The sequence below is a fragment of the Rhamphochromis sp. 'chilingali' genome (genome assembly GCF_963969265.1).
Source record: "Rhamphochromis sp. 'chilingali' genome assembly, chromosome: 7".
Taxonomy (NCBI): Eukaryota; Metazoa; Chordata; class Actinopteri; order Cichliformes; family Cichlidae; genus Rhamphochromis; species Rhamphochromis sp. 'chilingali'.
Window position 1 is genome coordinate 39,507,271 of NC_137934.1, and position 121,896 is coordinate 39,629,166.

Sequence of the window (121,896 nt, forward strand, 5' to 3'; positions counted from 1 at the left end):
GGCTGCCCACATTCAGGTCCAGACCAAAAAGGCTAGGCAGCGCCTGTATCACCTACGACAACTGAGGAAGTTCAGGGTCTCTCCAAAGATCCTCAGGATTTTCTATACAGGGGCTGTGGAGAGCATCCTCACACAGAACATGACATCGTGGTTCGGGAACAGCTGTGTGAAGGACCAAAAAGCTCTCCAGAGAGTGATCCGTACAGCAGAACACTGCTGCAGGATTGCTCTCCCCCCGCTTCAGGACACCTACACCAGGAGATGCCGGACTAGAGCAGCGCAGATACTGAAGGACCCGTCCCATCTAGGCAACAAACTGTTCCAACTTCTGCAATCTGGTAGAAGGTTCCGCATCATCCAGGCAAGGACAGAGAGACTCAAGAGGAGCTTCTATCCCCAAGCCATCCGTGCCCTAAACACACACACCCGCCCTCTCACATCATCTATAATTGACTGAGACAGGACTCTTCCAGACACTAAACCAAGGCACAATGTACATTTCAATTCCTTTAATTTTAAATATGTTTATATTGTCTATCCTGTAAAATAGTCAGATATCTATTCATATTATGTACAGAATTCACCTGCTTGCTGCTACTACTGCACATTCACCCAGTGTATATACTATATATATATATATATATATATGTATGTATGTATGTATGTATGTATATATATATATATATATATATATATGTATGTATGTATGTATGTATGTATATATATATATATATATATATATATATATATATATATATATATATATATATATATATATATATATAAGAGAGGGAAGGTAGTCAGAACTGAGGGGATTGAACTACCAGAAGGCAACATTGCAGACATAGAGGACAGTTACAAGTACTTGGGGATCCCGCAGGCAAATGGGAACCATGAAGAGGCCGCTAGAAAGGCTGCAACCACCAAGTACCTGCAGAGGGTCAGGCAAGTCCTGAGGAGTCAGCTGAATGGTAAGAACAAGATCCGGGCCATCAACACGTACGCCCTGCCCGTGATCAGGTACCCTGCTGGGGTAATAGGCTGGCCAAAGGAGGAGATAGAAGCCACTGACATAAAGACAAGAAAGCTCCTTACCATGCATGGAGGGTTTCACCCCAAGTCCAGCACCCTGAGGCTGTACGCTAAGCGGAAGGAAGGGGGCTGGGGACTGGTGAGTGTCAGCACCACAGTCCAGGATGAGACAACGAACATCCAAGAATACATTGGGAAGATGGCCCCAACTGACCGAGTGCTCAGTGAATACCTCAGGCAGCAGAAACCCAAGAAAGAGGAGGGAGACGAGGAACCATCATGGAAGGACAGGCCCCTGCACGGTATGTACCACCGGCAGATAGAGGAGGTGGCTGATATCCAGAAATCCTACCAGTGGCTGGACAAAGCTGGACTGAAAGACAGCACAGAGGCACTAATCATGGCAGCACAAGAACAAGCTCTGAGTACAAGATCCATAGAGGCTGGGGTCTATCACACCAGGCAAGACCCCAGGTGCAGGCTGTGTAAAGATGCCCCAGAGACAATCCAGCACATAACAGCAGGGTGCAAGATGCTAGCAGGCAAGGCATACATGGAACGCCATAACCAAGTGGCCGGCATAGTGTACAGGAACATCTGTGCCGAGTATAACCTGGAAGTCCCGAGGTCAAAATGGGAGATGCCCCCAAGGGTGGTGGAGAATGACCGAGCTAAGATCCTGTGGGACTTCCAGATACAGACGGACAAAATGGTGGTGGCTAACCAACCGGACATAGTGGTGGTAGACAAACAGAAGAAGACGGCCGTAGTGATCGATGTAGCGGTTCCAAATGACAGCAATATCAGGAAGAAGGAACATGAGAAGCTGGAGAAATACCAAGGGCTCAGAGAAGAGCTCGAGAGGATGTGGAGGGTGAAGGTAACGGTGGTCCCCGTGGTAATCGGAGCACTAGGTGCGGTGACCCCCAAGCTAGGCGAGTGGCTCCAGCAGATCCCGGGAATAACATCGGAGATCTCTGTCCAGAAGAGCGCAGTCCTGGGAACAGCTAAGATACTGCGCAGGACCCTCAAGCTCCCAGGCCTCTGGTAGAGGACCCGAGCTTGAAGGATAAACCGCCCGCAGGGGCGTGCTGGGTGTTTTTATATATATATATATATAATGTTCTTCCTCTACACCCCCCCCCCCCCCCCCCCCCCAATTTTTGAACATGTCGAGGAGCGTGTCAGGCTACATTTCACTGTGTGTTATACTTGTATAACTATGCATGTGACAAATAAAGAACCTTGAACCTTGAACCTTGAACCTCATCACTGGACCCACTTCAGTTTGCCTACCAGCCTGGCATTGGAGCGGATGATGCCGTCATTCACCTCCTACATCGTTCCCTCGCTCACCTGGAGACCGCTGGGAGCACTGTGAGAATCATGTTCTTTGATTTCTCCAGTGCCTTCAACACCATTCTTCCCACAGTCCTGAAGGACAAGCTGGAGAACTCTGGAGTGGACCATCACCTCACTACCTGGATTCTGGACTACCTCACCGACCGACCACAGTATGTGAGAACTCAGGGCTGTGTGTCGGACAGGGTCGTCTGCAGTACGGGGGGCCCACAGGGAACGGTTCTGGCTCCGTTCCTCTTCACCATCTACACTGCAGACTTCTCCCACAATTCCACCCAGTGCTTCCTGCAGAAGTTCTCTGATGACTCTGCAATAGTTGGCCTCATCACTGATGGGGACGACAAGAAGTACAGAGAACTGACCCAAGGCTTTGTGGACTGGTGCCAGCAGAATTACCTCCAGATCAACACCAGTAAAACCAAGGAGCTGGTGGTAGACTTCCGCAGGCACAAACATCCTCCACTGCAACCACTGAACATCCAAGGTATGGACATTGAGGCTGTAGACACCTACAGGTACCTTGGTGTTCATCTGAACAACAAACACCCTCTACAGGAAAGGGCAGAGCAGGCTGTACCTGCTGTGGAGACTCAGGTCGTTTGGAGTGGAGGGCCCACTCCTGAAGACCTTCTATGACTCTGTGGTGGCCTCTGCCATCTTTTACGGTGTGGTCTGCTGGGGCAGCAGCATCTCTACCGGGGACAGGATGAGACTGAACAGGCTGATCAGAAGGTCCAGCTCTGTTCTAGGATGCCCTCTGGACTCAGTGGAGGTGGTGAGTGACAGGAGAATGGTGGCTAAGCTGTCATCCCTGTTGGACAACATCTCCCACCCCATGCAGGAGACTCTGACAGCATTGAGCAGCTCCTTCGGTGGCAGCTGCGGCACCCACGGTGTGGGACGGAGAGATTTCACAGGTTTCCCCCATGGTGTCAGACTCCACAACAAAGACTTTTGCAGCTGATCAAACACACACAAACCCACACATGTGAAATAAGACTAAGTGCAATACTCTTTTCTGACAAAGTTGTATTTTTACTCAGTTGTATATAGTATTTGTATTCTATTTTTATCCTGTTGTATATTTTATTCTGTTTTATTCTACTGTATATAGTATTTTATTCTATTCTATTCTGTTCTGTACAGTTGTGTACAATATATTATTCATATTGTATTCAAATTTTTGCTATATAACTTTTGCACTTTCCACTTTCTGCTGTGACAAAACAAATTTCCCACGTGTGGGACTAATAAAGGTTATCTTATCTTATCTGTCTAGCCCTAAATAAGACGTTTTATGAAATTTTGACTACGTGACACTGACGCAGAGGTCAAAGGTTCAAAGTAATGTGATATTTAGAATCCTCCATGTGTAATTTCCTATATGTCTATATGTTGAGCAATGTTTAAATAGCTCTATGTAGTATTAGTGTCACTGTGACCCTCAGATAAATCTGTTGATCTTGAAGATGACGTCAGATTTGACATTTTATTTTTATTCATAAGCATGAAAGTCCTTTTTACATGTGCAAAACTGACATTTCTGAACATAGGTACTTCATAATAAAATACTGTGGCCAGCCACTGTGGCTACTCTGCTCCTGCCTCACTGTTCCGTCTTCAACATTATATCCGTCCTCTGCACATATTCAAACCATTTCAATCTTGACTCTCTAACTTTGTCCCGAAAGCTTTCCCTCTGATGTTCTAATTTCCAATCTTAATGTTAATCTTAACATATTGAGCAATCAGAATCAGAATCAGAATCAGAATACTTTATTGATCCCTGGGGGAAATTATTTTTTGTTACAGTGCTCCATTTTAAACCAACATTAAGACAAGACAGACAATACGCTAACTAAGAATAGTACAATATATACATATATATACATACATACATACATACATAAGTCACTCATAAATAAATAGTTGGAAAAGAAACATGTGTAGCTGTAGCAGCAAACAGTGTGTTAAGTGGATGCGTTGTACAGGGAGATGGCCACAGGCAGGAATGATTTCCTGTGTCGTTCAGTGGTGCTTTTCGGTAATCTCAGTCTCTCACTGAACGAGCTCCTGTGACTGACCAACATGTCATGGAGTGGGTGGGAGGTGTTATCCAACATTGTCTTTATCTTGGACAGCATCCGCCTCTCCGACACCACCTTGAGGGAGTCCAGCTCCATCCCCACAACATTACTGGCCTTACGGATCAGTTTATTAAGTCTGTTGGCATCTGCGACCCTCAGCCTGCTCCCCCAGCATGCAACAGCATACAGGATCGCACTGGCCACCACAGACTCATAGAAAATCCTCAGCATTTTCTGGCAGATGTTGAAGGACCTCAGTCGCCTCAAAAAATAGAGACGACTCTGGCCCTTCCTGTAAAGTGCTGTGGTGTTTTTAGCCCAGTCCAGTTTATTGTCAATGTGTACTCCAAGGTATTTATAGTCCTCCACAATGTCAACACTGACCCCCTGGATTGAAACAGGGGTCAAGTGTTTCCTGGTCTTCCTGAAGTCCACGATCAGTTCCTTGGTCTTTGCCACGTTGAGCTGCAGATGATTCTGCTCACACCACGTGACAAAGGAGTTGACCACAGCCCGGTACTCTGTCTCATCATCCCTGCTGATGCATCCAACCACCGCAGAGTCATCAGAAAACTTCTGAAGATGGCAGGTCTCTGTGCAGTGGCTGAAGTCTGTGGTGTAGAGGGTGAAGAGGAAGGGGGAGAGGACAGTCCCCTGTGGTGCCCCTGTGCTATCTCCAGCTCAGCTTCCAGTCCTCTAATTTCTCAATAGACAAAAATGAGAAAATATAAGTATATTTGCAAGTTTACAGATGAAATACAGCTGTTGCATTTGGGCTAATACACAAAAATGGTGCTCCAGTCAAAATTTGCTGCACTGGTTCATGTCTCAAGAGGACTAGATAAAGAGCATGAATCACTGCAAAAAGAACCTAACATTAATTAATAAAAAATCCAGATCATGGTGTCAGCAACATTGTTTACTCCTAAAACACTTGCATTAGTTTACAACAGTGTGCAGAGGCAGTAGTATGTAACCAGAAGGAGGTTGCAGATGCAGTTGTTTGGGCCCAACCTCCAATAATTTGACAGACACTTAACCCTATATTAAAACACTTGGAGAGAAATGGTGAATACAAATGGAGCAGTTTTGCTCTGACTGCAATTCATTTGACTGAGTGCTCTAGAGAAGAAAGATCTGAGTGGCCAGCAGGTTGAGGCAAGATGAGGAGCTAATACTTGTTGACAGATTGGAGCATTTGCAGGTCATTTTCATTCAACCTCAAGGACAGGGCCACAGCTGTTTAGACTCTGTATTAAAATTCTGTGCTGCTCTGAGTGCTTACTGACACAATTATTCCACATAAAGAGGAAATGGCCTCATAAACTAACTTTATTTCAGGGTCCATAAAACCCACCGGCCTCTGGGACTGTCACTGATGAGCAGTGCAGTTAACTTAAGGAGCAGCCAGGTGCACCTTGAACTGTCTCGCCCGTCAGCAGCGCAGCTCCAGGCTCCTGGACGGGACGATAAATTTACTCAACACAGCCAAACCTTTTGGCTTTGCCGCCTCCCTTGTCCATCACCTGTCTTCTGTTGGCCCTTGTGCTGTTCTTTTATAAACTGCTAATGACAGTTGCATCAACATCCAGGACAGATCTAAACTCTGAACACGTAACTGAACATTCTTCACTGGATGGGTTTTTGGTAGTGCATTTACTCTGTTTTGCCATTTTGTTCTAGACTTTTAGATAGTAACAGGAATAAATGAGTCATAAAGCTCTGTGTTATTTGGAAGGTCTGTGGTGTCATCATCATTGAAATGAATGCCTAATTGTGTTAAAATGCCATTCTTGTTTTGACATGCTGCAACAAAATTAGTACCTGCTACAAAGCAGAAGGAAGCCTCCAAAAATTAATGTAAAAGCTAATTTCATGCTTGGAGATAGAATAATCTCAAATGCTGTCTTTTTTCAGCATGTTCAGTGGGATTTCACAGTTGGTTTGGTTGTTTGTTCGTTTATTTTCTGCTTTAGTAATCCTGATAGAGGATTACAGGATAACAGAAGAAAATAGGAATATTTGTCTCATTCCTGGGAAATTTACAGTGACTGTGAGAGGTTGAATGCACAGCAACATAATAAAAATCACAAGGGTCTTCCTGTTAAAAGATTTTTTCCCTTTCCACTGTTGCCAAGTGCTTACTCATAGGGGTTCATCTGATTGTGCAACTGTACTGAGGTAACTTTTGTGATAAATAAAACTGAATTGAACGAACTGAATTGTGACTTCCACGATTCTGTTCAGTTTTTTTGATACTTTGACTGATGTTATAATTCTATTAATGCTGTGTTTTGCCTGCTTATGAAGTGTTTTTCTAATTACTGGTGTTTTTTTGAAGTTGCAATTCGTTTGACCTCTCGGGTCACCGTGGAAATTAAGTTATAATAATGGTAGTAACAGTAGCTATAACAGTAGCAGCAACAATCATGTTAAAAGCAGTATTAATAATACCAGTAAGTAATATTACTAACATGCATGCACTTGTACTGGGGGAAATGAGGCCAAGAAGTGTTCCCTTGGAATAACTACAGTAAAATGTCTGTCATAGGTGCTACTTTGCTAAATGGACTGACTTAGATAAAAAAAACAAAACACTACATAAGCGCTTAAAGCCCTTTTTATTACAAGCTACATTCATACAGCACTTTATTCTATGCTTTTAAGAAATATGAAAACACTGTAGAAACCAGGGATCAAACAACCGAACTCCCGAGCTGCAGCCGCCCATTTTGTATTTTTCATTAAACTCCCCCCCCCCAAAAAATAACGACAGCTAATTGTTATAAGCCAGCGGCTTTAATCTTTTTAAATGTACCAGGACATTCCACACTCATAAAGACTAAAATCAAAGACCAGTATTGAGGCTGTGTACGAGGCTCTATATCCTAAGGAAAATCAGATTCTTCAATGTGTACAGCAAAATGTTGGAGATTTTGTAACAGTGCATTTTCCTGTGGTGTGCTGGGAGAGCACAAGGTGACAGCGACAGACTGGATGAACTGATTGGGAAGACTGGCTCTGTGATTTTCTACAAAATTGACTCTTTTGAAGCTGCGGTGGAGAAGAGGTCACCTGATAAGCCTGACCACCCTCTGCACCACTTGCTGGACAGGCAGACAGACTGATTCAGCTCAGCCGCCACAAGGTCGGGTACATGATATCTTTCATACTTCAGACAACAACACTATGTATTTATACACCAATCTCCATTTAATCATTAGCTGTTATTCATCTCTGGCTCTCTGTCTTGTCTTCCTCCACTCACCCCCCTACCAGTCATTGTAGATGGCCCCGCCCATCCCTGAGCCTGGTTCTGCGAGAGTTTCCTTCCTACTAAAAGGGAGTTTTTCCTTCCCACTGTCGCCAAAGTGCATGCTCATAAGGGATCATATAATAATTGGAGTTTTTTCTGTATTATTGTGGGGTCTTTACCTTGCAACATAGAGCAGGCAGCTTTTATTGTGATTTCGTGCTATATAAATAAAATTGAATTGAATTCAACTGAATAATTTTATTTCAGCTCTTACTTTAAACATAACACTCTGTGTATATTGAGCCACTTTATTGCACTGCAGTGTCCACTACACTTCACACTCTGAGTAACTTCAATGCCATTTCACATTTCCTGTGTTCCTTTTTAGGACTACACCTTGTAAGCTGGTATTATTCCGTTTTTTAGAGCTATATTGTTGAACTATTTTACTTTATAGAGACTGTATTGAGTGTTTTTTACATTGCATTCGATTCAGATTTTCATTTATTATGCTTCTTCATTTTACTTAATTAATTAATACTCAATATCCCCAATGTGGGAACTCATATCTGAGCATACTAAGTGCATCTGACAGCTTGAGAGTGAGTCAGTAACTTTAAGCTGGGGAGAGAGGACAAGTGCAGAAGCGTTTTGAGATGCAAGTGTGGAGAAAATTCTGGTGAGACATTTTCTGCATGTCATCTAAACTGTTGTGTATTTGATTTATTAGAAAAAAAGAATTTGCAAGAAAAATTCAAGTTCCATTATTGTTTTTGCTCTATCGGTTCAAAGAACCAAAAATTGTGGGGAAAACATGTGACAGTGTGTGTGTTTGTTTTACTTTTTGAAAGAGATGAAAAATATTTAAGAAGACATTTGTTTTGGTCAACAGTTCTCTCTCTTTGCTCTTGGGGCTCCAGTACTATCTAGGATGGTGAAAATAAGTCTGCAAAATCAGATTTACAGAAGAACCACCCACACTCTTGCACAGTAAATGTGCAACATCTAGAAAGTGTGCAGGTGATGCTTACAGCTTATTGCATTTCTCACAAGTGACTTAAAAAAAAAGGTCGGTTAATGGAGATTTAACCAAAGTTACTGAAAGAGGCGAGCAAAACGTCTGTACTTGATGGTTACTGTAGTAACTGCATCATGTATTAAAGCAAACTGCAAATCAAAAGCTGCCATAGGAAAAATGATTAACTGTGAAGTTCAAAAACTAGTGCTTTGCCCATGAGTGACTAAGCTGCAGAAACATCCCGGTATTTGCTCAGAAAGCTGGTAATTATGACTGACGAATGTATTCTGAATAGCCTCACAGTCTCATGGCTCACTGTGAGGCGAGAAAACATTTTTTTTGAAGCTCTGAGACCTGTGTGCAATTCAACATTGAACAATGAACCACAAAACCAGGCGGATACTGTTACGGCTGAGTCCAATACCACAGGCAGCACTGAGCTACTAGTAATCACAGCTGTCTTTCAGTTTTTACAATACACAGGATTAACCAGATCGTGAGTTTGCACGCAGAACTAAAGCAACAGAGGATTTTCATTTTGAATTTCTCACTATGGATAGTTCAAACACAGTTGCTCCACTTATACTGGGTCAAAGCTGCTTTAAAGCTTTAAACACAAAGGAGCTTTCAGAAACTCTGATCAGTGTTGTGTTGATGCTGTAAATGTTTGGTTCAATACAGTAAAAGGTGCCCTCTCGAGTGTTATTGTTACAGTAAGCTGTAGCAAACTGGAGTTTGAATGCTCTGCTATCTCTTCTCACCCGCCTACACTTTCTTAATACATAAGTCTCAGCTCAGAATTACAGCCCTTTTTGGATTTATAAGCAAAATGCACTGTAGTCTACTATGGCGTTATTTTTGTGCCACTATTCTGAGCGCATGAAAAAAAGGCTTGCAGGTGCAAGTGTTGCATTTTGAGGAGAAATTTATTTTGAGCGAAGAAAAGCTGAATTTGAGTGAACAAAATTCATTGCTGTGTGCAAAAAATGTATTTCAGCAGCTCCTCTCGCTCAGTTTTTGCATTTGCGCTCGCTCGCAATGTGTTGAGAGCGCGAGCAACACATTGCAAGCGAGCGCGTTCAACTCTTTCTCTACACCGTTATATTTGTGCCACAAAACCAGCCAATCACAGACTTGGATGCAAAAAATCTGATTGGCTGTTCCAATCAGCTCGAAATGACGAAATGCAATATCCCAGAATGCATTTGGTCCAAAGCTCAAACGAGACAGTGGCGGAGGAACACAGAGTGGCGGAGTTTGAAATATTACTCTTTCTGGGTCACAAAATAAACTTTTAAGATATTTTCATGCGAGAATGTTGCTGTGTAAACTTCAAATATCTGCTCGATTCATCAAGACATCAGATATTTGCAAAAGTGCTCTAACGTTTTCGGAGATGCCTTTTATGTTAGTTCTTTTTTAACTTGTAGTTCTAAATTGGAAGATTATTGTGATATTCAAATATAAAAATAAAATTATATTCTATTAGTTTTTGATCGCTCAAAATAAGCGTCACACTCGTGGAAGCCGGTGTTCTGACAAACCATCCTACTTTGGCAAAACGTCCTACCGTAAGTAGTTTATGCACATTTCTGCTGTCACAGAGTAATTCCAGCACCAATTTAAGTAGGTATGACGGTTTGCCACCTAACTTTGCCCATCAGAGTATGCTTGTAGCTCATATGCAAACAGCCAGGATGGTTTACCACTTCATTTTACCCGTTAAAGTATGCTTGTAGGTAACATTCACAAAGGTAGCATGGTTTGGCACTTAATTTTACCCGTCAGAGTATGTGTCTAGCTGTTATTAACAAAGGTAGGATGATTTGCCACTGAATTTTAGCTGTTAAAGTTTGCTTGTAGGTGACATTCACAAAGGTAGGATGGTTTGGCAGTTAATTTTACCGGTCAGAGTATTTTTCTAGCTAATATTCACAAAGGTAGGACAATTTGTCACTGAATTTCGTGTTGTGCGCATGTGCAGAAACAACGGGTAGGATGGTTTGCCAGGTAGGATGGATTCCCAGAACACCGGTATACCCGCCGAAACGCCGTGCATTTATCGAGAATTTCCACCCCAGGTAGGCTAATTATGGATCTTTGGATCCACATTATGTCAGCAGCTGTTCTCCACTGTGAACTATGTTAAAACAAACGCCGCTCACGCCTCACAGACGACAGCTTACAGTCCTGCGTAAAGATGAAAGTGGCTTCGTACAGCCCCGATTTGCAGACGCTGTGCGCAGAGGTTCAGGAGCAGAAGTCCCGTTGTAAACATATCACGGCAGACCCGACGATGTTTTCATGAACACGCTTTTCAGCATCTCTTTATTGACCACTTTTCACACACGGTTGCTGTACGCATACAGCCGGCTGTAGCTTTTCAGCTCACAACCCGACACACACCAACACAACAGCACAGACGTTAAGGCGGGGAGGTGCGATTGCGGGTGGCGCTCAGGTGCGTCTGCCACCCCTGGAGCGGCGCTGCAGACCATGCCCCGCCACACACATTAACCAGGTAAAATACATATTTAGGCAGAATTTTGCAAATATCTATTTTTCATTTTTTCAGCAGCATAGAGCTTTTTTTCCAATTATTTTTTTTTAAAAGTCAGGTCAAGGCTCCAAAAGCCCAAAGGCGATATAAGGGGGGCGGCTCACAGCAGGTTTTGTTTGCTACATGGATCATTTTAGTTCAGCTGGGTGTCTTTCCTTTTGTTATATTTCTTTAAGAGTTCAAAATGTGTTAATTACATAAATAAAATGTAATTTTCTCTGTAGCACTTCATGGATTTAAGCAACACACCTTAGTTGTTCACACAAAGCATAAAAGTAAAAAACAATATGTACAGTGTTATTTTCATTTTAGATGTCAAAAAGTATTTGCGGCTTCCAGTGTTTTCTTTTGCGTGGAAATTGCGTCCAAATGGCTCTATGGGTGCTAAAGGTTGCTGACCCCTGGTGTAGAGAAAGAGTTGAGGCAGAAATGTTGAGAGCGCGAGCAACACATTGCGAGCGAGCGCAAATGCAAAAACTGAGCGAGAGGGGCTGCTTTGGTGTGTGGATAATAGCAAACACTGAAATACATTTTTTGCACGCAGGAATGAATTTTGTTCACTCAAATTTAGCTTTTCTTCGCTCGAAATAAATTTCTCCTCAAAATGCTACACTTGCACCTGCAAACTTTTTTTACGTGCACTCAGAATAGTGGCACAAAAATAACGCCATAGTCTACCTTCTATATGTACACTGTAAGCTCTTCGGACTGATTCAGTTGAGGTTGGGGAAGTTAAAAAAAAACAACAACTCTGGCAGCAGCATTGCCATAACATAGTAAATCTCCAGAGAATGAGACACAGGCTCGCAGGTCAGCAGAAAGCTCCATATTCTGAATGAGGTCATTTGTATGCACATGGTTTCTGTATAATACTGAAATAAAAAAGCTGATTCAATTATTTTTTTCGCTTTTAATTGGCACTTAACTGGGCCTTACGCCTAAAGGTCCTACTAAACATGTGCAAGTGTTTTTCAAAACATATGGAGGGGATGGCTTTGGTAATAAGGAATTATAGAAGAATATGTGTTTCCCTGTGGAGTAAGAAGATAATGGAAAAATAAAGTAAAGTAATTGTTACATAAAAGTTAAAGTGAAGAAAATTATTCCACAGTCTACCTCCTCAAAACTTGAAATTCATGGTTCGAATCCAAATTGCTTCTAATGTTTCTGTTTGGTTCTGACTGTGCTAGTGATTTTCAATATTTGTATGTCTCAGTCCCATGATGCATCTGTGCTGTAATCCATATGCTTACTCATTCTCTGTCATCAAGCAATGTTAAGCATCACTGCACTGAACCAGGAGGTTGGCTGAAACCAATACTTCACCAGATTTATTTATTTATTATTTGCATAAATGACTAACAGTCCTTCATTTGAAGTGTTTGTGTTTATTTTTTATGGTGAAGTGATGACTGACTGTAAACAACTAAACAAAGCTGTGCAAAGTAATGTATGTCTGCACCTTATTCTAGTCTCATGCATCCTGGTTGACAGCCATCCATCCTGTGTTAATCCCTGATGGTACAGAAACGTAGCTCATAAAATGTCATGTTTAGCACTAGAAATGTAAAAGCAGTGGGATTATTGGTGGTTGTCAGTATGTTACTAATTACTGTAGGGAGGGATTGTTCAGCTACAATATACTGTATATATCCAACAATATATCCAACTGGGATCATATACAAATGACATACCATGTAACAATCAATACCATGTTTGGTCATGTGATTCAATAACGTATTATGACAAATTGAAAAAAAAAAAGTGTTTTAAAGAAAATATAATATTGTGGAATTTCTTTTGGTGATTTCTGAGATTTCTTTCATTCCAAGAAAGAACAAAAACAGTCTTTCCTTAAAATCCAGCAAATCTCAGACAGGTGTAATAGTTTAAACAATATTAGTTCAGTGACCACTATATCTAAAAGGACATTTTTAATATCTTATATTTCTTTTGTTTTAGGTCCTCGCAGCACTTTCACGCACATGGAAAGGTCAGATACAAAGTGGGGGTTTTTTTTTTCATTTCTGCCTCGCTACTATTACCACTTTATTAATGAGCTGTAATAGAAAGTGCTACGAAAATCTTTAGACCGAAAAAATAAATAAATGAATAAACTGAGCTGAGCTGAAAATACTTACTGTAATGATTTTTTGGATAGGAGTAGTATATACCCAAAATCTGCAGAGACACCAAGTTTAAATATTAAAAGGTACGTACAAAGATATCCAAGGCTGCTAATTGACTGAAATGTGCAATTGAAACTCAAGGTTCTGAATACTTTCAAAATTCAGTAGGAATATACCACATATAATACTTTACACTAAAGTATTGATAGCTGTTTATGCTTGCCTACATGCTCGTGGTAAACTAAAATATGTCCCAAGTCCATGAGAAGGCCATAACTTCAGTTTAAACAGGCTGAAAAGTTTGCACTTGTTTGAGGAAACTTGGTCTTGTTGCCTTCTGTGAAACGTTTGCTGAGTCTGCAGCAGAATAAAAGATTATCCTTCACAGGCTGCTTTGTTTAGAGCACAAGACAGATAAATGGCACATCTTCAAGCAGGAGTTTGTCGACGGTGATATCTGCCCACAGCACTAAAAGGAAATATAAGAGAGAATATCACTTCCACATTCAAAGCGAAACTGTAACTATCATATACAATGTGATATTTCAGCCAAAAGGCCTTTGTGCTCTGTTTTTAATCTTGGAAATAAACAGCAGCAGTCCTAATTTCATCTCACCTCTCGTATCTGCCCTTGAGCCTTCACTGTGTTGAGACAGATCGGAGCACATGTGCTTGTGTTGCTTTTATTCATGTAGCCAAGAGCAAAGCCAGGAAAGAGAAGAGGCAGCCACAAACAGAAATGAACAGTCTTATCTGTCTGCAGTGTCATTTGTGGGGGGTTTCCAAAGCCATAATCTACAAGCAAACTTGTCACATTTTTTTTCTTTTAGCTAAGTTCAAACAGAATATCACAAGTGTTAGAACGCCATGCTTTCATTTTAAACAGTTTTTGTGGCCCTTTTCAGAATTTAAGAGAAAGGTTTAACATTTTGAGAAAAACACTTGTTTACCTTCTTGCTGGGTTAGTTTCACTTAGAAGTACAACAATGGAAGAAAGTTGTAGCCCAATTCTGTCAAAATGTAACAAACTCCTCCTGGCAGCACTTCTCCAGATTATTAATAAGGATTTTGAAACTTATTTGATCATATAGTTCAAACTATAAGCTTCACAGTGTAGAGGTAGGTTTCATTAACTTCTAACAGAGTCAGGTTGGTTTTAATTTTCTTACTAAGCTATGCTAACTGGGTCTGAGCTCAGTCAAAGTCCTTCTAGAAATAAATTATTCCAGGCTACAAGACCAAGCCCTTATCCAAATGAATCGGAAGAGAGTCACAATGTTAATTTCTGTAGTCATCTGGACATTATTATATAGAGTCACAGGTCAAATAATATTAAACACATGTTAAAACTCTGCAGGTAACTTTATCCCAAAATAAGGTTTGCAACACTGGACCAGCTCTTTAGCCTGTTAATGATACTTTGGGGTCCATGAGAAATTACCCAGTGTGCTTTGTTGATTTGGAGAAGTTCTATGGCCTGTTGTTACAGCTTTTTCAGTTCCTGTAGAAATAATTTAGTTTGCACTGCTGATAAAGAGTCGGAATTGTGCCCATGGGGAGATGTATTTTTCCAGGGATGGTCTTTGTCATCATCTCCATTCATTACTTTAATAAGCAGGATTTCCAGGTGAATCCAAGGACTGAAGGGTATCCAAGTTCACAATCTCACATCCCTGTGTTAGTGTTGTTCCTACATCCTCATAATAATTTTGGTCCAGGATCATCAACTGACCAGTGATGCTGTCTGAGCAGTTAGCATTAGCCAAGAAGTGAGCTAATGCTTTTAAAAATGATCATGAGCAAACCAACATGAGTAAATGATATCAAATAATAAAGTAAGCAGCTGACATGCTTACCACTTGTTCCTGTACAGACTTTTATATAAACAGTTGTTCTCTTCACACTGCAATGCTATCACATCACAACAGTGTAACTGGTTCAATTACAAACATTATCATTATGATGCAGGAACAACAGCAACACAGGGATATCGGCTACACCTTTCAATTTGGTATTCTCAGAATTATCCTTACCGTTTTTGGAAAGGTATGAGCTTCTTGGGCAGTGACCACCAGTGACTTCCAGGATGGAGGTGGTTTACAACCTCACTATGAGAGGTTCTCAGTATTGAAAGGGTGGAGTGCTCATTTCAGGTTAGAGGAGCTCTAGTATTTTGGAATCACAGACACAGACAAAGCTTTTGAACTATGTCCCTACATCATATGGCAACAAGATGTGGGCAGTTATCAAAAAAGTAAGATCACAGATACAAGTGACAGCGATAAACTTCCTCCAGAGTGTCTTGATGCATGTTTATTAATTAAGGTAGGGAAATCACAAAAACGTATGTTTGTCTGCACGTAGCGTTTCCAGTGGGAGAAACGTTTCTTCACTCAACCAAGTGGCTTCTTCAGTCTGAAGACTGAGACTGAAGGGGATTCCTAAACCTTAGAGATAGGGGATTCCTATGCCTGAGGTTTAAACCGTAGAGATGAAGAATCCAAGGATGACATACAAGAGTTGCTCATAGTAGAACTGCTGCTTTTTCACATTGAAAAGGAGACAGCTAAGTTGGTTCAGGTATCAGACTAGGTGTCCTGGCATATCCTGCTGGGAGGAGAACCAAGGGCAAACCCAGGTCACAGACTGTTGGTCTTGGGTCTAGAACACCTTGGTGTCTAGAGTTTACAGGTGGTAGCTGGAGAGAGAGGAGAGAAGCATAGCTCTAGTGTGAACGCTCAAAGCGGCGCATGTGCAAAAGAAGACGTCACACACAACGCGCTCTGTTTAGACCCAGACCAACAGTATTGTGTGACTGATGGCCTTGATATAAAGACTTGTTTCGGACTTTTCGTTTCCCAATTTCGCTTTAAGTTAAAGTTATTTTGTTATTTACATTTGGCCTAATAATGATCCTTTTTGCTGTTTTAGAGGAGCGCTGCTTCAAAGGATAGCTGCAGATTTCTGTCAGAATCTGCAGATTATACAGAACAAATAAAATGTTCACGTTTCTCCAACGTTGTCTTCCCAGCAGTTTCACTGACATCTACACGGGATGGCCAGGAAGCGTTCACCATGTCTTCTCCGGCGCTGATAATTGGCGTCTGTCTCGTGTCAGTGACGTAAAAGACGAATTTAATGCGACGTGACCATCAAACAGCAGTCGCTTTCTGAAACATCAGATATGTCTCGGATTCAGTACCACATATGAAAGTGACCCAGGTCGGATTTGTGCCGTTCACACTGTCACACCATGATTGGATTTGGGTCGCATAGGGTCAAAAAAGTCGGATTTGATGTGTAGCCCAGAAGTCTAGAGAGTTTTGTTTTGTTTTGTTTTGTTTTTCAGAAACTGAATCCCTCAGAAGTGTTGTTTCTGGATTTGCTTAGTGCTATGTATTTTCCTTATGTCAGTTTCACATTTAACTTTATAGGTATTGTATAGGAATTTATTTTACTTATGTATTAATCACATTATTTTATTGTATGATACCTTGGTGCCACTGGATTTTAACATGTCTCACACTCATACAGTAAGACAGATGGTGGGGGTGTAGTAAGGAAGTTGGGGGAAGCAGATAACTCCACAGGAAGAGTCTTTTGTCTCTTCGAGGACTCTGGGAGGCAGCAAGGGAGTGTGAACCTTAAGGTGTGAAACAGCTGTGTCCTGCCTTTTGTTCCTGGAGAAGGTATTTAACTGAGAGCCATGCTGGACTCAGGGAGACTCTGCTGACCGTCTGTCCCGCGGTCATGCAGGGACTTCATCAAGCTTGGTTGTCTGTTCTTTGTGTGTTTGATTAAAGAATGTTAGCTACCGCTCACCGCTCGTCTGCAGGCTTTATTTAATGGAAAACTTCCACAACAGTATACACAGATGTGAGAGTGGCATACATTTTAAATCAGTTCACTGACTGAAAGCAAGAACACATAATACACTTATTATGGCAAACTGTTTTTAACCTCCTAAGACCCAAACTTTGTCATGGCATGCATTTTTAATTTCTCTCTGCTATTTGGGCTGATTGGGACCTGATGAATGTAAAAACAAAGAATTATCTGATTTTTTTTTTTTTTACCTGATTTTTGTTTCTGAGAAAAAAGAGATCAACATAAGAGGGCATTCATTTAAAATTTTGAAAGAACAGTGGCAGTATAACGTCCTCGTAAGTGGATATCAGGCCCATGTAGAGCAAAAATTAGTATTTTGGTCTAGACAACCCAAAATGTGATGTCCACATATTGGGACGCCAGGTCCTAGGAGGTTAAAAGTTGAACGAGCCCAATTTGTTTTGAGAAGGACGCCAGTGGACAGCGTGCTGCTGTATTCTAACTGTCCCAAGCAGCATACTGGGCAGCGAAGGCTGATTTTTAATTGCAAATGCAGTGGCCATAATCAGATCTTATTGGAATGTCTGTGCAAAGCCAACAACCTTGATCTGGAGCTGGAGACAGCCAGACATTGATTCCATAACCTTTTCTAAATTATACAGGCAACAGAAAGGATTGTGTCTGTTTGTCCCCTCTCGCTCTCACTCCATCTCCCTCTTATCAGCTGTCACAATAATGAGCAGCAGGGTTTTTTAGGGGGAGGGGGACAGCCTGTGAGCACAGCCTTTGGCGCAGTGTTGGGATGAACAGCAATTGATTAGCTGTGCGGCCATCTCAGACAGGGCCGTGCTTTGATACTGGATGACAGCAAAGTAAATGTCTGCTGAGATAATGAGGTGGCCTCAACACACCCTAGTGTGTCAGCGCGCTACCAGTCGTGTGTAAACAGCCAATAAAAATGGTCGTGTGTGTCTGTGGCATATATTAAACTGGCCCCAAAGGAAACAGGACAATTCACTGTGGCCTTTGTGCCAGTAGGGAGAGAGGCCACTTCAGTTGCTCTAGAAAGAGACAGGAGTGGTGAACGCCTGAAGGCTAAGGAAGCAGGCTTATGACTGGACATTTGCCAGTTAAGCTCCCAGATCAAGTGAAGGATTTGAAAGACTTCAAACCACTTCTGTTGGAACGTAAAACTCAAAAACTACAACTATTTCACACAAATTACTGCCTCCTCTGTTCTTGGATGATATGACAAGCTGTACCCTTATTTATGTAAATTTAGATTAGCATTCGTTGTGGACCCATATCACTTACTGGCAAGACTGATATGATGAGAATCATAACTGAATTGTTTTGACATAACATGTCAAATAAAATGTCAGTGACTTAGCTGAGAGCGTCAAGCCATTTACTTTTCACAACACGCAGATGTGTTGCTGATGGCCTTTAGGGTTATTACCTGGCTCATAAGGTACAATATAAAGTGGAGACTGACATGGGTTTAATTCTTAATTACTTAATAATCTAAGATAGAAACAATAGCCAGGAGAGCATAACAATGACGTGTGAGAAATGGTGCCACTGCAAGACTACTGGGGTTTGCAGGGGGGTGCGAAAAGCAAAAAACATCACTGGCAGCCCAAATTTGAGTAGTACCATGCTGCCTTCTAGGGCTCATATGCAACAATTCCCTCTTTACCATTGCTTTGTGACTGGCAGTTAGTTCCAGTGACCCACATTTAAAGCAGAGTATTTACCATACTGTCATATGCCGGTCAGTGGTTTTCTCTACCAGCATTATTAGTTCAATTAATCTTCAATCACTTTGCCTTAAAGTCGCAGGTTATATAAGGTAAATAGTATTTCCAGGAAGGATTTGGTTACAGATAGGCAGCAAGATATGGTTCACCAGCTCACCACTAACTTGCTCAGTCAACATAAATCCAATTTCCTGTTGTTTGAGATATTCTGCATTTCTTTGACATTAGCCTGCATAGCAGACGTGATCCCAGAAACCAAACTAGCCTTCCATCAACCAATCGTCCTACTGATGTTCACCACTGTTACCAAATGCATTCGTTTTCCCCTTTTGCCAGATAGAACCAGCTTTCTTCTGGCTAAGTGTTTGATGCCAGTGTCTTATGAGTCATAACATTTTGTAAAGGGAGGCTTTTCTCTTAGAACAACACATGGCTGCAGGTCCTAATAAGTTGTGAGCAGAAATAACTCAGTGATGTGTTTTCAGGGCAGAAAAATATTTTGGACCACACCACATAGTTGACAAGACATTTCACTCCAGTCCAAATATGCAAATCCCTAATAAACAACAGAACAGAATGAGCAGGATTCCCCCTAAGCAATGATTTTTTGTACCAAACATTATGGTAATGAATTTGTGAATTGTTGTAATAATCCAGTCTGGTGACTGATATAGCTAAAAAGTACCGTCTGGCTGCTTTGCTCCTAGATAACAATTCAAGTCATGCAGACTTGCATTCAATTAGAAAAGAAATCTCGCATACAAACAAATACATGGTTTACTTGCAACAAACAAAAGACAAAAGGGCAGTACTGTAGTAACTAGCAAAACTCCATCAACTAACTAACTAACTAACTCTAGAGCAAAGCTAGAGCAGACATCTACACATCCTACTTTTAGAAACAAAACAATGCAGGGAAAAGAGCCATTCTTTTGACTCTAGTTTCAACAAAAGAACAGCATGCCCAGCCTGTTCCCTCTCTAGTAGATGCCCAGCTGGTCCCAGAAATCACATATATGGTTTCTGGTTCCGGCTTGCGTATGGGAACGCACAGTGAGGTTCATGACCAGAAAGCCACTGGTGTCAGAATAGCGCGGCCAAATAGGCAGACGCTGCTCCCGGCAGAAAGTTGTCTGTTGGCTCCTGGAGGAAGGGTCGCCGGTGTGAGCGAAGGCACCCCAGTAGCACAGCATTCGATTGGACAGCAGCTTCTCCGACGGTGACAGGGTGAAGTTGGCCACAGAGGCTGAATGAAAAAGAAAGGGCAGCTCTGCACCATGGCAGGAATGCTCATAGCAGAAAGTGAGACCTGACCAGACACTGCGGTCCGAGATCACATGGTCAAAAACATACATCCAGAACTTGCTCCCCGCTGCTGTGCCAGCACATGCTGACCTCCTCGATGGACATAAGAAGACAAAATCCGTAACAATCTGAGGAAAGGAAAATAAGAGGGAGATGGTGAGGTCACATTATTTATGTCTTAATTGTCTTGTTATTAAATGTTTTACAAACAAGCATGTTGCATGAAGATAAAACCCACTAACTCTGATGATCAGCATTGTTTTTCCTGTAGTAACACCACCTGATCTTTGTGGTTTTTGCAGATTAAGATCAGATAAGACTGGAGTAAAACATAAATTATATAACTCCAGAAAACACAACCTTACTAATAGTACCACCAAAGTCCAATCAGACATCCCATGGGTGGGTTGGCACAAAATTGTCTTAGTGCCTGAACTATAATGAAATTTGGCAAATCTACACTCTCAGGATGATTTGTAATGACTTTCACAAACCTGGACTTTTTATCAGCTTTATGAGGCATGGGAATAGAGAACCGGTTCTTGTAAAGGACCAGCTCCTAGTACTTTAGTTCCTTGAAATTGTTGTTCTGCTTGCCTATCGGTTCTATCTGAACTTGTGCAATAGTCTGCTCATTGTAGGAAATGTACCAGGGGAGTGTGTGGAACTGTAGTCTATAGGTTTATATTGTTAGCTGACAATTATGAGACAATGCGTTTCAGGTTGTTTTGTAACAACTGCATCACTTAAGTGTTCCGGGTAATATGTGCACTACATTACTTGTTTGAGCAATAACGCCAACACTGATCATAACAAACAGCTGAAATACCTTGAACATGCAGAAACATTTGACCACACAGCATGCACAACAAGAACGAATACATGAATGTCATGTCTTTGATATGCTGCTTAACGATGGTGGCCACTCTCAAAGTGCAGCCACTGAGAACCTAATGAAAGTCGATAAGAGAATCGATAAGATGAGGTTTATATGTGTATGAAAGACGCTATTCAAAATTGTAAAACAAGCCTTTTGCTTGACATGCAGTTCACTCAATATTCCTCCTACAGTAATGGATCAAATCTTCATCAAACAGTTTTTTCTGGAACAATAAATGGTCATCATCATCTCACTCTTCAAAGTGAAGTTACTAATGAATTGCCTTAAACTCGCACTCATGTCTCTGGCCCTCTGCTGTAGTCTCAATTGTGAATTTCAAATCTCAGTAAAGCTCGATGTTCACCTTACCATTTACGGCTTAGAGAAAAGCACTGTGTCTATTGGGTGCTGCTTTCTGAGTGACAAGTTGCTACCACAAAGTCCTTTAGATTTGCAGTCAGATCCACCATTCACATCTATGATGCTCACCTAAAGTTTGACATTGGCAAGGGTCATGTCAAGGTAGGTAAGCCCACCTTTGCAAAAACTGTCATTTACTTATGACCACTCAAGCTTTTCAAATAGTACTTTATTTCTGCACTTTACCCATCAGTGCAGTGTAAAATATTTGCTCCCTTCTGAATTCTTTTTTGCAAATTTGCCAACTCATTTTAGATCACACACAAAGATTACCCTAGTAATTACCATATTCTTATTATATTACTATGTCTGTCTCGCTCCATATTACAGCTGAGATAGGCTCAATTCACCCCATGACCTTGAACTGGGGAAACAGAAGTGGGTGGATGGATGGATGGATGGATGGATGCCTACTGCCTACCCTTTGCTTAAAGCCATAATAACCTGTGGGTTAAGGTTAAGTATGGACAAATTTCATGGCTGTATGTTCCATATGCTGGATATGTAGCTCTATATTAATTAACTAGTCAGATACTAGTATTGAATAGTATTAAGCCTGGAAACAAAATGAAAACAACCAATCTGATTTAAAATTAAAGAAACATCCAAGTCGGTACTTTACTGCAATTCTTTTGGAGTTTGCCGTGTGTAGAAAAGAAAAAGAATAACTAATTAGCCTTGCATCTACAAAGAGATGGGCTAAGGGCAGAGCAGCGAAAATGTTGTTCCCTCTCGGCTAAAAAGAAGCAAAGAAAATGAAGGTAGACTGTCTTCTCCTGCCTGTTACCTAGAAACCAATGTGTCTTTTTCAGCAGCACACAACCTGCACCCACACAGCTGAACATCTGAAAGCTGAAAACAACTTGCTGACTTTGACGGGACTCTCTCTGTCTCTCTCACTCAATTCTTTTTATTTACTTATTTATTTTTTGCCACACAGGTTTATGATCATGTCTCACACATTCAAGGCAATACGAGCACAAGTTATGTTTATTATATCTTTTGAAAAGAATTTCTCCTCACAACTTGGCACTATTTTATCAACCGATTCACACTACAACCTGGGTTTGCCTCTTATCTGTATTTAATTTAATAACGGTACAGTACTCTGTTTTTGGTAACCACTGTCCTTGATGTAAATATGTAAAAATTGTGTATGTTTCTGTTCTGTGTCTTGTGTACTGTTTGTTTGTTTATGTGTCTTTATCGCTGCTGTTACACCCAAATTTCCCCTTGTGGGACAATTAAAGGATTATTCTATTCTATTCTATTCTTCTCTCTCCCCCGTCCAACTTGCTCTCTCGTTGCTAAAATCTGTTCTTGTTTTTGGGCACGCTTCTTTTCTCCAGTGTCAGATTATTGTCATGTTCAGAAAGAACAAATGCTTTAAAAATTCCATTCAGTAACTGTTGTGCATTTGAACGTATTCATCTATGGATGCCGATCAGGCACAACATTCTGAGCACTGACAGGTGAAGTGAATAACACTGATTATCTTTTCACTGTGGCACCTGTTAGTGCGTGGGATATATCAGGGAGCAAGTGAACATTTTATCCTCAAAGTTGACGTGTTAGAAGCAGGAAAAATGGGCTGGTGTAAAGATTTGACCTGGTTTGACAGGAGCCAAGCTGTGATAGAAGACGGGGCAGAACATCTCCAAAGCTCCGGCTTTTGTGGGATACGGTGGTTAGTATCTATCAAAAGTCGTCCAAGGAAGGAGCAGTGGCAGCAAAAGAGGGAACAATGCAAAATTACCATGTTACCAAAGGACATTTCAATTTCAATTACTGACATTTTTATTTACATAAGAGAAGGCATATCACAACCATTTTCAGTAAATGTGGCCACTGAGGTCATGAGTTGGCTGTTCAGCAATGAACACTACTCATCTCCATACAGTTTCCAGGCCTTGACATCTCTCCTAGGCCACAGCCACCAGGAAGCTCTTTCCACCACTTTCCTAAATGAGTTCTTCTCTTGGGAACCCTTAAGCCTAATGTTATCTGGAGATTCCAGAATGGTTGAGCTGGGCCACTTCCATTGTAAGCAGTCATGTAATGCTGGACCATTTGCTGATACTAGATTGTTTTTTCCTAATATCCCACCTTCTGTTTTACTATTAGTTCCACCTTTGTGGTTTTATTTCCTACATGTGACCACATGATGACATCTGGTAAATACCACTTCTGAGACCTAGAGTGTTCCACCCAGACCGATCCTCATCTTCTACCCCTGGAATAACTTGCCCTTGCCTCTTTTCAGTAAAGTTGATTGTGTTCAATATATTGTTCTGTGTCATGGCACCATTGGTGCCATGGAGATAATGTTTGGGTTTTTTTAACATCCTGATAAGGTTCCTTTTGGGAATTTTTTTTAGTAAGAGATGAAGACGAAAGACAGATAGCAAACAGCAATCTGCTTAAATGCCAAGCTTGGGAGTAAAAAATAGGTTATGGCTCTTTTTCATTCAGGTTGTTTGATAAAACATCTCAAGGTGCACCAGAGAGGAGAGGTGCAGCATCTACGTCAGAGCCCAAGTATGAGATTTTTCCAGTCATCAGTAGAAATCACACAGAAACAACACTACCCAAGTTGCATCACTCTGTATAAAGCACACTGCAGGACAGTCCAAGCTTTGGCCTCACTAGGCAAAGCTTTTTCAGCTTAGGCATGTCAGGTTTGCTCTTTCATCATGGTGCACCCCAAAAAGTACTGTTCACACTGTGCTGTAGGACAAAAACAAGCTCAAGACCAAACTCTGAACTCTAGCTTGCTGTGTGCCTCTCACTAACTTTAGAGCATTATAGACTAAACCTGGTTAAGGGTCAGCTTCCTGATTCTTGTCAGACTAGCTCACCAGACTTCAGAGAACTTTTTGATGTCTCTACTAGCTTATGACAATATTTATTTATTTATTGCATTTTGAGAGGTTGGCTAAGATACGACAGTGGTCTGCCTCTGGAGTAAGTACATTTGAACAGTTGGGGGAGCTTGTTTTGCTGGGCAGTTATGGTCCACTCTTCCTAAATGAGTAGCTACATACTTGAATGAGGAGAAAGTGAAAAATGCTTCTGATGCTGCAGTGTTGGCAGATGAGTTTACTTTGACAATCAAAGGAGGTTGTGGTTGGAAGCAGGGAGATTGTCTTGTTAGTTGGGAGAAAGGGCCAACAGAATGCAATTACTAAACAAGACTCTACCAGCGCAAATTGAAACTAAAGTAGGACATGCAATTACTGTTTAGGTGAAGGGCACTGGGAAAATGAGTGCCCTTTGTTGCAGGCTGAGGCTAAATCTGCACAGGGAACTCGTTCAGTGAAACATTGCCTTTGCAGTTTTGGCTGCCCCCATTGAAAGGAATAAGGTAATAGCTGCTGTGCAGGTTCACACTAGGTCTGCGATTACTCCTGGGATTATTCAAAGAAATTCACTGGATTTCCAGTTCACTGACCCAGGGTATAGACCATACGTATCTGCAGGTTTAGTCTCATTGGTGGGTCATGACCAGAAGATAGCTGTAAACATTCTTAGAGACAGAGGTGCTTTGGATTTATCATTTATTTATCCCAGTGTTGCCCTCAGAAATTGATACTGGTTGCTGTTCTAAAGTCCTGGGTATGAGTTGAAATGTAATGACTGTACCGTTACATCATCTGTTTTTGTCATTAGAGCTAGTACAGGGTGAAGTTGCTCTTGGCCACCATCGTTAAGCAGTATATCAACTCGGGCCGATCACCAAAACGGTCGCACGACTGAAAAATCAGCTCACAATGGGCCAAAAATCGCACAGTGTACGCCCAGCTTTAATGGGACATGCTTTCTGTCATCTCACATAAACTTAGAGCGGATGTCTTGAAGACGGCTCATGATTCCACTGCTGGACATTTAGGTGTTCAGAAAACTTATGACAGAGTCCTTTGCCATTTTTTTGGGCCAAAACTGAAAAAGTTCATTTCCTTGTTCATTAAAACAGGTCACATTTGTCAAGTGATTGGAAAGCCCAACCAAGCAATTGAGCACCTTTAGTCAAGTCAAGTCAAGTCAAGTCAAGTCAACTTTAATTGTCAATTATGCCACATGTACAGGACATACAGAGAATAGAAATTTCGTTACTCTCAAACCCTAGATGAAATAGCAAATGAACATTTAAATATAAGAGAGTGATTAAAAAATGCAAATAAAATAATTAAAAAGTAAAAATTTTAATAATTACAATACCATTTTACGTATAACAAGAAAGCTATGCAATATACAATATACAATATTCAAGTAAGGGTAAATGACATTGAGTGTAAACCAGGCAGAGTAGTGCAAATAAGCAAATAGTGCAAATGGAGATTTAGTAATATACGGTAAGAGATAGTGTAACAACAAAGTCTTATGAGGTAATGGCAGTCCAATGCTCCACAAAGTGACTGGTAACTGGTGCAGGCCAGTGAGTGAGTCAGAGTGTGTGTGTGTGTGTTTGTGTGTGTGTGACAGAGTTCAGTGAGACCGTGGAGGAGAAGAGGGGAGAGGGGGCAGAATCGGAAGGGAGTTAAGCTTCCTGACAGCCTGATGGATGAAGCTGTCCTTCAGTCTGCTGGTCCTGGCCTGGAGACTCCGCAGTCTCCTCCCTGACGGCAGCAGCTTGAAGAAGCTTTGCATTGGGTGCGTGGGACCAGCCGCTATGCAAAGGGCTTTTTTAGTGAGACGGGTGCTGTAAATGTCCTGGAGGGAGGGGAGAGAGACACCAATGATCCTCTCTGCAGCTCTCACTATGCGTTGGAGGGTTCTATGACAGGACGCATTGCAGGCTCCAAACCACACAGTGATGCAGCTCGACAGGATGCTCTCGATGGTGCCTCTGTAGAAAGTGTACATGATGGGGGCTGGTGCTCCTGCTCTTCTTAGTTTGCGGAGAAAGAAGAGACGCTGCTGTGATTTCTTGGCCAGTGCTGTGGTGTTGGTGTTGTACGTCCAGGAGAGATCCTCTGTGATGTGCACACCCAAGAACTTGGTGCTGCTCACTCTCTCCACAGACGCTCCGTCAATGGTCAGAGGAGCATGTTGGGTGTGCTTTATGTCCCATCCATCCATCCATCCATCCATCCATTCGCTTCCGCTTATCCTTTTCAGGGTCGCGGGGGGCTGGAGCCTATCCCAGCTGTCATAGGGCGAAAGGCGGGGTACACCCTGGACAGGTCGCCAGTCTGTTGCAGGGCTAACACACAGGGACAGACAACCATTCACACTTGCATTCACTCGCACATTCACACCTAGTGACAATTTGGATTAATCAATTAACCTATCCCCACAAGCTGCATGTCTTTGGACGGTGGGAGGAAGCCGGAGTACCCGGAGGGAACCCACGCAAACACGGGGAGAACATGCAAACTCCACACAGAAAGACCCCGGCCTGATGGTGGAATTGAACTCAGGACCTTCTTGCTGTGCGGCAACAGTGCTAACCACCGTGCCACCGTGCTGCCCTACCTTTTGAGCATTTGCCGATTGATTGTGTGGGGCCGTTACCCAGGTGAAAGGCAGGAAATATGTACTTATTAACAGTGATGTGTTTAACTACTCGCTACGCAGCTGGTTACCCAATACCCAACATTACCAGAGAGCAGTGGTTAAAGCCCTGTCACAGGTTATCTCGGTTTTTGGTATCACAAAGATTGTTCAGAGTGACCGAGGGACAAATTTCACATCAAGTATGTTCACAGAAATATTGAAGCTCCTTCAGGTAAAACATGCCCAGTCCAATCCTTACCATCCACAAAGTCAGGGAGCTATCGAAAGGTTTCACCAAACCTTGAAGTCCTGTTGCGTGCTTATTGTACGGAAGTGGATCGTGACTGGAAGGAGGGACTGCCTACCAATAACTGTTGGACGTAGAAACCAAAACAATGAGGGACTGGCTCATGCTAGTGGTACGAGAAGTTACTCAGGCTGGGACTGGGTTCAGCCCAAATTAATTGGTTTGTGGTCACACTGTTCAGGGTCGACTAGCAGTTTTACAGGATGATTGGAAGACACTGCGGCAGGTGTCAGATCGAAATCATCTGGTTGCTACTCCCAACCACAGAAGGAAATCACTTTTTCATGCATACCTGTTAAAGCCTTATCATGTCTGTGCAAGTGGTGCAGAGGATGTTACACCAATGCGCGCCTGGCGATTCCATTTTACAGGGACATCTGAGTCACCCAGTAACTTGGTTGCTTTGTTGGGATTGTTGGCTACTACAGATAATTCTGTAAGAATTTTCCACTGTAGCTTCTAACCTTCTCGGCTACAAGCTTACGATTTTTTGGACGCCACCTTGTCAGGAAGGCTTTCAGGAAGTGAAAATTTTGATTTCCTCTGTACCTGCTCTAGCGGCTCCCTGCATGGATAAGCCACTCAAACTACAGGTAGATACTGGTATGGTGGGAGCCGAAGCTGTTCTGTTGCAGGAGGGGGAGGATGGAGTGGACCTTCCTGTCAGTTTTTTCTCCCAGAAGTTCAAATTATACCAAATGAACTACTCGATAGTGGAGAAGGGCGCATCGGCTTTAATATGGGCTCTACAACATTTTGAAGTGTATGTAGGGGCAGGGGGGAATCCTGTTTTAGTTTACACAGATCACAATCGCCTCACCTTCCTTCATTTTCTTCAGAATCCCCAGAATCCCAATCAGCGTTTGAGATGGTGCCTTTTCTTTCAGCCATATAATCTGGAAGTTTGACACATAAAGGGAGCAGACAATGTTTTGGCTGATGCATTATCAAGGGCTGTGTCCTAGTAATACAACTTCAAGTGTTGGCAAAATGTTAACTAACGTCATGGCTGTCTAAGCCCTATTTTTATGGGTGGGCGCGTGATGGCCTGGTAGCACTGTTTGGGCCCTTTTGTGTTCCCTCCCCGCAGCACTGGTCAGATCGTTAATGATCTAACAGCACATGAGCGGTGGGAATGACCGGAGTATAAAAGCTAGATCCTGTAATCTCTCTGGCCTTCACTCTCTCTTTGGGAGGCTGCTCGCCAACCTCCAGACGCTTTTCTTTCCAAGCTCCTTGGACTACGATGACCTGGATGACCGAGAACCTTCACAGACATAAAAATCTGTACCACGTTATTTCTAGTAGTCTGACAGAAGCTGCCGCTTTACTGAAACTGCTCATAGTGATGGCAGCACTTCACACAGAGTCGATGAGCTTGTCAGTGATTCAGCTGAAATTCCCTCGCTTACAAAATCAAGTCTCATTTTTCCTTAGGACAGCAGAGGTGTTTATAATTCTGCCATAGCGAGACTTGTCACAGAGCTCATAGACTTGGTTAGTGGGGTTTTCAATGGGAACGAAGTTGATTATGTTAGTCGTATTGTTCAAAATGCACTCAGAAATACTGTGTTTGTCTAATGCAGAGAAAATGTATATACTCCATAAATATAAAAATTGTAGGACTAAAGCTGCTCCATCACTGCTCCATCCTGCTCCTGCCCGCCTACAGGCAGAAGCTGAAACAGGAAGGTCCAACCCGGAGGGCGGTGCACTGTTGGACGGACCAATCGGAGTCTGCGCTGCGGGACTGTTTTGATCACACGGACTGGGAAATGTTTCACGTGGCCGCCAGAGACATTGATGAATACACAGACTCAGTCTGTGGATTTATCAGGAAATGCGTGGAAGATGTCGTCCCATCCAGAACAGTCAAATCCTTCCCAAATCAAAAACCCTGGATTAACGGAGATGTTCGCGCGGCACGGAGCACCGCCTTTGCCTCCGCGAACACATCGGACTACAAACACGCACATTACCAACTCCGGAAGACGATCAAAGCAGCCAAACGTGAGTACAGGGACAGGGTGGAACAACAGTTTGACAACCCTCGGAGTATGTGGCAGGGACTAAACACGATCACAGACTTTAGAGGGAAAACCAGCACACCGCAGACCACGGCCTCTCTGTGTGAGGATCTAAACGTATTCTACGCTAGATTCGACACAGCGAACACCATGAGACCGGACAGTGTGCGCACCGCGGATGACGTCAGTGCGCACACTGTGTCTGAGGAGGATGTGCGGAAGTGCTTCAGGAAGGTGAACGCACGCAAAGCTACTGGTCCGGACGGGATTCCCGGCCGCGTCCTCAGGTCTTGCGCGGCTCAGCTGGCTGGAGTGTTCACGCACATCTTCAACCTTTCCCTCTCTCTGTCTGTAGTCCCAGCCTGCTTCAAAATGGCCACCATCGTCCCTGTACCCAAATCCTCCACCATCTCCTCATTGAACGACTGGCGACCTGTAGCCCTGACCCCCATCGTAAGCAAATGCTTCGAGAAGCTGGTCAGGGACTTCATCTGCTCTGCACTACCCGACTCACTGGACCCTCTACAGTTTGCATACCGCCACAACAGGTCCACTGATGATGCCATAGCCCTGACACTACACACTGCCCTGTCACACCTGGAGAAGAGAGACACGTATGTGAGGATGCTGTTTGTAGATTACAGCTCAGCATTCAATACCATCGTTCCCTCGAAGATGGACAGGAAACTGCAGGATCTAGGACTGAGCAGCTCCCTCTGCAGCTGGATCCTTAGCTTCCTGTCTGACAGACGCCAGGTGGTCAGACTGGGCAGCATCACCTCATCCCCCATCACACTGAACACTGGTGCTCCACAGGGGTGTGTACTGAGCCCTCTCCTGTACTCACTCTACACCTACGACTGCACAGCCACTAACAGCTCCAACATCATTGTGAAGTTTGCGGACGACACTACAGTGGTGGGTCTTATCACCAACGGTGATGAGACGGCTTACAGGGAGGAGGTCAGCGCCCTGACCCACTGGTGTCAAGACAACCATCTCACCCTCAACGTCGCAAGGACAAAGGAGTTGATAGTGGTCTTCCGGAGGTGCAGAGAAGTACACACCCCCATCACCATCAACGGCGCTGCTGTGGAGAGAGTGAGCAGCTTCCGGTTCCTTGGCGTACACCTGGCTGAGGATCTTACGTGGTCAGTACACACAAACAAAACAGTGAAGAAGGCGCAGCAGCGCCTCTTCTTTCTCAGGAGACTGAAAAGATTCGGCATGAGCCCCCGCATCCTCAGGACCTTCTATCGCTGTGCCATTGAGAGCATCCTCACTGGATGCATCACCACCTGGTATGGCAACAGCACCGCCTACAACTGCAAAGCTCTCCAGCGAGTAGTGCGGTGCTCTGAACGGATAATTGGAGGTGAGCTTCCCTCCCTCCAAGACATCTACAGGAAGCGCTGCCTGAGGAAAGCGGGGAGGATCATCAAGGACTCCAGTCACCCCAGCCATAAACTGTTCAGACTGCTTCCATCAGGAAGGAGGTTCTGCAGCATCCGGTCCCGTACCAGCAGACTGAGAGACAGCTTCTTCCACCAGGCCATCAGACTGCTGAACACGTCATAGACACCTCAGCTTCACTACTGGAACTTCAACATTATGCACTCCATACTGTACAGTAATGCCACTGTTTTGCACATGTCTCACTCTGTATATTTTATATTTTATTATTATTATTATTATTTTTTTTTTTTTTTTTTTTTTTTTTTTTACTATTTAATTTGTAAAAATGTGTATACACACACACACACACACACACACACACACACACACACACGTAGGAAAATATTTAGTATACACATCCAGAAATGCATACACTATTATATATTGTACATATATTTATTAGTTTCAGGTTGGCCATTCTTGTATTTTGCTCGTTTGTGTTGTTGTGTTTGCACATCTCTGTTGCTTGTGGGGCTCGCACACAAGAATTTCACTCGCATGTGCTGTGCCAGTGTGCCTGCACATGTGATGTGACAATAAAAAGTGATTTGATTTGATTTGATTTGATTTAAAGCTGAGCTCTCCACATCTGCTTCCACTGTGACTGGTTTGCGCTGACCCCTGCGGGCCTCAGGAAAAGTGGCATTTATAGATAAGATAACTCTTTATTGTCATTGCACAGTCACACATAGTACAGTAGTACAATGAAATTGGAAAACTGTCCTACGTCGGCACTACATATAACACAACACGACACGATATGACACACCGCAACGCAACAAACAACACAACACAGTATATTAACTTATTATAAAGACACACAGTGTGTGTACGTGGAAGAGTAAGCTCCTGTTGTAATTTCACCAACTCCCTGCTGCAGAGTGAACTGCGACTGAATATTAAATATATCCAGCAGTGTCACCTCCTGACCCCCCTGGAGTTCCCTGGGGGAAGATACCTTCCATTCTGAATTGAAAAATGTGACAGAAACCTGCTGAAAGAAAGAAGAGTCCTGCACTGCCATGAACTTTATATTTGAAATGCTAACTCAGACCTGTAAAGTCTGAGGTGCATGTTTCACAGAGCATTTCACAATCTGACTTTGGGGTGAATTTGCTGGAAAAATCATTTCTGCTATTGAGTTAAGACACACCTGACTGCTTCAGACCAGCAAATCTTTTGCTTCAGTGCAGAAGTGGGCACAGATGCTAATGATCAACTAATGAAGTGCCTTTGATTATCAGCCTCTTGATTCCTATAGAAGCTGTAAGGTTGTACTTCATTTTCCTCATGTGTATAGCTAAGGAATATATGAGGTTTGCTGGTTTTATTGGTGTTTATGATTTAAATTCAAGCAATAAATGCATCTTTCTGAAAGGTAAAAATGTTTTGCATGATTTTCCTTGGGTGGGAAAAGGCAGCACATAACCACAAACACTCACATCTACACCTACAGCCCGTTTAGAACATCACCTGAGACGGCCACAGTGAAACATGAAGAACATGAAAACTCAACAAACACTGCTGGAAGATCAGAAATCCAAAACCTTCTAGCTGGCAACAGTGCTAACCTCTGTACACCATACTGAGACTGAAGTGTGGAACCAAGTCTTCCAAACATACGTTTGGACAGAAAAAGAAACTTTCCAGTTAGTAAAAACGCAGCAAACGCTAAACATTAGTGTCACACGTGTGAAAAACGCAGCTCAAAATGGCAAAACAAGACTGATGCCATGTCATCAGTATGCTTCTTTAATTTTGTGGCAATTATACCTCTAATAGTTCATTCTGAATTATTGCAAATATGATGATGGTTATTTATAAGGTAGAACATATATATTTTACTTTTCAGTAAGTCGAAGTTACCCCCATGGCTCAGTATCGTTTTGCTTCAAAGCCACAATTTTGGAAAACATGCTACCAGTAATGGTACTACTACATATTGCAAGATAAAAAGCTGGCTAGCTGCATGTTTAATCTCAATCTGGCACTTGTATTTATTGCAGTTTATCTTGATTTTTGGACAGATACATTCTGACTTTGGATATTTCATTTTTTGCTTTGTTTAGTCTTTCTGGAAATAGCTGGCGTTTTAACTGGAAAAATCTCCAGCATGTTTGCCAGCTAGTTCCTGACTTTATTTGCTCCCGACAGATAGTGCTGAGTATACCTCAGGCTATTTACTCTGGATTTATTAAAGCTCCCTCTCTGAAAGCAGCTACTTGAAAATGAGGTTGATGACATCAGTGAGACTAAACCATAGCTGTTGGACGTAGGAACCAAAACAATGATGTAAGTGATGCTAAAACACTCAGTGGGGAACTGCAAAGTCAACAGCTAATTCTCTGTGGGTCAGTCACAATGACTAACACTGCTCATATTACATGTAGCAAACGTATTACAGTTTTTAACATCAGTGATTATGACATTATTTAAGATTACACTCAGGTGACAGTTGTTTTTATATACTTAGTTTGAGCTGATGCAGTATAACACAGGCTGCAAGAGATTGTACCTTTATGGAGTTTACAATCTTATAATCATTTTGAAGGCCAATCAGAGTACGTCATTCTAAGAGATGTTTTTGTTATTCACTCTACTTGCATTAATACAAACAGGGTGTCTTCCTCCAGTCATTGCTTCCTCCTCTGGAAGCCTGTCCTCTACTTCATCTGTGATTCCTCAGCTCGTCCCCCCTGTCATTGTAGATGTTCAGGAGAGACGAGTTGCTTCTTAGTGGAGCAGTCAAGCTGAATCTCAAGCAGACAACCTCCCTGACTCCAGGTGGTCCCAATGATTCACCCATACAAATGATGGAGGTGAGAAAAAAAATACTGAATGAGAGACAGTGGAGCTGTAGCTCCCTCTGTAGGCAGCGTTAAAGCATGTTGTTTGATTTCCACTGAAATCTGGAAGGTTACTTATAATGCCAAAGTTTGATGCGTGGTGAAATCTTCCTGTCTTTTCAGTCTGGTCATAAGGAAATGCAACATTTATTTCAAACCAACTTCAGCAGCAAGAGTTCAATTGTTTTCAGTTTCCCATCACTCATTACACACAGACAGGCGGCAGACAGTACAACACAGCTGGGTCCTCATTACACACCAAGCACTGGCCAGGAGGGTTATCGATCCATACGTGATGTCCTGCCTCACACAGCCACGCAATGAGTAGTTATTGATGCATGTGTGTGGCAGAGTGTGTGTGAGGATTTACTGTTCAGTCTGTGAGCAAGAGGAGGAATGGAACAGAACAAAACCTCTTCAGATGCAGCTCATTATGTAAATGCATCCTTTTTTTCTTTTACATAAGCTGTTTGACTTCTTGAACACAGACAGCGCATTAGGTTTGTAGAGATGTTCGGCTCTGCAGGTTCTTGCAAATTATTGGCTGAATGTAAAGCTCCCTGACACTTTCCTGACAGCCACCAGATAGAACAACGATAGAAACGAAGCCACAGCAAACGGAGGAATATTAATTATATGCAATTTGTCGGATCAAAAGCAGCATGCTTCAGAAACTTCCCCTTCTGTGAACTGAATATTTCTCTATTTCTGTGAACTCTTCTTCAAGTGTTAACCAGTGCACCCTGTAGCAGAGGAAATGCAAGCAAGGGACTCTAGATAATTAGCCTTTGGTCTCTTCAAAACTTTGTCTCTGGCAGGCAACCATAATTATTGTCATAATTTCAAGGTTGGCAATGGAGGCTAGGGGTTACACTTTTAATGAGTGAGGGAAAACATTTCCTCTTTATATAGGAACAGCAATAATAAATCACAGTAGCATGGCAGGAAAAATTCAAAACAGCTTCTTTAAAATACATTTCCCAGCAATGCTCGGATATTTGCACTGACCCCCGGTCCTGTGAAGAAGCACCCTTCACGAAGAAATGCAGGACAGCCTCACTGCACAGTCAGCTGTGACTGAATACTAAATAGGTGTCACCTCCTGACCCGCTCCCAGAGGCTGACACCTTACACTATTCATCAAAATCGCAGCCAGAATACTGCTCGGGGGTTTTCTCATTTTTCCCTCATCAAAATTAATGATAAACACAGCACACAAAGACGTTTATGCTAGCACATGCCAACATCAGACAATGTTGGTTTGCTTACCAACCATCATGTTAACCATTACAAATATCTGAAGCAATTTATCATAAAATTAGTGTCCGCTGGAAATTTAAGCAGTCATGAATAATTATTGATCTAAATCTGCTACTTCATGCTGCTGGTATGAAAAAAAAAAGACTACTACAAACAGCTGTAAGTGACATGTCTCCAAAGGTTGATTCTGTCCTGGCCTGACGAGGTGGCTCTTCTGTGTTGTGCCATCCGCTTCGCCAGAGGTTGTTTGGTTTCCCCGATGTATAAATCCTGGCAATCCTCCTGCACTTACCAGCGTACACTATGTTACTCTGTTTGTGTCGGGGGACCCGATCCTTGGGGTGGACCAGTTTTTGGCGCAGCGTGTTTTGGGGTTTAAAAGCCACAGAGACCCGGTGTTTAGAAAAAATGCGTCTCAACTGCTCCGATACTCCTGACATATATGGGATCACTACAGGTTTTTGCTTAGGCAGCGATTGTCCTTCTCTCCTGGATCGGCTGGAGCTTTCTTTAGGTGCCTGTCCAGCTTTGACAAAAGTCCAGCTGGGATAACCACATTTACTCAGGGCCTTCTTGATGTTCTTCTGCCTCCCTGGCTGCTGTGTCAGTGGGGATGGTGTTTGCTCTGTGTTGTCCTGATGACGCCCAGTTTGTGTTCCAGTGGATGATGAGAGTCAAACCTTAAATACTGACCCATATGCGTAGGTTTCCGGTACACGTCAGCTTTTAGATGTCCCCCATTACTGATGGAAATCTCACAGTCTAAGGAGGCTAACCTGCCACTTTTCATGGGGCCATTTATGTGATATAAGATTGGAAACCTGCAGTCAGCTGAGACTGAAGAAGTCACCTGGATGAGTGACGAAATGTTTCTCCAACTGAAAACGCTACGTCCAGATGGACTTACCTGGATGATTGAGAATGCATCAAGACGATGTAAGTGACATGGATTTTCTCCACCTGTTAAGTATGAGTGTGTGAGATAGAGATCAAAACCATGAGAGCTGTTGAAAAAACTAACAAGCTAGCACAGAGAGGACCTACGCACCAACCAGCATGTTCAAACCAGAAATTGAACTTCTTTTACATGTGGACTACATTTGACCTGTTTTCAGTGTTAAACTGCACACCAGCCCTACCTATATAAAACTGAGGCTTAAAGTCAAACATTGCATCCTAATAATATGGCACCATACTGGCACTTTTAAATATTTGCCAGTATGGTGCACTTTATATATTTAAAGTGGTAAAAGGTGTAAATTTTGATCATTTAGATTATTTCTTTTTTTTTCTTTTTTTCTTTTTTGCATATATAAATATTAGACAAAGATAGTGGGTTGTATGGAAGCCCCAAACGCAATTTCATTGTTCTTGACAATGACAATAAATAAATACTACTACTACTACTACTAAATACAAAATGTACTTTTTAAATGATGATTTTGTTTAATGAGGGATAGAAGCTATCTAAAGTCATAGGTGAGAAAGTAAAAAATCTCAAAGAAACACCACCATCATGCCATATTTTGAGGAAACTTGAGAATAGATGAGAAAAACATTCTGGAAAAGTTTACAAGGTCGTTGGGAGGAAAACTTTGAACAGTGGTGAAGTTCTCTCCAAAATGACTCCAAGCACAAACACAACTCATCCAGGAGACCACAAAAGAACTGAGAACAACATCTAAACAACTGCAGTTTTCTGTTGTCTCAGTTAAGGTCAAAGTGTTCATCATTTACAATCAGAAAGCGACTTGGCAGAAATGGCATCTGTGTTCTAAGACGAAAATCACTGCTTACTAAAAAGAACAATAAAGGCTCAACTCACATTTGCTAAAAACTGATGATCCCCAAGACTTTGTGAAAATATTTTCTGGGTTGATGGGACAAAAATGAACTTTTGTTCAAGTTTTGTGTCCAGTAATCTCTGGCATTTCATTAAAAAAATATCAAATAGTCAAACATGGTGGTGGTAGTGTGATGATCGGGGCTGCTACAAGACAAGACTCTCTGCCAGAAAGTGCTGAAGGAAATGCCAAAATGCTTTAGCAGGGCTTTAAACGGGTCATTCAAGTTTGAAAACGTCTGCAAAATTCTGCAAAGCAAAAGCAGGCCGAAATTCCTCCCCAGCCATGTGAAAGACTCTTTTCCAATTTAAGAGCAATACTAACACTAAAAAGACGGTATTAAACTCCTCTTACCTGAGCCAGCATATTTCTGTGGTCAGCATCCCTGTACAGGGGCAGGTACTTGTGTAGGATCTGTAGGGTGTGTTGTTTAAAGATGGCTGTGATGTACACGGTGCACTCCACTGTGGAGACTGGCTTGTTGAAGACCCCATACGCAAACAGAACCCCCTCCTCGGACGTTGTACCTGCAGGACAGAAAACAACATTACTCTAAAGAAACAAGTAGATGTCTGTGTTGCCTGTGGACTTGCTGTGATTCTTCTGCCCAATGGCTTTTCTGATTGTCTCTGTACTTAAAAATCAAACATTGCCTTCAGCTTTGTCATGATGTCGGAATTTTCATATCAAATAGTTGTATAACAAGAACCAGTGGGAGTTAAGCAGAAAGCTGAGAGAATAAAATATAAATCCTGAATAATAACAGTAATAATACAATGTGGTTTCTCTTATTGCTCTTACCCAGCAGTATTGGCTTTTCTTTCTGCCAGTGCCCCTTTTGAAAGGCAGTGACAGCCTGCTCTTTGATTAACTCCCCATCGATATACGGACCCCACGTCTCAAAAACCTCCAGAAACCTGAATGGGTTCAAAATCTTGGAACCTGGGATCAAAAACAGATTGGCAAGTTAAAACACAGAGGGAGAAAAGTATATTAAGCAATGCATCGTATGCAGTGTTATAAAAACTCAAAAGCCTATTAATGTGATTTGTTTGTCTAAGGAAGGGAGCTAAACTTCTTCTCCAGAGTGCATTTTCCTGCCTCAATTATAAGCTATAACCGTGAGTTCATCCATCCTGAAAACTGCTGTCGATGATGTAATCACAGTGATACAGATCAATAACAATGTCGGGCCTGCAGATATATCAAATTTATTCCTTGCTGTTAGACAGTAAAATTACTCTAATTGCTCCTTTAGAGGCTCATTGTTCAGTCATAATGATTTTGTTTACAAGTATCTCACTATGAACATGTTTTTCACAGTCATTTGCAGACAAATATACTATATCCTGCTTCCTTATGTAATATGTGGGCAGCAATGAGTGTTGCTCTAAATCTGGGGTTTGTGGCGTCCTACTTGTTTTCATCTGGGCGGCCAGGATGGCCTGCGGAGTGAGAGACAGCAGGCAGACAAAGTCGCTCACAGAGCAGTTCGTCTGTTTAGCAAAGCCTTTTCCCAGTTTCAGGGCATCATGTCTGGGAAAGATGTGCAGAAAAAAAGAAAATTACATTTCAGCTTGAAGTCATCCTGAAATGTGATCAAGATCTTTCACGTAATCTAATGCTCAGCTTTAAATCAAAGCATGCATCTATCTCACATCCATGCCCAGTATTGCCCTGAGCTGTTAGTTCCTCACCTGGTCTTCAGAGGGATGGAGAAGGGCAGGCTCTGCAGGATGGCCTGGTTAAACAGAGGCTTGCTGCTTTGGATCATCAGGTGAAGGCTTACCGACTGAGCGCCTGCACTCTCCCCAAATACTGTGACCTGATTTTAAAAAAATGTCGCTACTTAAAATTCTTTAACTTAATTTCTGTTAATATTGCAAAAAATATTAATTTCATATCAAACGAAATACAAACAGAACAATGAAAGTTAGGCTTAGTAAATGTACGACATCTACATCCAGGTGATCGTAGTCTAAGGAGCTTGGAAAGAAAAGCAAGTTTGCTTCTTCAAGGAAACTTTGTAATTTGGAGTTGGCTTGACCTGAGAAAGGCTTAACTTATCAGTGTCATGGTCCTGGGCCGTGTTGGCCCAGTATTCTTAGTTCTCTTGTATTTTTGTATTCAGTTCCCTGTTTAGGTTCTGTTTCCTGAGTTGCCCTGTTATGATGTTCCCTGTGTGCTTTCCCTTTGTGACTCTCACCCCCTGTGTGCCCCTCTATGTATTCATGAGCCCTTGTCCCCTTTCGTGTTTTATTCCATGTTTTCCCCAGCCTGTTATGTCTGTGTTCTCCCCGTGCTCTCTCTCCTCCTGTCTGAACCTCTGTACTTCCTGTTTGACTCTGCCCGTCTCCCGTCAGTGTTATGTTCACCCCGCCCTGTCTCGTTATGGTTATCTGTGTCAGCTGTGTTCCCCGTGTGTTCCCACTTTCCTCGTTAACCCTCTGTGTATTTCTGTCTGCGTCTCCCTCTGTTCGGCGTCGCGTTCTCCCTCATGTTGTGTGGATCTTCCTGTGTCTACCTGAGAGTGTTAGTTTACTTTTCCCAGTTTAGTTTTGTATTTCCTGTGTTCTGCCGTGCCAGCATTAAAGCTGTGTTTCTCGAGTTCATCCCCGTGTCTGTGAGTTTTGCATTTGGGTCCCCCTCCTGCTTGCCACACAGCGATCCATGACAATCAGGGTGTAACAGAAATAATCTGTTCCTTACCAGGTAATAAAATAAGCTCAGATGAGCAACAAAAGAGGACATATTATACCATGTCATTATTTATTTAACAAAAATTAAATTAAGCCAAAATGTAGAAGACGTTTGTGAAAAACTGAGCATGCCCATAGAAAGTGAAATTATAAAGTAGACCGGTGCTGATAATCAAATGCACCAAACTGCATCAAACTGTTCATCAGCAAAAAACTTCTGCTATAAGAGCAGAAGTTCTGGCGCTTTGCTGGTCTGGATAATTCAGGTATATATGAGGATAAACAGCATCAACAATAGTGGGCCACAAACATTGCCCTACAGGCCTCAGTTAGCATGGTAAATATGATAATGATAAAGGAATATAAGAGTTGCAAGGAGAAAGTCTCTTTTCACTAAAAAGAACATGGTTGCATGGCTAAGTATTGGAAGGTTGCATCTGAAAAAGAAACACAAGAATTCTGGATCAACGTCCTTTGGACAGATGAGACCAAAGTGCAGATATTTGGCTATAATGGACATTGACATGTTTGTTTGTTTGTTTGTTTTTGCCAAACAAAACAAAACACAGCATATCAGCATAAAAACCTCAAACAAAATGTCAAGCACGGTGGTAGAGAGGTGATGATTTGGGCTTATTCTGCAGACACATTATTGAGTCAACTTTCCTGTTTACCAAAGTATTCTAGAGAAAAGTGAGTCTGACAGCTAAAGCTTGGCCTCGGTCTTACAAGAGGACAATTATCCCAAGCACACCAGCAGGTATACAACAGAATGACAGAAAAAGGTAAGAATTGTGATGTCAGATGATGTCACTGAAAGCAGATCTCCTTAAAATGGCCATCTAAGGGCACCTGAATGCTGTTCCAATCTGTTGTTTGTGAAGGGCAACAAATCACAACAAAGTTGGATTAAAAGAAAAGTGGAAGAGGTTCAAATAGCATGCTTTAAGTAGAAGGTTAATTAAGATGCTGCATTTGACAGGAGATAAACAAAAATGACTTTAAACTGTAAAAGTTACTCTAGCAAAGTCCAAGAATTAAATATGGAAATAGCATGAAACTTTTGGTCTAAACCAAACCAAGTGAGTTATCAAATTTGGAAATGTGTTTCCTTTTTTTCCCCTCTGAGATTATACTTTTCTTTAAATGTTTATACTTTATGAATTTGAGAAAATATGTCGGAGCTTCTGAGCATAAAGTTTACAATGAGTATCTTTAACTGTTGGAAGCAACTGCTTCACTATTTTCCCCACTGTGGTCATTCTCTCAGTATTTTCCCCTTTTTCTTCTTTTGTCCTGTTTTCTTACAATGTTTATTCCCACCTTATTAATAAATGCCTCATTTTAAAATAATTATCTTAGGTGTGTGTGTGTGTGTGTGTGTCTGTGTGCTTGCTTGCCTTGGCGGGATCCCCTCCAAACACAGCAATGTTCTGTTGGACCCAAAGAAGAGCTGCCTGTTGGTCCAGGATCCCATAATTCCCTGCAGCTGATGTGTGAGGATCTTTTCCCGACACAAGGAACCCAAATGCACCTTTAATGATGCAGGATTTCACATGATCAACAAGACGTAATTGACTCAGGCAAGACATTCATTTCCTCCGAGCTCCAAATTACTGTTCACATATCAGAGCTCCTGTTTTCAGTCTTGCAGGAAAGCAGAGTAATTACCAACAGGCTCGGCCATTTTAAAGTGGCACACAAGCATTATTCAGGCTCGTACTGTCTCACACACACAGACGCACACATGCTCTCTATAATAAGTAAATTCTTATTTTCACTAAGTGATTCCACGAGTTTCTTGTTGTTGCCTTTGAGACGTCCACTGCTAAAGTTCATCTGAATTTTATCCCTGTGTGCACAGTGAAATCTGACGTGGGATCATAGAGTGACACAGGCACTGAGATTCAAATACACAGGCTGTTACACACTAATGGGTCCATTTAAACGTAATCCTTCTTACCCAGTCGGTACTCCAGGCTTACAACAACACTGTGGGTGAAGTTACTAATGAAACGTCCATCATACAGAGGCTTGGAGGCAGAACCAGCAATGAAATCTCCACCATGGATCCAAACCATGACAGGCAGGTGGCTCTGCAGAGGAGAGCTCAAGTCCACATCCAGTGGTACAAAGATGTTGAGGTAGAGACAATCCTCACTGACCTTTTTGGAGACATTAGAGGATGCAGGTCATTCAATTTTTCACTTTTTGTTGTCACTTTTATCTTGTTTTGTTTTTTTCTTTTGAATTTAATACTTCTGGCCGTGTGTGACATGGATACATGGATACATGGATACACGGATACATGGATACGAGTTAGGAGGCAATTGCCAGCCAGGTGAAAGGTAAAAACTGCAGATAGAATATAAATTATTTATTTAGTGTTTATGGTACAAACTAATTAGTAGGCTCACACAGCAGGTTTCTTATACTCCTTACACCTTATTTAGGACTGAATAAGGACATTTGTCCCCTTTGAGCACCGTCTCTTGGTTAGTGCTTACTCACATTTTCTGAATTAATTTTATTGATATTGTTTGTTAGTTGTTTTTAATAAAGTTGAATTTCTCAGAGGTTAGGTAGTCCCAGTGCTGCATATACGAGTGCTTGGATTCTCCACTTTTTGTTAAATGTTCTGGTTCTTATATGATGTTTTCTTACTTTACTGGAGCACTCAAAGCATTTTATATAACATACTTTATTTACCCATTTACACACATTCGTACTCCAACTGTGCAACAGCTTGGGGTTAGTATCTTGGTTGGTGGTTGGTGATCTCAGCCAGATCGAACCACCAACCTTCCAATTATTGGATGAGCAGCTCTACCTCCTGAGCTGCAGACTGTTCATCGCCTCAGTTATCTGCTGTCATTTTACCGACATACATTCTGCAGTTATTTTAAGTGGCTGGCACTTTTTTTTGTTGTTGTTATGTTTTTAAATCATATTTAGACAGAAAGTTGATTCAGAAAGCTTATTGTATTAGTGTAAGGACATAGTTCTTATTTATATACACAGATATTGTTAATAGTCTTGGTAGGTTTGCCGGTTTAAACAAACAGATGGATAACTGGAGCATGTTGTTAAAAACTCTTAATATCGCTAACTTAAATTACATTTGGATTTTGACTACGTTTCTACTCACACAAGATTATTATCAGCTGTCCTTAAAAATCTGGCATACAGCAAAGTAGCATAACTGCTCTCCCTCATTGTAAATAACTGTACTAGTTTGGAAATTGTATTCTGTAAATACAATTTAAATATATAAAAAACAAATATACATAGGTTTTTATTTATAGATATTTGTCACTTTGAGAATCTTTTTGCTAAATATAATTTATTAACAATGGCCTCATAAAGTGACGCCGCTCCATGTGACGTGAGCCTTACAACATGGACTCTAACGACTTTCACTGGGCTGGATTGTTCACTTTTACTCTAATGAAATTGGTTTCATCTCTAAGTGCAGAATTTAGCATCCATGGCTTCATCACACTGTCAGTGGCAGCTCTTTTGATCCACCTGCTGCATCTAACCAGTCTAATTGAACTGGATATGAAATATCTTTGACATGTGAAAGTTTGCGTGCACTAAGCCTATGCAAATTAAAATTTCAGTGTTATACTGTTAGTGTCATTTTATGATAATTAGCATGTCAGCACATTAATCACAACAGCTATGTATTATCACAAAGCAGCAGAACAGAAGCAATTAAAATAACCTCAAGCTGTAACATTAAAGTGATATAAAACATCGTAGCAGGATATAAAGAAATACAAGGTTGTAATACACCTACACTCTTAGGGCACTCCTCAGTGATAGCTTTACTGCAGAATTGCATACATGCGGCCCTGGGAAAGGAGGCATCATAAACCCCGTCCCAAGGACTCACAGGTCTGGGGGGCTTCCAGCGGTAAGCCCCAACAGGAGGACTTGCGTACGGAACACCATAGAATACATGGGCCTTATCCACAGTAATCCCCTTGATCTGGCCATCTTTGGTTATCACCACTGGTCCAGCAGCCCCATCTGTATCCTGAGTGACAGGTTTGTCCTTGGTTTGCTGTATGATTGCAGGGTCCCCCGGGCGTCCCAGCTCCTCGACGGAGTTTATCTCAAAGTCTCGGTTGATGATGAACGGCTCGGGGTAGACATTTCTCAAAAAGCTGACAAGGTCGATGTCATCATCATTTTTTGTAACTCCTCCAGAGGAAAGCTCTAAACTCAGTGTGCACAGCAGCAGCAAACAGTGCCAGTTCTCCATATTGTGATAGAATACTCTTAATACTTCCCCAGACCAGCTGCCTGGATCATGATTTGACTTGACTTATGGCTGCGGCCCTCATACGCCTGAAACTCTCTGCACACTCTGCATGCTTGTGACTCCAATTTGCCTGGTTCCTTATTAAGATTAAACAGACAAAAGCTGCTCTGTCTTACTGTTGAGTGCTGTCCAGTAGACTCTGAACAGCTGGATGCAGACTCTGCGGTGCAGGACCACTAATAGAGGACGAGTCGTCTTTCCTTTGCTTAATGTAATCGCAGTCACGCACAAATGGTAAACAGGGATGAGCCAAGCAGTGGGCTCCATGAACGCCGGTTTCTGTGCTTATATAAAAATCTGTTTCTCCTTTACCATTCAGACTTATCAGTCACTGATGTATAATTAAAACCAATACATTTATTAATACGCTTTTCTTTACAGGCAGAGGACAGCAAACACAAGGTACACAGTGCCATCTACAGGCCTTATGTACAACAACATGCCACAGTTATTCTGTAATTGGGGTTATGTCATAGAAAAGTATGCTTTGATTTTTTAATTTTTATTATTTTATTTTATTAACACACATTTCCCCCTTTTGGAAGATCTCAATCTTTAGCATGTCGGCTGTTCTCGAAAAGAATTAAAAGTCGAATTTAAATCCAGAAAATTCGTAAAACCTGCTTTTTTTTTCTTTTTTTTAAAGTATGGGATTAGATAATTTTCTTGTTTCCAGTAATAATGATTACAGTGTGATATTTCTTTTTGAGTTGCACCCAGAGTTCAGACTGTAGAATCACTTATATGATGGAAGCAGTTTCTCGTGTAATTTCACCATCAAACATATAGATGGTATGTTTTTTTTTTTTTTCAGATTAACCCTTTTTTGTTTCAAAGTGTTAATTACTTAACATTCTGACGATAATTGATTGTAGTAATATGTTATTATAAATAAACGAATGCGTATTATTACAATAAAGCTGGAAAGCAGAATATAAGCAATTAAAATAATCTCTAGCTGTAACATATAAAGTGATGCACTACACATTAATGAATCGGTAAGTATGACCCACTTGGCTTCACCTGTTGAGACATTTATAAAAAATCCTGGAAACAGACGTGTACATATCATATCCTTAACCATAGCGGAGTGTCGACCAGCGTGCGCGATGGCAGGTCGCTGAACAGGAGATGAAAACATTTGCACATTTGCAATCAAGTTGTGTAATCCTTCGTGGTCTTCCCCTCTGCATTAGCAGATAAAGAATAATACAACGTATCGCTATTGGTGCAATACTAGGCGGGCCTTTTCTGTTTCTAACAAATAAAAAAGACTTTTTTACGTCAGTAATCCGTCACCGAGGATCTGAGCAGGTGAGCTGAAAGTGCACACCTGTCACTTATTAGCAGCCTGCTGATTCAAGCCCCGGCCTTCTTTTAATAAACGCGACCTACTTTCCTTTGCTGGATTTCCAACGAACATGTAAGGAAATAACTTATCACTACCGGTTCATACAAACTTATCTCACTCAAATTCAGCGGATTCATATGCTTCTAATATTTTCAGGAACTCCTTACAGTACTCGTTCGTCTTCTTCATCCTGGTGCCTCATGTCATATCGCTCGGTGAGTTTGGTTGCTGAGGTAAAATGGTGAAAATAAAACGTGACATCTGGAGGTATTCTCATCGACTTTCTTCCAGGACGCTGCAACGATATTTCCTTCTCGTTGTGTTGGATGAGCAAAGGGAATGATCTGGACAGGTAAACGTGATTCATAGATTTGCATAATCTCCCCCTGTGCTGTTCAGAGACCTCAGGACAAATGTAAAAGGGATGAAATAAGTATTTAGTTTCTTAAATAAGTTGGTAGTACAGAGGTTTTAACATGAAAAATATGCGTCAGGTACCTTAATTAAAAGTACCTGTATTTACAGAACTGCATACATTATGATCAAATAATTCTTAATGTTTGTTTATTAAAGTTTAATGTAACAAATGTTTTTAAGGTCACTACAACCTCAAGAATTCATACACCAATGACAAAACGTCCCACTATTACATTAGAACTACTCAACTGAAGTAACTGAGTAAATATACTATGTTTAGTTTTGATCAAAGAGGTCTAATGAGCTTAGCCAAGATGACTTACTGTATTAGATGATAAAGAGAACGGCTTGTTAAAACTTCAAATGTGACCGGATCATGTTATGCTGCCCATGTCTGAATAAGGCTGACGATAAACAGGCAGCTATTAATCAGTCACATGGAATGATCATGTAATATACAGGAGAAAATGAGGTGTACTGTTTCCCATTCTTGAAGGAAAAATGGAGACATATGGCTCAATGGCACATCATTGAAATCCATCAGAAAGGTGGGCAAAGTGACTTCTGTGACTCTGTCGCCGGGTGTTGAAAACCAGCTAACCCTCCAATATGGTGGCTCTGTCCAGGCATGGACTCTAACAGTTCCCCAAAGCCCACGTAAGCAACATACCTTCTTAATCCCAATTTAATTTGACACCCCAACCTCTTGTTTAATGTTCCTTTAAATGTGTTTACCTCACCCCAAGGTATAAAGTTTACTAAAGTCAGAGGCCGAAAGCAGCCACTACAACATCCAACAAATGCCACTAAGGTACTTTTGACAACAACTTTTACACAGATGAGTGGTTATGTTAGATTTCATGCACAGTCCACCTCACTGCATAGTTTGATTGCTGTTGGGATCTGATCGTTCCTCAGGATTTCCTCAAGTTGTTGAGTCCCACTGAAGTGTTTGCATGTGAAAATGGAACAGTATACTTCCAACAGGAGGAAAATTTCTTCCTTGCTTTGGGTGAGTGTCGTTCCTATAGTTGCACTTTAGACAGCAAAACTGGGAAGTCACCTGAACCAGCTATGAAATAGTCCTTAGCAACAGAATTGTATAAAACCACAGGGTGTTATTTATACATGGTTAGTTGTTTCCTAATGTTTATACCCTGTATTTATAATAAACTGGTAAAAGATGCCAATTTTGTCATTTAACTATTAGCAAGAAGGTAAGTGACCATTACTGATGTTGAATATTCAGGAAAGGTTCTAGTCTCTTCTGCCTTGCATTGATGTTTGCTGCTAACTTAATCCAACCAGTATCTAACCAGTTGATATTTAAGTTGTTTGGAGACCACGTGACCTGTAGCTAGGCTACCCTAGCGTGGATATCATTGAAGTAAATGCTTTTCACCTCTACTCGAGCACTCAAAGCTCTTCATACAACATGTGTTTTTCACCTGTTCTATCTAACATTTGCACTCCAGCGAATGCATTGGAGGGTAACCTGGGCTTCAGTACCCAAGGATACTTAGCATACAGACTGGAGCAGCCAGTGATCAAACCACCAACCTTCCAAATGGTAGATGACCTGCTCTACCTCCTGAGCTGCAGCCACCCAGTTGTGCTGTAAAAATGTTTACCATTCAAACTATTATGATGATTAAGATGAACGTGTGCGTTACTGCTGCAGTTTTCTGCATCTTTAAAACTATTTTTTTCTCCTCAGGTCACACAATGCGCCTCGCTTGCAAACTGGTGTCCCGCAGTCCCTCCATGTTGCTGGTTTCCTGGGAGAGGAATCAACCAGATGTCATCTATAGTCACAATGTGACTTTGTACCATGTTGAACTAGGCTCCTATAACACGCATACTTTGGATGTTACCACTCACAACCACTACCGCTTCTCTGCTCTGGACCCCTGCACCCTCTACATGGCCTGTGTGGAGATTGCAGACACTCTCTCCTTAGCATGCCTCTCTACTATTACTGGTATGGACTAATGAGTGATGTTTAGTTAATTAAAGTACATTTGCAAAGGTTAAAGGCCTTAAATTCACATAACAACCTCTAGATGGCGCCAACTATGTTTTTTTTTTTTTTTTTTTTTTTTTTTTTTACCTCAAAGCTTTTTGGGGGTTTTTTGTTTTGTTTTAAGTGACACTGCTATCAGTTGTTTTCAACGCATGCTAAAGCTGCTGCTGTAGCTCTTGTTCTGTTTCTCGTCAGATCCAGATGTTCCAGAGAACTTTGAGGTTACATCATGGAACAGCAGCAGCATATCTTTATCCTGGGACTGCCCTGTGAACAGCAAGTACTCGGTCTTCCTTCTCACTGCCTTCCACCTCAACGGTACAAACCACATCACAGACGAGGTCTCGTTTTGGCACAAAGATAACTTTGAGGTCAGCTTGTCTGACCTGCAGCCCTGCAGCAGAGTGAAGTTTGGCCTACAAACTGTTTGCCAGGCAGGAATCGAGTCCCGCTACAGCAAGATGGTCCTGAATGACGGAAACTCTTGTATGTGACTCACATTTTTGACCGTACTGGCACTCACTTATCTCCCTATAGAATAGCATTTTTAAATTTAAAACTTCATGCAGAGTAGCTATTAGTTATCCTTCAGTGAAAGCCCCTTCTGCTTCTCCCTCAGTCCATTCCAACATTGAGGACTTGCGTCAAACATTGTTTGGCCCCACCAACTACACCCTGAGCTGGGAGGTGAGGAACACCTCTTCCATCTCCATGTTCAGAGTGTTTCATGAAGGTGTGCTGCAGGGTACTACTCTCATGAACAGCTACACTGTGAGGGGGCTGCTGCCATGCCAACAGTACCAGGCCAGGGTGGAGGCACTTTGTGGAGATGGTGTGCTCATGAGTCCTAAGACGGTCACAGCACAAACAGGTAAAACATGACCTGTGTGCGTTGGCCAGCCAAGTTGTGTAACTGGTGGTGTTTGGCATTTAATAATGTAACTACTTCTAGTGTTAATGGGATTAATGAAATATTGAATTATAAGTATAATTATATTGTAAACTGGTAGTTGCCATACATTACTGAATTTAAAACGGCTGTCTCAGGATGGTTCAGTAAGTCAGCTAAAGACATGTTTGCTCTATTAGCTTCTCTCTATTTTCACTGTCAACTTATCTTACTGCTGCTATTTGTAACATGTTGGGCTTCATATGTATGATGTTATTTACTTGTCTTTGTGTCCTCTGTATTGATTCTGCATGTGAATCCAGGACCTCACGGTGTGTCTGAGCTGACGTACCACTCTAATGACTCTGCTGCTGTGTGGACCCCTAGCCCACAGCAGCAAGATGTGGGCTTCGTATATGAGCTGTCCCTGAAGAACGGCACCACCATCGACAGCAGCCGTGTGTCAGTCACAAAGCTACGCCTCCTCGGGCTGGAAGAAGGGAAAACTTATGTTCTCAATGTGTGGGAAGAATGTGACAACCAGCTGGAGTCTGAACATTCGCATTTGTTTTTCATGGCAGCCAATTCATCTAAAGAGCTCCATGTGAGGGCTGGTGGACCTGCTCACGACATGGGTTGGTTTGACATACCTTTATTTCAATAGTCTTTGATGTAAACCTTTACCCACTGTTCCCATTTCCTGGTGTCTTTAGAACTAGAGTTAGATTATGACAACACAGGTCTCACAGTGGTTGTACCCTGGAAACTGCCTGAGGATCTAGACAACGGCACATCAGAAGCTAAAGATAAAATAGAGGAGATCTTCAACAACAAGGTGAGCAAAACATCAAAAATTAATATCAGCAGCTATGGACTAAAAACTCTGTAATTGGCTCATCTTAATTTTATACAATTCTGTATAAAAAGTGAAAACCCGGCTTAAAATATCTCCCACTCTTCTACATCTAATGTTAGCTAGGGTGCATAGTGAGAGGGAAAAACCTTAAGATGACAGATCTGAGTGTGCTAATTTACCTGCTAATAGTAGCTCTGTTTCCAGAGTAGTGAAAAAAGGTCAGCAACACCTTGTTTAGCTCACTAGACTCTCATCGGTCTCATATTTGGAAGTAGGTGAAGTTGTGCCAGAAATTTTTGCTTTTATGTTTTAATATAAATTTTTAGCTTTCAGGTTTGAGACGTTCATATTTAAAAGCTGGCAGACTGCAAGTTGCCATACATGAGTAACCTCACTCTCTATGCTTGCTATTCCATTTAAACTTTAAAACTTATAATCAAGGTTTTTAGTTTCTTATGAGGGTTACTGAATTTAAGGTTGTTGTTTCTTTTTGTTTTTTAAATTTATGATGACTTGCCAAGTTGAAACTTTGTATTGTCCTCCAGCTGCAGGAGCTATTGAAAGATAAGCCAGTTCGGATAAAGTTGGACTCTTTTGAACCTGCAGATGAGCCAGACAAAACTGAGATTTTCTTCACGGCTTTTGATGCCTCCCAAACTAAAGAAAATGTGCCCGTACCTATTGAAGATCTTCTGTATTACACTGGCTCTCTAAATGCCACCAACATCACTGTTAAAGGTGGAGTCATTTACTGGGATGGTAAGTGTTGGTAAAAAGCTGGCTCAGCCCTTGCCAGTAAAAACCTTCATGTTTTTAGTGGAATTTTATTTTCTTTGCTTGCCTTGTTAGGTCCAGACCTGTGTGCTTCCAAACAGCCTTTATGTTCTCACAATTCTCTGTGCATCAACACTCTGGGCTCATATTCTTGTGTATGCCAGCATGGTTACTATGACGTCAGCTCTGTGACTGAGCGTGCTCCAGCTTCACATCCAGTCTGCCAAGGTACAGAGACCTCTCATCAATCTCTTAAACCTATGTATTTTATTTTAAAAGCTCATCCTTTAAAAAAAAACTGCTTGTGTAGTAGTACAGCTGCTGATTTTTTGTTTTGTTTTTTTGACCCTCGATTTCAAACAGAAAAAGGTCTCTTCAGCCGGTGTCTGGATAAATTGATGGCTGGTGCAATAGCAAAGCCCTACCTGCATTCTCGCATGGGAGGAGCAGTTGCAGTGAAGCTGAATGATGGTCGCTGCATTGTGAATGAGAGTGAGACACTGTACTACTTCCGTACCTCACGAAAAGTCTCTGAATGTGGAACCGAGAAGCAGGTGAGTAACTAAGCTCAGCAAGAAGCTCTGAAAGGTTTGTTTGCCAGACAGATTTCTTACCAATATTAAAAAAGACACTCTGTTAGTTTTCACTCAGTATCCTAAGTTGTCAGCCTAGCATACACCGGTGACCTCTGAATATTTGCCCTCGACAGGATTGATTGCAGAGCATTATGTGATATGCATGTCATGCCACAGGTGAGGGATGGAAAGATTTTGTATTTTTGTGCAGTCCTAGTGATCTTTGTTTTGTAAGGCAAACACATGTGGTGGGTGCCACTGCCTACCTCATGACTGGATATTTGCTGGATAATTAATTAATCATAGTCTGCATAAAGCATCCTGAGTCCTATAATCTTATTTAACAATAGTCTGAAAATTGTTGCTCTCCAAGTGATATGATGTATACTCAAATTAGGGTTTGTTTTCCCAACTTGAATGCATCTGTTTAGCTGTGTGCAGTCAAATTAGCTGAGTTTTACAATAATGGATTTAATTTTACAGTTTTCTTTCTTTCTTTTTCTTTTTTACTCCTTCCCCTCATACCTGTGGTTTGAGTTTTATTTCTGTTTGTCGGTTTTGTCTAGGTTAACAAAACTCACATCAACTTCCAGAATACTCTGAGTGTCACTTTGACCAAAGGGCAGATGATCAGCAGGCGGGACCTAAAAGTGGTGTGGAAGTGCGTTTACCCACGACATTATGTCCGCAATGCTCAAGTCAGCGTGGATATGGAATGGTGAGATTCATCAAATCCCAGTGTTTGTAGGAATATTCATACAATTACCAGTTTGGGGTTTAAGTAAATGCAACCTCACAGAAACTACAAAACATATTAGACTACGTTATATACAAAAATTAAGCCAAAATGCAGAAGCAATGTGTGAAAACACTGTTAATGTTTCCATAGGGATTAAAAATGTAAGACAACAGCAGCAAAGTTTGTTTCTCAAAGATCAATATAATCTTCTGATCTTTGATCAGTGGGAGCAATTTGAAGTCTTCAGTATCACAAATGGAAAGCATTCAAGATGTTTGCATATCTTCTCAGGAGTAGAATCTGTCCCAAGGTCACACTGCAGTGTTCAGAAACTGCAAAACGCCCAAGAGATGCATCTCAGACTCTACAGGCCTCAAAGTTCAGAACAATACAGTTAGGGGGGGAAAGGCTGAGCAGATATGACTTGTTCAGCCTTTTTGTAAATATGGAAGCATGGATTATGTTTACAAAACTCGTAGAACCAACTGCAAGACTTTAGACAGATGAAACCAAAGTTGGATGTTTTGCCATAATGTACACCCTTTGGAAGGTTGGTGATTTTGTCTAGTTATGTAGCCACAGGACCCGAGTTGACCATACATTCCTTACCAAATTATTGTAAAGACAAATATGAAGCCAAAAGTTTTACCAAAAAATGTCTGTTATTCCAGTTAAAATCATGATGTGTCTGAATATTTATTCCCCTGATGCATCCAAAATATGTTTTGTTGGCCTTAGATGAGAAACTCATTGCAATGAAGGTGAGGGGGGTAGTAGTAATCTTTAATGTAGGATGAGGAATACTGGAATACGTTTAAATTAAGAGGTTAAACCTGTTGGGAATGCTGTGGTAGTGCTTTCACGGGCTGTGCATGAACAAATCCATGCAAACTTCAGTGAAGTGAGGCAGGTGTGCTTTCTTTTTATCATAATGTACTGTAAATCAGGGCAACATGAAAGAAAATGACTTCTTAATTGCCCCTTGGGGATAAATAAAGTCTCTCTGATCCTGATTCAGCTCTCTGACTCTCTGCTTGTAGGCTCACTTCCATGACCTTGGTGGAGTTTAACTCGTCAGTGCACCTGGGCCTGAAAATGACCTTGTACAGGGATGAGTCTTACACAAACAGTTACAGGAATGCCATAACCCTGGAACTCGAGGACACACTGTTCTTCCAGGTGGCTCTGGAGACAAACGGCTCTTTTGCTGTAGACCTGCTCCTGCAGGTGAAGTCGTGCTGGACGACTGAGAGCATCGACCCTCACGACCCTACCCAGGGCGTCCTTTTGCAAGATGGGTATTCATGAAATCTCGTTTTATGTTTGACAACTAGGATCCATTGCTGAGCATGCAGCTGGCAATGAATGGGCTAGACTTTGAACATACCAAATACCTATTCCTCTTTTTTTTATATTATTAGAATAAACCTTTTTAAAACTTTATGGTTATAGATATCATACTGTGTGCGTGTGTATGTCTCAAGCTTTCTCAGTTGCTCTGTTAAGTCTGGTTCCTCTGTGCCCACAGACTTGATGACTTTCAGAAGATACATTTTGAAAGGTTGGGATTGCTAAATCTAACCACACGCTTATGTTTCTTCCTTGTTGCGTATGCCTTTCAGTTGTCCTGTTGACCCCACTTTCCACTGGCTGTCTGTGAACGGTCTGGCACATAGAAGCAGGTTTTCCATTCAGATGTTCAACATGCCTAAGAAGTTACCTCTTTACTTCCACTGCCTGGCCAGCATATGTGGACATGATGAAGACTGTCGACTGGTAAAATGGCCAATTGTTTCAAGCTTGAGATGCACTTGGTAAAATAATGTAGTTCATCCATTTGATGTAAGTGTCTGGCTACAGGTTACTCAGACAAAAGGGACGGACAGGTGGGAACATTGTCTTGTTTCTGTCCCCACTCTGATTGTGTCTTGGCATGCAACAACTACTGCACGTGTGTGTCACTGCATGTCAGTCGCAGTGCATTTTGTTTCCTGCTTGGCTGTCATTATACTGAAACGACATTCATATAGTCATGGCTGTAAGTTTTGACAGGTTGTTTTTCATGCACTTTGCCACTTCAGTTTTTATTTGGAGTAGGACTCTTATTTTAGTTTGGTTTCTATGAATAGAGGAAAAAATATCTTTTTTTTGTAAGTTTCCAAAACATTTATTGTGGAACATTTAGTTTGGATATTTTGACAAATAAGGCCACAGTGAGATTCAGCCAAATCCCATTTTGAGGTGGTCAGCTTTGCACTTGGATTTGATATCAGCTGTTGGAATCTTTAAAGTGCCGGTACACTCTGAAGACAAGAGCTCAAAGCTTTTAGGTTACAAAAACCTACAGGTACATGAAATTCCCTTAGGTGACCATTATTGCTCATTTAACATGCTGCTGTGGTTCAGTCAGATTGGTGTTAAATTTATTTACCTTATTCTATCCAGATTTCAGAAGTTTATTTGTTTGTTTTGTGTTTCTGCATGAGTCTAAAGTTGACTCTCATTCTGTTGCAGAAATGCACTGGCAAGCAGCACACAAAGAGGTCCGTGAGTCAAATGGAGAGTGAGGGGAAACACGCTGCTGTCGTGTCTGCTGGACCTTTGATTGTCAACACAAGAGTGAAGTCAGCTACACCGTCTTACTGTAAGCTTGTCAAGGGATCATTCAGTTCATTCATTCAAATTTAAGACTGAACTCTTAAAAGAATCTGCATCTGCTTCCATAACCGTTCTTAGATTACAATGCATCAATGCATTTCTGTTAGTTTTTTGTTTTAACTTCAATTCTACTTGGTTCATATAAAAAAGGCAGTCCTGATATACACTGTCACTGATCTTCTAATATGTCTTGACTTGCTGTGCATGTGTGTAGCTGTGTGTATTGTGAATACAGGGGTGATGAAATGAACCTATATCCATCTCTTTCCAGGGGCAGAGTACATGACTGTAATAGCCATTGTGGCTGGATCAATAGGCTTTCTGGGAGTAACGGTGCTCTTAGTGAGTGCTACCAAAGCAATCATGACTTACTATGAACAGCTACGGTCCCAATAAAGTGTCTGAAACAGTATGTGTAACTTGTTGTTTCCTGCTGTAAACTCTCGGACTGTTTCTCAAGTAGTTTGTACTTGTTCTCGCTAATGAGTTTGCACGCGAGTGTGGACTTCCCAGGAACACAGCGCGATCATTTTACAATTGGAACGACAGTGTACTTGATGACGTCTCCGTTCCAGAGTTTTTACTGCCTTCCCCTCTTACTTTAACTGTGATTAATATTTGCAATGGAAATTACACATGACATGAGAAAATTATACATGATGTAGTAGTTTTTTGTTTTTATTGTTTTTTTTTTTTGTTTGTTTTTTAAAACAACAAAAACAAAACAAAACTACTATCTTAGAACTTTGACTAGAACTTTGGCAAAATTCACTTTTACACGTCATGTTTCATAATGTCTAACTAGAAAAATTTGTCAGATGAATGTTTTGGTGTATTTCAGCCCATGAAACATGTTTTTCACCAAAGATTTTAGCAATTCTAAAAATTCAAACTATTCAGCTATTAGCATTCACACTGCATTTTTGACAGGAAATGCATTTTATATACCAGTTTCAGTTACTGTTGTTCATATGTTATCAGAATGGGTTGAAATTGTATTAAATGAATACCATCAATGTGTTATCTTACTGGACTTGTGGAAGTATTTTGAGAACCATAAGAGACATAAATGTTTGAAAGGAAAAAAAATCTTGAATCTAGATGGAGACTCGTGTAGAAATATGAATGAGTTCATAAAACTGGTCAAACTGTCATGGTGTGTTGTGACAGGCAGGTAGTAGGACCCAAACACAGGACTCTTAGGTGGAATGAAACTTAAATCAGCAGCTTTTATTGCTGGAAAAACATCTTCATTAAGGATAAATATCACAAAAACCTCAAAACTCATATAGCAACTCAACTGAACTCCAGAAACTAAAAACTAGGAAAACAAATCAGGAACTATGAACAAGAATTAAGTAAAGAACACGAAGGGGGGAAAAAACACCCAGCCCACTGAAAACTTAAGAAACCCCAAAATCATGAACAGCAATCATCAAGGAACATATTTACATATTTACACTTACTGGAACACCAACACTGGGTCACAGTTTCAATGTCAGTCGGTGTCCTTTGGTCTGCAACAACAGCAGAACAGACTTCTCAGTCTTTTGAAGAAGCCCTTTTTCTTCTTCTTGATCTGAAGGTCTTTGCACTTCATACTGGATTCGGGTTCAGGAAAAGGTTCCTCACAGGGAACATCAGGAACTGGCCCAATTTCCAAACGAGATCCTTTGATCTTATGCTCTTCGCCTTTAACACTGGATTTGGACTCTGCATAGGGTTCTTCACGGGGAACGTCAGCCACTGCCACACTTTCCGAAAGACCTTCAATCGTAAGGTCTTCAGCCTTCAGACTAGAAGAACTTTCAGAAAGAAGTTCCTCACAGGGAACGTCAGGCTCTTGCACACTTTTGGAAAGAGCTCCTTCGATCGTAAGGTCTTGAAAACTCAGACTGGATGCCCTTTCAGCAAGAAGTTCCTCACAGGGAACGTCAGGCTCTGGAACACTTTCTGAAAAAGATCCTTCGGCTGGTGGAACATTTGCCATTGAAAGACCGTCAGAGGAGCGCTCTCCATTTGTGTTCTTCACATCAGGAAGACTTGAAGGGGGCTCAAAGATTTCACATATCTGGATCATTGCTACATCAGCAATGGTCTTCAGCAACACTGGTGCAAAGTTTGCAACTTTGATAGACAGAATTTCTTGAGGAAATTTCTGCCTGATCTCCGTCAGGATGCTGTTGACCATATCGTCTCGGATGGAGCGGGTGAAGATGGCCTGTGTTTCCATCGCCGTGAGACTCCTGGAGACACGATCTAAAGTGGCCTTGGTGACACTCGTGGAGAGGATGCTTAGACTCTGGGAGGCCATGTTTAGGAGGGGACGAGGAGGAAGCTCCCAGAAGCTCTGGAGAACACGGGGAACTACCTCGATCACTACCTCCTGCACGGTGAGCAGTTTGCTGTTATGCTGTTCCTGCTGCTTCTCTTTTAGGATTTCAACGTAATCCTTCACCACGCTCAGGAGTTTAGGTGCTCTGTAGAAAAACATGATAAGAGGTATCTTTTAAACATATTCAAAGCATCACTTAAATATTGAAACACTGTAGCTGGACTGTTAACCCTGTAACCACCTTTGTATCATACATGAGTTTCTGAGACCTCGATCTGAAGTTCTCTGATGACTCTGCAATAGTCGGCCTCATCACTGATGGGGACGACAAGGAGTACAGAGGACTGACTCAAGACTTTGTGGACTGGTGCCAGCTGAACTACCTCCAGATCAACGCCAGTAAAACCAAGGAGCTGGTGGTAGACTTCCGCAGGCACAAGCATTCTCCACTGCAACCACTGAACATCCAAGGTATGGACATTGAGGCTGTGGACAGCTACAGGTACCTTGGTGTTCATCTGAACAACAGACTGGACTGGACTCATAACTCAGACGCCCTCTACAGGAAAGGGCAGAGCAGGCTGTACCTGCTGCGGAGACTCAGGTCGTTTGGAGTGGAGGGCCCACTCCTGAAGACCTTCTATGACTCTGTGGTGGCTTCTGCTATCTTTTATGGTGTGGTCTGCTGGGGCGGCAGCATCTCTGCTGGGGACAGGAAGAGACTGAACAGGGTGATCCGAAGGGCCAGCTCTGTTCTAGGATGCCCTCTGGACCCAGTGGAGGTGGTGAGTGACAGGAGAACGGCGGCTAAGCTGTCATCCCTGTTGGACAACGTCTCCCACCCCATGCAGCAGACTGTGACAGCACTGAGCAGCTCCTTCAGTGGGAGACTGCGGCACCCACGGTGTGGGACGGAGAGATTTCGCAGGTCTTTCCTCCCCACTGCTGTCAGACTCCACAACAAAGACTTTAACTGAACAAACACACACATCCACACATGTGCAATAACACTAAGTGCAATAATCCTTTCTGGCATCGTTGTATTTTTACTCAGTTGTATATAGCATTCGTATTCTATTTTTATCTTATTGTATATTTTTATTCTATTTTATTCTACTGTATATAGTATATTATTTTATTTTATTCTATTCTGTACAGTTGTGTACTGTATTTATTCTTATTGTATTCTAATTTTTGCGTCATAACTTTTGCACTGTCCACTTCCTGCTGTGACAAAACAAATTTCCCACGTGTGGGACTAATAAAGGTTATCTTATCTTATCTTATCTCATCAACATGATCAATACTTGCTATAATTTCAAAATATTATGGACAAAAAAAGTTTTTTTTGTCTAAAATTAACATTGTCGTTAACAAAAAGTTGCCAAAAACACCCAGTGTATCAAATGCGATACAAAAAATATGATAAATACACAATAAAAGTAAATCATACACAACATGACATAGCAAAGAACTAATTTGTGGCTTTTGTTTAAAGGGTTAATAAACATCTCAGTTCCAAAGAATCTGAATTTTCTGGCTGTTTTTTGATGGGTTGGGTCTTACAGGGTTAATGACTGTATACATGTGACTCACTGAAATTTAGGAGGCACGGCCTCTGGGAACTGAAGAAGCATTCTGGCTTCAAATTCAACGTCCCTCATTTTATTGATGACGTTCACCGCCCACACCTGAAACAGAAAACACATTTACAGTGCGCTTATGTTTAAAGGTTATGTGAACATAATGAAAAAAAAGTCTTGTGGGTTTTCTCGTCTTACCAGCCTTAGAAGAGGTTTGGCTTCCTCTTCTTCAAAATCCTCTAATTCAAACTCCCACAGCCTTCAAAAGTGAGCAAAGCAGAGGTTTTACACGTCATCACAAACAGACTTTCAGATGTGACAGTAACTCACTGCTCTCTGAGCGTCTCCCTGCTCTTCTCCACCAAAAGATCTCTCAGATCTTCAGCAGTGAGGTTCGGTGGAATTAGATCTTCCTGCTGAAGTCTGAGAAACTCCGTCATAATCGCAATCTAAAAGTAAAGGAGACATTTAATCACCACCACTCTCAGAAATGACCTGATATTTTCTGTCAGCTTTGGTTTGCATGAATCTGGGTCTAACCTGAGTCCTGTAGCCCGGAAGATGCCAGCAGATCTTTACAGCAGTTTCATAAATCGGTGTGTTGAACAACACCTGTCAAAGAAATAGCAATTTAGTCATTGTTACTTAAAATGATTCTCAGTTTGTCAACTTTTAAAACTACAACAAATTCTTCAAATTATTGAAATGCAGTAAAAACTAAAACGGTCACATACCCTGATAGGTTTATAGATTCCTTGACTTGATTCCATTTCGACGTTTTCAAATCACAGTCGGGAAGAAAAACTTTAACTGCTCTCCAACGATGGCGTACGGGGGATCTGGACCTGAAAATGCTCTCAGCTCGGTGGTCTCGCACAGATGAGCTCTTTTGACAGTCTGATGTTTATTTATGTTTATTTATCTGAAGCCTGACAGCAGCTGGTATATACACAGCTTTGGATAAACTGGCCCTTTAAACAGCCCAGAGGAAGAAGAGACCTCTGCGTTATCAGTAGAGCCTAAAGCCAGAAGCACAATAATAATAATACTGTTAATATTATTTTTTATAGCAATAATACCCCAAATAATTAAGTCATTAACTACTAGGATGCCTACTGACATGTTTTCTTAGTTACTCATATTTAGAGAGGCCACATTCGTCATGCTTCACAGGAGGTCAGGAGTGACCGATGAAAGTGATGCTACGTTAGAGTCTGTCCATGGACTGGTTGTTTGCTTCTCTATGAGTTCAGCAGGAGGAGGTGAACCCACAGCTGGGAGCGGTTCTCTAGTGGGTTCAGTATCATACTTGTGTTCATCCTGGTCTGAACCTGGTCAGAAGAACTCACTTCACTTTTGAAAATTCAATACTAGTCCCACATTTATAAAAGGTAACCCCAAACAGTCTACAACGGTTGTTTTCTCTCCACCAAAGCAAATTTGTTTGAAGAGCTTTTTGTAACTTCACTTCTCCAAAAAGCAAATAAAGAGAATAAACAAAAAATTACTGAACGATCGTCAGAATTACCAGAGCTAACGTAGATCGGTTTATGCACTTGAGTCAGGAGGGGTAAGAAAAGTGCCTGAATTGACTGCAATCTGCAATCTACTGACATCTAATGGTGACATTTAAACACGTGGTAACTTTAATGATACTTGAAAATAGGCCAGGATCTGCACTGCTTCAGCCTGAGCCTGTTCAGTCAGCACAAACAGTCGTGTAATAATAATAAATATGACTTTTCCTTCCTTTTCCATAAAAAGGGATGTCTCACGTGCTCACTGCAGTTACAGTAGTGTTACTAGAAATATTAAGACACAAATGGCAGTAATACTTTATAAAAGGCCTAATGACTAAAATCAGGTAACTTAGGTACAGCTGCTCAACTGCTCATTAAGACAAATCAGCCAGTCACATGACTGGAAATCGGTGCATTTACAGTAGGCATGCAGACCTAGTCATGATGACAAAGGTCAAACTTACCACCTTTAGGTGACTGAATGACATAAGACAGCAACGTGCAGGTATTTGTAATTTTTCTGCGACCTCTATCTCTGTGTTTGATCATCAGTCTGCAAAGGCAATGTGTTTTTTGGTACTCCGAAAAATGTACACATGTACTCTGCATACAGCAACAGAGCACTGATCTTTCCTGCCATTTCACATTTGTTGTGCTTAGAGTGCAATATAAGATTTTCCATTTATAATATGTTCCATACTTAACCGTTTTGGAGACTTTTATGTTGTTTGGCAGGATAATGGCATCACATTGAATTTTAGGTGTTAAAAATACACAGTGACTGATTTTCATGTCAACAAGTAAATAAATATTCTGATGAAGAGCCACTAAAGGAAGCTTTTGGAATAACTCTCAGCAGTAATGTGGACGTGAAATAGTTGGTAGACATATTATTAACCCTATGAGAAAAAGCTTTAGTTCTATTCAGGTACAGAGACGTATTTAGGCTACAGGAAACAGTTTTATTCAAATACTGTCAAAATATTGTCAAAATGCTATAGTGGTGATCCGTGACTGCCTTTTTAAAGTGACCCATTGTAAAGTGACTGCAAATATTGTGGAACAGATTCATAGTGTTTAATTGCTTGTGTGCCGGATGGATTAAACACGAAAAACAGGAGCTGCAGAAACCCAGTAATGCTGAAGACGCATGCAAGGAATCTATCTGTGCGTTTGCATCTGTGTGTCAGAGTGTGTGTATGTTTTTACCTTTAATTTGGGACACACACACACAGAGAATGCCTACAGCATTCACACAGTAAGCTTCGTACAGTTAAGCACAATCACTACATGACAGAAACACAAGCTTAATCGCTCTATCATTAAAAATGGTATCCATGTTTGCCTGAATAAAAACAAACAGGTGAGATGTTAGAAAGCTTTTATTTTTATTTTAGTAGACGCTCCAGGTTGCACCAGGAAGAGTACTGTACGTCACTTCCGTTTCTTCTCAGCAATGGCGTCCTCCACAGCCAGTGACGGCGTGAGTGAGGAGCAAACGGGGAAAAAATCGAAGAAGACTAAAAGCCAAGGTGAGTTTGATTGTTTCGCGTCAGATGAGGTTAAGTGACACCAGCGAGCCGTCCCGCGTGAACAACAGGATTGTTTCCCAGCTTTAGACGACGGCTGCGAGCCATGCTGGAGTTCTGCTAGCATGGCGGCTCTCGCATTGTAAACAGATTGTTTGGTGAGTGCAGTTACCCTCACTCGCTAAATGGTCGCATCAAGAAAAAATAACCCGAACATTTACTTTTCACATACTTAAACTGACAAGTGTTTGCTGACGCCGGGCAGCTAGCTATTACCTGCCGGGATTCAAACACGTTTCCAAAGTCTGCAGCCTGAGTCGCCTCAGCCAGGGGAACACGTCGATGATGAGAATTTCAAACGTGTCTTATTTTAGTCAGTGGACTGTTCTCCGCGTTCCTTCAGTATATCTTTTCAATATTCTGTCTCTAACTCACCCTGTTCCCTTTGCTTAAGTATACCTCGTGTTGGTAGTCCATGCCTCCGTTGTAGTAACGTTGTAGTAACGTGACTTCACGTGCGTCCTGCAGTGGATGAATCCGAACTCCTGACAGTTCCCGATGGATGGAAGGAGCCACTGTTCACCAAAGAGGATAACCCCCGCGGTTTGCTGGAGGAGAGTAGCTTTGCCACCCTCTTCCCCAAGTACAGGGAGGCCTACTTGAAAGAGTGCTGGCCTCTGGTGGAGAAGGCTTTAGGAGAGGTGGTGAGTCAGAACAAGCTGCTTGCACTGAACACAGATGATAATACTTGTCTGTCAGCTGTATCTCAATTATAATGTAGCTCAATGAAGAAAGTCAACCTTTTTTTTTTACCACTTTCTTTAGTCTAATCAGGTTGTATGCTATCTTGTATTAATGTACACATATAGTGGATATAAAGTCTGCACTCCCCTGTTACAGTTTTTGCCCGTTGCCTGAACACATTTTGCAAAACTTTGCTCATTGTGCCAAAACCCTAAACACAAGTAAACATGACACAACACTGGGAAATATACCATTCACATCTGCACCAAATTGAAACTCTACTCTCAAAACCTAAACTCTGCTGTCAAAACCTAACATTCCTTTGTCAAAATGTAACTCTGTTGACAAAATGACACATACTTGCATCATATGCAAACACTTACAGAGCAGGAGGAACACACTAGTCTACTTTATATAAAGCACTGCAGTCTTTGATTTCCATTGTTCATTCAGAAGGCATATTTTCAGGAGACACATTTGCAAACAACCAAAAAAGCAAATAGACCTACTCAATATTGTACATTGCAGTACCATGAATTCAGATAAAGCAAAAAAAACCAAAACAAAAAAACCCCCCATAATACAGTAATAGAAAAAACACTATACTGTAAACAAAAAATCATGACAATTGTGCATACGTGGGCTCATGGATCCCGCCGTCTGTTGGGGTCTGGCCACAGGACCTCATCAACATCGCAAGCAATGTCTTCTCTCGCTAGGCACCGGGGAAAATATCCTCTTCCATGTCAAAACCATCCATGGATTGCTGTCACCTGAATGTCGCCGCAGGCCTGTTCCATTGCCTGCAGAAGAGGCATGCAGGCATGTAGTTGGCGGTCATATACACGCCATCTCCAAGCCGAAAAAAATTCCTCTATAGGGTTTAAAAATGGTGAGTAAGGGGGCAAGCATACCACTTCAAGTTGACTTTGGTTGGAGAACCAGGCCTGGACCAGAGCAGCCCGATGGAAACTGACATTATCCCATATCACCACAAACCTGGGCTGATCTGGTCTGTTCTGTACAACTATATCATGGAGAGCATCTAGAAATGTGAGTATGTGTTGGCTATTGTATGGACCTAGTATTGCATGATGGTGCAGAAGCCCTCGAAGGCTTATGGCGGCACATAATGTGATGTTTCCCCCGCGCTGCCCTGGGACGTGCACAATTGCCCTTTGGCCAATTACATTACGACCCCGTCGTCTTGTTTTGCTCAGGTCGAATCCAGCTTCATCAATGAAAATGTATTCATGAGGCTGTGCAGCTCCATCCATGGCCATGATTCTCTGAAAAAAAGGGGAACATATCACTGTACTACAGTGCTACACATACAGCACCCTCACCCCATCACACAGGTACCTGTGTAGCTCTCAGAATAGATCCATGTGGTACTGATATGGTACATATTCAGCTGCTACTGGACTTCACCAATACTCTATTGTAAATGTAAGGGACAGTTACACGTACCCGTACATATTCAGCTCGAAGTCCTTTGACCCTGTCACTGTTCCTCTCGAATGGGACTCTGTAGAGCTGCTTCATGGTGATGCTGTGTTTACCCAAGATGCGTCTGATGGTGGTGATGCTCACATGGTTTATGTTGCTGAACACTCGCCTGTCTGCAAGTATTTTCCGTCGTAGCTGGTGGAGACGGATGGCATTGTCTGCCCTCACTAGGTCCACAACAGCAAGTTCCTGCCGTTGTGTGAACAGGCGTTGGCGTCCTCCCCCAGAAGGTCTTCGAGTCATTCTAGAGAAATACAACCACATATTGTCATCGGTTTGCTTATTTTTCTTACAGTACTTCACTGTATATACTGTATCATCCACTGTACAACACTGTACTTCAATATAAGTAATCATGCTATGTTTCACAGAAACTACCACTTTGGCTGCAAAAGGAGCATTAGCACCCTGCAATACCCTGTACACTTGATATGGTAACTGTAGAACAGTACTATGAAAACCATCTGAGTAGAGTAGAAGGCAGTGAGATGAAGACAGACCTGTTTTCTAGTCGGAATTTTCTTATTACAGATGCCACTGTGAAGCGGCTTAGATGTGGGTGGACTCTCTGCCCAGCTTCCCTCATAGTCAGGCCGTGGTTGATGACATGGTCCACCAAAGTTGCTCTTATATCATCAGAAATATGGGTCCGTGCATGGCCTCTTCAACCTCCTCCTCCTCTTCCTCTTGCTCTCCCTCCATCCATGCTTGCAAAGTTCTTGAATTGGCTAAACTGAGGGCTTTTTGTGGTTGGCTAATTGGTGTTCAGTTTTGCAAGTAAGTGCCTTCAGGTGTATATTTGAGTGGTTGCAATTACCCGATGTGTTTTGTATTTTGGATACATGTGTTTTCCAAATGGCACCCTGAAATTTCATTTTGTGAGCGAAGTGTCTTATGTATGAAATGGAGTGTAGTATGCAGGACCATGTGTGTTGCATAAAGGAGTAAGTGTGTTGCATAATTGCAACCAGAGTGCAAAGCAGCACTTTTGTTTAAGGTATGGGTACATGTGTTTGGGGTATGGTAACAAAAGCTTCAAGTTGTGTTACTTTAGTCTAAGCATGGGTTTATAGTGTTCAAGCAACGAGCAAAAACTGTAACAGATTTACAATGTAAAAAAGGTTCCAGGATAAATTATTTCAGGGTTTTAAAATTTTATTGTGACCTATCACCTGTAAGTTCAAATGAAAAAACACTGAAATCTTGTAAGCGGAGGAATAGAAATGAGAAATTCAGCACTAGTGGTCCAAATGTGTTAGTTTGTGTTCTTTTACTCGGCCAAATCGCTACAACAACATATGCTGACCACACAACCTCTCAGGAGGTTGTGTGGTCAGCATTGGAAATTGTGGAATGTGTCACTGTTTAAAGATGCCCACGACACCTTTAAGCAGTGAGACTTCTTTGATGCTTTGTAAGCTCTTTGTATCTTTCAGCAAAGGCCACGGTCCACAGTGTCAGAAAGTCCTACAGCTGAACTATATTTGAATTCATTTTGAACACTGCCACATCCCCAGTTATTATCACACATTATTTTGGTTTTATTTCTCTCCTCTGTAACATTTTCTCACAGTTAAGTGTTAAGTTGGCTCTTACATTGGCAGCTTTACGAGGCTGAATTGCCGACCTGAGCTGTTCACATACTGAATCATTTGTTGTTGTTCTCAGCACATTAAACCTTCTTTGGACCTAATAGAAGGCAGCATGACAGTCTGCACCACTAAGAAGACCTTTGACCCTTATGCCATTGTGAGAGCCAGAGATCTTATTAAGCTGCTGGCGAGGAGTGTGCCATTTGAACAGGTAACACTACTGTGCCAGTTTGCAGCATGCACAACATGTAGATTTCATCCTTTAATGTTTTCGAGTATGTGTGTGATTGCTGTCACTAAGCACTCAGAGTGATGCAGACTTTTTGATACCTCAGTGATGTGTTGTTGCCTCCAGGCTGTAAGAATATTACAGGATGACATCGCCTGTGACATCATCAAAATTGGCACTATGGTGAGGAGTAGAGAGCGGTTTGTGAAGCGAAGGCAGCGACTCATTGGCCCCAAAGGCTCCACCCTAAAGGTGAGTCACACCAGAGTCCAGCTTTCTGAGGTCTTTCTGTCTGAAGTTAATCACGGCTTCCACAGAGTGTTGTGATGGATGTTAGGAAAAAGTAGGAGAATCCAATTTGTTTCTAAATCATGAATTGTGCATCTGTGTCACTGATTTTCACCAGTCTGCAATGTAAACAAGTCTGTGTTGTGTACTTTTGAATCAACGTCAGTAGGTGGCAGCATTTATCGGCCCATGTGTCTTTGCAACTCTCGTTAACAGATGATTTCTTTTGAAGTTCTGTCTGTGTGCTTCATGTTGCCTGTTGCTTCTCTGCAGGCACTGGAATTACTGACCAACTGCTATGTGATGGTGCAGGGGAACACGGTGTCTGCACTGGGACCCTACAGCGGATTAAAGGAGGTAAGACTGTCAGTAATGGGCGACTAAACATAATAAGATCAGTTGTATTAATGAAAAGGTGCCTACGCTGACTACTTTAGTGTGTTTGTTTATCCTGTGACATCAGGGTATACAGAACCTCCTGACAGCTAAACATCTGAGCCCACTGTGTGGGTTCATGTGTGGGAGTAAAAGAGAGAAGTTGTTGGTGTAATACAAACGCTCTTCAGTTTGGGTTTAGCTAAACCTGATGGAGAGGTGAACTGTTACTGTAATGAGACAAAGAATGTTGAAGCATTTATGATTTTCTTCTGCCTCTGCTTTTCAGGTTCGTAAAGTGGTGTTGGACACCATGAAGAACATTCATCCCATTTACAACATCAAGGTGTGTTCAAACTGCTGCAGAAACAATAGTCAGAGTGAAACTGCGCTGCATTTATGCCCAGTGATGATGTTTTCCATCCTTGTTCTTGATTTCCTGACTGAAGTCCATCTCTCTGGGTTTGCACGCCAAGGTTGGCTCAGCCCAGAGCTGAGGGCATGAAAGAGCATGCTTCACAGAGCTGACTATTTAAAATAGGACTTCCTGTTTTGTATGAGTCACAGAATGTTATTTAAATTGCCTAACCAGTAGTTACAGCTTACAGCACTGTGCAGAAGTCTTTAGCCAGCCATCATTTTAATATATTTTACTTCCATGGAGCCAGACTTTCTTGTAAAAGTGTGAATAGTAGCTCTACATTTCTTTTCATGGGGTCTTTTCTTCCCTCATTCCTTTACAGTCGAGGTACCTGATCATTTTCACAGGAATGTTTTTCCAATATTTTACAACAGAAAAATATTCCTCCTGAACAGAACATCAAAGGGAGCCTGTTGAGCTGGTTCAGGCATCAACATAATGCCTCCTTGAAAACCTTCTAACTGAAGTATTCCAGGCTTTGAAGAAGCTATTCTTAAGGGAAATTAACTGGGAAAAAGGGTTAAATTACACAAGCCCTGAACTAAAAATGTCAACAGGTCTGATGGATTGAAACTCTAAATGTTCCTGTTCGTATTAGAGGTTAGGACAGAGATACAACAGTGAGTTTCCAGCGTCTGTAAAACACACTGGAGGTTCTGTCTAGGGCAGCTCGATTATGGCAAAAATGATAATCACGATTATTTTCACTGAAATTGAGATCTCGATTATTTGACGATATTTATTTAACAATAACAATGTATTGAATAATGACTTTAAAGATTGTCATAAAATAGTGTGCAAATACTGATAACAGTGCAAATGTTTGCAATATAAAAAATCAATGAAAAATGTAAACATCTGTTTAGTGAACTTTGCAGTGTTGCTCTGTGGTGCAGCTACGACACTGTAGCAAAGTTTACACACTATGTCTACTTGATCCACGTCTGACTCCGCCAACCCATAATGTTTCCACACCACTGAAGGTTTTTTTTTACCTCTCTTTTCAACCAACGGCAGTCACTCTCCTCTCCAAATAACTTCTGCTCAGCTTTCCGAGCTTCCCTCGGGTCCTCTTAATCAGCGGTCCCCAACCCCCGGGCCTCGTACCGGTACCGGTCCGTTAGTCGTTTGGTACCAGGCCGCGAGAGTTGAGGCTCAGGTGTGAAATGTATATTTTTCAGGGTTTTTATCGGTTTTCAGCGTTATTTTGTTATCGTTTTTATCGTTTACTCAGTTTTCCTTGGTCTTTTCACGTGTGTTATGAATAAATTTTCTTTTTTTCGGTACCAGTACTATAGTTTTATTTTGTCTTATTTATCCGCGACACCTTAAAGGCCGGTCCATGAAAATATTGTCGGGCATAAACCGGTCCGTGGCGCAAAAAAGGTTGGGGACCACTGCTCTCAGTGTTGCCAACTCCTCAGTAAGGAAAATCGCTATTGGTTGTCCTAAAAGTCGCTAGAAGTCGCCAAATGACGTCATCGCCTAATTTGTATAATTGGTCATGCTAATGTAATTGTAACCTACGTTGTTGGAGAGAGAAATAACATCGTGGAAGAGACATAAAGTGAGTAAAAACGTCCTAAATGCAGTTAGAATTTATTTAGAACTACAAATTAAATTTCTTTTAGCAATTATTGTTTTTTAATGTCACAATTCCAACCCTGCTCCTTTATCCGGGCCTGGACTGGCAAAAGTGACCCGAAATTGGCACTCTGGTGGAGTTACTTTGTGTGTGAGAGTGTTTGTTTATAAGTAGTTTTAAACCTTGTGATCCACAAAACAGCATAAGAGTAGAAGAAGAATTGACTGCGTTAGAGTCAGTGCGGGAGCAGCGGCTTCACTCATGCGCGATTCATTTGCCCTTTGGACGCATGGGTGTGAACATCTCCTGCCCTGATAACAGCGGGGGAGGACTATCCTCCGCCTGGGAGAGCTTTGGCACGGGTGAGGTGCCCATGGCTAGTCGCTTTTTAGAAAAAAAGTCACTAAGGGGGTCTGAAAACTCCCTAAATATAGCGACAAAGTCGCTAAGTTGGCAACACTGGCTGCTCTTAATTGTTGTGACACGTGTTCGAAATGCAGAGAGGTGCGCTGGATTTGCCACACAGAGCAGCGCGAGAGTAAAGCACGAGGGAGGGGCTAATAATCGGCTCAGTCATTTTTAATGATCGTTGAAAGCCCAGATCGTAATCGTGATTAAAATTCGATTAATTGAGCAGCCCTAGTTCTGTCGTGGTTTCAGTGGTGGAGGTCTCGTCAAAATTGGTGGTGGTCTGCTGATTGCAGAAAAATACCTTCAGATTCTGAGCTGTCATGCAATACCATCTGGAAGACATGACAGCGATCTCAAACTCACTGCCAATGCAGGAAAAGCATATCTGATGGAAAAGCAGATCAGTGTTATTCAAACTGTGTGGGATCATCTTGTGAACAGAACAAAAGAAGAGCCTTGGAATTTCCTCTGAGACGTTGACTTGTTGGAAATGTTCTTTGGTTTCGTTGGTTTCCATTTATGTTTGCACATTTCAGTAAATCCCTCCACTTACCGCTGCACTTATTTCCCAGTTTTCTAGCAAAAAACGAAATAAGCGACTTTTGCACAGTGCAGTCTTTAATAAAACAGCATTTTACTGCAGTCACTACATAAGGTGTAAATACACAACATGACCAAAGTATTGCATCTTTATAACTGCTGTTCTGCCCCTCCATCACCACCACCCACGGCTGCAACCATCAGACTCTGATGATCAAACGGGAGCTGTCCAAAGACCCCGAACTGCGGATGCAAAACTGGGAGCGCTTTCTGCCCAAGTTCCGACACAAGAATCTTGCCAAGCGCAAGGAACCCAAGAAGAAGAGCGTGAAGAAGGAGTACACCCCGTTCCCTCCTCCACAGCCAGAGAGCAAGGTCAGGGGAAGCATGTTTGAAGAATTTCAGTGTTTCTAATGTATAACAAACACACACAACCGCTGAGACTAAATTGCATGTTGAGGCAATTTAAAGTACGTTTCAAATATGTGGACTTCCTATGCAGGTTGACCAGGAGCTGGCCACAGGAGAATTCTTCCTGCGGGAGAGTGTGAAGAAAAGGAAGAAGATGGAAGAAATCAAGGTGAGAATTTATGGTGGCTTTGTCTCTTTCGGTTTTCTTCAGGCTGCTTTTGAGTTTCAGTGGCAGCAACCAAGCATTGTGTAACGTCGCCTTTGTAAACTTCCTTCCTCTTTGTAGGTGAAACAGGCCACCGCACTGACCAAGAAGCAAGAAGAGCGGAACAAAGCCTTCATTCCTCCTAAAGAGAAGCCTCTGATGAAGAAGACTGCTAAAGGTAGAAATATTAAAACAAGCACTGATCTCAGAACCTAGCAGTGACAAATTAAAGGAAAAACCTGGATGCTTGAGCACTTGGTATAGCTTTGCCCTTAATTTGTCCATTCTTGTCTCATCTATGTATCCACAGCTCCTACAGAAGGCAAGCTGGACATCGAAGCTATAAAGGACAAAGTAAAAAAAGCCAAAACAAAGAAACTGGGTGCTCCACCATTAAACCCTGCACCTCCCACCAGCAGCACCACTGAAAAGAAGAAGAAGAAGAGCAACAAAGCGAAAAGCAAAGGCTAACTGTGCACTGTTCCCTGTGCTATGGCACTTGTTGGACAGAGAAAAGACTCTGAGCTCACAGCAAGAAGAATTTCAGTGAATGTGTAGAGCGTGGATCAAGATGATGCTTCGTCTGTCTTGACTTTCCTTTTTACAGTGTTACACAGTGACGGGAATGTGTTGGTTTTTTCCTTCTGTTTGACTCGCTTGCTATTAATTATTTCCAGAGGGAAAAAAATGTAAAATTAAAGGAGTTATTTTTTCTTTTTTAACCCTTGTGTGGTGTTCATATTTTTGTTACTCAGCCAGTGTTCATGGGTCTGGTGGACCCGCTAGAGTTTTGGCTTTTGAAATTAACACTATCAAACAATTTTATGTTAAATTACTCAACAGATGTTCACTTCATCCCAATTACAAACCATATGAACAGCAAACATGGTTAATTTTTTCCCTTTACCTTTGTTAGATCATATTTATGAATTAATGTGCTTCTCGTTTTTTTTTTTTTTTTTTTTATAAAATGTTATAAAAAAAAAATCAGTTATAATCAAGTGGAGTGAGTGGAAAGACACAACACATTTACACGTGAAGCAATATGTTTCACAACTAAATGGGATCAGCTGCTCATCAATGGTGATATTAGGCCCAGGGTTGTAAAACAGGGGGAGGTGGTGCACACACTTATCCCACACTGTCCAAGCAGATAGCTTGTCTCTCTGCCGTCGAGCTAGTCTGTCGTCTCGGTTATCAAAACAGATAATCCTGGAAATTTTGTGGAAGTTTTCCAGAAACATTGATGCACGGAAAGGTTCTTGCTGGTTTCTGCATCCCACAGGGATTCTGTGGATTCCCCTTTGGACCTGAAAACTCCTGCAAGGATAAGAACCCCAAAGTAGGCCTTTGGGGTTCTTAGATGAATTTGGTCCATCTCCTTCCTTCTTTCCAAAAACACACCTTCCTTCTAGATTACTGCAATCCAGAATAATTTTCTGGATGGAATCTGGGATGAAAAGCTCAAATGAAGACTTGATGTCCTGCACATGAGTAACTGTCAGCCGTGTTGGCCCTGGCTTATCACAGTAACAGCTCTGCATTTCTTGGGCAAGAAGACCATCCAATTTCACCAGTTATTGACATCCATATTTCTTCACTTGCTGTCTGGTGGGCTTGTTCTGGTCCTGGAGCTGGCTGCTGATGGGGTACTCGTCTTCGTTTTGTTACTAAATGGTGCTCAACCTCATCCTCTTCTTTAAAGTCACTGTCAGACTCTGAATTTTCAGAAATGTGAAATATTCTGAAACCTCTTTGTCAACATCATCATCAGAAGCCTCTCTCTCTTCCAAAATCAACTGGATGGCCCTCGCAGCAGATAATCTTTTGCCATCTTGATCAGTTGTGATAAAGAACCACACTGGCAAAGTCTTATTTATAGTATTATGCCCCTAATTTGCAGGAGGGACAGGGAATGAGAAAATAAAATTTGGATCCCTCGAGAAAGAGGGTAAAATGTGCGGGAATGTAAGAGCAGACGGTGTTGATAGTTGAATTTTCAACAATGTTGCAACTTTGTGCGGAGCAGGAGGGGAAGAAAACACTATCAGCAGCACCAGAAAGGAGGAGGACAGAGTGTGGGAACACAGGACCTACACTTTCAACACTTTTATTAGACCTGGGTCCAGTGGACCCGAACACCTTGTATGTAATGTAAATGCGTGGGGGGAGGTACAGTATGCGGTCATCGAAAAATTTTTCAGATTTATGTTCTTCACAGAAAATAAGCCAAAGCCAATGAATTTCAGGTTGAAAAAATAATTAATTGTTTCATTTTTCTTTTGAAAAAAAGTGAAAACGGGTCTCACAGACCCGAACACCATACAAGGGTTAAAAGAACTAGGTCTTGTTTTCTTACATTTCCCTTAATTTCCATTTTTGCTGTGTTACCATAGATGCCCAGTCTCCAAAACCTTAAAGAAATACACCCATTATTAGGCACACCTTTCAAGGCCTGGGTTGGACCCTTTTTGCCTTCTGAAGTGCTTTCTTTGATTTGCACTATAATGGGAATAAGGCATTCCAATCACTTCCATGGCTACAGGTGTATTAAGTCAAGTATCTGGGCATGCAGATTGCTTCTACCTGTATTTGTGAAAGAATGGATTGCTCTCAGGAATGCTATGCTCCTAAATATTTCACAGTAAACTGTTGATTGGTATTACATCAAAGTGGCGAGGCGCAGAGTACGCAGAGATCACCATCTTTCTTTAGAGTCGATCACTACAGACATTTTCATGGCCCCAACTTTGTGGGAGCAGTTTAGGGACTGTTCCAACATGACTGTGCATCAGTGCACAAAGCAAGGTCCAGAAAGACCTGGACAAGCAAATGAGGTGTGAGTAAACTTGACTTGAGTCTTGACCTCAGTCCAACAGAAAACCTTTGGGATGAATTAGCAACAGCGAGCCACGCCTTCCCATCCAACATCAGTGTCTGACCTCACAAATGGGCTTCTGGAAGAATGGCCACAAATTCCCATTTAAAATAAAACTCCTTAACCTTGTGGAAAGCCTTCCTAGAAGAGTTGAACCCAGGCTTACTGCTCTCTGGCTATAAGCCATATGGTCGCCTGTTCCCCCACTGAGCCTAACTGTGCCCCCCACTCTGCAGCTGGATGTCACTCAAGTCTCAAGTTCATATGTGTGTGAAAGCAGATGAGCGAATACTTTTGGGAGTATCGTGGACGTTAACCACGTGCTGGACCACCTAGTGACCACAGATCTTGGTCCTTGGACATGACAGCATCACACAGTTGCTTGTCTGTACATGAATGGTGCAAATCCCCCATTCTGCTCTTACTGGAGCCCAACTGATACAAGGTTTGTGTTGTGCATTAAAAAATGCTCTTATGCACGCCCCAGTTTGAACGCGTGGCCGAGTCACTGTTGTCATCAGCTCGTAGCGGTCTGGCCATTCATCTCTGGCCTGACCACCTTAAACGTGCTGTCAAATGAAAGATTACTTTTGAGCACTGACTTTGTTGTTGGTGCTATAATGTGAGACTGATAGTGGAGTTGATAGTTGATAATAATTAAGCAGAGATAAAAGTAATTTTATTAATTTTCATACATGTTACATTTGTGGGCCTAAGCCTCACATGGACAGAATAATTTGCTTAATGTCTAAAGGAAATCAGTGTTGCTCAGGCCAAGCTGCTTTATTCATAGCAGAATGCATCAGGGTAGAAGTAGTGGACTACATACGCTGTAATGAAAGTGAAGCTGAGGGCAACCGGCCGAGCGATCAGAACGCTGACAGAGCTAGAGCTGCTGGTATCCGAGGTGTCCCAGTCTGGGCTCCAGTTGTAGCCTGGAAATGCAAAAATGGTTTTTATGACAAATTCTGAGTGCAGTGGAATGTGCTGCTTACTTCATTACTACACACTGACAAACTTCAGCTGTGGACTTTTAAAGCCATGTGAGCTACACCTTACCCTTCACTGCTATTATTTTTTGGCTTAATCACCATCAGACTTACTTTTCTGTGAATCACGTTCAGGACTACCTGCAACAACATTAAGACACAAGAGAACAAGGTGACATTTTTTAAGATGTAAACGCACAGCTCAATGACTGTGAGTAATAACTGTATTTTACCGCATTCATTAATCCTTAATCATCCAAGTAGCATACAGGCTACTTGGACTTATAATAGGAAAAAAAAGTAATTTTCTCTCGAGCCCAAAATAGATAGATAAAAAGATAATCATGGTGGAAGATTAGGTGCTCCCCGTCATTCATTCATTAATCCTTAATCATCCAAGTAGCATACAGGCTACTTGGACCTATTTAGTGACTTTGGTTATAAAATAATAGGAAAAAAATGTAATTTTCTCTCGAGCCCAAAATAGTTGAGGAGTTGCAGAAATGTGAAGCAAAACCTGGGCGGAGCGGAGTTCCCTGTCTCTGTTCAGACGCTACCCTGTGATTGCCTTGTGCTAAAGTGAACATCACCATGAAGCTTGTTGTCTCTTTTTTCTGAAACCATTTGAATTTTGCAACGGTAACCAAGTTACGGTCATTTAAAGAGAGGATGTAAAACGGACCTCATGGTTCATGGTAAAAAGATAAGGGGGTTAGTCATGGTGGAAGATTAGGTGCTCCCCGTCCTCCACCTGCTTCCTTCTTTTTGTTTGGTCTTTTATAAGTTTGTCCTACACCAGCTTTTATGTCATACCTTTTCTCTTTTTAGTTTCAGGGGATACATGCAGTCCAAGTGGGGTTTTATATTATTATTAAATACTTTAAAAATGTTTAAAACCAGTGTCACTTCCAAGAAAACACTGACTTTTTTGGCCTCCTTTAGTCAGAATTCTGCTTTTTTGATGAAGGGATGAGAGTTTTTCTCTTGGAGCTCCTTCACACCACCCTAAATGTGTTTTCCTATAACAGAGGGCCTGGGCAGCATGCACGGTGAACATTCCAGGTTGCAGATTACAACCCGCAGACAGCAAGCATGAACTTGTTTATTTACAATGATTCACATTCGCTGACACAGGACACGATTCATGAATCCTGTAGGTTTGTGAAAATGACAGCAAGAACATTACTGTGCAAATGTCAGTTAATGAGGCCCACTGTGTTAAAGAGTTAATATCCATGCTGATTTCTAATCAGAATTTTCACATCTTTAAAATGAGCTGGGCTGAAATTTGAACTTGTGGTTTGATTGAAGATAAGCAGCAACTTTTCACACTGAACCAGAGACACTTGATACTTACGACAGAGTTTATTCTCACAAGTGCCACTGCACCTCAAGCAGGCTCCCCCCTCAGATGCATATGGGTGCTGTCCGATTATATTACCCCTGTAAAAGAAAAGAAACAGAGGCTCAGTCACCTCACCACATAGGTGGAAAATTTCTGGAATTATCTTCACTTCCCCTTATCATCTTACCTCCGCCTCCCACGTTATCACACACACACACATCTGCTTGCTTCAACATAGGGTCATTTTAAAGATGACGTTTCTTTCTTTCATTGTTATTGTCAAAAGATCCCAGAAAAACATATAAATCAGTGATATTAATTTGTTTCTCAGTACTTTCTGCTTATAGTAACCTCTTTATACCACAAAAAAGGTTAGGGGAGAAGGACAGGATAAAAGTGAAGGTATGGAAAAGAGCCAAAGATTATTAATAACTTAACACACAGTGGGTTCGTTCCAACAGTCCATGCTGCTTAGGGAGGGTCCTAAAAGTGAGAGAAGTGACCTGTGAGTATCTGTGTGGCATCCATACTAAGAGCTGTTCCAATTCTGGAGCTGCAAACATCCTTGCTAAAAACATGCTTCCTTTAGCATAGGATACACTGGACCTTTATGAAAGGGGAGGAGAAAACACTGTCCCATAATTAATTGTGGCCATTCATAAAAACAACAGACATTATTTTTAAAAAAGTGTCTCAGATCATTGTAACTGCACCCTTGCTCCCTTTTTTAGTTCATTCACTTCTCATTAGTACATGAGGATCTGCCTGGCCCAGGCAGACTGGCCCTAAACTTTCCTTAGTCTTTAAAATTTCGCCTTTGAATCATACTGAATGATATTTTTTACAGACTATTTTCGTTTGTATGACTTCCATAAAACAACGGGGTTAGAACACATTGTCCCAGGTAAGATTTTGTAGTCTGCAAACAGGAGTTTCAGAACGGCAGACATCCAGCATCACATTGTTAGGGAGAGACCATAGCTGGACTGGCCATCGGCCCACCAGGCATCTGCCCGGTGGGCCAATGGTGATTTTTAGTTTTTATGGGCCGATGATTTTTTTGGGAGGGTTTTTTTGTGACGGTATAAACAATGAAAGGTGTTGGATTGTCCAGATGCTGACCGGTGTGTAAAAATAACTCAGTTGTTTGGTGGTGGCTATGGCGGAGCTTCCACAGAGGCCAGCAGGTGGATGAGGGAAAGGTTAGGCAGGAGGAGCAGAGACCCGAGGTGGCCGCCAGTCCGAGCGTCAGGTGAACTGAACTTCAGGTAAGAAGTTATGACTAGGGATGGGTACCGTATCCAGTGCCATTGTGGCACCGCTTCTGACATAAACGGTAGTAACCAGACCGAAAAGCAGCGCACATTTTGGTGCTTTATTTCGGTGCTTTTTTTTCCCTGAGATGTCACACACTTTGAATTCTAGCCAATCATTTTACCTTTTCAAGGATAGTAGGCGGGCCCAAGTACGTACATTCTTTTAGAGCAGAGCTACAGATTAAAAATGCCCAAGGCGAAGCAGTCAAAAGTCTGGCTGTACTCCACAGCAAAAGATGCAAACTCAGCAGCAACAAGTGCTTTAAGCTGACACTGTGCAAAGGAGGTAACTTTTCATAAGGTTTTTGAGATAAGACGGGGCCAGGGAGCCAATGACAAGAAGCCAGTATGGGAGAGATATGCTCAGTCTTTCTACTCCAGGCCTCGAGGGCCGGTGTCCTGCAGGTCTTAGATGTGTCCTTGATCCATCACAGCTGATTTAAATGGCTAAATGGCCTCCTCAACATGTCTTGCAGTTCTCCAGAGGCCTGGTAACGAACGAACCATTTGATTCAGGTGTGTTGACCCAGGGTGAGATCTAAAACCTGCAGGACACCGGCCCTCGAGGCCTGGAGTTTCCACCCTGGCTCTAGTTCCTGTGGGTACTCTCACAGCAGCATTTTGGATGAGTTGACTGCGGCATAACACATACGTATAAACAAATTCCTTTTTTCACATGACACTCAGGGCAGCCCAGAATAACCTGCTGAGACAAAAGTTTTCATTTGCTAATTTCACTGTGTTATTTAAACATGTTTTCAACTTACGCTGTGGCATAGTTGCATACAAAGAGGACACCTTTTTTATTAGTGAAGTGCTTGATGCCATCTGGGCACAGCTGTACTGCACATCCAACTTTGTAGGTGCTGGCCCACACAACCTGCAAAGACCAAAGAGGTTAAAGTGTCACATGCAGAAAAATATAAAAATCATGGTTAAATTTTTCTCTTTTTTTCTCCACATTATGCATGCAGTAGAAAGGTCACATACCTGTGTGTAGTGGCCACAAACCTTATTGCAGCTGTTCTTTTGGTAGCTGTAGTCTTTTACTTCATCCACCCATCTCTTTATGGCTTTTGCTGTATTAAATTGTGATGGTGGATAGGCTGTCCATATGTTTTCTCCCACAGAGAGAAAGATAGGGTGCACGCGGGAAGCATCTTTGAGGTAAATGTTGTGATCAAATATACAGCGCTTTGCCCACGCTTTTGCAGTAATGGCTAAGGCCTCATCCCACGTCTGGATAAGCAGATACAGAAGATTTGAAGCATTAGACCTCATCTTTTGTTAATTCAGTTTTTTCTAACACGCTAGTTTCATTTTCGTGCATACACATTTCTGACTTCAGTCAGTACATTATTTGTGATACACAAGCAGAAGTAAAAAGTCAAATGGCTGAGTCGACTTCCAAACTTGTGGCGAGGTTTTTGCCACAACATTTGCAGTGCACTTTAGCCATGCCAGAAAGGCAGTTTGAGTGCAATCTATTGCACAGTTTTGTTGTCACCGAACTGTTCTTTATTTCTTTACTTACCGAAGATCTTTTCTATCTGTGACTATCGGTGGCTTTGTCTGTCTTTTATATTACTTCCTCTGACTTCTGCTTAATAACGTCAAGTCTGCTTTGTGAATGTGTTGCATGAAGCTTTGTACAACTGTACATGCTTTAATAACTTTCTTTCCCTCACCTCCTCATTCCCAACAAAGTCTGCAGACAGATCACAGAAGACATGAACAAGTCATTTTTTTCTATCACTGCTTACTCACTGTGATTTTATTACTGCTTTCCGGAACTAGAGAGAGGAAACAAACGCCATTTCTTCACGTACCATGTACAGCATGTCGGTAGCAGGGGGACTGACAGATGACCGCGCCAAGTTGTGCTCCTTCACACATTCCTCAATGAACTTCAAATCACTGATTTCTGGCAGTGAAATCGAGCGCACACCAGAATCCAGGATAATGCAGGCCCACAGCAACCTCTCCACTGCACTCGCCATGCTCCAGATCAGTAAAGTGAAACAAGCTAAAGCGGTGATGTTGTGGTTTGTTGTCGCTTTGACATCTGTCAAGTTGCTGCAGGAAATTACACTTTGAAGAGGAACAGGATGTTCTTACAACACCTAAGAAACCAAAACATGTTCAGAATGGTTCATGTATACATACATAAAGAATCTGCTAAACTGAGATAAAACAGAGATGTGGCTCATTTATGCTTCTTCTCGCCTTTTTGAAGTCTGAATTTGTTACTTTCTCTGAATATTTGCCTAGTTATCCTGACATGTTCAGACAAGATCTGGCCTGTGTGCCATGTTTACATTTTTTTTTCTTTCTTTCTAGAAAAAATAGTGATGTAAGAAAAAAAAATTTCCCCATCAGCATCTGCATAGTCGGTTCCTTCTCCAGCTCGGCCTGTTATCTTAGAACGTTTCTTACCCATCTCACTACCAGAGCTGGTAAAAGTAGTTTTCAATGAAAGCATCGTCCTGTTCACTTGACATTTTACCTGCATCGTTATTCAAAAATGTCTTCCAGTCTATCGGCCCCTGTGTGCTCACCATAATTGACACTTCACCGGTGTCTGGTAAAGTCCCTGCTTATTTTAAAAAATGCTGCCAAATGCTTACAGGCCAATCTCAAAAATACCGTCAAACCCAATATCCTTGACAAATTTCAGTCTGGCTTTTGCAGAGGTCATTCTACTGAAACAGCCTTTCTTAGAGTCTTCAGTCTAACATGCAGGAAAATGTTCTGTTCTCCTGATGTTGGACCTCACGTCGGCCTTTGTGACCGTTAACCATCACATTCAGCTTGAGAGGCTGAAATATTGGGTCGGTGTATCTGGATCTGCCTTAGAGTGGTTCTCCTCGTATCTGTCTGAACGATATTTTTCTGTGGCAGTTTCTCGGTACAGGTCATCTTCCACTTCTCTCACCTAGGGTGTGCCACAAGGTTCTGTGCCGGGGCCTTTATTGTTTTTAATATATCCACTTCCTCTCCAGCATATTTTGAGGCGTTTTGAGGACATTTGTTGCCACTGCGACGCAGATGATATCCAGTTATACATTTCTTTTAAACCCCAAGATGTTTCTAAGCTGCAGATTCTAAATGTGTGCTTAGAATCCATCAAAGGTCGGATGGCCAACAACTTCCTCCAACTTCATGAAGGAAAGACTGAAGTCCTTGTATGTGCTCCTGACAGACATGTACCTGACATAATGAATGCTCTTGGTCCTCTTTCAACATTTGTGAAATCATCTATCAGGAACCTAGAGGTAACTTTTGACCCAGATCTCACTCTGGATGTTCACGTTAAATCTCTGGTTCAGTCCTGCTTTTATAATTTAAGAAACGTTTCTAAATGAAGTCCTATTGTATCTCGTACTGAACTGGAGATTGTTGTCCATGCATTCATTTCATCACGATTGGGCTACTGTAATTCCCTCTTTACATGTCTAACAAGGACTCCCTGGAGCGACAGATTGTCCAAAAGGCTGCAGCAAGGCTTCTGACCAAAACATCTAAGTACTCTCATGTGACACCGTTGCTAACACAGCTGCTTTGGCTCCCCATCGAATTCAGAGTCCATTTTAAGATTCTGGTTCTGACCTTTAGAGCTCTTCATGGACAAGCGCCAGCCTACATCACTGAACTTTCACAGCCCTATGTCCCCAGCAGGTCTCTGAGGTCATGTGATCAGGGACTACTGGTTATTCAGCCTACAAGGCAGAGAACTAATCAATCAAAAATCAATCAAAATGTATTTATATAGCACATTTTAAAGACTGAAGTACACCAAAGTGCTTTCCAGTAAAATCATGATACAGATAAAAAGTCACAATATAAAATATAAATTACAGATATAAATAAAATAAATAAAATATAAAATAATTACATAATCTAAATGCAAAGCCAGATGTAAATTACCCTAATTAGCCTTGGATGCCAGGTTAAACAAATACGCTTTTAGACGTGATTTAAAAGACTGAATGGAATCTGATGCGCGAATATGAAGAGGAAGAATATTCCATAACCTGGGTGCGGCAACGGCAAAGGCACGGCCTCCTCTGGTCTTCAGCCGAGACCTAGGTTGCACTAAGAGCAGTTGGCCCGATGATCTTAGTGCTCTCTGAGGGCTACAGACAGAGGAGATCAGCTAGGTAGTCAGGTGCCATATTGTTTAGGATTTTATAAGTAAACAATAAAATTTTAAAATCAATTCGGTATTTAATAGGAAGCCAATGTAAGTTGGCCAGAACAGGGGTGATAGAATCTGTCACCCCTGTTCTGGGGTGATAGATTAAGGGAGACACAGCTTTTGCCACTGTGGCTCCCAGACTGTGGAACTCTCTCCCACTGAGCTTAAGATCTGTGGACAACTAAAAAAAACAACTAAAAACACGTCTTTTTAGAATTGCATTTTGTTAACTTCTGTCTGTTTTTGTTTTATACTTTGTCATCCCTGTGTGAAGCACTTTGTGATCTTTTTATCTAGAAAGGTGCCATATAAATACAGTTTTACTTACTTACATTCTCCATCGACACAAACAGTCCCAGCAAAGAAGTACACACACAATATCAGTAAAATGTCAGAACTCGGGTATTAAAAACATTTCATTCCAATGATTAAATTCTCATTCGACTTTTCTAATTATATTTTATTAGACTAATGTTTGATTATATTTTGATTAAATTTAAGCAGCTGAAGTATTAGCAAAATCACACACAGAAACCCTCCATAGCACTCACTTTAATCATAAAAGGGTGGCTTTTAAGACCTTTTACATCTTAAGTTGGGGAGACATTTTCTCTTAATCTCACCTCTTGAAACGTAACTTTGTGATGTTGAAATGTTGCATGACAATACTGGTACTTTTGTTCTGGATAAAAAGGTTAGCTTGTAGTACTGTGGTGATTTCAGAGTGAAGCCCTGTGTTGGTTTGGTGCTCATGGTAAGTGTCAGATTACATCAAGATTAATTTGCATTTAATGATGATGGTAAATTAACTGAATTGCACCTTTATACCAGCTGTATACAGAAAACTTACTGGAGCACACAATAGAAATGATTATGAGTCATGATTCTTTTCCCTATGTTGAGCTACTTGGGTTTTTAGGGATCTTAATTTAAAGTCACCGTCTACGATGTAATCAACAGAAAATGGTTATTTTTTTCAAATTCTGCTTTACTGCTTGTGTCCTACATAATAGATTCAAGCTGAGTACATTCATTAGAATTAGAATTTCAATTTGCATTCTTATGTACTAATATTATTTTATTATAATATTAATATAGCACAAGGCTGAGTTACCCTTGCATAAAAACAGCTGGTGTAAAACCGTCCTTCAAGGAGCAAAGAGCAAACTTACTTACTTTGAGTAAAATTCAGAGCCTGTGCTTTTGTTACATTTACTTGTTTAGGACATTATCACAATTAAGATTTTTAATCTTAAAAATTTCAGTTCTTTGGACTTCTGTACAACTGCTAAGCTGAAGATAAAGCATCATCTTCACTTAGGCTTCACTGTCATTGAAACCTCTTCAGTACAGCGATACAATGGCACCATCTCCTAAAAGTGTTGCACATACAGCATTGTCTCAGAGGTATTTCTTCAGCGCATACCCACGTTGGAAGAAAGATGTGAACAATTTGGAATTTCTGAATTTATAACTAAAAATGTGGTCCATCTTCACAAAGTAGAAACAAACTCAATCTGACTAAACTAATGCAAACATTGAAACTTTTCAGATCTTTATTGAAAACAGTGAGCAAACCCTTACAGTACCAGCTGGGATGCACCTGAGTGGTGCTTTCAATTGTTAACTTCAGTATTTACTTCCTCTGTGTATCTCTTAAAAGCTTACTCCCTCAAAAATGCACAAAGAAGTCCTACTATTCCCCAAAAGTTGACTCTGTTCATGTGGACGTAGCGTTTGTAGTGTTCGTCACTTGGATGAAGTCTCTTTAAAGAGAGGAGTTTCTTCCCAGCATTGTCAAATGCTTGCTTGGCATTGGTAGAGGGGTAATATTGTATAGTCTGTATTTTCCAATATAAAGCACCCAGAGCAAACTGCTGTGGTGATTTTTACAATCAATGCAAAAGACTATTGTGTTGATCCATTTGCAAAAGCACAAATTGAGTAAATTCAGGACGACTCATTGTGGCAAGTATTCTGTAAAGATCATAACAGAAGCACAATGTGTAGTCCCCCCCAAAGGACAGCAGGACTTCTACAACTTATGAGAATTTGTAGAACAAAAGCACTGAAGCAAAAGCAGAATGAAAAATGAATCGAAACATCCCAAAAGTATCGTTTTGTTGATGTTCCCTAAACCCTGCTTGTCACTGACGACTCTTATGCAGCTACGGAAAGCATGAATTCGGTTGTGGTTCTTACTGATGTCAAAAGTGTTTTAGTGTTATTAGTTTAGTTCTTTAACTTAACTGAAATTTTATTATTTTTTTTGAGTAATCCACAAAAAAAGATAAATAAATAAATAAAAACTGAGCAATTCCAAAGACTAAATTCTTTATAGCTGGACTAACTGCACTATTTCAGCAGGTTATTTAACAACACACCAGAAATGTTGGTTTAGTAACGGTAAAGAGTAACGATAGTAAAGAAAAAACTCCGATGCTACTGTGTGAACATCCATGGTTTTCTTAAATCAGTTTCAAAAAACCTCACAAAAACAAATCCAACATGACTAAAAGCTCCTCCTCTCCCACTTTACATTACATATGTAACATTACAGTCGATCTACAAGACCTCTGATCTCGTTTCCATTCACAGTCTATGTACAACGCAGGCAGACAGAAAGGGACTCTTCTTGCCCAGAGAAGAAAGAGGCTCTTAGAGTACATACAAAAACACTCCGACGCAGTTTTATTGTTTTGTTTTTTACACTTTCGCTGAGAGACAAACACAAAACACAACTGACTTAGTTACAAATTAAAGCACTGCACTGTACAAAATATTTTGTGAATTGTGCTGGTCAAGAACATTTATATTTATAATGCAGATCTTTTCCTCAAGTATACACAGAGACACCGTCACACACTCACAGGCGGTGGACCTGTCCCAGTGAAAGCATTATTCCAGTGGGGGTCTGAAGCAGTGCAGCAAATCAGCAGTTATTGTGATTTGAAACCAGCCCCTGCTACTCCATCCAGGTCTACTGAAACTCTGGTTCTGGTGGGATCTGTTCAGATATGGTTGGATGTAGACTGACATCGTTCAGATTGAACTGAAGTACACTTCAGCTCAGAGCAGCGTTTCTCTTCTTTGACCCCTCTCCTGATTCTGCAGCCCATCTGTTTCTTCAGTGCTCTGAAAACACAAGATGAAACTCGGCTCAGGATTGAGCGACGCGTTTAAAACTGCATCCTTCTCCCTCTGCTACGACAAAACCCACAAGATTTGTAAACTGAATGACTTATTTTCTACTGTTTTTGCTTGTTAAATTCGTTGGAGGCTTTTGATAAGAGATTGCTAAAATAGCCCACTGTCAGTGCCGTGTCCTGATGCTGTGTGTGGAAAAGCTCAGGGCTCTAGAGCGACCTAGTTTCAATCCCCAGCTGTGGCGAGTGTGGAAAGACCATGGCCGCCAACACTGCAATTGTGACTGGTGCTAACACATTTTGAACTAACACGCTGAATCTCGGCTTCACACAACTGAACTCACAAGGCGGCAAACACATTAGCCCTCTCCTTCCCTTCTCACTGGGTGTGAATGGAGCCCCCTAGTGGTCCGCCCCTCTGCAAACACCCAGTAGGGTCTCTTACTACAGGGAGTGCAGAATTATTAGGCAAGTTGTATTTTTGAGGAATAATGTTATTATTGAACAACAACCATGTTCTCAATGAACCCAAAAAACTCATTAATATCAAAGCTGAATGTTTTTGGAAGTAGTTTTTAGTTTGTTTGTAGTTTTAGCTATTTTAGGGGGATATCTGTGTGTGCAGGTGACTATTACTGTGCATAATTATTAGGCAACTTAACAAAAAACAAATATATACCCATTTCAATTATTTATTTTTACCAGTGAAACCAATATAACATCTCCACATTCACAAATATACATTTCTGACATTCAAAAACAAAACAAAAACAAATCAGCGACCAATATAGCCACCTTTCTTTGCAAGGACACTCAAAAGCCTGCCATCCATGGATTCTGTCAGTGTTTTGATCTGTTCACCATCAACATTGCGTGCAGCAGCAACCACAGCCTCCCAGACACTGTTCAGAGAGGTGTACTGTTTTCCCTCCTTGTAAATCTCACATTTGATGATGGACCACAGGTTCTCAATGGGGTTCAGATCAGGTGAACAAGGAGGCCATGTCATTAGTTTTTCTTCTTTTATACCCTTTCTTGCAGCCACGCTGTGGAGTACTTGGACGCGTGTGATGGAGCATTGTCCTGCATGAAAATCATGTTTTTCTTGAAGGATGCAGACTTCTTCCTGTACCACTGCTTGAAGAAGGTGTCTTCCAGAAACTGGCAGTAGGACTGGGAGTTGAGCTTGACTCCATCCTCAACCCGAAAAGGCCCCACAAGCTCATCTTTGATGATACCAGCCCAAACCAGTACTCCACCTCCACCTTGCTGGCGTCTGAGTCGGACTGGAGCTCTCTGCCCTTTACCAATCCAGCCACGGGCCCATCCATCTGGCCCATCAAGACTCACTCTCATTTCATCAGTCCATAAAACCTTAGAAAAACCAGTCTTGAGATATTTCTTGGCCCAGTCTTGACGTTTCAGCTTGTGTGTCTTGTTCAGTGGTGGTCGTCTTTCATTGGCCATGTCTCTGAGTATTGCACACCTTGTGCTTTTGGGCACTCCAGTGATGTTGCAGCTCTGAAATATGGCCAAACTGGTGGCAAGTGGCATCTTGGTAGCTGCACGCTTGACTTTTCTCAGTTCATGGGCAGTTATTTTGCGCCTTGGTTTTTCCACACGCTTCTTGCGACCCTGTTGACTATTTTGAATGAAACGCTTGATTGTTCGATGATCACGCTTCAGAAGCTTTGCAATTTTGAGACTGCTGCATCCCTCTGCAAGATATCTCACTATTTTTGACTTTTCTGAGCCTGTCAAGTCCTTCTTTTGACCCATTTTGCCAAAGGAAAGGACGTTGCCTAATAATTATGCACACCTGATATAGGGTGTTGATGTCATTAGACCACACCCCTTCTCATTACAGCGATGCACATCACCTAATATGCTTAATTGGTAGTAGGCTTTCGAGCCTATACAGCTTGGAGTAAGACAACATGCATGAAGAGGATGATGTGGACAAAATACTCATTTGCCTAATAATTCTGCACTCCCTGTAGTCCAGGACCGTGGGCTTAAGCAAACGGCCAGAACAGCTGAACAGCTGAACCGGACCCCTGGATGCGGTAACGCATGCACCGAGTCAATTACAATTTTTTCAGCATGTTTCTTCCCGTCTTTCTAACTTCTCTCCTCATGTCGTCTCTCACCATTGGCCCTTAGTTGCAGTGCTCCTCCTCTGCTGTGAGATGCTGTAGATCTCCTGAAGCTGTTTTTTCTGGTCATCGCTGAGCGCAGCCGTCAAACAATGGTACCATGCTGGATCAGTACTCTGGACCCCTACAGACACAGACAAACACACAGCACAGCTCTAGTGTCACGGTGGTTTCATGCATCATCATCGTTTTATTTGTATAGCACTTTACGAACACACCAGGCAGACCAAAGTGCTGAACAACACAGATCAAAACAACAACCAAATTAAAAATACCATCAAATCATTACATACAATAAAATAAATAAGAAGGTGTCAGTTTCCTACAGAGTTAAAAGCCAGGGAATAAAAATAGGTTTTCAATCTGGACTTAAAGACCTGCACTGATGACGCTTGTCTAATTTGGAGGGGAAGGTTATTCCAGAGCATCGGAGCCGCAATTGAAAACGCTCGGTCTCCTCTGCATTTCAGCCGCGACTTAGCGACCGACAGCAGCAGCTGCTCAGCTGAACGGAGCGAGCGAGGAGGAACATGTGGCTTCAGCAAGTCAGAGAAGTAGACAGGAGCCAGACCATTTAAAGATTTAAAAACCAATAAAAGGACCTTAAAACGAACCCTAAAATCAATGGGAAGCCAATGCAAGGAAGCCAGAACTGGAGTGATGTGATCGAATTTCCTACTACCGGTTAAAAATTGCGCCGCCGCATTTTGCACTAACTGCAGCCGTGACAAGGTGCCCGACCCGACCCCTTTTAAAAGGGAATTACAATAGTCCAGACGTGAGCTGATAAAAGCATGAATAAGAGTTTCCAAATTGGGTTTGGAAAGGAAAGGCTTAATCTTCGACAGGCGTCTGAGGTGATAAAAAGCTGATTTCACCACCCCATTTACATGACCTTCAAAAGTAAGCGCAGAATCAAGTTTAACACCAAGATTAGTGACTGAACTTTTCAGATGAGAGGTCAAATCACCAAAATCAACATCTGGGGTATCAGTAGAGCGATGTGGGCGACCATTAAAATTCAAAAAATTATTTGCCATCCATAATTTAATATCGCTAAGACAGTCAAGCAGTGATTGACATGGGGAGGTATCCAAATGACTAAAAGGTAAGTAAAGCTGACAGTCATCGGCATACAAATGAAATGACACTCCGTGTTTACGAAAAATCGCACCAAGGGGGAGTAAATACAGCGAGAAAAGTAATGGCCCAAGGATAGGTCCCTGGGGCACACCCCAAAGCAGAGGGGCCACAGAGGAAGCGGCCAGCCCCAGCTTGACACAAAAACTACTTTCGGAAAGATATGATTTTATCCATGTCAATGCCAAATCAGAAATTCCCACACAGTGGTGTAAGCAGGAGATCAGCAGGTCGTGGTCCACTGTGTCAAATGCAGCTGTCATGGGTTAGGGTTAGGTAACACAAGCACAGCATATTTACCAGGATCAGTAGCAACAAGAATGTCATTCATAACTTTAACAAGAGCTGTCTCTGTGCTGTGAAAGGGCTTAAAACCAGATTGGAAGACAGTTGCGAGTCATTCAAATAATCCAACAGCTGGGTATGTACAATCCTCTCCAAGATCTTGCTTAAAAGGGGAAGCTTGGAGGTTTAAAATTTGACATAATAGAACTATCAAGGCCAGGTTTCTTAAGTAAGGGGTTTAAACTGCATGTTTAAACCCACTAGGAACTTGACCGGTTAACAGACTAGTATTGATAATTTTCAGGATATAAGATCCAATGATGGGAAATACTTTTTGGAGAAAGCGGGGAGTAACAACATCGTTCGGGGAGCCACAGGGCTTAGCATGTAGCACCAACTCCTCTAAATCACGCAGAGAAATCGGTGCAAAAGCAGAGAATAGGCTTGAGCAAGGAGCATACATGGCCGGCTCAACAATAGGTGGGATCAGAGGCCTCAGGCTAGCAATCTTGTCCACAAGGTAATAAACTTATTGCACATAGCCTCAGAGGACGGCAACAGGTCATAACCCTCCAAGTTAAGTACAGAATTTATAGTATTGTATAAAACACGAGGGTTATGAGAGTTGGCCGAAATAAGTTGAGAAAAGTAGGAGTGTTTATCGGCCTTAACTGCCCTCTGATAAGTTTTCCAACTAATCTTTAGGGCTTCCAGGGAGACATGCAATCTATCTTTTTGCAGGCGTTATATGCTGCTATAAATGGGTTATACTGCTTTACAAAAAAGTTACTGAGAATCACATTTTTGTCAAGGACGGTCCCATCTGTGTTTATCCTGTTTCGTTACCAAACTATGTGGAAAAATAACAGCATAAATACAGCAGAGCAATGAACTGATCCCACTGCAATGTTTTTGTATGTGATATTAAAAAGTTTCAACTTCAACGAATCCAATCAGAGCAAGAATGTAAACATGCAGTTGCAATAGGCTGGTTTCTGAAGGTTACGATAATGTCTTGTATTTGTCACAGTGAGTGAACAAATAAATATTTAAGTAAAGAATAAAATGGTATAAAAGGAGAGGCAGTGGGCCTCAAACTGTAGTGCACCACAGTCACTGCAAGCAGGGCGTGGACGAGTAGGGGAGTGAAAGTGAGACAACTAAGAAGCATCACCCACCTCCAAGTCAACAATATTCTCTAACAGCAGCACAAAAACTACACACAGATGGTTTGAAGAAGGGGCCACGCTGTTGACCCTTTCTCGAAACTTCCTAGATCTTGGTTGCACCTGAATGAGCCCGGTCCATGAAGCACCATGCTGCTTCCTAAAGGACCCGAAGATCTGCTCCCAGTGTCCCGGAAACAAACAGTAAGGTTCTCTCTAACACGTGAATGATGACCTACTGAGCAGGGCAGACGTGAAGAACTGATACTCGTCCTCTCCATTGTCGTAGTCCAGAGGCGTGCTGTACTCCTCCAGAGGCGTTCCCTCAAAACCATCGTCATCCCAATAGTCATCTTCATCGTCGTCATCATCATCGCCTCCTTGGCCTGCTGGCATACTGGACTGCTGCTGCATGGTGTTACAATTCTCATTCACCTCATCTTCATCACTAGGAATCTCCTCTGCCGTAAACAAACACAGCCATTTAGAGTGAGGTACCAGGATTTAAAGAGAGATTATTTTCAGCGTACAGTTTGATTTGGGGACTGGCTCACAAACTAGTGCTGGCCCAGAAGAGGGGAGTCACTATAGGTGGGTCGTGGTCAACAGACCAACTGCTTATGGTTCTGACACCAAAGCAACTTTGTGAACAGGATCTTCCCAAGAGTTTTCCTATGTGAAAGAATACCACAGCATCTTTTTGTAAGGGTGTAATGTAACCTTTAGTCTGTAGCTATTACAAAATTACAAGCTAGGCCGTTAGGAAACCTGGTAGCACAGTGCAGTCTAATGAGACATTGTACTAGTTGCTGCTGAAATCTCTAAAGAAGCTGACAGTTATAGTCAGCTCAGTCTTTTATGTATTTCCACACAATCAGGATTATTTTTTATTTTTTGGTAACATTGGATCTTTAGCTTTGAAGTGGTTAAATATGGAGCCCTGCAAGGGACAGTGGAGAAAAAAAACACATGAAGATCATGTCGAGTTACTCTTGCAAGATCTCGTAAAATAGGTCACATCCTTTGCAGGTCACATTTGAAGGCCAAGTTGCTATCCTTTGTGGCCCAACCTATCCCAGAATTCATAGCGTGGCCCAGCCAATTCCAGTTTCCAAAAGTGGCAGCAGCTTCTTAGTTTTAATGTTTCTCTTTCTGGGTCACAAAATAAACTTTTAACATATTTTCAGCCGTGAATGTAGCTGTGTAAACTTCAGATATCTGCTCAGTTTATCAAGACATCACATATTTGCAAAAGTGCTCCGACGTTTTCGGAGACGTCTGTTACCCACCAGCTCGAAGCTGACCGGGAGGTCGCGGCCCACTAGAGCCAGGGGGAACACCGCACTCCCGGCACACCGTGCCTCGACCTCCCGCTCAGCTTCCGTTAACAGCTGTGCTGGTTTTCATTTGACAAATGATTTCAATATTTTAGAACTTACTAATAAAAACAAAGGCCAAACAGCAAAATACCTAACATTTAAATATTGCAGAAGAGCATAACTAATACCCCAGGTTATTCAGAACGCTCACTGAACACATGCAGTCACTGCCTGCATTTTAAAACTGACCACACAGCTGGCTACAACTAAATAAGAAACACATTTTAAATACATTAAATGTTAAAATGTGCACCGGTCAAGTTAACATTCATGATAACCGTTTCCTTCGTTGTTGTTGAACCGTGAGCTTTACTGACCTCTTGAAAAACTACTTCAGCTGTTAGTGAGGGGAGGAGCTGTTTGTCTGACTGCTGTGTGCAGCTGTGTGCAGCTGTGTGCAGCTGGAGGGGCAAAGACGGCACAGTTGATATCGATATTGTTGCAAATGAGTATCTGAATTCAATATTAATTTTTAGCATCAATTTTTTTGACAACCCAGTTAAGAGAAAACTAATACACTCGAATCAAAATATTTACATGTCCGAGTAAAAGAATGACGCCTCAATCACAACAATAACAGCAAATACATTTATGAGTGTGACCCACCAGAGGTAGAGAAGGTTTAAGGACCCAATTCCTTTATTTTTAACCGAAGCAAAGTAGAGCAGAGAGTGAGAAACATAGTGCAGCTAATTTACACTCAGCGCTGGTGAGTTCAGTGGCTAATTTGACTGACTCTTTCTTCTGTTGTTGGTGCCAACCTCCTGCTTTCTGCTCTATTCTCACCATTCTGGTCTTCGTCTTGAGCCCCTGCACGGGCAAGCAGCTCTGGTTTGTTGATTAGGCGGGAGGCATTAATGTGCTTGAGGCCCAGGAAAAGGAGGAGAATGGAGGGGACAATCTGGGCAGCCACTGCATCCAGCACTGCTGGCCGGCTAGGAAGCTCGATTAGCACACTCAGTCCGATGATGCACATCTTACGGTCATGGAGTCTGTAGAGTGAATCAGAACAAGGCAGTTTCTGAGTGTTCACACAAATTAAACTGTCATCTGTTAATTAAAAGAATTAATGAAAGAACACCTGTTGGTATGTGGGTGCCCATTACAGAGCTGGAGTTACAGTGATGCTAGACTGGAAGTAGGTGGAAAACAGTCTGGCTTTGCTCAAAGCTCAGAAAAACAGATCCAAACAGTTCTAAATCTATGACACGGTGTCTCTATGGTTCAGTGATCAACATTTCTCACTGATTAGCTGTCGAATTTATTTAATTTGTGTTTAAAATGAAAACATAAATCTTCCTGATATAGAGCCACAGGAAAACGACTTCTTTCTCCAACTCGTCAAACCGTCTGGACTTTCTTGTTATTGCTGCAGGATCTTTACATCACAATATAAATAAATATATAAAGCAATAAAACTGAATTAAACTGTCCCTCCCTTCATAGCAATCACAGCTTCACTCAAAAACTTCACAACATGAAATTTTTAAAATCACAAGAGAACATTGATCCAGAATTTCTCTACCCTAACTCAGTAGTTAGCATCAAAGGACTCTCTTTGCTGCCTTACCCCAAGAAGAATTCAGTGTCATTCATCCACTGGTTGATGAAGTGTGTGGTTATGGGCTGCGGGTTGTGTGGAAAGTGCATGTTGTCCATCGTATGGATGAGCAGGGCTGGATTGTAGTAGAGAGCAGCAATGGCAACCTGGAGACACATTGTCCTCAGCTCACTGGATTTCACCCCCCGCATCAAACGCTCAAGCACTGCCTCCACGAAAAGAGGGATGCACTGTAGAAACAAAAGAGCAGAAAACATTGCACTGTTTCCTCAGAATGTCAGCAACATGTGGTTTGAAGCACAGTGTGCTTGAAACATGCAGGTGAACAAACTGGCATGACTCTGGCTTCCCAGCTTTGGGCATAATTACACCGACAGAGAGAAACACTTAGCGACACTTCAGTGTTCTGGCTGCAGGACGTTAGAAATAAAGGAAACGGTGCTGGCTGTGTGATAAGTGGAAAATAAAGGTACAGAGCTGCACCTGACCTGGTCAATGCCTCTGCCTTTGCACTGCAGGATGATAACCTCCAACAGTTTGGCTGCATGACACTCTGCATCCTCGCCCGAATCCATGGACAATACCTTAAACAAAAAGGCTTACTGGTCACAATGCAGCAACAACATTGGAAAAAAGCTGCATGTTTGTTCCTGATGATATTTCTGTGAACCACAGTTCAACACATCTGGAGCCAGACCTTTTTGCACATGCTGTAGATGACCTCTAAGTGCTTCGGACTGGACAGAAGCATGTCCGTGTCCACAGTAACGTAGTTGTGCAAAAGCGGCATCATATCTGTGACATAAACACAATTCATACTTTGAACTCCAACAGTGTTTTCATATAAGCTTTACCCAACATGAATCAAGAGTTTTATTATTATTAAGTTAATAGTCATTTATGTTTCATATTCTTGGAACTATGTGACACAACCTCTGTGTATTCACACAAAAATCATTTGAATCATCTGCAGCTGTCTGGGGTTTTCACAGACGTGTAAAAACTCCAACACAGCAGTCAAACTTACAAAACACAAATGTGTATTTCTTTAATAAATATGGCAGGGGTGGCCAACCCGCGGCTCTCGAGCCGCATGCGGCTCTTTGCCTGGTTTCATGCGGCTCTTACGTTCATATCAAAGTTTATGTTTGTGTTTTGATTTTTTTTATGTTGTTGTTTTAAAATGTGCGCGTTCGCTTCGCTTGAGTTCAATACGGTATTTTTCATCAAATGCGCATGTGTGTGAGATGAAAATACCGCAAAGTTTCCCAGTAGGAGCAAGTTCGCCCTTAAAATGGCAGGAAAAAAATGCACAGCAAAAAGAAAATATGAAGATGAACACAGGACGTTTTTAACAGAGTGGGAGAGTTTATATTTTTTTGTTGAACGCAATGGTAAGCCATTCTGCCTTATATGTCAGACGTCATTAGCGCATTTCAAAGCTTCAAATCTTCAGCGCCACTTCAGCTCACTCCATGCTAACATCGACCAGGAATTTCCAAAAGGGACTGAACTTCGCAAGCACGAGTTGGCCACTTTGAAAAGTCAGGCAGAAAAGCAGATACAGTTTTTCCAAAAATTTACGAAGCGGTCAGAGACCATAACGCTCGCATCCTATCAGCTGGCTTGGAACATTGCACGGGCTAAAAAGCCATACAATGAAGGGGAGTTCGTTAAAAAATGCCTCAGTGATGTTGTTGAAATCTTGTCTCCTGAAAACGACAAATTAAAACGCATGGTATCAGACGTCCAACTGTCCCGCCACACTGTTGAACACAGAATATCGGACATTAACACGGCTATTGAATCACAGTTGCACTCTGACCTTCAAGCATGTGAGTATTTTAGTGTCGCATTGGATGAGAGTTGTGATATACAAGACAAGCCTCAGTGGGCAATATTTGCACAGTCTGTGTCAAACGATTGTGTGATCAAAGAACTCCTGGATATTGTGCCATTAAAAGACAGAACCCGTGGCATAGATGTGAAAGAAACCATGATGGCTGCATTTGAAAAAGCAAATCTGCCCATAACGAAATTAACTGCAATAGCCACGGATGGAGCACCAGCCATGATGGGATCTGTGAACGGGCTTGTGGGGCTGTGCAAAGCTGACCAAACTATTCCTGACTTTTGGAATTTCCACTGCATCATCCACATGGAGCAACTCGTGTCTAAATCATTGAATTTAGATAACGTCATGAAGCCTGTGATGGAAATCGTCAACTATATCCGCACACATGCGCTTAACCACAGGCAATTCAAGAATCTCATCGCTGAGCTGGACCAAGGGCTTCCAGGTGACCTGCCGCTGCACTGCGAGGTGGCTGTCAAAAGGCCAGGTACTCTCTCGCTTCTTTGAGCTTTTGGATGCCGTGAAACTGTTTATGGAAAAGAAGGACAAGGACTATCCCGAGCTCTCGGACCTCAAGTGGATTATGGATCTGGCCTTTTTGGTCGACATGCTGTGTCACTTGGACAGACTGAACCTGACCCTGCAGGGTAAGTTAAAAATGCTCCCTGACCTAGTGCAAAGTGTGTTTGCATTTGTCAACAAACTGAAGCTGTTCAAGACACATATTCAAAAGGGAGATTTAACGCATTTTCCCACTCTGCTAAAAGCCAGCGGGCAAGTCGCCAGTGCTGCCCTGAGTAAGCAAAGAGCCAGATATGCAACGCTGATTGAAAACTTGCACGAAAGCTTCGTGACCCGGTTCCATGATCTACAATTGAAAAGGCCACAGATTACGTTCCTCGTCGACCCATTTAATGCAGAGACCGGCTGTTTGAAAGTCCCGCTAGTCACAGATGAAGCTGCGGCTGAGTTGGAGATGATCGATCTTTGTGAAGAGGACCAATTGAAACCTGCTTTAAGGGAAGGGACCATTGAGTTCTGGAAAAGTGTGCCAATGGAAAAATACCCCAATGTCAAACGGGCTGCGCTTAAGATACTGTCAATGTTTGGGTCAACATACGTCTGCGAGTCTGTGTTTTCTACCCTAAAACATGTGAAATCAAAGCATCGATCTGTTCTGACTGACACACATGTGAAAGAATTGCTTCGAGTGACAACAACGGAATACAAGCCAGATTTAAAGAGGATTGTTCAAGGCAAGGAATGCCAGAAGTCCCACTAAACAACATGCATTATAAAAGTAAATGCTATTGTAGATTATTATATTTTTGTTTGTGGACTTGGTTGAACTGAGAGTTTGTGTGTGTGAGACAGTGCACACAATGTTCATTGTTGAAAATGACTGGCCTGTGGTTTTAGTACTGTAGGAGTCCATTTCTGTCATTATCATGTTGGTGTGTGACATTTACAATAAATCTGGCTGAGCAGAGGTGTGTGTGTGTGTGTGTGTGTGTGTGTGTGTGTGTGTGTGTGTGTGTGTGTGTGTGTGAGTGTGAGAGAGAGAGAGAGAGAGAGAGAGAGGGAGGAAAGGATGGGTGATGTTCATGTGTGCCCATGCGTATGATGTGGCTCTTTGCGGTAACACAGTAAAAAAAAAGTGGCTCTTGGTCTCTGACTGGTTGGCCACCCCTGAAATATGGTAATAGGCTGATGTGTCACTGTCTTAATGTGGCTACATGTCACTTTTTTTGTTGTTACCAATTTGTGGTTTCACAGCTATTGTGATAACAAAAAACTGTTTTATGATTAATATTTTAAACGTGTGAAATATGTGCTTGTTTCTGCCTCTCAGGGGAGATAATTTCCTCTATTTCCTGTTGGACACAGTAAACTGAATTTCTGGGCAGCTGCAGACGGTTAATTAGGTTAAATAACACGTTTAGAAGGAACTTAAGCAGACGTATTTTATATAATTTGAAAATTTATGGACAAAACAACACAAATACAACTTCTGCACGTATCTAGGAGGAAAATACCACATACAGTCAAGAGTTAGTGGAGATGAAACTGGGTGTAGGACATACCTGTGAAGTAATCAAAGCAGTCATGCTGGAAGACCTCATACAGGACGCCTAACAGCTGCCACATCTGGGGGGAGATGGTCTGACAGGTAAGGCCAAACGCCAGTGACAGGATCTCCTCATAGAATTCTGCAGTGGTTAAAGAATGACAATGATATTCTGCCACATCGTTGAGATACAAGAGAAAGACAATCCAACACCACTAACAGGAAACAGAGTCATCTCGGTGCTGTTTACAGACCACTCAGCATGAACATGCAATCTCTACACATATTTCCATTAAATGCAGGAGATAAAACGTGACACCAGTGTATGAGACTGCTTCCCTTTGAGTAGACATGGAAAAATAATCTAGAGATCACTGTGGCTCTTGATAAAGATAGCAAGGAATGTATTTACTTGAAATAACAAAATTAATTCATTAACAAAATTTGGAACACTTGCAATATCTAGGACGAGGGAAAAGTGTGAAAATGTGGAGGACGACAGAATTTGAAAAGGGAGGCCCCGCCCCCCGCCAAAAAACAAAACAAAACACACTCTTTGGACTGCCCGTGCACACACACCTGCCATACCTATGATGGGTTTCTGCAAGACCAGGCCAATCACCTGCAAACAGATCCCCTCTAGCTGCTGTGTGATCTGAGAGATGAAAAGAAATAATGCGTCAAATATTACATTCACCACTGTCCCAAATTCAAATACTTCTTGCTGTGTGCGCCTCAGACCTCTTTGTGGTCTTCCATTACGGTGAGGATGGTGTCAATTGTACTGAGGATACCAAGAGCCATGACAGTCTTATCTTCGTTCTCCTCGTACTCCTCACTCTGTAGAACTCTTGTGAAGATCTCTGCCTGCCGAACACACACAGTGGTGTTTCCCATCACTTCACTGACCTTGATTCATTTTGTGGACATCCACATTAATCTTAACTCTTACCTTGCCCTGATGTTTTTCACGAGTTTTACCCCAGATCACAGCTAAACTTAAAATAAAACTAACTTAACCTAAAAGTAGCTTCATCTGTGTCTTACTCAGGAGAAGAAAAACAAACCCACAATCTCACACTCACACACACACACACACACACACACACACACACACACACACACACACACACACACACACACACACACACACCTGGATGCTGCATGCTTCCTTAATACCTGATTAAGCTACAAAATAAGTCTGTGTTGTCGTCCTACCAGGTTCTGTGTCATGTCTACAGCGATGACGGCCACTTCCTGGTTGTACTCGCAGATCATTTTCTGAATGACGTTGGTCAGGTCATCGTTCTCCGTTTCTCTGACCACATGCAGAAGCTCCTGCATGACTTGCCGAATGTAAGGCCTGATGTACAGCTTCGCTTTATAATGAGAAAAGATTGAGTGAGAAAATGAGACTAAATCTGTGTATGGGAGATGATCATATTTGCACTTATCAGTGTTTATGTTCTACCAATATTCATAAGTGCTTCTACTACTACAATGACAACCAGTCTCTAATCCCTACTTAAAGGAATACCCATGTCTCCTTTCTTACACACACATTATTTTTAAATAGAAGCTTGGGCCTGTGATGGGAAAGAAAATAAAACCAAACTTGAAAAACGAGAGAAATTTACAAGAAAAAAAAATCTGAAAAATCGAAGCCAATATCACGTTACTTTTCAAAGTTATTATAACTTCCTGCTAATACCTCCCTCAAAACATTCATTTTCACAACCCTGTGATGGGACTGATTCTGATTTCAGTCAAGCTGGTAAGGTGCATTGTACAAATGTCAGCTTTAACACACAGGAGTGAATCAGCTGTCCTCCACAGACCTTGTTCCTGGTTGCTGACCAGCGTCTGCAGAGCGATGGCAGCCTCCACCTTGACAGGCATCTCTTTGTCATCTATCAGATCCTGTTTGACCAACTCCACAGCATTCCTCAGCACCAGCTCGTCATGGAAACGCAGCGGACTGAAGGAGTGCAACACCCAGCAGGACTAACAAAGGAGAGTATCCCAAGTTTGTACAGCATCCATACAATTTCCACCTTGGTCAAATTTGTGAAAGCAGTACAGCACTAGTCCACATCAGCTTCTAGTGCAGCTTGTAAATAATGTAAATAATTCCTCAAAAAAAGGTCATCTTTAAGTTTCATTTAATGAATATATGCCCTACCAGTGGTTATTGCATACTTTTCATTAGTTTCAATAGCCACTGGAATACATGATTCAAATAAACTGGAATTATTCCAGTTTAGGTCCTAAACCTAAATGATGAGTTTGTACACGCAGTTCAATTTAATATAGAACTCAAATACCTTAACTGGACATAATATGGGGTTTTTTTAGTTTTATGAAATAAAAACAGGGTGAAAATTATACATACAGGATTAAACTGCACCCACATTATTCATTCAGTGGTGACACATTATTAGCCATCATGACACTCTTACACTGCTCTACCAAGGAGGGAGGAAGGTTCACTCACCCTGGCACGCAGGTAACCCAAAGGAGAGTTAAGCAAGGGGAAGACGTAGTTCTGAAGCATCAGCTCCATTTGCTCCCTGTACAGCCGCTTCTGTAGGACCAGACATGCAGAAATGCAGCGAATCTTGAAGCTGATTACTTGATAAAAGTGCTCGTTAGAGTTCCTGTGCGTGTCTCTGTGTACCTTTAGTAAGAGCTCAGCCAGAGCTCCGATGCAGTGCAGCGCTCCATCCGTCCTGCAAGGATCAGCAGAGGGCTCCATCAGGATACGATGGCAGAACTCCATCATTTGAGGCAGGACCTGTAAAATGAATACAGGACATCCTGCAGATTACATTTACAAGATCTGTGTGCAGAAACTAAAGCTTGTGGCTTGTGGTAATAAAAATAAAATACACTGGCAGGAAAAGAGAAAGAGCCCTTTTTTCATGTGGTGGAATAAACTATAATATAATATCAATATACGGGGCGATCGTGGCTCAAGAGTTGGGAGTTCGCCTTGTAATCGGAAGGTTGCCGGTTCGAGCCCCGGCTTGGACAGTCTCGGTCGTTGTGTCCTTGGGCAAGACACTTCACCCGTTGCCTACTGGTGGTGGTCAGAGGGCCCGGTGGCGCCAGTGTCCGGCAGCCTCGCCTCTGTCAGTGCGCCCCAGGGTGGCTGTGGCTACAATGTAGCTGCCATCACCAGTGTGTGAATGTGTGTGTGAATGGGTGGAAAAGGGCAGCACGGTGGTTAGCACTGTTGCCTCACAGCAAGAAGGTCCTGAGTTCAATTCCACCACATTTCTGTGTGGAGTTTGCATGTTCTCCCCGTGTTTGCGTGGGTTCCCTCCGGGTACTCCGGCTTCCTCCCACCGTCCAAAGACATGCAGCTTGTGGGGATAGGTTAATTGGATAATCCAAATTACCACTAGGTGTGAATGTGCGAGTGAATGTGAGTGCGAATGGTTGTCTGTCCCTGTGTGTTGGCCCTGCGACAGACTGGCGACCTGTCCAGGGTGTACCCCGCCTCTCGCCCTATGACAGCTGGGATAGGCTCCAGCGCCCCCCGCGACCCTGAAAAGGATAAGCGGAAGCGAATGGATGGATGGATAATATCAATATCCCTGGGCAAAGGGCTAGCTGCCACATACTGTGTACAAGCACTCTGGTTCCTGTGGATGTGCGCTATCATGCCCCCCCCCCCCCCCGCTCACCTCTTTCCTCTTGCGTGCAGCTTTACACAGCAGGCTCTGGGCAGCAGTGACTGGGAGAGCATGGTCATCATAGAGGTCTAGATACAAAGATGGATACTCTCAAAAATAACATATTCCCAGACATGACATGCACTCACCTTCACCACTCAATGTTATAGCAATGGCCAAAAATGACTTTCTCTCAGTTTCACTTTTAGGGTTTTGGGTTTCTTTGGTAGGCAAACTCCAAACTCAGATATGCTGTTGTTGCCTTTGCAATCTGCAGATTACAGACACATGGGGACCCCCTGTTCCTGTGCAGAGCAGTAGGGGAACCACAGCAACACTAAGCAGAGACTCCAGAGTGTGCACAAGTAATTCAAGACTAAAACTCTAGTATCATTACAACTCTAATACCAGGATACTTGAACACTTACTGAACTTCATACGGATATACTCATATGGATCCTCTTGCCATAGTTTCTCGTCCTCGTCTTTGTAGCACATAAGAGGAAAGATGACCTCCTGGCATATGGTCTACATGAAACAAAATCTTCATAATATTAATGAGATTAAAGATGATTCAAGAGGGAGAAATAAGACTGGCTTTATTAAAATAAATAGACAATAAAAATGACCAGAGTGGAAAAAGTAGGGCAGAAATTTGTAACTATGTGAATGATTAAATGATGAAATCACAGACAGAACAACTTTCAGTCAGCATCCATTCGTTACTCTTTAATAAAGTCAACTTTGAACTGAGTCCGAAGGACTCCTCTCTAAAGTTCCTGACATTTTTGGTGGAATAGTACCTTTAAGTATTTGGTGAAACTAAATTCAGATCGCTCTAAACTGAATAAGAGGGTCTGGTCCGATCAGGAACAGGCAAAGATCATATTCCTTCATGCATGTCCTACCTGCATGTGCGGCTTCATCTGTTTCCAGGTCAGTGAGTGTGACAGACCCTGGTTGAGGTAGTTGAGGCACTGCTGTAGGACCTGAGGAGTAACATACTGCTTCTGTCGGTACTGGTCCACCACCTTCAGCAAGACCTGGATGGATAACACACCGCACAGGATGAATAACCACCGTCGCTCATAGGATTAGTTGCAACAAACTGTTAGTCTTGATGTTTGCTCAATACTCCAGGTAAGCAAATCCCCAAAAGTTGATTCTGTTCATCTGAAAACAACAACACTGCAGATGTCGAAGCAGAGCAACTGCGGACAAACGTTTCAGCCTGTCCCAGCAATGCAGAGCCGGCAGCATCACCAGCATGACTTGGTAAAGACAGCAACAGGCAGACTCATCTGGCTTGGTCAGTGTAAAATACGCTGCTGCGATCTTCACACCCCCGTTCTCTGTTGGGGGGTGGGGGGCTGAGGGGAGGAGTTGGCGTCTGGGATGCTCCCTGCTGCTGCAGGACCGGGGGTGGTCTGCTTGTCTCCACCCCAGAGCAGAGGGCAACATCTCCTGGCTCTGGGGGCAGACTGCCCCTCTGGGAACATCTCAGGACCCCCCATCTGTGGGGACCCCCCACCACACTCCCTGCTGGTGGCTGATGCTCTCAGCCGCCGGCGCATTGGTGGTTCTCGGCGTCCGGGGCTGGGCGCTCGTGGCTCAGTCGGGCTGTGAAGCCAAACTTTCATGTGCTCTATTTTCAAACTCGTTATCTCAGGAATTTCCAACCTCTCTCTTAATGTTTTCCAAAAACACCATGGCAAGGAAGTTATCTTCCGCCTGTTCAAGGTTCAAGGTTCTGTTTTGTAATACCAGGGATTCTCATATTTTCCCGTCTCTCTTGGGCAGTCATCCAAGTCTCCAGCTCCCTCTGAAGTTCAAGCAAGTCCAGAGCGGTTCTTCACTTTTCCCTCCGAAAATATCCTTCAGACATTTCAGGTAGAGTCTGTAGAGTCTTTACTTGCACAGAATTCTTCACTAATAAAAGTTTCTCAGCTCCCAGTCATGTTGTTAGCGTTGGACTCTCCGGTTGTTACGACCATCCTTTAATCTAGGAGATGTTCTTTTGTCTGCCTTTAGGCACAGCATAAACGCCTTATGAATATCACATAACCTTGAATTTGGAATGCACCTAATATAAAATAGCATTTTCAAGTAGATATTGAAGAGCTCTTGAGTTAACCTGTTGCTGTCATGCTGAGGAACAAAGCCAATTAGCACGTAAAACAACAAGAGTGCATGTTTACTGACTGTAACGCACAAATACCACAAAGATACGTATCAACTACAGAATCTACATTAAAGATCAAAGTCAGAGTGTTATTTACCGGACATTCCCTATAACTCAAACAGACTCAGTGACACATATTTACCTGCTGGATCCCCACTGCATATGTCTTCAGGAAAAAATCTGCAAACTCGTAGTACTCTTTTGTCACGTTTCCTGGGCTTCCATATCTGTGATTCACATCAGAAATACAGGAATGCTGAAAAGGTCTTTCTGCCAAACCCAAATCTGCTCGGTAATGATTTAGCAGCATTTCTGGACTCACCGTTCAAACAGTCGCGTGATGATGCGCAACGCCCACTTTTTACACTTCCACCACGCCAGCTCAGGACGGTCATCCTCATCCACCTCCAGTGTCTCCTAACAAACACACTGTATGGTCAGCACTAGGTCCTCGTGAAGAACACATTCATTAGAATTTTAATCCGTGCGTCTAGAAATACTATAGAAACCTTTATTTACGGGGTTTTTAACTACACTGTGTCAGTGGAAAAACGTTTCTGCACTGATGATGCCGTTTTGTGCCACTCAGCTCTCACAATAACTGAATGTCTCAGCAGAAGTAAGCTTCTAACAGTTCAGGCTCACGTGTGTAATTGTAAGATTGTGTAATATGAAACCAAATGAATGTGGTTTGTTTGGACTTAATTAAAAAAAAAGTTCATTATAGACTTTTTTTTATTAAAACAAATGTTCAGCACAAAACGTTTGCTGGTTTCTCTGTGTCTGTGTGACTCTCCCACAGTCCACAAGCATCCATGCTGGGCTGATTGGTAATGCGAGGCAGATAAAGGGCTGAAAGCGCATAGAATAAGCATGCTAGTACTTTAATGATCATTCTGTGACTAGAATTAAAGTGCAATACACAAGTTTTGAAAATAAAATCCCAAACCTTAAAAGGATTTACCATGTAAAAGTTGATTCTGTTCATCTGGAAATTTGCATATTAATGATCCGTAATGTGAAAATGATCAAGAAACTGTGAGGTCAGCTCATAAACTGACCTCACAGCCTATTGTTCACTAGTGGTCCTGGTTTCAGTCATTATGCAAATGTACTGTTTATAAGATTGGGGAAACCTGCAGTCAGAGACTGAAGACGTCACTTGGACGAGTGACCACTGAAAACGCTACGTGCAGATGAACAGAGTCAACTTTTTGGGATTTCCTTATCTAGATGATTGAGAATGCATCAAGACGTCACATACTGTTGGATTTGTTAAATCACATTGTGTCTATATGATTCGGGATCTTACAGCTGGGATGTCTCGGTCCATTATGGCTCGGAGTATTTCCATCCACTGAGTCATCACTGTGTTGTTGATCAGCTGGAGAGGCAGCGAATACTGCAAGAAAGAAGAAGTACGTTCTTACTCCTTTCCATTACGACCACCTGTCTACTTTCTGAAAGCATCTCTGAGCCTTTCCTTAATACATAAGTCACATCAGCGGACGACGACAGTTAATCTGAATAAACAGCAACTGCTGCTGTTTGTACCAGTGTAGTGGAGTTTAGGGCACATTGAAAAGTGTGTAATTAGGAATAAAAAGGTGCAGGACTGTAGTCCCTCTCACCCTCTTAGCATTCAGTCTGGCCACAGTCACATTCTGTAAGCTCAGCATAAGACAACTGAAGGAAACATATCAATTTAGAGCTACATGTGTCAACAACTACAACTACATGTTTTGACATGAGACATTTCAAAGTTTCAGTGTCTGGCTTTTTAGCACATGAAAACATCTGAAAAAAAGCTCACACACGTGCACACACACGTGCACACACACGTGCACACACCTGTACAAGAGCATGGAAGATCTTCAGGATCTGTTTCTGAATGAGGACTGAAAAGATTGTGGCATCAACTAGAAGCTGGCTGATGAGTTGTTGAATCCTGGGCAGGAAGATCTGCATGGCTGCAAGCAACGGCTCCCTCTCATCTGCTTTCCTGTACCTGAAGCACACACATGCGTGATACTTACTAAATGATCTCAGTTCAAATCAGAACGTGCTTCAGGTTGTACACGTCATTCTCCTTCAACTGTTAGACTGAAGCAGAGAGTGCCTTATCTGCTTCTGTCTCTATAATGCCTTGCTGGTCTGAGAGAATTTCTTTAAATGACATTACACTGTAATATGGAAGCGCGCCACTAAAAAAACACCCAAACAAAAAAAAGACAAATATCCATAACTCGAAATTTCGACTTATATTTCTCCAAATTTCAAGTTAATAACTAAAAATTTCGAGTTAGCTCTGCCAATCAGTAATCTACGTGAATGAGGTCACTTTCTTGTTACCCGGAAGCATATGGCGCAGAGCAACGCGCACTCAAAACTGGCGCTTTTGCAAGTACGTCTGCTGATAGTAACACCATGTGATTCAGCCAATAACACAAGGATTTCATCATTTTTGAAGCCAGGCTGAAAACACTCAGCAATCTGTGCATTCACGACTGGATGTAATACAGCTTAGCTGTAGCATTTGTGCCTGAGGGCTTCAGCTTCCGGGTGACAAGGAAAAGACGTCACAGTTAATAACTCGAAATTTCGAGTTATGGATCCTTTTTTTTAGTGGCAGAAACGGGCTTCCATACTGTAATGTTATATTTTCTGGCACAAAGATGTAAACTGTAACTAGCTGCACATTTTTACTAATTGTAAAATAATTAATACAGTGGAACCCCGACTTACGAAATTAATTCGTTCCAGAGGGTCTTTCGTGAATCAATTTTTCTTAAGGCAAAGCACCTTTTTCCATCGCCTTTTGAGTGAGGCGATGCTGGCTGAAGACGAAGGAGGAGGTTGAAGAAAGCATGCGTATGCATGCATACATATGTACGTATACATGTACATAACATTATGGAATTTTATTTAATTTTTTAATATTTTCTGTTTTATCTACTTCGTTACGCGGGCATTTTGCCGTACCACAGGCCTTCGTAACGTGAATTCTTCATTAAATGGGGTCTTCATAAGCCGGGCTTCCACTAGATTTATAATGCACCTCAAATGAAGCGATTTAGTTGGTTGCTAGCTTTGCTACAGATAAGGACAAAAATGACTAGCCCCACTGTGACATTTAAAGTTTCAATGTTCTGAAAGTGTTTTTAAAACAGAACAAGCCTTGGTTTGCATTAGTCATTTCCAGAGATCTCAATGCTAAAGACACAGCCTGTATGTTGGGGAGAGGAAAAACACAGATTAATCCCAAATTTCATCATCAAAATTAGACAACAGAAATCATATTTCTATTGGTTATCTCTTGCAAACATCCAGGAAAAGCATCCGAGTTCTGGAAAGCCTTCAAAACGTACCTACATCACTTCCTTCGGGAATCAGTTTGGAATGCTTTCACGCTGGGAATTTGCTTTATATACTCGTTGTCTAACAACACAGTATCTCCAATTTTATATGTTCTCCACCAAATATTCAGAACTGTAAAAACTAATTTGCGTTTACCTCGATAAACCACACGATGGTCTACAGTAAACTGTCCCTCCTTCGCCTCAGTGCTGATATGATCACTGCTCCTGTAACTTGGATTTTTAATGTAACACGTGTTACAGGCAAATATGCAGATGACAAGCCTGAAAATCCACAGTCTGCTTTCGACAAATTTCAGAAATCTTTTTCTACATCAATATTTATGAGGTCACCAAAAAGTATCCAGCCTACAGTCCATATTCATGGCCGTCAGATTAAAACTGCTGATTCTTATAAAACTTCAGCTTCATGCCAGATGAACTTTAAAAAAGTCATGTGGTCCCCAACCCCCGGGCCACGGTCCGGTACTGGTCTGTGAGTCGTTCGGTACCGGGCCGCGAGACTTGAGGCTCTGGTGTGAAATTTATGGTTTTCGGGGTTTTTATCGTTAACTCAGCTTCCCTGGGTCTTTTCCTGTGTTGTAGTCATGTGTCTTATTTTGAAAGAAATAGTTACATGTTACCATAGTGACCAGGGAGCATTAAGGGGCAGAGAGGAGGATGTTACTCTCCATGTTGTTTCAGGATTTCAGCATTTCAGGAGGACGCTGCTAATAAAGTTACACAGTGAATTCATCTTTATTATTATATTTACAAAATACCAGTTTTTGTCTCGGTCGTAGGATTTTATTTTGTCGTATTTATCCGCGACACCTTAAAGGCCGCAGCGTGAAAACATTGCCTGACATTAAACTGGTCCGTGGCTCAAAAAAGGATGGGGGCCGCTGGCCTAAGACTCAATTTTTCTTTTGCACACATATCACTCTTAAAAAGGGGCCCTGACCTCAATTTCACTATCTTTTCAAATAAAGGATTTCAGATGTAATAAAAAATAATAATAACCCGTTCTGCTCTCCAGACGTGATTGGTGGGTGGGCTGAACATGAACAGGTTACTTACTCGTATGTTTTGACCAGCTGGTAGAGAGCCAGCAGGGTTCCATACCAGCTGCCGCTGTTTGGAGACTGCAGGTACATATTGATCTTGTCCACAATGGCAGTCCAGCGGCCGGGGAAGTCATGCTTGATGATGGCTCGCAAACACATGGTCAACTGGGCACTACAGAAAAAAGAAAACAATATGTGGCGTCACTATCATGTCGTGGGCACTATTCAAAGGGCTTTTAATGGTTGAAATAGGTTAAGATCTAAGAGAAGGGGAAAAGCTGTCCTGAGTGAGCAGGTGTATGCACATGTGCATGTACCGTATGGACTCTGGACAGCGGATGATACCCTCCAAGATCTGATCTCTGATCTGCTGCCGGTCGTTCTCATGGATGTTGAAGGGAAAGACAACCTCCCCGACAGATGGTTCCCTGTCCTGCCAGTACTGACTCACCATGTTCTTCAGGTAGATTGCAGCTACACACACCGAGACAATCAGACCATCATCACACAGGTCATATAGCTAATGTAGTTTCACACTGTTCATTTATTTATGTGCTTCTACAAATCACAAAGACTCCATTTAAAACACTGGTCTGTTGATCCATCCATCCATCCATTCACTTCCGCTTATCCTTTTCAGGGTCGCGGGGGGCGCTGGAGCCTATCCCAGCTGTCATAGGGCAAGAGGCGGAGGTACACCCTGGACAGGTCGCCAGTCTGTCGCAGGGCCAACACACAGGGCCTGTTGATATCTAATATTTTCTTAAGGCTGAGAAACCACACATGCAGATCCAAATCTTTAACCTTTCAAGTTTGGTGTAAAACCCCGACACACTCCGACACACTTCTGCTACTCCAAATACTTACTAGTGAAGTGCTTCCCAAATGGGAGGCCATGGCAGCTAGTTTTAGACATACTCATACAACAGTCTCTCTCAGCAGGTCAGTGCTATTTTTCTAACTACTAAATAATGATGGAAACAGAGTGACCAAAACCAGTTAGCATCTTACCTGCTTGGCGAACAGGAAACTCTACCTGCTCCGACACAATGATCTGAAGCAGGGTAGGGGCGAAATTAATGATCTTGTAGGACTGAAACACAGACAGATGGACAGCTTCAAAATTTCGTATGTATTCAAAACAATATTAAAACATTTTTAAACCCAAAGTTTTTGGAAATGAAATGTAAGATGCCAAAGCTGCAGCTCTTAAAAATGGCCTCTGAAGCATTCACCAGTGTGTAACTGTGTGACCGGTAAAGGCACTTAAACTGCAAAGACAAAGGATAAAGAGGAAAGTGTGAGTGAATGAGTGAAAATAACACTGATATGAAAATTCTACCTGTTTTGCTGACTGCAGCCTGCGCATGCAAAGACTGTGCTGTGCAGGTCTATGTGCATTAGTGGTGTGATTCTCTTTTATTGGCCCACTCATGCAGCTGCAGCACCCCACAGACACTGCAGGCCATCAGTACTTATTGTCGCGTCACTTCATCACAGTATATACAGTCTAACTGTTTTTATAATTTGGCGCCATCTAACATTTCTGTCTTGAACAGTGCGAGATTGATTATTATTATTATTTTATTACCATTTGTACTTCTGTCAAAGTCCATTCATGGTCCACTCGCAAGAGAATATTGGATCCTAGACAGATGTTTTCTAGAGGATTGCAATTCTCAGCTGTTGGTCAGTGAATGTATTCTGGCCTTTGTAAACTTTCCAATCCCACATCAAACCTTCTGTTGTTCTCCACCTCCTCTCCGGCCAGCTCCCCCTTTCCAAGATTTGGAGTTAAATACTTTTTGTCTTACTCGGTCTTCTGCATCCTGAAGTACATCTTATGCCTGCCATGAATTCATCCAGGAAGATGTCAAAGTTGTGACATCGAAGACTTATCACAGTTATTTCTTTTGAAATTGCAGACAAATTAAAATGAAACTTCAACAAACACACCAACCTTTTCTGTATAGCTTTGCAAACTAACAGTGCAATAGATCCGTTTCCGAGAAAGAAAAACAACACAAAGTAATGTGCGATCTCAGAGATGGAGAAAGAAAAAGAGGACAGAAGAAGATACGATGATTTCTTTTCCTTTTAAAAAAAACGAGGATTGCCCAGCAGGTGATAGTTGATAAACGGGGGGTTTAGAGCTTCGATGTAAAGCTTATATAATCACACAATGCATGTGTAATTAAATAAGGAGTTATTACACAGTGTGAATGCCCACAGCTCAAACCCATTTAAGATTTACCAATTCAAGTTTCAGTCATGATGCAGCCAGCGTTAAAATAACACAGCATAAACATTAGTGGGTTTCTGCATCATTCTGGGTAACTCAGCAAAGCTCTCAATCGCCAAATATTGCGATCCTTTTTATTATTCGGCCATTGAAGGCAGGAGCAACAACAGAGGACTGGAGGAAGTCCTGAACTCCAGTGCTGACATGAGAAAGTTTGGGAAGCCCCGCTGCTGACCGTCAGCTCGTGATGGCTGTCAGAACTGCCTGCTATTGTTCTCCAGGGCAGCTGCCGCAGTGACTGTCGGGGTACCGGTTAGACTAAATGCTGATCTTAGGCCTAATATATGCATCTGAACGTTAACCAGGTAAAGCCGAGCGCAAGCCCCAAAACACGGTCCGCCATCCTCCACAAACACCAGCAGCCCTCCTCGGCTCGAACGAAAAAAGAAAACAAGCAAACCAAAAACTATTTAGCTCACCCACCTGATTGAGTTCATTTTCTGCCGCTATCCTCAGGTTGGGGTCGATGGTTCCCTTCAGAGCCTGGATTATACGGTTGGGATCCATGTGTGTTTAGTTCCACGGTTCCGTTTCTATTTTTATTCTCACATTCATGAAACTAACAGAAGCTAACGTTTCTGCACCCAAAATTCGTGCCTTTTGCATCCAGTGTGGCCTAAACACGAAAAGGCTTCCGGTAGTAAAAAACACAACGTCCGGTCAGAGCATTCAAAATAAAAGGCTTGTTATCGGACACATGCTCAGCATTTTGTTTAAAGGAGCGGAGGCGAGTTTCTGTTAAAGACACGTCGGTGTTCTTTCTGCTAATGTCCCGACACCTTTACAGCGCTCACATCAGTGCTGCAGGCAACGACCTGTCAATATTGGCTCGAGTTCTTTTTTTAGGCGGTTGACATTCAACATTTTATTGTATTACCGCCACCTGCTGGGCTGGAGTGTGAATACGTGACTCCAAAATGCAATATTTCTGCAAGGAATGGGAAGTTCCTATAACCCGCGATTATTCCCTTTTCCTGCCGTTATGCTCATTTAAATGAGCACACAGTTACACACAGTTTGTATCTATAATTTCAGTCTCTCAAAGAAAATCCACACATGTGGAGAAACAGCACAAATAAGTAAGTAAAATTAATACATAAGTAACTAAACACGTAAATGAATGACATTGTACATTAGATGTGAAAGAAAATAAATATTAGTATTAATAATATAATAATAATATAATATATTTATCACGCAATTCAATAATTAATTTGTTTAATAAATAATAAATAAATTTCAGCATGTTGAAGAAGTTCTGAATATGGAAGCAAAGCAACACAAAAATATGAGGATCTGAATAAACAAGAGTCATGACAGACTTTTGTGCAGCTTTGTAAATGTATGTTAGAGAGAGACGCAGCACAAACCTCCAGAGCAGAAAGATCTGTGTTGAAAGTTCCAAAAACTGCAGTTCTTCCAGTGGTCACTTGAGGCTGGTTCCAAAAGTTGCCATGATGCATGTTTCTATGTGGGACAAAAATAGCTTTTTGTCACAAACTAGTTTTTTGTCACTAACTATTTTTGTGTGACAAAAATAGTTTTTGGAGACAGCTAACTAATAACTAATAACCTTGCACTCCCACACTCTTGTACGAATACGGTCACGTTTTGCTCATAAATGAATAAACAGATACATCAAATAACCTGAGTGAAAAGGTAAAGGTGATGTTTCTAAATGCAGAGATGACTACTTCTATCTTTTAAATACAGTCTGTGGTTTAAACAGAACTATGTCATGAACGAACAGCGTGTAAACTCGTTTCATGATTCAGTTGAATTATTTATTTATACCAACAACAAAACACACAAAATGCTTCCATCCATCAAATCACTTGTGAAATATTGTTATAAAGTGATGTAATGATGTTTCAGAGAGAATCCGGTCTGGTCACCGACAGGTACTAGAACCGGATGTGGGGTGGCTGATTTCTTTCGGCCCCAGCAGGGCATGTGTAAAGCGGCAGAGTATATAAAGGTGTGAGCCGACACCCGCGTGGCCTCTGCCAGCTGAACATCGCGGTTAGAAAAGAGGGGGATTGGTTTGGAGCTTGCAGCTGTCCGGCGGCACTTCCTGTGGGAATTTTTACAAGCTACCAGGTGGGTGTTTGTTTGAAATGATACGCTGCTGCGTCTGTAGTGATACAATTTGAAATGATGACAATATGAAGGCAAAGTTCTGATCCGCTAAGTGTCTGCTCTTTTGACGCGATATCTGCAGGAAAGTTTGCGTGGATTTTTAATCGGGATTTGACTGCAGCCTGAGGAACCTTGAGCCAAACGCTGTAATTCCTCATATGTTGTTTAATGAAGCCCATTCTGCTGATATGAATCCCTGACAAGTCAGCAGAACAAGTGAGGCTAAAATGAATCACGTGGATGTTTTAAACAAGGCTGTTTAGTTCAAATGAAAATGTACAAAAACCATCTTTTTGCGCACGTTGTTCGCGTTGTTGCGCTTTCTGCTTCTGCTCCTTTCATGATTCATCCAGGGACAGCCGGCTGCTCAGTGGCCGGGATAAATGCTTTGTCACGGGGTTGGCGGCTGCCCAAACTCTTCTGTCCACCCAGCCACTGTTTCTACTGAAACACTGCAAGCAACAACAGGATCTTTCCTCTCCAGCTTTGATGATGTTTTGTTTTTTTCATAGCAGTGTGGAGCTCACTATGGTGCAGCTATCTCCTTCACCTACCCTGGATATCACCTTTCCACCTGAGAAGTCAAAAGGAAGAGAAGAGGACTCGGTCACTGATGGTATCCTGAAGATGGGCTCACCTGCTGGGTTGAACACGCTGCAGCTCAACATGGAAATCTCCACTGCTTACTACGGCTATGAAACCTACATAGAAGATGGCCTCATCTGCCTCAAACACAAAATTCGCAACCTAGAGAAAAAGAAGGTAAGTTTCTGACAGTGCTGTAAAAGTGGGCGCCTGCTGTTTGTGACGCGTGTTGTCCCCACAGCTGAAACTGCTCGGCTACAGGAAGAGACTGAAGCAGGGTGAGGTTCTAAACAAAGATCAAATGGTGAGTCCAGCTAGTAGTGATTTCTTAAATGAGCTCTGTCTCTAGAACCTGCACTGGTGATTTGAGCTTTCCATTTCCATTTTAGGCGGCTGTGGAAAAGTATGAGGAGGTGCTGCACAACTTGGACTTTGCACGAGAGCTCCACAAAACCCTGGATGGCTTGACTCAGAATGTAAATGTGTCTGGTCACTTTGTCTTTATATCCTGGCGAGGCGTTATTATGCCCTGGGTATTAGGTTGCTTGTGCTGTGTTTGGCTCCGGTGCATTAGATAAGCATATCCAAAATTACACCTGGTAATCTGATGATATTGGTGGGCTGTAGGCTGCCCACCCAGTTAGAAATGTAACCTGTGCTCTTTGTTTTGTTTTTGTCTTTCCTTTTGTTTTGATGTCGATCTGGTCTAAAACTGCATTTGAACTGTACTTTGTAAATAAATGCACGTTCATGTCTTCACATGCATTATATAAATTAAACTGTTGTATAGTCAGAAGTCTCACAACTAGCTATAGAATTTGAAAACTCCTTTAATCCTCCCCTGCAGCTGATTAAGGCCCAGAGGAAAGCCATGAAGAAGGAGCAAGTAGCTATAGTGGAGGAAGAGAGGCGACGTCTGGCCACTGTACTCCAGGTCCAGCACCTCCTTGCTAGCCTGCAAAAGGAGCATGTCAGGAGAGACCTTTTGGCCGGCCAGAATCAGGCACCATGCGTTCCAGGCCAGCAGCTACATAGTCTGAGCCAGCTCACCACCTTGCTTGGAGTCAAGAGAGATAACAGACTGAGGTGAGAGTGACCATAAGATGGTGAACTTCCTCCTTTGAAGGTGACGTAGCAACTGAAATGACTGAAACTTCTGACCCGAGTCTTTCACTTCTCATTGGTCATGTCACAATATTTTCAGGAGGCCACAAATTCTGAGCCAAGTTTTCTGCCCTTGAGTGGAAGTTGAGTGTTGACATAGAATTTTTGTAGATGTCAGGCACAGGGTGGCTTGAATTTCAGGATATAGCTACTGACATCTCTTTTCTGTTCGCTGTAGTTTACAAGAGCAAATGGAGCAGGCGGCTCTGGCCTACATGGACCTGTTGGAGGGAAAAGACAAGCCGGTGGCTGGATCCTCGTGTGAGTGCAAAAACCGGAAAGATCTCTAGAGCTCCTGTAATTCTAACATATTAGACACAAAGCCCTACAACCAGCTGCAAAAAGCAATGTCTACAATTCAAAGAACAGCAAGAAAAACACAGCAAAATATTCATAAACCTCCACCTCAGCCTCTTGAAGGTGTTTGGAGGTTTTTGTTTCTGTTTTTCTCTAATCCACAGCTTTTATTTCAGCCTTTCAGGGTATACATGGATATTCTTGCATATAGATTTACCTTACTAAGAATATCTTCCCTACTACTTGCCTTCTTTTTCCTTTTCAGTTAAACAGTTGAAAGAGGAGCTCACCAGGCTGTTGAATTGCGAGTACTTCAGTTGTCTTCCACCTCCTCCAAGCAAGACTCCAGAGGTGGTCCTGAGCTCAGCCAGCCACACTCGTAAGATTCCATAATTACATTTCAATAGCAACTTTTCAGCCATGAAAAACCTTGCATGTGTTACAGGATCGGTGTTTTAGGTTTTTATTTTGTACTTTCCTGCCAGCGGGTTGACCAGGTTAGTTTTGGTGGTCCTTGACATTGTTTTGGTGCTTCCTGAGTTTCCTGTCCAGGAATTGACCCAAACTGTACTGTCTTGGAAATGCCCGTGGCAGTCCTTGTTGTGTTCTGTAAGCTAGAAGTACCAGAACCTGTAGCAGGCAAAGAACAACTTCATGTGCTGAAAAATGAGTTAGTCGATCTGCAATATAAGACTGTATAGAGGGAGGTGAGAGATTTCAGACTACGGCCCCTCCTGGCTTTGATTTCTTGCTTGTTTAGACTGCGACTTGCAGCCATCTACATTCCTTTTGTGTAGTTGTATTGGCATCAGGTGTCCCACCTCGGGCTCCTGTTTAACAGTTCTCTGGCCCTTGCACAGCTCCAAGGTTAGTTTTGACAGTGTTGTGATCCCACTCCTGCCCTGTTTCTGCTTAAGCTGAGCTTTAAAAGGCATCACTACATGAAATGTATTTCTGTAACTGCCATATTTTCCCTGAAAAAGTTGACTTCCATATTTCTTTTTCTGCTTTGCCCTGTCAGCCATACTAAAGTCAAAATCAAATGAAGTTTCAAAGGAGGTAAGCCCAATATTCATTTAGGGTCCCCTCCCCCACCCTTTCCTTCGACTGCATTTCAATGCTCTATATACAAACAGTTCCCAACCCACTGCTCTGTTGTATGCCAGTTTTTCAATAGACTATACGTGAGTGAGAAGGAGCAGGACCCTCCTGACTGCTGGGATATGGAGCTCCCAGGGGAACCTTCATCACCGCAAACTGCAGTCCTCAAACCATGGAGAGGAGCTGCCACTTTAATACCTAAAGTCATTCCATCCACCACAAGGAAGCAGTCTGCAGACTGCAAACTGGTAAAATATAGTCAAACATTTTTGCTCTTCAGTTGTCATCTGCAATGACGAGTAAAACTGGGTGACTTGATGACGACTATTCATTATATTAGTATCAGAATGAATCGAACGGAAGTATAACATGATTTATGCATTCCTCTTCTCATGGTGAAGAACAGGCTGTCTGTGAACAACAGCTCAGTAGGTAGAGATACGAATAAAACGAAACATTAATGCTGTAGTTTAGCAAAGGTAACATTCCAGTGACTGCATTACTTCGGGGGAGGGGACAGCAAAGACTCGCTATTATAAGGAAGGGCTGCAGATGTACTGTAATTCTCTGGGGTGAGCGCACTTATTGAAAGTAGTCAGTTGATCTTAAATTACAAGAACTGATCTGCCAGTATTGGCTCAAAAGCTCAGGTGATTCAAATCCTATTCTTCCCAGAGGAAAGAGAAGAAGGCCAAACAGGAGCAAAATTCAAAGTTGGTGAGTTGAACAGCTGATCTTCACCAGACACGCACATTGATGCTCTGTAAATATTTTTAGGTGTACAAATGAGCCCCTTGTAATTCCTGACAGGTAGTTGGCATGGATATACCTGTGGAAGTTTTCAGTTCTGCATCTGCCTTACCTAAAGATCCCATCCTGAGAAGACAACACCTCGAGGAGCTCATGACAAAGATCCATGGCTCCTTCAGTTTTATGCAGGTGGACTTTGGTTTGCAACTTTCTGTGTGTAACTGGTGGTACTATTGTTGTTTTCAGCTTTGCCAGTGACTGAAGGTTTATTGCTCTGTTTTTTTTTTAATGCTGTCCTGTTCAGGACTCTCTCCTAGATGGTGAGAGCTCGCCTACAAATGACCAGCTCCGACTGAAGAGACAGCCTTCTGGATCTCCCTCCATTCTGGGTAAATTGAGAAAAAAATTAACAAGGTCTGTTATTCTCAGGTGTCACAAAGTGCTTTATCATATAAAATGCAACAATTAAAATGGCATAGATGAAAGAAACTGCACGGGTGGGCCTTACCTTTTTAAAAGAAGCTTATCAAAGGTCAACAGAGCTTACGTTCAATGGAAGGAGGTCCTTTTGTCCTTATCTAGGCGAAGGTGCCACCAACAAGCATTGACCAGCACAGCTTTGAACTCTGAAAACTAAGAGATCCAACCAAAGTACTCTTTAATGGTAAAGGTATGTTTTTGCTGCATTGGCCGTGTGTTTGGGATCATTGTAAAGCTTGCTAATGCAGCAGTGATTAATAGTTCTCATGATGCAATATAAAGATCAATTTGGAAGGACTGGGTACTTAAAGAGAAAAATTAGAACTTTTATTGTCATCGTAGGGTTGCTCGCACAGCGAAATAAGGTAGCAAGACCACAAAAGTTAAAAAAATATAAGAACACTACACAATGTTTGTCTACCAGGAAGCATTGTGGGGGCTTTGGTCACGAAGGATAGGGATGGAAGTTGCACATCTGCTGAAATATTGCACAGGGACTGGAATGAATAGCAGCGGCAAAGTGATGGTATGAGAGAGGTCTGCTCACTTTGCATTTATGGTTCTCACAGCCCACGGGTAGAAGCTGTTCTTTGGTCTGTTGGTTTTGCACCTGATGGATCTGAACTTTGTTTTTGTTTTGTTTTTTTAGAGGGCAGAATGTTGAATAGATGGTGGTTAGGATGGAGTCATCTTAGTCTGGTATAATTACACCAACCTTATCTAGATTGTGTACAAAAGATCCAATATAGTTTTGTTTAAATTTAAAAAATAAAACAATCTAAATTGAAAGAAGCAAACCTGGATGGGAAGAGTCTTGGTGGCTGATGATCTGGTGTCACTGGTGAGAGGGGCCGGTGTAGTAATAAACTCACTGGGAGAGTTTAAAGGATGACTACATGAATTCTGTTTTGTCAGGGTTGAGATGGATGAACTTGACTGGTGTTGGAAACATCACTGATGGGAGGCTTTTCGAGTGTGCTGGACCTTACCAGGTGTACAGGTGATTGTCAGCGTGGCTCAGGGGGTATAGCAGGTTGCATTCTACTTGGATCAGTGGTTTGACTTCCCAGCTCATCTAGTCTCCACGTCCATCCTAGGGCTCGATGCTGAACCTCAAATTCCCCCGATTCAGTGTGACTAAAAAGCCATTTGAGTACTCAATAAAAATGTGTTCATCATTTAGCGTGGCAATGCTCCTATGAAGGGGTTGAGCTGCTATAGGGAGATGTAGGATTAAGACAGAACTGTGAAATACACTAAAAAAAAAAAGACATTTAAATCTATTCTAAACGTAATATTCAGGAAAGCGCTTGCAGGCTTGGGTGTGGCCTATAAATGTACTAGCAGTATATGCAAATGTGATTTGTGTTTTAGCAGTTTGTCGGTCTTTTAGTCATACAAAAGAAATATTGCTTAGATTTTTTTTGAATAAATTTCCTAATATTTTTTGTTTTGTTTTCCATCTCACCTAAACAGCTAAAGCAGGTTTGAGAAGCCCAATTGATGTCCTACCCAAAGCGATGCATGTAAGGAGCTCCTTTCCTTTTTAACAAAGCAGGTGTGACTAAAAATGAGAACAGTTTTTAGTTGTGACATATCCACCTTTCCTATATTCAGTCCACTCCACTGCCCACCAGGCTTACAGAGCGCAGAGTCAGTCTGACCAATGGAAATCGGAGCCTGGAGACCTGTGACATAGAACTTTCCCCAAAGGCCCTACCTCATGTAAGGAGCCATTCGTTTCAATATAAAGTTATACTCTGCATTCTGTGTGCCTCTCTTAAGCTTTGTTGTCAATCTAGGAGTCTCTCCAGTTGGCTGAAAAAGAGATTTTTCCTTCACCGCCACTGTTTCGCCGGGAGTCGACTGCCTCCAGCAATCTGGAGGAGAAGAGCTGTCCTATGGTAGATTAGTTTAGCCACCATCGGAGAACTTCTTCTGTGAAGTGTTGCCAGAATACTTTATTTTGTTTCTTTTAACCTTCCCAGACACCAGTAACAGATTCAGGGAAGCAGTCGCCCTGTAATGGGGTAACATCCTGCACTTCCACCCCCCCTCAGGGACAGACTTTCTCTACACCGCCCACCAGGCGATCTCTGACCTCTGCACAGTTTCAGAACATCCAGTCAGTAAGTTTCATCAAAGTATCATTCAGACTTTGATCATTGGTGGCTAAAGTCAAAGTGCAGGGCTGTAGCTCCTCTCTGAGATGCGATTCAGACGGTGTTGATATAAAAAGATGAGGTGAGATAAGATCTCACTGTACGCAAGAAATAGAGCTGAGACTTCTCACACATGGTGCAGCTCAGGATAAGAGATTCTGATTAAAGATCTTGTGGTGTCAGCAAATGGGTCAAAGGCTGTTAGTGGGTATTATATCTCCATTTTACTGGGTGTCTGAACATGTGTTGCTGTTCCAGCTGTAGTCTCTGGGTGTTCACAAACTTAAAGTTGGTGGAAGTCTTAAGATGGGTAATTTTTGAGAACCATGTGCATGAACCATCATATTTAAAATTGACATCTCATCTAAAATATTTTTGTGGTTCAGTTCTGGAAAGTAAGATTCTAATATTTTAATAGTTAGTACCACAAACTATTAAACACCCATACAGCTTATGGATGTATGAATGCTAAACAAGCTCATTAGCCTACATTTTCTCAATGTCTGTTTTGTGACTTCCAAAAAAAACCAGCTCCTCGAGGTTTTTGTTGGTTGTGTTTTTTCTGCTTTCTGTAGGTCTTTAAAGTGAGCACCTCCTTAACTCAGACGGGGGAGGTGACCTATAAACCAGATTCTGTTTTCACTGAGCCCAGATACACCACTGCCAGCACCCAGACACCACCCGAGTTTGCCCTCTCAGAGGAGGAGGCACAGCCAGGTATGTTGAGTTTTGCATTCTTGGCTTTGTGTCCTCACTGCTAGACCGGTCGTCATCATCGAGATGCATTTTCTCTAGTGTACCAGTCGGATTACTCGGTGGGTCATGGTGGACAGATCTTTCAGTCTCCAAGCCAGTCGGGTGGTGTGACTCGACCCAGCCAATCATACTACACCAGAGGCTCTGTGAGAGGTATGGCACGTGGTGGCAAGGCACTGGCTCAAACCTTTCGCTCCTCTGGGTGGCAACGAGGTATTGGTCTTGTTTTTTTTTTTTGGTTTTTTTTTGTTTGGTTTTTTTTGTTTCATTTTTGGTTTGTTTGTGGTGGTTTTTTGTTGTTGTGCGTTTCCTCACCCCACCCCAAGCTGTGGCTGTGCCTCTGTGCAGAAGGGCTCGTCCTGTTCAAAGGGAGTTCTTCTTCCCTACAACCAGTGTTTTTATGTGTGAAGTTTTCCTTAATATTGTGGGGTTATGACCTTCTCATCAAGCATCTTTGTGAACTGGCACAATTTAAACTGAGGTTTTCTTAAACTAGTTTCTGATTACAGGAGGATCCTACATCTCTCCAACTCATCTCAGGGACTCTGGTCCCCTCCTCTATGCAGCTAGAGTAAGTCAACCTATCTTTTAACATTTTATAATCCCAGCACAAATGATGGATTAAATACGGCCATAAACCAAAAAGGCATTTCATTAAATGACCCAAGCAAAGGATGGGAAACCTACTTGACAAGCAAATCAATTTATTTACAGAAGTGAAGCTGCTCACTAAGTAAAAGCACAACTTATTCAAGTCCTGCAGTTTTCATACTAGTCTGTTCATGTGGAAAGGGAACACGTTTTGTTTCTATATGGGGGCAGTTTTTCTGTAAGCACAATCTGTTTTGAAGAAGTTTGCAGCTTTAAAATTCATAATCAAGTAGATCATCAGAAGCGGTGTGTAGAAGTGTATTTGCTTATACAAAGTAGGCTGCACAATCGCAAACAGTTGTGGGGTATGTTGACTGTGTTGGTTGCCATAACAAGTAATCATCAGCACTCACCAAAAGCTTTGAACAATGCCTGACTTTTATATAAAGTCATTTTTTAAAGGTAATAACAAAATATAAAATTCCAGTTTGTGTCAGACAGCTGCTCACAATTTAGATTCAAAGCAGGAAGTATAGAGGGCCCATTCCATGAAAATCAACTGAAAAGAGACTACCACAGAGATGACTCTGCAACTTGAATGAAGATGCAAAATTTTCCATTTTACAGAATTTTTATTTTTCAACTTAGATTTTATACCAAGCGCATCTTCTGTCCTTGTTTCCTTCTGTGTAAAAGTCACTGTTGTGCTTCTGTGGCCTTTTTCTCAGGACTCGGGGTACCAGCACAACTACAGGCGAGCAGGGAGACATAACAACAGTGGTAGGAACCATTGTCTTTTCTGCTACAGCTTCCACTTCCATTTTTGATTTTAAGTTTGGTGCCACCAACATATTTCCACAGCCAAATTCTCAAATTTGGGATTTGATGTTTTCTTCCTGCAGTTAAAAATAATCAACATGGCATTCTGTGTCATCTCAACTCCACAGCAGCCTGGAGTGATTCTTCTCAGGTGAGCAGCCCAGACAGGGAGGGAGCGTTCACAATTGTGGACTCGGGTCATGGGGATTCCCTGTCTGTTTCCACTGTGGAGGTCCCACTCACTCCACATGGACACCACCACACCGCCTTGCTGCCTATGCAGCTCTACCCACTCTCCCAGCCTCTGCGAGTGGCCTTCACTGCCTCTCGCACTGCCAACTTCGCTCCAGGAAATCTCGACCAGCCGATTGTATTTGACCAGCTCCATAGCAACCTAGGGGAGATGTACGATACCCACATTGGCCGCTTTACCTGCCCTGTGAATGGAACCTATGTCTTTATCTTCCACATCCTGAAGCTTGCCATCAATGTGCCACTCTACATTAACCTCATGCGCAACGAGGAGGTGATGGTGTCGGCATACGCCAACGATGGAGCCCCAGACCATGAAACGGCCAGCAACCACGCCATTTTGCCGCTTTTCCAAGGAGACCAGGTGTGGCTCAGGTTGCATCGTGGAGCCATCTATGGCAGCACTTGGAAGTACAGCACCTTCTCTGGGTTTCTGCTGTACCAGGATTGAGTAGCAGTCAGCCTGATGGGACTCTTCTTCCAGTGTGTGGACTGTTTGCTTTGCATTGAATGGTGACTGCACTGACGTTTGAGTATAGTGGTCAGGCTGCATGCTAATGCATAAAACTTGTTCACAACATGGGTGAGAGTATAGATTATACACTTTGACCACTTACACAACTTACCTGTTTTCAAATGGGGTCTGTTACCAATTGACAAACCAGGCAGACCAAATAAAAACCATTGTGATGAACTCCCACTTTGACTGATACAGTTACACCGTCTGCTGTAAAGCGGCACCTGCAAGAATGGAATCATTTTGTGCCTTTTTGTTCAATGAATGTTTGCATTGACCAGATGTTAACCTCAAGTCATTCATTTAGTTCAACATATCAGGTGAATTGACAAACTGTATTTGCAGCACTTTGCTTGATGCTGTGCTCCTATCCATTCATTCTTACTGAGGAAAGGATTGTTCTTGGTGGTGGGTGTGGTGTCAAACACTAAAGGCAAAATTGTAGCACTGTCTACTGTGAAGGTATAAAAGAGGTCTCTTGCTGAAATAAAAGATGAGCAGTGAAGTGTAGTGGTTTTTGTGTTTTTATTATTTAAGTTTAAAAAAAAAAAACCAAAAAAAAAAACTAAAAAAACCAAAAACACTCTTTGGTTACATTACTTAAGCAGGTTTGTTTAAGAGCCAGTTCACAGCTGAAGAAGCCTCCTGGATGAGGTGAAATGTCTTCACAAAACTTCAAAAAGCCCTACTCAAGTACATACAAAAATGCTCTATAAGAACCATTCCGCACATGAGTATTAAGTGCGTCATTAAACATAAAGCCACTGGTGAGTGGTTGTAACCACAGTGACGCTTATTCTCTCAAACAGGTGGTGATATAGAGCTCCACGTGAAGTACACTTCCCAAACAAGTCGGCTAAACTTGGAGGGTACCAATCTGTCCAGTTAAGAAGCATAAATTAGCATTTTACTTAAATGAGTCTGAGGAGTCAACATTGTGCAGCCAGCAACATCATCCAGTATAATCGGTTTGGTAATGGGGACAGTTTGCCAAAAAGTACCCCCTCTGCTGTTAGATACCAGAAAGAAATCCTGAGATGTAGACAGACAGGAACTCGATGACACAAAAAGTTGGTTATGGAATTTAACTTAGTTTTATGCTGGGACCAATGCTTTTCACATGATCAGAGTTTCCCTTACACAAAACAATGAAAAGAATATGTAGTATATTTGCAGCTCTGGAGGCCAGGATTACTGAATTGGAGACTCTGCTTCGCACCCTTCATTCACCCGTAGCTAGCCAGGCCCCTGTAGCTGGTGCAGCCGAAGATAGCGTAGGCCCCGCTGGCTGTTCCCCGGCAGATCCCAAGCAGCTGGGGAAAGAGGGCGGCTGGGTGACGGTGAGGAGGAAGCATAGTCCTAAACAGAAGCCCCAGGTACACCACCAACCTGTTCATGTGTCTAACCGTTTTTCCCCACTCGGCGACACACCCGCCGGGGGTCAAACTCTGGTAATTGGTGATTCTGTTCTCAGACATGTGAAGCTAGAGACAATACAGTATCCACATCTGAACCGAAGAGTAAAACAGTGAAATGTGGATTATTAAATATTAGGTCTCTCTCCAAGTCTCTGTTAGTACATGACTTAATAATTGATCAACAAATCGTTTACTCTGCCCTACAGAAACCTGGTTGCAGCAGGATGATTATGTTAGTTTAAATGAATCAACACCCCCGAGTCATTCTAACTACCAGAAACCTCGAAACACAGGCCGAGGGGGCGGTGTGGCAGCAATTTTTCACACCAGCCTATTAATCAACCAAAGACCCAGACAGACTTTTAATTCATTTGAAAGCCTGATGCTTAGCCTCGTCCACCCCAGCTGTAAAACTCAGAAACCAGTCTTACTTGTTATCATCTATCGTCCACCTGGGCCTTACACAGAGTTTCTGTCTGATTTCTCAGACTTTATATCTAATTTAGTTCTGAGCTCAGATAAAATAATTATTGTGGGTGATTTTAACATCCATGTAGATGCTAAAAATGACAGCCTCAACATGGCATTTAATCTGTTATTAGACTCAATTGGTTTCTCTCAAAATGTAAAAGAACCCACCCACCACTTTAATCACACTCTAGATCTTGTTTTAACATATGGCATAGACACTGAACATTTAACAGTGTTTCCTGAAAACCCTCTCCTGTCTGATCATTTCCTGATAACATTTACATTTACAATAATTGATTACACAGCGGTGGAGAGTAGACTTTATCACAGTAGATGTCTTTCTGAAAGCGCTGTAACTAAGTTTAAGAATATAATCCACCCACTGTTATCATCTTCAATGCCCTGTACCAACACAGAGCAGAGCAGCTATCTGAACGCTACCCCAACAGAGTTCGATTATCTTGTTAATAATTTTACCTCCTCACTACGTACGACTCTGGATACTGTAGCTCCTGTGAAAACTAAGGTCTCTAATCAGAAGTACCTGACTCCGTGGTATAATTCTCAAACACGTAGCCTAAAGCAGATGACTCGTAATCTGGAGAGGAAATGGCGTGTCACAAATTTAGAGGGTCATCATTTAGCCTGGAGAAATAGTTTGCTGCTTTATAAGAAAGCCCTCCACAAAGCCAGAACATCTTACTATTCATCACTGATTGAAGAAAATAAGAACAACCCCAGGTTTCTCTTCGGCTCTGTAGCCAGGCTGACAAACAGTCAGAGCTCTGTTGAGCCAACCATCCCTTTAACGTTAACTAGTAATGACTTCATGAACTTCTTCACAAATAAAATTCTTATCATTAGAGAA

The 121,896-nt window shown here is 42.0% G+C and overlaps 6 protein-coding genes across 11 annotated transcripts; 2 read left to right on the forward strand and 4 right to left on the reverse strand.

Annotated features, from left to right (window-relative positions):
- Positions 1 to 19,987: 19,987 nt before the first annotated feature.
- Positions 19,988 to 43,841, reverse strand: LOC308400112 (cAMP-regulated D2 protein; the record flags this gene model as incomplete). The annotated part of the gene is made up of 8 exons (XM_080887613.1): positions 19,988 to 20,465; positions 37,227 to 37,399; positions 37,674 to 37,814; positions 38,290 to 38,408; positions 38,570 to 38,697; positions 40,972 to 41,105; positions 41,535 to 41,736; positions 43,374 to 43,841. 8 exons carry the CDS (start codon positions 43,839 to 43,841, stop codon positions 20,013 to 20,015), a joined length of 1,818 nt encoding a protein of 605 aa, XP_080743739.1. The 3' UTR covers positions 19,988 to 20,012.
- An 11,552-nt stretch (positions 43,842 to 55,393) lies between these two features.
- Positions 55,394 to 61,725, reverse strand: LOC308400041 (uncharacterized protein). The gene is made up of 7 exons (XM_080887513.1): positions 61,610 to 61,725; positions 58,836 to 59,120; positions 58,642 to 58,713; positions 58,432 to 58,550; positions 58,300 to 58,360; positions 58,115 to 58,209; positions 55,394 to 56,663 (listed from the first exon to the last, which is right to left on the reverse strand). The coding sequence occupies exons 2-7, from the start codon at positions 58,869 to 58,871 to the stop codon at positions 55,682 to 55,684; spliced, it is 1,365 nt and encodes a 454-aa protein (XP_080743639.1). The 5' UTR covers positions 58,872 to 59,120; positions 61,610 to 61,725; the 3' UTR covers positions 55,394 to 55,681.
- On the forward strand, positions 61,035 to 70,182 carry krr1 (KRR1 small subunit processome component homolog). The gene is made up of 10 exons (XM_080887514.1): positions 61,035 to 61,153; positions 61,679 to 61,854; positions 65,072 to 65,206; positions 65,351 to 65,476; positions 65,786 to 65,869; positions 66,177 to 66,233; positions 69,049 to 69,219; positions 69,347 to 69,424; positions 69,542 to 69,638; positions 69,771 to 70,182. The coding sequence occupies exons 1-10, from the start codon at positions 61,078 to 61,080 to the stop codon at positions 69,929 to 69,931; spliced, it is 1,161 nt and encodes a 386-aa protein (XP_080743640.1). The 5' UTR covers positions 61,035 to 61,077; the 3' UTR covers positions 69,932 to 70,182.
- Positions 70,183 to 71,791: 1,609 nt separating this feature from the next.
- Positions 71,792 to 82,726, reverse strand: glipr1a (GLI pathogenesis-related 1a). Of its 2 annotated transcripts, none has more exons than XM_080887516.1 (6): positions 77,818 to 82,726; positions 77,000 to 77,227; positions 76,756 to 76,868; positions 74,685 to 74,770; positions 73,442 to 73,468; positions 71,792 to 73,273 (listed from the first exon to the last, which is right to left on the reverse strand). In XM_080887516.1, exons 1-6 carry the CDS (start codon positions 77,986 to 77,988, stop codon positions 73,122 to 73,124), a joined length of 777 nt encoding a protein of 258 aa, XP_080743642.1. In that variant the 5' UTR covers positions 77,989 to 82,726; the 3' UTR covers positions 71,792 to 73,121. The 2 variants fall into 2 exon arrangements, with proteins under 2 accessions (XP_080743642.1, XP_080743641.1); XM_080887515.1 differs by having other exon boundaries at positions 76,979 to 77,227.
- A 134-nt stretch (positions 82,727 to 82,860) lies between these two features.
- On the reverse strand, positions 82,861 to 108,347 carry ipo8 (importin 8; the record flags this gene model as incomplete). Of its 2 annotated transcripts, XM_080887512.1 has the most annotated exons (25): positions 107,950 to 108,346; positions 106,236 to 106,317; positions 105,542 to 105,698; positions 105,238 to 105,396; positions 102,653 to 102,809; positions 102,114 to 102,203; positions 101,124 to 101,218; positions 100,944 to 101,028; positions 99,528 to 99,662; positions 99,048 to 99,147; positions 98,632 to 98,708; positions 97,620 to 97,736; positions 97,437 to 97,526; positions 96,781 to 96,946; positions 96,161 to 96,321; positions 95,684 to 95,809; positions 95,531 to 95,597; positions 94,959 to 95,084; positions 91,717 to 91,814; positions 91,508 to 91,603; positions 91,029 to 91,249; positions 90,245 to 90,450; positions 88,319 to 88,540; positions 85,483 to 85,612; positions 82,861 to 83,321 (listed from the first exon to the last, which is right to left on the reverse strand). In XM_080887512.1, coding segments are annotated over exons 1-25 (3,048 nt in total). In that variant the 5' UTR covers positions 108,034 to 108,346. The 2 variants fall into 2 exon arrangements, with proteins under 2 accessions (XP_080743638.1, XP_080743637.1); XM_080887511.1 differs by lacking the exon at positions 82,861 to 83,321 and having other exon boundaries at positions 85,479 to 85,612; positions 95,522 to 95,597; positions 107,950 to 108,347.
- A 1,116-nt stretch (positions 108,348 to 109,463) lies between these two features.
- On the forward strand, positions 109,464 to 119,644 carry caprin2 (caprin family member 2). 4 transcript variants are annotated; one of them, XM_080887817.1, is made up of 21 exons: positions 109,464 to 109,626; positions 110,178 to 110,427; positions 110,492 to 110,554; positions 110,640 to 110,726; positions 111,098 to 111,336; positions 111,593 to 111,675; positions 111,977 to 112,090; positions 112,733 to 112,770; positions 112,878 to 113,060; positions 113,488 to 113,529; positions 113,623 to 113,751; positions 113,867 to 113,951; positions 115,519 to 115,568; positions 115,660 to 115,767; positions 115,845 to 115,946; positions 116,031 to 116,171; positions 116,780 to 116,921; positions 117,000 to 117,173; positions 117,470 to 117,531; positions 118,280 to 118,331; positions 118,499 to 119,644. In XM_080887817.1, exons 2-21 carry the CDS (start codon positions 110,194 to 110,196, stop codon positions 119,071 to 119,073), a joined length of 2,703 nt encoding a protein of 900 aa, XP_080743943.1. In that variant the 5' UTR covers positions 109,464 to 109,626; positions 110,178 to 110,193; the 3' UTR covers positions 119,074 to 119,644. The 4 variants fall into 4 exon arrangements, with proteins under 4 accessions (XP_080743943.1, XP_080743945.1, XP_080743946.1 ...); XM_080887819.1 differs by having other exon boundaries at positions 117,000 to 117,113; XM_080887818.1 differs by having other exon boundaries at positions 109,465 to 109,626; positions 110,181 to 110,427.
- The last annotated feature ends 2,252 nt before the right edge of the window (positions 119,645 to 121,896 follow it).

What these genes read in the sequence shown, in the direction of transcription:
- LOC308400041 (XM_080887513.1), bottom strand. Translation starts at nt 58,871, where the DNA reads ATGGAATCAAGTCAAGGAATCTATAAACCTATCAGG. An exon ending in GAATCTATAAACCTATCAGG is followed by an intron (nt 58,714 to 58,835) that starts GTATGTGACCGT and finishes TTTCTTTGACAG; the next exon opens with GTGTTGTTCAACACACCGAT. An exon ending in AGGGAGACGCTCAGAGAGCA is followed by an intron (nt 58,361 to 58,431) that starts GTGAGTTACTGT and finishes TCACTTTTGAAG; the next exon opens with GCTGTGGGAGTTTGAATTAG.
- krr1 (XM_080887514.1), top strand. Translation starts at nt 61,078, where the DNA reads ATGGCGTCCTCCACAGCCAGTGACGGCGTGAGTGAGGAGCAAACGGGG. An exon ending in GAAGAAGACTAAAAGCCAAG is followed by an intron (nt 61,154 to 61,678) that starts GTGAGTTTGATT and finishes TGCGTCCTGCAG; the next exon opens with TGGATGAATCCGAACTCCTG. An exon ending in CCAAAGGCTCCACCCTAAAG is followed by an intron (nt 65,477 to 65,785) that starts GTGAGTCACACC and finishes GCTTCTCTGCAG; the next exon opens with GCACTGGAATTACTGACCAA.
- glipr1a (XM_080887515.1), bottom strand. Translation starts at nt 77,988, where the DNA reads ATGGCGAGTGCAGTGGAGAGGTTGCTGTGGGCCTGCATTATCCTGGAT. An exon ending in TTTGTGGCCACTACACACAG is followed by an intron (nt 76,869 to 76,978) that starts GTATGTGACCTT and finishes TGGTCTTTGCAG; the next exon opens with GTTGTGTGGGCCAGCACCTA. An exon ending in TTGTGAGAATAAACTCTGTC is followed by an intron (nt 73,469 to 74,684) that starts GTAAGTATCAAG and finishes ATGTTGTTGCAG; the next exon opens with GTAGTCCTGAACGTGATTCA.
- caprin2 (XM_080887817.1), top strand. Translation starts at nt 110,194, where the DNA reads ATGGTGCAGCTATCTCCTTCACCTACCCTGGATATCACCTTTCCACCT. An exon ending in CAAATGAAGTTTCAAAGGAG is followed by an intron (nt 112,771 to 112,877) that starts GTAAGCCCAATA and finishes GTTGTATGCCAG; the next exon opens with TTTTTCAATAGACTATACGT. An exon ending in GCTCCTTCAGTTTTATGCAG is followed by an intron (nt 113,752 to 113,866) that starts GTGGACTTTGGT and finishes TGTCCTGTTCAG; the next exon opens with GACTCTCTCCTAGATGGTGA.